This window comes from Erithacus rubecula, assembly GCF_903797595.1.
Source record: "Erithacus rubecula genome assembly, chromosome: 1".
Lineage (NCBI taxonomy): Eukaryota > Metazoa > Chordata > Aves > Passeriformes > Muscicapidae > Erithacus > Erithacus rubecula.
The window spans coordinates 23058003-23172865 of NC_136658.1; the positions used below are offsets into that span (position 1 = coordinate 23058003).

A 114863-nucleotide genomic window follows, 5' to 3' on the forward strand; every position below is an offset into this window, starting at 1 on the left:
AAAGAAAGAAAGAAAGAAAGAAAGAAAGAAAGAAAGAAAGAAAGAAAGAAAGAAAGAAAGAAAGAAAGAAAGAAAGAAAGAAAGAAAGAAAGAAAACAGTCCAGGGAAAGAAATTGGACACCTAGCTAAACTAACTAATAAGCAAAAGCAAGCCAAGCAAGCAAGCAAGGAAAGTAAGCAAGCGAGTGAGCAAGCAAAAGCAAGCAAGCAAGCAAGCAAAGCAAGCCCAGGCTCCCCTAAGCGCAGACCATGGGGGAGGTGAGCTAGCTGATAACCAGACAAAACAAACCTTCACTTTCAGAGTCAGTCCTGAAAGCACAGAACATAATACCAGGCATAAACACAACACACGATTGGGGATACAAGCACCATAACGTCAAACCAGGACATTACCGTGTTAACTTGAATGCTCTTTTTAGGTAAGTGGAACATATTACAAGCCTTCACAGAACAATTTTGCCTAAAGAATGGTCCTTACCTCAGAGCTTTTATTGTTGCTCTTGCTCCCAATAATAAATAATAAAAGCTCAAATAAAATAGTAGCCCAACACTTTGTTTTCATCAAGATTATTATAAATATTCTTCCCACTTTCTCCATTCTGCTCAATTTTTCGAGCCACCCCAGCAGCTGCGATACCTGATCTTCTGCCAATGCTCCACTGAGCAGCTGTCCTGTGAGTTTTTCCAGTAATCCTCCCCAAGATGTAACTTCTGTAAGTGTGTGTGTGTGTGATGCTAATGAGATGCATGTGGCTTCATTTGATAAGTTCAGAGAAATGTGTTTTGCATTTGGGTTCCAACTGATCCTTCCTTTTCAAGGCTGCAGGAAGTAAATCAGTCATGTTTGAAATGATACCATGCTCCAGTTGCTGCAGATTTGGAAATTGTTAATGAATGCTGCTCGCAGCATTATCTGCTTGTGGCCATATGGCTCTGTGGGGAGAAATTTCCAACCCAAAGTAGTCTTGTGCACCTTTCTGCCAATCTGGCAGCACTGCTGGAAGGCGACCATCACTAGGCTGGAGGGTGACAAATAAATCTTCTTCAGTAGCCAGTGCATTGCAACCAGGCATGAGGGAGAATGTTATTTTCATTGCTTTTAAATAGGCCACTGGGGCAAATTTTGTTTTCTGTGCCGCTGTAGAGCAAATCTTAAAAGCCTTGACTCCTAATGGTGTGTGGACAGCATCCTGCTTAGCATTATAATCCATGAAATTAATCCTTTTTGAAGCCGTATTCTGACTTGAAAATTCTCTGATTCTCTTCTCAAGGTTCAGCAACCTTTGGAACAAATGTCCATTCCTTATCCCTGCATTCCAGTGCCAGAATTCTATCCCCCTGTGTGTCACTAGTGGGAGGCTTTATCATATTGAATGTACACTAGTAAAAAAATATGGGCTAAAAGGGACTTCAAACATTAATTTTACCATCTCCTGCCCAAAAGAGAACTACCTGTATCTGGGCCATTCCTGGCAGATATTTATCTAATATTACCATGATGGAAACTCACTCATCCAAGACAATCTACCTCAGTGCCTCTGTAATTCCTCTTGCTGAAGTTCATTACATTTTCTTTCCCCAGCAAAAAATATGAAGAAAAAAAATCCATACTTTTTCCAGTGGCCTTTTATATGTTGCAGACTGCATCACATTCTCCTTCTCAAGCAATGTTATTTTCTCTAGCTTTTCTCACACATCTTGTTTTCTTGACCACTGACCTTTGTTGGCACCCTCCTCCCAGACTCTGCCCAGCTGATGTATAAACATTTTGAAGTGTGATGCCAGTTGTCTAAATGAGATCATACCAATCACCAGTCTGAAGGATTACTACCCAGGTTCTTCACAGAACTCTAGTCATACATCTTAGTATGGTCTTATACATTTTCACAACAGCGTGGCATTGATGATTCACAGTCTTATTTTGATCTGGTGGAAACCCTTCCCACCCACCATTTTCTCAAACCCCTCTGTACAGGACTGATACACTGATAGCAACAAACAGTTGCTTTTCAGTATCTAAGGGGCTTGCTTCCTTTTGAATGTTGCTGATTTTCCCCTGGTAGAGATAAAAAATCCACTGTAGCTCCCAGATATACCTTAGAGGACCAATCTCCAAATCATTAAAATGATTACACTGATTTGCAAAGTTAATTAAAAATAAACTTTTTCCCTTGAGCGGTCCTTTTAGCCCCTGCATGAAGCTTTCAGCCTAGTTTGGTTGACATCAGCTGAGTCTTGGCCCTCCCTGGCAGCAGGATGGAGCTCACTCCAGCAATGGAAATGTTGGGAAGGTCTTGGCTTGAACTGCAGCCCATGAGTAAAACAGTTTTGTCACCTCTCCTGTGTAAGGGAATATTCTAATAGTTTAGAGGGAGGACACTCTAGAAGAGCCCTTGCTAGAAAACCGAGGGCACAGTTAGCATCTTTTGTTGCTTCCTCATGCTATGGAGAGCTGCAACAGTCTCTTTGACATTTCATTGCAAGGAAATTTCAAGGAAAGGCCCCTTTAAGTGTTGTTCCAAAGGCTTCAGAGCAGGTCAACAATAACAGACAGGGATGATTAAAGTGCAGACCAGCAGAGGTGAGTTTGACGCAACTGCTGATGTTAGGTCAGCCAGTGCCTGTTTTTTCTTTTGAACAAAGCAGGGTCCAGTCACACAGCTCGCTAGGCTAAAACAGGGAGACTGAGGTCAGGAGCACCTCACTGGCCCAGGGGAGGCAGATAACTTCTTAATGCGCTGTCTCACCATTTTCATGCTGTTAGCATGCATATGGGGCTGGAGGTGAGTGCTGACGGGAAGGTCCATAGAAAAAGCTGGCTTGTTCCTCTGTGAGGATGATGGGACAATGCCCTATGCAAAGCAATAGGTGGGTTACCCCTCACAGAACCATGACCCCACCTAGAGCTTCCTAGCTGCCTGTGGCCCCTTTCCTCTCCTCCTTGCCCAACCAAGTTCTTTGACCCCCATGTTCCCACCCAGTGGAGAAAGGAACAGCCCTGCAGCAAAAACAAGAACAAGGCACAATTGTCAGACCCTGTGTCAGGGTCAGGCCAGCTGACAGACAAGGAACTGTTTGAGCTCAAGGCCTTGGCAGGCAAAAGGAGCAGTGCTGGGATCAATCACACACAGGGCTGTGTATATTCATCATGGTTTGGAGGTGCTGTCCCCAGAGGATGGTGCTTCATAGGGGGGGCCACATCTCAGCCTCTGTAAGAGCTGCAGCTGGGGGAAGACATGAACTGTAAGGATAAACTTGTAGGAAGGTTAATGCCTAACTATGTTTTAAAAAAAATAAAAAATAAAAGGCCAACCTTTTTTCTCAACAGAAATCTCTAAATCTTTTAAAATGAAGCTAGTTGCTGATCTAATTCCAAATACTCTCTGCTTGACTTGAAAGTGATTTCAACAATGCTTTGATCTACACCCAAAAGCCACTGGGAATAGTACCAAATGCTCAAATAGGCCAAAGCCAAGAAAGGAAAGGATCCCTACACTTGATTTAAAAATAAAAAATAAAAATAAAAAATAAAAAATAAAAAGAACATCTTGGTTTTAGGCCTCTACAAGATCCACCCTGCACCCAGGCAAGCTCACAGGCTTTTAGGAATGCTTCTGTTCAAAAACAATAATACCCTCTGGAAGGTCATGAGCTGTTGGGAATTATGTCCTATTTCAAGATCACTCTATTCCAGCCTTCTAATTACAGCTGGCTAGATTATTTTTGCAAATAAATTATCCAACTAATTCAAGCCTTTATCCAGCTCGTGAATCATTAGCAAACAGACCTTGCTTTTTGTTGCTCTTGGTAATTATTTCATGAGTGGTTCATGCAAATAGACTTCATTCAGTGGGGGTTATCTGCAGTTTGCTCCCTTCTCCCATTCAGGCTGTATAAGTGGCTCCCTTGCTGATGTGCTGAGTCTTACAGCTCTTGAACTACATGTCAGAATGCTTTTAATTACAAGATTTCTGCTTCCTAATGCAGAAACCCCCCTGCCACAGCTGTGTCCCAAATGTACATGTCAGACAGAACCCCACTCAGACCTGTCCTCATGAATAAGAAACAAAAGACAGCGGGGGAGGAGATGAGCAGCTGTGCAGAATCTAAATAAATACTCACTGATTCCCTTTTCTGCAGCATCTGCTGTCTAAGTCTCCTCCTCATGTGCAAACAACACATGAAGTGTGTGCAGAGAGAGCTCAGAGACAGTGGTATGCCATATTTTTCTACGGACTGGCCCAAAGAAGTTAACAAGTCCTAACCATGTCTCCAGACAGAAATAAAGATCCTTCTGATTATTATAATCCCCATTGCTGCCTCATCTTCATGCCTTGTGCTTCAGGCTCCCACAACCCGTCTCCCAGGGGTATGCAGTTTGGCATATCCAAAGGAGTCAGAGGAATAGCAGAAGTTTTCATGCGAGAGCAGCTCTGTTCATCATAGTACACTCTCCTAAAAAATGATCTGACATATGAGTTCTAAGATATAGTAAAATAGCTGATGACACACCCCATGTTTTCAGGTATATTTTGGAAAGAAATGCCTTCCTGACTGTAATTAATTTAGACCTTGACACATAACAATTGGAAGTTGTGGTTGCTTTCACTTACTGGGTTGTTGTACAAATTCTATTGTTTTGCACAGGCTAAAGTATTCCTTTCCCCTGTCCTTGATTTTTTCCTAATATCCCTTATTGTACTGTGTTGAATTCACAGCTGTTTTGCTGAGTGATGTGCAATCCTTTGTGTCTATCTATCATGACCTGTATCCCAATGCAAAAAGAAAATACTTTCCATCCTTTACAAAAAAAACAAAAATTTTTTTAAAAATCCAAAAAAAAAAATCCTCCCCCCCAAAAAAAAAAAAAAAAAACAAACCACAAAAAACCACAAAAATCCCAAAACTTGGAATAAACAGTTCACACACAGCCCTAAGGCAATTGTTCACAAGATACTATGAGCCAGCTCCCTGTGGTTCAGCATTCACATTCACTGTTTAATGGGGCTCCCCTTTATTTACAACTTTTATCTGCCATGCCTTGAGGGCATTGACAGACCTGAATTGCCCTGGCTGTTTTACCTCTGCCATAAGTCCAGACCTGAGTTTCAATAAATCTCTTGGGTTATGTTGGCTGTGTACCTGTGCTCAGTGCTGTCCTAGTTTAACTAATTCTTTTTCTGGAGATGTACTGGGTTGACCTTGTAGAAGGTCTGGTCCTGTTCCCTGGTAGGAACCTGGAATTTACTGATCACCTTGCCTTGCCTGAGGCTGTCACCCTGCCTGGTGCTGTGGGACTGTGCCTGGTTAATGAGGGCACCACCTGGGCTGTGATGACCTCTGTGATAATAATTCCTCCTGGTTGCCATATGCCATGAATATCATACTCCAAGGAGTTGTCATTTATTCACAGTGTTGCACCAGGAGTTCACAGAGTGGCAAAGATGTGTATATATCAAAATGCATACACATAAAAATGTGTGAAGCTTCTGACTTTGAAATAATATGACTACCTCAAATCTCCTCCACTCAAAAGTAGACATAAGTGACTACCAGTGGCTACCAATGGCTGCCTCTTGTGTACAAACCTCTTCTGCTGCTCTTGAGGGATGGTCAAGGTTAAAGCTGTCACCACAGTTGTCCTCCTTATACCTAAACTCTTTAGAAGGGATGAAAATTTGCTGGAGTCTGTCATACATTTAGCATATATTCCACTCTCCTGTGGAAGATGGGGGATTTCAGATTGATCAGTTGTCAGGATGACATCTTTCAGCAATGATAAACTTGACAAAGAGAGTGAAGGGCACTATTATAGACAATTAATTTCAGACTATATATAACCCCTATATGCACTGCAGATATTCACAGAGAGATTCCTGCCATGGTGTAGGGATTTCTATAGCACAGTAGCCTTAAGCTGGAGGTGAGAAAGTGTCTTGAAGAAGCAAGGTAGGAGCAGCTGTGCCAAGTTCATCAGTCCATAAAAAGCTATCACAGGCAGTTATCTGTTTTAAGAGGCTTTTGGGCTCTTTCTGCTTTGAGGGGATTTCATTTATTATCCTGGTTAGAATGAACTGCTAATACATCCATCAAAGGCTTGCCTTTGTTTTTTTTTTTTTCTGAACAAAAACTGAGTTTTCAAAGGAACAAATGCTCATGAGAAATGCTTGTTCCCTTAGAGATTTTAATTCTTCAGAATAAAAGAAGCGCTTCTTGATTCTTCTCTAATTTTTTGTTTGTTTTTGTTGAGGAAGGGATATTAAAACAAACCAACATTTTTGTATTAGAAATCAAATAGGATGAATTTGCTTAATATGACTGATGAGAGATGGTCAACATGAAATGAAACAGAAATTATGATTCAGTGATCATATCTGAATGAAACAAAGTTGGGGGTGGGGCAAGCTTTGAAAAAAAATGAAAGCTATATATTTGTAAGAAGATGTCATGAGTGGAAAAAAGGCACCGTATTTTGCTATTCCTAATGAAACGTAAATGTGTTTGGGGAAAGGTGATGGTAGTTTATAGTTACTGTTCATCAATTTTAGTCAGAGCTCTGGTGGTGAATTTCACAGCCACAGATACCCTGTTGATGTTCTTTTCCTATTCTTTGACTTCATTGAATGCAGAATGTTTTCAAAATCTGAATTGCAAGGAATGGAACTAATAGCAAGACTGGAGGCAGATAAGAAAGCATGACTGGCTGAAGAAGCTCTGGCATCAGAGCACTGATTTGGGACCCCGGCAGCAGGATCACAGGGTAATTTAATTCATATTGAAAGGGAGGACTTCAGGATGTCATCTGGTCTGATCCCCCACTCTAAGCAGGGCCAGCTATGAGATCAGATTGAGTTGCTCAGGGCTTTGTCTGTTCTGGTCTTGGGAACATACAAGGATGCACTTGACCCATCAAACTAATGGCTAGTGACCTGAACCTTATCATCCTGAACCATTTAATCTATTTTATGCATCTGTTTATCTCCTCATGTTCCCACCACAGCAGTATCTCTGGTCATAGCAGTAGAGTGTGATGCTAAAAAAAGCTGTTTAGAGAGGAGCTGTCTCTAACCCTGCTGCCTTATGTTAGGATTTGGGTGCATTCACTGTTAAATATTCTGATTCTTTGGTGATAAATATGAACAAGTTCAAACAACAGACTGAGAAGTTCTCCATGTTGCTTTGAAATGTGTCATGTCTAGCAAACTCTTAATTCAGAGGTATTTGCCTGGAGCTCTAACTTCTTTAGATGTTATTTTTTACATCCCTGTCTATTAAGCATCTGTTCTGCCTGCTGACAGGTAGGCTGATGGCAAACACATATTGGCTAAAATTCAGAGGCACAACTGTTCTTAATCCCTGAGATACATTCAGAGTTAAAGATTCATACTTGGCACTTCCGAGTCCATGCTAATGGCTCTGTGCTTGTTAAGCACCCAGGAAAGATCTTTATGTATAGTAGACCTGCTAACAGAAGTGGTGTCATGACTAGCTAATAAAGTTCTGCAAATTTCCCATGTTCATTTCTGTAGTCATGGCTATAACAGAAACTCAGGTTGCTCTCCAGGACTGGATTAGTTCTACACCAATAATGATAATTCAGCTGACTTTCAATGCCAAAAATAGAGTAAATTACTGGTCATTACTCACACAGTTGCCTGTTTTTATTAGGGCTAACTCCTGAACCATTTAGTGGACCATGCAGTGTGGCTGTGCATTAAGAAACTTGGACTCTGGAGAGGACAACAGACAGAAAGGTGGATGCAAAGTCATCTTACTGCCTTTTTCATTACACATTCTGTGAGACAGAATTCCTGGTAAGTAAGGATGTGTAGAAGAAACTTGATGACAGTGACAACTATTGTGCTTTTCATTTATTTCTTGTCAATGGGATCTAGCAGACAGCCTCAACATGTAGCCATACACTCTTTTATCTACACTGGCATATGCCAAGATAGATAGAGTCGAAGTGCCTGTATGTCTACAATCTGCATCCTTAAGTCCTTACAGGAGCAGAAAAGCCTCAGAGTCAGCAGGAAGGCTGCCAGCATTCAGCCCACAGCTGCCTGTGAGTGTGTCCACACTGCTGCTTTTGGGACACAAGGAAAATACTCCTTCTACTCTCAAAGTCCAGTTGCACCTGTTAGGGATCCAGGAGATGGCTGAGAAGAACATGGCAGAGGTGGCCAGAAGGAGTCAGTGACTGTTGACTTCCTAAAAGTTCTTGACATTTATTTTCCACGGAGATGGTGCAAAAGAGGGTGTTCACTTAAAATTATTTTTTTTTAGGCATAACAAACTTTGCTAATGTGTTGCATTCCAGGGAATGGTTATTCATAGGAGAAATTTCAGAGCAAAAGCCCTAAATAAAGAGAGGCATTTATTACCTAGTCTGAGAGCACATGTACATATTCCGGACTTCAGGAATTCAGTTTAGCTATATATTTTTATGATATCATATTTATAACTGTTAAGGATGACCCATATATTTTATATTTAAAAAGGAATATTTAAACAGTTATAGACGCCTACTGCTAAAATCCACGTACAGAAATTATTACTGGTAAATAGAAGTCCTTTAGCATTCCCTTCTTTAACATATCTTAGCCCAACAAAAGCAATTCACATTTTCAGCTAACTGAATCCCAGTTCTCAGGTACTTTGCAAATGAGCAGTAACACAATAAATACCAACTTTCTTGTAAGTCACATTGAAAGTCAGAAGTTCACCTCTGAAAATCGAAGATGGATATACACTTTCTGTAACACAGAGGGTGTCAGATGTGATACTTTTCCAGAGGGAGAAAGAGATTATACTTGAGGTTTTCCATTTTAGTGCATTTGAGAGACATTTTTTATCAATTTACTCTTCTAGCATCAGTAACAAGAAAGTGTGCATGAAAGAGATTACTGAAAATATAAAGCCATTCAATAAATCAATAGTGTGCTTTCATGTGGAATATTGTGTTCATTCCTAGTCACCAGCCATCAAGTGGTAGCACTAGAAATAGAAGTAGCTCAGAGATGAGTGACATGAATGATTATCTACTTGGAATGCTCCTGTTAAAGAAAGATTGAGAAGGATGTGATCTCTTCATTTAAAGAAGATACACATAAGAGTAAGTTTTGTGAAATATGTAACAGCAAACGGAAGACCAAAAATAGAGTTAGGGGACTCTTCCTAACAATACAAACACTGTGAAAATTTTGGGCCTGGATCGTTTTTGCATGCATATATTATTATAATAACTAGTGTTTAATGCAGCATTTTTTAAAACTGTGAGTTTTACAGGCAGACCTACAGACACTAAGCACCCGCTCAGCATTCAGACTCACCATCCAATGGAACAGTTGTAATCACTCTCAGTCAGCACAAGCCACCACAGAACGAAAATTCTACATTTACAAACATAAGTTTCAATAAATATTTCTACCAACAAATATAGGAGTGCTGTACTGTTCTTCCTTTTCCTCTGTCTGTTTGGTTTGGATTAACATTGGAATGAAAAACAAGTTTTCAATAACCTGATTGTTAGGAACAGCTAATTTAGATTCTGTAATATTTAGGGCTCAGTGAGATGATTCCTTTGAATGTATCAATATTCAGCAGCTGAACTTTGCCACTGTGGCAAATATCTTCTCTTTGTTGATATGCTTCTCTTTGTTTATATGCTTCAAAGTCTTTCAAAACCCTTGGTCTTATGTGGGGTCCAAGAGAGAGAGGGATCAAACCGCATGGGGCTACTGGGAACTTGATCAGTTTACAAGAAGCCTTATGGTACAGTTGCTTTTTTTTTAGCAGAGACTGGATTCTATCACCTTGGGAAACTCTTGCATTCAGGTGTTCTCAAATCACTGCGCTGCACTGTAGCAGCAGGATAGTAGTGTGCCCATTATAAAAGCCTGCAGGATTTTTGTCCATTGCAAGCTAAACTTCTGGTCATACTCCTGGTTCTTCCCATTGCAGGCTTAATATATGACCCATAGGACAGTTTGCATACGTAAGTGTTATCTGCTATTTATTTTATTTACCATGAATATCTCATTCCTGCTGGAAGAAAGAGAGCCACTAGTGATGGACCAAAGCAGAGCCACATACGGGGGGAATTTGTGAGATCTAGTTGAAGATGCAAACTTGTCATATTATCTCAGAGTCTGGTAGAATAAAACCTGACACTTCAGACCTGAAGGCATGAAGCACATTTGCACAGGAATGCTTGGGATATAAATCATGCTTTGCTCAGAGCTTAGACAGTAGGAACTGTGATGCCCGTGTCTTGAGCTGGCTCTCTTCACAAGCACTCTTTAAGCACCATCAAGGATGTTGCAATGCCGTGCTGTGACTTTTTTGTCTGCAGTCTTCACTGGGATGTCAGGGTGCTAGGAAAGGTAACAGCCACCTGACACGCCTCATCATTCCAGGGTTTCAATCCAGAACCCCCTCCCAGCTCAGAGAAACCCTAAGCTGTTGTGACAAGTATGCTTCTCCTCATCCACACTACTGCTAAACCTTTTTGCCCATAGCACCGGTGACAATCCAGCCACAATTAATACTGTGCAGATGGAGCTGAACTCCTCTCCCATTTTATCACTCACAGACACAGATAAAAGGCTGAGGAAACAGCTGATTTTCCCCTTTCTGTGATGCATTCTCTTTTATATGCTTGAATCAGCAGAGAGGTGACCAAGAATCTCCTGAATGATTTGCATTGCAGCAGGCATCTGTGTTTTTCCTTAGCCCAGAGTGACACAAATGCTGGCACTTGGTGACTTAACACTTGCAATGTATTGAATGTGCCAGGGGAAGAGGTGAAGGCAGCCGGAGAAAATGTTTGCTGTCTGGGACAAAGGAATAATGAGATACCCATCCTGACCCATGTCCAACGGCAATGGAAACTATGGCTTGCAGAAAGCTGGACAACAATATCCCACATATTTTTGCAGAGAAGCTGTGTTGTGAACATGCACTGGAAGCAGATTTCAGAGTAATTGCCATTTTACATACTGCATTTCCTAGATAAACCTCTCATTGCCCTCATGGGTGTTTACTGTTTGTTTATGTTGAGCAAGAGCATGCTGAGGCATATGAGCAAATAACATCTTTGTCTGTTGTTGCACTTAGTGATAAAACATTGTGGCTGAGAGTCTAATGATAAGCATGGACCACAAGCAAATTTCTGATAAAGGTATGTTTTGCTAGGAAGAGTTGTTTTTTCTTTCTTGGGTTGGTTCCCTATTAGTCATTGCTGGAGTGTAACCAAAGTGTCTTTCCCTTATGGAAGAGGTGAGGGTAATGGTTGAGTAGATGCTTATCTTGTTTTAGGAAGAACCAATGCTGGCTCTCTCCCTTTGGCCTGCTCCTGGAGACCCCGTGCTATGGGCTGGGAAACCATTTGTCAATTGGGTCAACTTCTCTGTCCTGGTGATCCCAAGGATTTGAAACTGATGAGTGAGATCACAACACCTGTAGGATTGGCCATTTTTGAAAAACAAAAAATTTTCAAGCAATAATAATGAAATTTCAATCTGTATTATCACTCTTTCTATATGTGTATGGCTATCAGTACTTCCAGATCTCCAGACTCACATTTATTATTGATGTTTGATGTCCTCTGATGCAAAGACTTTCTCCTATCTGTCTGTCTGCTCAGCAAACAGTCCCTGTAACCCAGGCCCCAGGAGGCTACAGACAAGGCATCCTGTTATGATGGACATTTGAACATCTGCCTTGGAAGCTCCTGCCTGCATGACTTAAAACACTGAAAATACTTGGGAAGATGGAGAGATGCCACTGATACCCAGTGTATTGCCAAACAACTGAACATTTAGCATGGCCAGCACCACTGGCCCCCTTTCAACAAATCCTGTTATAATTAGCTAGAGGGAAAGCAATTAGACAAGAAAAACATTTAGCTGAAAAGCAGGTAGAGACAGAATATTATGGCTACTATCTAAGGTACTTCCTCCCTCAAGAACAGTTGTACAGATCCAGCTGTGTCCTGGACTCAATCTCATCACCTTTGGACCAAAGCACAAGAAGTGAGCCACAAAACTCTGCAACTGCAAACATGACAAAGACATCTTTGCCTTATTTAGCATGTCTTGGCATTAAATATCTTATTGTGAGCTTACTGAAGACAGACTTGACTGGTGCCAAGCCCAAATGCAGTAATTTTTATGGTTCTTATAGGCAAAAGAGCAAACCATCTTAAAAGTTAGCCTCTAGCACTGTTATAAAATATGGATGTTGATACAATCCTGACACCAGATCCCACACTCCACACCTTGTGAGACAAGCCATGAGTGTAGGAGTGAAAAACTGACATTGAAACACAGCTCATCACAGACAAACTGCGTTGGGATGGCAGCATATAGGGAAAGAAAGGTTTCAGCTGCTCATGTTGCATCACAAAGAGACTCAGTAATAAGCAAAAGAATTAGAAATTGTCATTGATATAATTGCCATTGCTGAAATCTGGTGGGACAATTCACATGGCTGGAATGTTAAAACCCATGAGTTTAATTGGTTTAAGAATAAGTGAGCAGTAAAAAGAAGTGGAGGTGGCACTCTGCATTAATGATGTCATTACTTGATTTAGAGTTATCGAAAATCCAGAACCGAATGGTGTTGAATGCATACATTATCTAACAAAACTCAGGAGGCATGCAGGTACAGGGATGTTCCAGAGTGCTAAATCAAAGCAGAAAATAAGGTGAGTTATTCTTTAAGCACCTGTCTCTTCTTCATACTTAATTCCAAAAGAGAAAAAAATGAAAGCACTGCTTTAATGAATTTTGATTATAAGGATACATGCAGGGGCTGACAGAGTTTAAAGGTTTCTAAAATTATAGATGATAATGACTGTGAGATGATTACATTCAATGTGGGCAAACAGAGGGCAGTTGCAAAGAGCTAATTTCTGATCAGCAGAAGAGAAATACAAGTGAAATTGATGGGGAAAAATTAGGCATGAAAGATGAATTAAAATTGGCAAGTCTTACAGAAAAGTTTGCTAGGAAAAAAGTACATCTTTTCCATCAACAAAAGGGATGCTTTGCCTTGATAGCTCATCATCCTTATTCAACTGCAAAGTCAAAGCAGCAATCAGAAACTGGGAAGATGTGTACAATAAATGAGTTATACTGTATCTGAAAACAGATGATAGTCAATATAAATTAGAAGTAATGAATATAGAAAATTGATAAAGGAAACAACATAAATTGAAAACAAGTATGTGGTAAGATTAAGGACAATAAGTTTAAGTGTCTAAGGAATCAAATAAATTGTATCATGGTTCATGACTAGTGGAGATAATATTTTATTATATATTTGAAAAAAGGATACTGACTTAAGTACTTCTTCTGGTCTGTATTTTAAAAAACACAGCAACATTTTAAGAGGATGAAGTGCTTTCCAGTCCATTAATGTCTTAAGCTATTAAACATCACCTGCTGTTGTTAGATATTTTAATGTTTTCAGATCTAAATTCCTTTTTACCCAAGAGTCCAAAGAAGTTCACTGTGTCACCTATTGATTAGAATCAGTAATCTACAGTAAAACAATCTTGGCATGGAGGCAAAATCTCAGAAGACTGAGTAAACTCTAATGCTGTGTTAATGGTAGAAAAAAAAAGCAAGAAACTTATTCCAGTGATACGTCAGATGGCCAGATGTCCACTGCTGGCAAAGTAATGAGCAGAAATATAATTAATGGCAATCAACATGTCAAACCTGTTGCAATTTTCTTGGGCTTGCAAGTTTAGCTGAAGGAGTTAACCACACAGATTTCTCTTCACTTAGTAGCACATGATATTCTGATTTTAAAAAAGACCTGTGATGATTTTACAACATCCATAAAGCACAAAATGAATGTGCTGTAAGGCCTTTAAAAAGAGTTGTCAGGAAGAACAACTCTTCAGATGGTGATGGTGCCTCACACAGCTCCACAATCAGAAATGGGCCTGATGGCTAGTGATCTGTAAGTAAATAAAAAATCACAGCCAGTAAAATTTATGGGGAGGTAAAGTTTGGCAGAGTATTAAATATAAGAAAAAAAAACCATAATGGACCCCGAGTTGCATTCAATAGCAAGTGGATGCTTACAGACAAAACGCATTTTGACATGGTTCAATGAAAAACAAAGAGCACAAGCTATTCCTACTACAAGTGTCTTGTGACACATGAACTCTGAAATGTATCTAGTGGCAAAGCCAGACAAGCAATGATCATCTTGTATCACCTTTTGACAAAGACAGATAGTAAGAGCTTTCAATGCAGAAGGATAAAGTGTTTCTTACTTCTCTGTTGTAAAAGGGTTATTTTATGTTTGCATGAGAGTATTACAGAATCACAAGATGTGCTGCAATGGAAGGCACCCACAAGGATCATAGAGTCCAGCTCCTCAGCTCCTAGCCTTGTGCAGGACCATCCCCAGGAGACACACTCTGTGCCTGACAATATTATCCAAATGCTTCTTGAACTCTGTCAGGCTACGTGCTGTTACCACTTGCCTGGGGAGTCTGTTCCAGTGCCCAACCATCCTGCTGGGCGAGGAACCTTTTTCTAGTTTCCAAACTGAACCTCCCCTGACACAACTTCAGGCTATTTCCTCAGGTTCTGGTTGCCCGTGAGAAGAGATCAGTACCTGTCCCTCTACTTCCTCTCACATAGAAGCTGTATATTGCAATGGGGCCTCCTCTCATTAATCAAACTAAGTCAAGAATACTACTTTCAGCTCTGGTGTCCATCCTTTGAAGGATGCTAAAAAACCAAAGAAGCAAAACAAATAGCAACTAAAATCTTTAGAGATCTGGAGAAAGCGCCTTTCTATGAGAATCTCAGAGTTGAGTTTGTTTAGTTTATCAAAACCAGGACAGAGAAGTGATTTGATTCAACTTTTAAGTACCTTCATGGAGAGAAAATACCAGCTACTAAAGGTATCTCTCTAATCTAGCAGAAAAGAAATAGTGCAGGAGTCACTGAAAGGTGGACAAATTTGGGCTGGAGGCAAAGTATGAATTTCAACAAAGAGGATGGTCAGCCAGGAAACAGGACTGACATAAGATTTGGATGTCACATCCCCTGCTCTCCTTGAATCAAGACTAAATGCTTATCTAAAAAAATGATGCTTTCATGAAACACTAGTTTGTCCTGCCATTATAGCAGCAATGGAATAGGAATATGAAAGACCTGCAGTGCACAGAAAGTCAGACTGTTTGATTGAACTGTGATTCCTTTTAGCCTGAAATGTGGCAAGCCCAGGAATTGCATTTGTGCTTGTGCAATTGGTCAAATGAGCCACACTGGAAAAATCTAATCTCCAGAAAAGTAAAAATAGGGTATTTTTCTGCCACTTGCAAATTTGTTATTCCCCTCTACTGACTATTCACTGTGGTAGGAGATGGGAACCTTAAAGAATGAAACCTAACACTATGCTGCTCCTTCATCTGTCTCCTTTATTGTTGGCTTTAGAGATTTGGGTAGCAATCCCTAAAAATCAGCAAAACATAACCACAAGATCACCTGTGGAATAGCATGGTGAAGAGTGTTGAGCTCACTTCACTCATTTGGAAGTCTGTCTTTTGCTGAAAGCCTCTGGCATTACTTGCTAGTATTGCATTGTGCTGCAGTGTAGCAGGGAAAGAATTTGTAAAAAGCAGGACCAACTAAAGGCAGCCGCAGAACCAGGAAAGATCTTTAATTTACAGGACAAAACAGCATCGGTAATACTTCCAAAGCAATTGGGGGCTGGTTTAGTCATCAAGCCAGACTGGCTGCACAGCCCAGACTATAGGAGGGTAGGAATTGCCCAGATTTATGAGGTATCCCCACCAGTGATACACCACGTGGTAGTGCCCACTTGCCAGAGACCACCACAGTACCTCTCCTCCCATTTGAGGTATGAATGCCTGGGTATTGTTCCTCTGCTGCCAGCCCAGGGGCTGGCTCATGAAGGTTGATCTGGTGAATTTCTTGCAGTCTGAGTAATGGGAAAAGAATGGAAAAAGCCAAAAGGAAAAAAATCAACTCCATCTTGCATCTAATTATTAATTATATGCAGTTTCCCAGAATTTCCAGAGTAGTTCCTTGATCCCCTCAGGACCATGTCTTAGCCTTGTGAATCAAGAAACAAGATTTTCTCTTTCTTTTGCCACATAGTTGCTACATATTTTTCCATCCTTTTGCCTCTTATCTCCTCCCCATCAATACATCTTCATTCCTTTCTTTGATCTTTCTTTCCCCAGCTGCTACTTTCCAGTTTCTGTTCCCCTATATCTCTTCTTCCATCATCTCTTTTGCTTCATACCATTTTCTCTCATATTCCCTCTCTCATAGCTCTACCACAGTAGGGCCCTGACACAGGAAAAGTGATCTGTTTCTATAAGAACAATACAGCTGCAGCCTCAGCCTATTTAATGAAAGCCTGGAGTTTATGGCAAGAACAGCTTCTCACTCCCTGAGGTAGAGGCAATATTTTGTATTAATATTTGATATCTCACTTACGACAGTAAATCAGATGCATTTCTCCCAGGAAGAACTGAAGGCAGAGTTTTGTTTAAATTATATAGTGCTAAGTCAAGCTGGTGGACCACCCGTTCCTGTGTTCCTGCCAGACCTCTCAGAGCTGCCCTAGTTTTAGATAGAGCATGGCCTGCTGTCAGTCAGAGAACCAGAGGAACAGTATTTATGAAACCCCTGTACAGCTTATGTTAAGATTCCCTGCAGCTGTGTCATCTTCCAACTTTTGTCTTGAGTTACTTCTGTCTCTGGTGGAGTGCCTAAGCCCAAATGCTGAGTCAGATACCTTCCCACATACCTTAGACCAAGCAAAGATGATGACTGTGCATTTTTTTATTCCCTCTTTCTCACAGACACACATGGGCAGAATGACATTCCCCCACATTCCCACATTTGTGGCTGGGGTAATTAAAAAAGACCTTACATTTATTGCTTCAAGATGCATAGAACCAAGGTGGCTTGTACCCTGTTGAAGATGAAGATTTCCCAAATTCCCCCATTAAGCCTTATTCAATTGATGCTTGTGCTTTTTTTCATGTTTGCCCCAAAAACCTCTTGTCTTTTCTGCAGATGTTTTGGAGACCCACATCTCCAGAGCAACCTCATTCTTCCAGATCTGCTCCTGCAGCTTCTGGCTGAGGTCTTCTCTCTTCTTTCTGGAACTCAGCATCTCAAGGTGGCATTAGCAGTAGACTATTTCCCTTCCCAAGCCTAAAAGGGCTTGGTAAAGGTAACTCAAGGCACAATTTGCTCTCGTTGCATTTTTCTGTGCTTGAAGGGGAGGGGAGGATGAAAGGTAGATGCATTCTCTATTTGTCTCTATTTGTCTCTATTTGTCTTCATCTTCTTCCTAAGAGAAGATGATGGGATGCAATGAAGTAAGAAAAGAGGGGCAGAGGAAGAATATGCCTCTTTTAAGGCCGCACTGTCTTTTCTACTCCAGGAGAAGATCATGCCACAGGCATGGCTTGTGTTCAGACAGGCATCAATGCTTCAGGACCTGTAGTCAGATAAAAATCATGAGGCTTGGAAAAAAACCTGTTTCTCTGGTTGGAGTTTTGGTCTGAAGAGGTCAGAGCTATAAAAAGCTGTGATCTTTATGTACCACTCCTTGAAGATAACTTTTCATCTATTCTGCCCCGGGGAAGCCCTGGCAGAATGAGTCCTCACTGCATGTGTGCTACCCTCCACAGAGAACCTTTTCAAAGAGCTATACCTGACTGGCTTCCTTTTTTTGGGATGCAGTATCTCAGCATGAGAGACACCTCACCAAATGGGTCAGTGGGAGAAGGCAGGTTATCCTGCCCCACAAATGCCCAGAAGGGCAGTGACAGGAGTAGAGAGGAGAAAAAGAAAAACAGCTTTTTTCCTCCCTTCTGAGCTTGGGCAGACTGATAGGCACAGTAAAATGTGTGTGTGTCACGTGGCAGGTGTGAATCGTTCAGACAAGCTACAGTACACATCTTTAGTTGTTTTAAACTGTCCTCATGCATCAGACCTCGCTGCCCCTTACACAGACTTATTGCTACAATCTTTCATTGAAAGGATTAATGTCACCAAGACCTGACTGCTTTGGACATTTGCATCAAGGCTGGCAGCATGGTAGCCAACTTTTTGTCCATGGCCATTTCTTCCCCAAGCCATTTAGGAGAAGATCAATGCAGGAAAAGGGAAATTCTGGCATCTTTCAGGTGAAGTTCCTGTCAGCCAAATGACTGACCCTCTGCAGCTCCTGTCCGCTAACGCACTGTGCATTGCCTCATTGAGCAGAGAAATCACACCCAGGGCCTGGGGGCACGTTTGCGGAGGAAGTACAGCCAGAGGTCTGGGCAAGCATCTGAAACACGTACTCTGATTAAATTCTGGGGCTGCCTCACTGCCTGACTGCAGGCAAACCATTCCCTTTGCTGAGCTTTTTCTCCTATGTGAGTTAGGGCTTATGTAGGAACATAGTCAGAGAAAGTCTAAACTTACTACTGTGAGCAAAAAATAATTGTTGATGTTGAAAAATTAGGTGTATGCTTGTATGTAGTGTTTGGCAGATTCTGGTGTTAGATCTGGCTTCATGCAATCAGAAGATTATTTTTTTCCTGAGGAATGGGGATCAGCTTTATCTCAGCCATAAATCAGAATAGCTTTCCAGTTTTTTAATTTCCTCATGAAAGCAACACAAACATTTCCCCACCCCAGAGCTAGCACTTCCTCCTCTCTCTTGCTCACTGCTGGCTACACAGGAGCCCTGAGCAATTAGATTTCTTTTACAAGGCTGCCTGCCAGAACAATTAGCCCACCAGCTCCTCAGCAGAACCATTACACTTTTGGGGAAGCAAAAAGCCCATTGCCACTACAGACAGATGGTCCTGCCTCTCTCACTCTGTGCAGTGCACACCCACAGTGGCTCCCCATATACATCCTGCCCAGGATTAACCTTTTTTTTAATGACTTTTTTTCACCTCAGGACTGTGTGACTCAGTGGCACCTTGCTCTGTGTGTATCCGTGTCTCTCTGTGTATTTAAGCAAGCCAGAGGATGCTGGTGTCTCACTGCAACAAGTACAGACCCATAAGCTTTGCATAACTGCATTGGTGCCAGACAGCCTCTCTACAGTACTGTACTGTGGCTCCCAAGGGCAAATTTTCCTGCTTATATAAAATACACAGTTCTTCATGTCCTTCTTTTTGCTACTGTGACCAGTCCTATTTTGGTCATATACATTTGTGCTATAAATGGATCCTGAAGTGAGAGCTTATCAACATTGGCTCTGTTCTCAGGGCTTCTTTTATTGTATCAAAGGTGCATTGGCATTCGTCCGTCTAATTTACTTCTCTTATTTTGGGGGGTTTTTTTTGTTTTGTTTTGTTTTGTTTTTTAAACAGTAAATTGGTCAGGGAACATGGTAATAAGCAAATATTCAAAAATTGACATCTGATAATGATCTTCTACCCCTAAAATTGTCTTGCTTTTTGAAGCTAATAATTCAGCACTTCCCCTACAATTACAACTTTAGAATGGTTTAGAACTTGGTTTTGATTTTGTCAATGTCCTTAAGATCAACCCTCTGTTACCAGTCAGTGTATGTTTAGCAGGAAGGTGGAAAAGGAAGCTGCTGATAGTTATCTCCACTTTGACTGTTTAGTTTTCACACTAATTCCACTGGGGTTGAACATCGGTGCAGTCAGTTCTGTAATGTCCTTTAGGCTGCCGTATCCTCCACTTAGAGCTGCAGAAATAAATCCATGAGTTGCTGGAAGGCCACCTGTTACCTCAAGAGTCCAGATATCAGTGTAACCTTGCAGAGGTGGCAAAGTAGATTTCCATTTGCATCCCAGCTCCAGGGCAGTCAGCCATAAACCCTGGCAAGGTCTCATATGTAACTGCTTCTGTTTGGCACATCTAGCAGACCACCTCAGTGAAGCAGAGGGTAGCTAGTGCTTCAAAAGAAAGCACCAGGGAAGCACCAAGTCCTGTGAAGATACATAAAAGGCAGTGATTCTGTTCGCTGCAGACACCAAGAGCTGTGCTGCTTCCTTCCTTCACCCTATGCTTGGAGGAGTGTTTTGTGGGAAGAAGCATGTCTTTTTGATATGATGCATTGCTGCCTATTGTACATACATACAAATGTGTTGACAAACTTGCTGAAAATGTTAGCTCTTCCTGCTAACTGTCCCTTTGGCTATATATCCCCTGTTCCCTCCACAACTGTGTATTTCTACCTACAAAAAACTTTAAAAGGAGGGTTTTTTTTTTTTCTACATCTGAAGTGCAGCTCAGAACTTCCTAGGATTCATTCAGGCCAGACACATAGCAAATCAACTTCAAAGATTTTCCTCAGACTGCTCCATCCCATAATCTTCATCATCTCCTTCCCTACTCAGCCCAAACAGCTCTTGCCATTTTGCCTGCAGTTTATCTTCAGTAGCAGGTAGTAGCAGGTAGTAACAATAAAGCTCTTCCCTGATAAGTGTTATCAGCCAGCCTGCCTTTTTTTTTGGTTTTTTTTTTTTTGTCTGGGATTTTTCCCTATGCTTCTCTCTCTTATCTCTAAATTGTGATGGAAGTGTTTGGGGCTTAGCTTTGGACTGAAGTCCAGAAGGCTTTAGATTGTCTGCTATTCAAGACATCAAACAGAGAAGGTCTTGCTGAATGATGTGCAACCTCCCACTGGGCACAAAAATTGTAGGACAAAAACCACTTGAGCTCCATTCACCTGCTTGCATTTCTTCTTAGGGCTTGATTCACCCTCTTGACTAATTTTTCCATCCAGTGATGATCAAAAGACCTTCATATTGCTTTTCTTGAGGGAGGAAAGACTGGAAGTACTCTACTCCATCAGAGTTTCTCAGCCTACTCAGAAATGTTTAACCAAGCTTTGCACAGCTCTTTCTGCTGTAGTGCTGTCTAGTGGAGGTCCCTCTGGTCATCAGGTCATATTATCAGAGATAATCAGAGCATTTCACAGATTCACACAAGCTCATTCAGAGAAGCAAGACAAGACAGTCTCCAGTGTGCCATGAATCTCTCACTCGTATCATATCATTTTGCTTTTAGCGAGACTACCTTGTCACAGCATATGATGTAGAGTACCCATCTTCTTAGAGGGCAGCAGTATAAAACAGGTTATAACTGTAAAACGTTTTATTCTTAAGGCCTATTTTTTTATTTCTATCCTCATTCTGAATCTGAACATCTCAGTATCTATCTTTCTGGGCTTGTTTAATTTCATTTTACTGTCATGCCTCAGAAAACACTTCCTTCTGCTAAGTAACACCAGGCAATAGAGTCCTCCAGACTGCAGCACAGGAGGAACCAGTGTGCCACTGTATTGATGACCGCAAGATAAGCAAACACAGCTAGAAATATGATGCAAGTGGTTTCTTACCCAAAGGGAAGTCACACGAAGGGATTGTGTGTACCTTCACCCAGCTTCTTCCCAGTCTTCCAGACTGCAGAGAGCAAGGAAGGATCATGTGGGATCACAGAAACATGGTAGGATGTTACTCACAACTGGAGGTCATGGATGTTCTGTAGGAAGGACAGGCAGGGGCAAAGAAAGAAACATGAGAAGTTTGCACTGGGGTTCCATCACAAACCCCTTGACCAAGAAGAGGAAGTAAATGAGGGTTCTTAAGAACAGTTAACAGAAATCTCCTTAGTGCAGATGCTAATCTTCACAAGGAATATTGTTCATTCATACATCTGCTGGGAGAGCAACAGGAAACGCAGTTTTGTCCTAGGAGCCTTAAAACACTGCAGGGATAAAGCAATGCTCTTCCTTCCCACAAACAGGGGTAATGATGTCATAGAAAGTGGTTTGGTCCACAGGGACCATACAATCACTGAGTTTAGGATCTAGAGAATATTTGGGAAGGTAAACAGCAGTTAATACTCTGGATTTTCCCAGAGCAAATTTTGGGGGTTTTTTTAGAGACTTTCTAGGCAGAATCATATGAAAAAGAAGCTGCTATGAGGAACTAACATACCAACGGGGCTGACTGATTCTTAAAACAAAATTATTGAGAGCTTAGGAACAAACAATCTGGTTCAGCAGGTAGACTGGGTATTTTAGCATAGGGCCCATTTGGATAAACAAGGAATTTCTTAACAAATTAAAATGTGAAAGGAAAGTATACAGGCAATGAGACAAAGATAGACATCAAAGGAGGACTACAGAAACCTTTTGTGGTTCCTTGGGGATGAAATAAATGAAGACCAAAGCAAACCAGGAACAGAGCAAGAGAGATTGGAAACTTCAGCAAGAAACATCCAGATGGGATTCATTTTTAAAAGTAAAGGCAAAAATATTGCTAGCACATACTCAGCAAATAGAAGATATGCGAAATATTTCTGGTAACAGCATAGGTCCTAGGAAGAGGAGGCACCAAGTAAACAGAAGGTTTTAACACAAAAATGTGCTGAAAATGGGCCTTGTTGCTTTGGGCACCTAAAAAAGAGGGTAGGAAATCTGACAGGCAAGAGTTTACATCAGCTATGTACTTGTGGCACTTCTGACAATTTCTGGAACTGGAGATCAGAGAAAAATTATTAGACCAGTCAGAGAGCTAGAATGTCAAATTTACAGCAAGCATTACCAAAGTTAAATCTATATTTGTGGAATAATAGATGACCAAAAGCAAACAGAGCTATTAATCAAAAGCTAAAGGGCAAGGCTGCTAGGGAGGTAGGAGACAAGCTACGAGCGAAAGAGGGTATTTCCAACTCAGTATCAGGTATGGCCAAAGTTGCACTGGGTTGTGGAAAAGTTTCCTGATGGTAGAGATGGAGGCTCTCTCTACTTCATTTCACTTCTATAGAGGGCCTCTGTTGTGGGCAGCAAAGAGTGGTCTGTACCAGCAGTGCTTGGGAGGTTTTGGACTCAGGATGTTAGAGGGACAAGGAGAAAATGGTGGCAAGTCCTAAGAAGGGAATGGCATTACTGTGTTCGATTGCCTTGGGGTTTTGCCTGCTCTTCTGCCTTCTCCTGAACTAAAACACCCATCAGGGATTGCTGCAGAAAATCAGGATTGGGCTCAGGACACAAACCTGATTTCTTGTAACCCTTATTTTTTGGTCTCACTGCAACAGAACTGACTCATCTCCATCTAGAAAGACATAGCAAGCACTTTGAGCATCTCCCATGGACCCATTACCTCTCTCTACACAAGATTGACACTGGAGTCTCTCTGGAGAATTTGGATTAAGGAGGTGTTGAAAAGGAGCAGGCAAGAGTGCTGGATATATGGGAGAAGTTAGTTCTTCCTTAGTGGGGCCATTTGGGGAGGACAAATCAGAGACCTTATAGACACAGACCCCAGGAGCTGAGCAAGGTGAACTGAGTGCTGTATAGTGTAGGGAGAGGCTGCACCATGATTCCCCAATCCTGTCCCCTCTCCCCACCACATACACACCGACCATGAACTTTTTGCATCCTGTTTCCTGGCTCTTCCACACGGAGCATGATACTGCAGATTCAGCTCTCAACACACACTTCAGAGAGAAATGTCAGCTTTGGACAATTGCAGTCTGTTTAACCGGAAAGGTGTGCTGTCCATGCAGATGGCAAAAAGACAATTTCCACCCATCTCTGGACCAGCTCACACCTTGTAGGGTCCCAACCAGTGCTGAGCTGCCAAGAGAGGAGTCTCACACTTGCCGCTGGCGGCTGCTGAGCCGCTGGAGAAAAGAGCACTTGGTAATGATATGTATGCTCTGCTCCATCAACACTAAGATTTGTTGCTCTGCTACCCTTCCTAGCCTCAACCTACATCTGGATTCCAGCTAGTGAAAGTCCTTTCACAGTCATTAGTGTGGGTTGTGCTAATGGGGTGTCATCATAAATGCTAACAGTTAGCTGAGGGCAGCAGCGTTCACTAAGACTCCAATTGAGAGGGCAGCAGATGCTACAACAAGCTCAAAGTGTGGTGGTCGTGGAGGGGGAGGATGCACTGGGAAGGCAAAGGCAAGCTGGTAGGCTGGCAGGCTGGTGAGGAGATAACAGAGCTTGCTGCTTCAAGGACACCAGCCTGAGAGCAGTCCTGGATGCTGGCAGTGCTGCAAATGCAGAGTGTGGGGGTAAGGGTTGCAATGGCTAGGGATTTTGCTTGTTTGGAAGGTGAGGGACTAAAGGAGCCTCAGGGGAATCCCAGCTGTTAGCATATGTGTGGGGAGCCCATGAAGGGCAGCCCAGGGGCTGCATGGCAGGATCAGGTAAGTGCTACAGGGCACCACTAGTAAGGGTAGTAATGGGGAAGAGATGAGATGCCCATGTTCAGGGGAGAGGATTACTCGACTTGCATTATCATTTGAGCTTGCATGCACATGAAGAAATGAGCTTAGAGCTTCAGTACCTCAGGGAACTGACCAGCAAAACTACAGTTAGATAATTATACCATTAAATCTATGTTAATATTACTAAGGCTGGTCATGAATTTTTTAACAAACCAGTGTTTCATGGGAAAATACCAACTGATTTTATCAAAGATGAAACTTTTCTCAAGGACAAGAACATTTCAAATTTAAATTAAAAAAAAAAAAAAACAGTAAGAATCAGAACACACACTTATTACAGTGAAGGGTTTTCAGGACATTTCTCTCTAAACAAGATTTCTAAGTAAATGACCATCCATGAATCAGAGTCAAGGGACTTCAAACTGGATCCCACAGCAGATACTTACCAGTAGGCTGCTAAGGAGCTCTTCCTGATCTCGCTGATTTATTTTCACTGATAAAGATCTCAAAATAATCTGATTTTTATTCTGGTACTGATCAGAAAACAATTTTTGCATCCTAAAATCTGGTAAGACAGGGAAAACTAGTTCACAATCTGCTCTCAGTATAATTCATCCTCAGGGGGATGCTGTTCTAGAATAAAAGCATTTTCTTACTTTGGAGTAATTCCTCTTATTCCAGAACAGATTATGCACATGAGGGAGTTAAAATAATACAGCAAGAGTAATAACTGCTATTCTATTGCCACATGACTCAGCTTCCTGGAATATTCAAGTATTAAAGGATGCAAAAGTACATATGTAGTCTTTTTCTCATTGAGAGTATCATTTCATATCCTCACCTGATCCTTTGCTCCTTCTGAGATGAAAAACGAAGAAATAGCAAGGAGACCTTTCATCAACAATGAGACTGAAATGAAGAGTGGGGTACAAGGTGCATGTGTTGTTACCACATCACATTACATCCACCTATCACTTTTCTCCCAATATTTCTCACTGGAAGCAGCTCTGAAGACATCACAATCATGACTATTGGCAGGATTTGTGTGGGTGAGGTGCTGAGAGCCAAGCAAGCCCAAAGACTGAATTAACTTTTGAATCTCCCATGCAGAGTGTCCTCTGCAGTGCTGAGATGAGGTCAACAGATGGAGGAGGATGGAAAAGAAGGAACTTCCCTATCAGTGCTCATGAGCTCATCCCATTTCTTTGCTCATAGAGTCTTTCCACCTGTTTCAGGTCGGTTGGCACTCCCTCTTGTTCTTAAAGACAGCCCATCAGTAGGAGCATAATCCTTTGTCCGGAGGTCTGAAAATTTCTGGGCCCTTTTATGTCATTGTCATGTTACATTGGTCTAGCATACTTTGCAATATTTCAGGACTGAAATAGAGTTTCATGTTGCAAAAATGATTAACTGGCCAAGCATTACAAGCACCCAAAACTAACAGCTTAGACATTGAGATGCCTTAAACAAAGAGCCCAGCACAGTGGCCTTTCTATTTGCTGGTATAGCACAATACAGAAATCACCAAGAGTCCTTAGTCTTCTACAGACACATTTACAGCCTCTTGTCCTGTTCATATCCTGGTTTTGCCCATGGACACAAACTTCGTTGCTGATTGACACAGAAATAGCCTGTCCTGGCATTTGGCTCAAGCTTGGGCTTTTTTTGCTGTTCCACTCACCACAGCTGTAATCACCTTGTCCTGAACAGCACTCAAGAGATTTCCAGAAAGCAAGGAATGTTCAATGGACTGAATCTGTAATGTCCAAGCAATCTCCCTAAGCAGGATTACACTGGAGTAGCAGAGGCTGTTCTTTGTCCCATCTCTGAGGGTCTCTTCAGGCTTGAGACCTCCCCAGAGAGGGCATGAAGGTGGTAAAAAGTCTGGTTCTCTCGGAGGCGCCGGCAAGAAAGCAGCTTGAGATGACCTTGTGTTGTTTTGGGGCTGTTTATTTATCTTATCTTAAAAATGTTTCTGCCAGCCCGGCACAGGTCCGCTCTGCAGGTCGACCATCGGAGAAATGTCTCCTGGGAGGGCTGTGCCAAGGCCTTTATACTCTAAACTACGTATACAATATTTACAAATTTTCCCCAATGCCATGCAACCTCTTTACAATGTCCAGTTCTTTGCCCATCCAATCTGTGATTCCCAGGGTGCAACTTCAGCATGGATGACATGAAGAAGAAGGAGGAAGAAGCCCACCACACCCAGGATCCTCCATCTTGGCCACATGGCCCTTAATATAAACAATCTAAAAACCTACTTATACTACATTCTAACATTCTAATTTACGCTCTACTCATCATTATTTTCTGTGTCTCTTCTCTCAATGTGGGCAGATTCTCCCAAGGAGCCAAATCCAGCCCCTGCAGCTCCTGGGCAGCACTCGGTGGTCTCTGAGGGGTCTGCCAAGGGGGTTTTTGCATCCCCAGAGGAGCCAGGGGAAAATCCTGGACTCTCACAGTTGTTGTTGAGGGAGACATTGCAGGCTTAGAAGAAAAGACATTGCAAAGAAAACTGGATACTATGTACTTCTCTACCTTGACAAATTCTACTTTCTCATCAACAGAAGCAGCTCTCCTAAGAGGGAAGGCTCTGCCCAGATTTGGTTACCCAGCCTCAGAAGGCTGGCATCTGTAGCTTACAGTCAGAGGACCCCACACACACTGGAAGGCCGGGCAAACAAACATCTAAGTGTTCACCAGCAAAGACCAGCATGAATCTCTCTGTGATGCAGAGCCTACAGCAGGAGGCAGATTCTGTTCTAGCAGATGATGATCAAAAGCTTCTTGTATTGTATTTATGAGATGACTTTGCATGCTTGTGTTGGAGGAGGAATGTGGCTGACTCCAAGAATTCATAGAGATTTGTGGCTGCCTCTCATTTAAAGACCAAAAGTTGCAACTAGAGCTGTTACCCAGATCAGAACATCATCACATCAAGAAATTTCCTATCTGGCCACTACATGTAGGTGTTTCACACAGGACTTCACAGCTGTGACTACATAGAAGTACTGGCATGCTCAGACTTGCATTCAAGCATTAACCCAGCAAGTGGGGGGCACCAAGTGCAGAAATGACCTCCCCAGCCACTAGATGCTGCATAGATGCAGCACTGGATGTTGCAGAGAGCAGTGCTGCCCTGACATTCGCCTCCTTCCAAGGCTGGAAGGCCATCCTTGGGGGCATGTACTGATGGTGATTGTATGTCCCCAGGACAAGCCCATACTGTGTGAGGTGGGTCCCAGACTGGGTAAGCAGTGCTATTTGGCCCTTGCACGGACCATTCATTCCCCTTGTACAAAAGAAAGTCTTGTTCAATTCAATGTTGATGAAAGATGTGGAGCAGAGAGAAGCTCGGAAACAGAAGCTACTTTCTCATACAGCCAAGGAGCTGGGTGACAACTGGTCTCTGTTCTCCACCCCCAGCCTCTCTCTGCCTCCCAGAAGGAACAGACAAAGGACATGTCATGATCAGCTTTTGGAAAAAAGATTTGACATCACTGTCAGTGGAGTGGTTATAGAAAGCAGGGCCGTTCACATCCTTCTGGATGCAAGATTAATACTGGCTGTTACAAATGGCAGTGCTGTGGTCAGGGTGTTTTGAATGGCAACATCTCCTTGTTGAGGTTGGGGTCTCTATCACAGTGCTTTCAAAAATACTTGTGCATTGATTCACTGCAATGGGATGGAGGATCCACCCATGCTTTCAATAAATAGCTCACTTAAGATTTAGTTTCTTACAAAAGCAGTTACTTACCTTTAAGGAAAAATCTTATTGAATTTAATGAAGATGAGACTGACAGAAGGGCATAGAAACAATTCTTAAAGCTGACGTTTAACAGACAGAATCTTCCTTTTTTAAGCCATTCTGTAGAGGTCAGTCCTCAGGATAAAGCTCTCTGCTTGACACTAAAGAATGGGTCATAAATCGATCAAAAGGTATGTCATATTTTCCCTTTGCAAAACTTTTGTGGAGGAGTAGAATGCTGAAGTGCAATATTTGGGGTACACAGGGGAATCCTGTCCAAACAGCTCAATGGTTCAGGGTTTCTTTAAACTTCTCCATCAGTACAACACTCTGTCTCACCTCCCTGCTCCCATCCTGTTCTCTCCCTATCACATGGGAACATTCTCTCCTGCAGGGATGAGACCAAAGCCTGAAACTTTCTTTAGTTCTGCATTTCTTTAGCAGGTGGGCAGGAGGATCTGAGGAAAGGCAGTCACTCAGGCTCTTCAGCCTTTCATGCACAGACCCCACCCCTAGTGTGCAAGGTACGTGCAGAAGCAGGCAATTGCTCCCCCCACACAGAAGGGTGTGAGGGCTCTGGCCTGCATGCAGCAACTCTTACACATGCTGTACAAGTGGAAGCTGATTCCTGGGGGATTGCAAGTTCTAAGCCCTCTGCAGTAACACAGCCTTGCAGGTGGTGAAGGAAGGAGCAAAGAGCACTGGAAGCACCAAGACAAATCTCTGTCGGAGGCTGTGAGCAGAGCCCTCACAGCAGCTCCTTGCTGCACCTTTGGAGTGGTGCTGCTGAAAGAGCTGCCTCCCAGCTGTAGAATAGCAGATGTGTTTACCACACATCAATTTGTCTCTGTCTGGGTCCTTACCCAGCCTCCATCATCATCATATTCAGGAGTCTGCAAAGCATTTAAAAATAGCATTAACACTAATAATCTATCTTTCTTTCCTCCCAAGCTTGTAGCAGAAATAGCTTGATTAGTATACAGCTCTGGTGCTTCAAGGGGGAGAGAAATGAAACTGCAGAGGTTTGCAGAGTGGCTTTTCAGTCTTCTTCAAGCAGCAACTGCTGGCTGTTTTGCTGAAGCACAGGTTCTTCAAAGGATGGCAGATTTTAGATCAAGGACTGCTTGCTCTGCCACACATATTCTCAGCCAGATTTACAATGAAGAGAGAGAGAATCCCTGCTGCAGCTTTGGACCTTGGAAGAGAGGCATCTGACAACCATCCTCATCCCCTGCCATTACCCTTTAACCACATCCAGAAAGCTGGGAAGAAAAGCAGTTGGAAGGCAGTCTGTCCTGGGGCAGAGGTGTGGACTAGGCAGAAGATAGTTCAGCAAGCTCTCTGAAAATACCATCAGGCTGTATGTAGCCTGACCAGGGAGGGGCTTGGAAGGCAAGACCCTTGGTGTCTCATTGCATCCCCCAGATGTGGATTTCAGAAGTGACTTTGAGGGAATAATTTGTCTTCTCCAGGATTTATCCTCCCTCTCAGCAGAAAGGGTGCCATCTTCCCAGTTCACACATCACTTTATTATGTGTGTGCAGTGTTTTGAGATTTGTATTTACAGCGACTGTGTGATGCCACTACTTAGCAATGCTTCACAGATCATGTCAGGTGCAGGCATGACTCTTGACTGGCCTTTTCAGTAGGTTTCCTTTCCAAATCCCTTTCTTCAGGGCTCCTGCCAGGCTCTTCCTCCCCTTTTGTTTGCGAAATACACCATGCCAGCTGAGAATCAGCAATTGCTCTCTTTGCTTCTCTCCTGCTTTGAAGTCACTGAAGAGGCAAGTTCTCAGCAGAGCTAGGAACAGATGGGTCCCAACAGCATAGCACCACACACATTCCCACAGCAGAGGACACCAGCAAGGCCCCTGCTGCCCTGTAGAAAAATACCCTCTCAAAAGGAAGAGTGGAAAGTATGAACAACTCACTCCCCCAATCCTATAAGTTGCCTCAGACCCATACTGTACCATGCATTGCTTCTAAGAGCTGCAATAGGAGGGGTGAGTCGGGATAGTGGGGAGCAGCTGCAGCCACTCAGCCTAGATGAAGTAAGACCTTGGGAGGCTCACAACACTGTGGCACAGCTTCCTCCTCTGCAGCACAAGTCAGCGAACATTTTCCACAGTGCTTCCTCCCCTGTGACTTACTGCTGCAAGATTCAAGGATGTGGTCTGTGGGTCTGCCTCAAGGCTGACACAGCATCAGGCACCTTAGGGCATGGCAATGGAAAAGCAAGAGAAGAAAATTGCAGGAATAAATTGCACACAGATTACAACTGTAAGCTACCCTCTCCAACAGCATCTCTCCTAGGATCTTGAAGCACTTATCACTTGGGAAGGAGCTTAGCTTAGTGGCAACCTCAGGATGGAGATTTCATGGAGTTTCACATCATGTTGTACTTTCAATGGAGGCAGTATGGGCAGAGAAAGAGGCAGATTGCTGCATATGTGAGAGCTTTGGTGGCAGGGGCAGAAGGAAGGCCTTACTAGGTCAGCACCTCCACTGTCATGTGGCTAGGACAGCTCCAGCCACTGCCTTCAGAAGGGATAAAGAAGACTGTAGCACACTGGATATTCCACTGTCCCGTCCAATAAATCTGCTGTGGATGCTCTATCCAAGAAATTTATCTCTGCACAGACCCACTTGCACCAGAACAGAGTCTCATTGCACAAGTGTGCAGCTTTTGCCAGGAGCCAGCTCTGACTGTGGTAGGAGAGGAAGTGCTACTGAATCTCAGCACTCCAAGTCCAACTACAGGACAGACTGACTAAACTGTGGCTCTGTATGTAGCAGTGAAACAGCCATGCCAAATGTTGTGAACATAAAAGGGAGAGCCTTCAGCATGAGTAAGAAAAGCCTGAGCAGTTTGAGCTTCCAGAGTTTCCAGCAGGCTTGGATCTGACCCCATCGTCATGCTTTTCCACTCCAGAGAGAAACCAGGAGTCCTTAACCTTAAGTCCTTAACCAGCCTCTCCTAGAGAGGTTCCAGGGTTAGAGTGTTCACCCAATGATTGCTTGCAGCTCCCAAGAGCGAACGACCCAAGATGCCTGTGATTAATACTCAGTCAATTAACTCCTCCTCAGGTTCTTCCCCCAGCCACAGGAGGAAAAAGTCTCTGCCTTATCCCAGGGAATTCTGAAAGATTCAATGCCTTGCAGGTGTAGCCAATAAATTCTTTTGGTGCAGATTTTCCTGAAATCAAGGTGCTGCAGATCTGGAACAACCCAGCTAACTCATTCTTGGAGCTGGATAATGCTTCTGCCAGTAATGCAAGAAGAATTCAGGCTTCTGCTGAGCCATCTGTGGGGAAGCATCTCACCCTTTCCTGACACCCACATGCTGGCTTTCATCCACAAGCACACAGAACACTTCTGGGCTGACCGTGCAACCTGGGGACTTTGTGCCTCCAACTAAGGATGGCTGACTGGATGGATGGATGGCTGGCTTCCTACCATTAAGGGCAGCCTACGATGCTAGGACAGAATAAGAGCAGCCCTCAATACACTTGGTGTAGAGCAGTACTTTGTGCCCTGCTCAGCTGGGGGAGAGGTGCAGAAGGACACAGCCAATGGTTCTGCACAGCCATAAGCACAGTAGTGGTGAGCATGGCCATAGTCGTTTTGGGCACTGAACACAACAGCTCAGAATGTCCCCTTGGTAAAGGGAGAAGTGGGTGAGCAAAGGCACTGACACTGGCCTGCTGCTTTGCCTGTGTTGGGTTCGCCTTTGTTTTCCACTTTGTAAATTTCATTTCGGCTGTAAAATGTCACTTGGTGTCTTTATTTCCAAGGTGTTTTCAGAAATACCTGGTCCAGAAAGAAACATGGCCAAGACCTGCTAGCTGTCCTGAGAAGACAGACTTCTCTTGTTTTCCAAGAAGACTTGCCAGCCAAGGATCTCATACTATTTTGCCCTGCTTACTGCATCCCATGGCAGGAGGTTTGTTACCTGAAGCCAAACATGATCAACAAGTCTCCACCTGAGCCTGGGACTGTGCTACTTTCTGTGCCTCATGGTTTGCTGAGAACTGTTTTGCTGAAACTTCTTCAGGAGAAACTCCTGGAATATGGAAGTCACAACCTTCAGAAGGTAAGGGAGGGATAGATGTGTGCTGTGCAGCCCAGTGCAAGAAGTCTACAGCAGGGCTGAGGTGTAACAGCTCTCACTTCTCCCTCTGTGCATCCAGCCCCAGCTGAAGGAAGAGCTGCTTCTCACACCCCTCTTCAAGCAGCACGGTTGAATAGAGATGGCTCTCGGTTATGGCCAAGAGACAGCTCCTGAGGGAGGCAGGCAGGGGAAAACAGAAGCGAGACAGTCGTTTGCTCCCACTTAACCTGCTCCAAGGCAGAGGCCGTCAGACAAAGCATTGGCTGTGGCTGTTCATGTGGCCAGAGCAAGGAATGGCCTAGCGGCTGTTGCAGTGAGAAGTGGTTGCACCAACATCACCATGATCCCACCTCAGGGAAACTGAGGCACGCAGTGGCGATCAAGCAGCAGCTGGAGGGTCCAAATCCCAGAAGCGCTGTGGCTGCTGGGCTCGGGCTGTGACTCCTAGGGTGCCTTATAGACAGGCAACCCGCACGGGCTGTAACCATGGCAGGTGCCTCTTTCTCGAAGCAGCCGGAGTAGGAAATCACCCCAGCACCGGTCAGCGGCAAAGAGAGACCCTCTGGACCGGCTAAAAAAATCCTGCCCCGCGCCTTCGGCGGGATGAGCAGCAACTGGCCCGGGGCAGAGAACCCTCCCTCTTCGAAGGTGCCCGTCCCCGCTGCGGGCGGCGGGGCATCGCTGCTGCTGCTGTATCTGGCCCCGCTCGCCTTTCCCCCTTTTCCCGGCTCGGGTCGTCTCCTCGCCGCTCCTTCCCCCCCCTCGCTGGATCCGCGCTCGCCCCTTCCCCGCTTAAGGTGGCCCTGCGGGATGCGCGGCGCGCAGGAGCCGCTGCGGGCCCTCGGCGCTCCCCCCACCCCCTGCGCGGGGTGGCCTTAAATCGGCTCCGAGCCGCGCGTAGCCGCATCGCCGGCGCCGTCTGAAGGCGGGCGCCGCTGTCCACCGGCAGCGCCAACCGCCCCGTCCCGGTGCCGGTCCCGGTCCTGGTCCTGGCGCCGTTGCCAGGGCGCAAGGAAGCACACGCCTCAGCCCAGCCGCGGGCGATGCTCCCCCGGCAGCCCCCGTCGCGCTGCTGCCCCGCGCCCGGCGCCTCGGCTTCTCCGCCGTGACCGGCCCATTTCGCCAGGTAAGCGGAGACCCCGCGCTCGGGCACCGGGGCTTTGGGTGTGGGAGCGCGCCGGGGATACAGCGGTGACCTTGCAGTCCCCGGTGCTTGGCGCTGGAAGGGTGCCCTGCCCTGCGACCTGCAGCTGTATCCACGATCTTCATCCCTGCTCAGAGCCCGAACGGGTTCCGCGCTTGACGGGGAGCCCCTGCCCTTGCATCCTCTCCACACCTTGGTCAGGACACATTCCAGGAGAGCGACATCCGACTCCCGGACTGGAATTTTCCAGGTGTGGGGAAATGCCCCAGGAATGGTGTGTGTCCACCCGGGAATCTCGCCACTGGGATGTCCGAGCTAGGGTACCCAAAGGCAGGTCCCGGGCACCCTGATGCTCCCGAGGAGGTTTTATTTCGCCTCTTGGTGGCAAATACCACAGAAGCCAAATTACAGAAGGGCGACAACGGGGTTTGTGTGCAGGCACTGGTAGCCTCGCTGGGAACGGACCCCAAGTGGGTATCCCAGTGAGCAGCTCTAGAGAGATGGGAGAGGTCAAGAGCAGGAGGTCTCGGGAAGGGTTCTGCCTGTTTCTACCCCTGCCTTGCACACGGGCATCTACCGAGGGATGCACTTGCTGGTTTTCTGGAGCAGTTTGGGGTGGATCTTGCTAGGTGAGTTGGAAAGTACTTTTTTTTGGCTTCCCACTCCAGCCACTCACCCATCCGGCCAGGGGAGAAGAGGGAGAGGCTCAGCAACTAATGCCTGACAGAGAGAAACCCCTCAAGATGCTGCAAACCTGGAGAGAAGCAGCGAGTTCCTCAGTAACTCCTTAGGGAAACCTGCCCAGGGGTGATTTCTGTGCAGCTGGAGAGAAGGGGTGTTGGAATCAGCAGAGCAGCACCAAGCATCACCACAGCAGAGCAATAATGACAAGCTATAAATACCCATCCGATAACTTGAAGTCCACACAGCTCAGCAAATGAGTGGGGGAGAGTGAGTAATGCAGCCCCTGCAGGTGCTTTCAGCTTATTTTTCAGACCCAGAGGAGGCCTCCTTGTGCAAAGCACATATGCAGAGAGTGTAGCAAGGTACAGCAGTTTAACACATGAGTCTGATCATCCACTTCTGCTTGGGCTTAAATCTCATCAGGTGCAAAAAGAGAAAAAATGGATGGGGAGGTTCACACCTTGTACCTCTGGACAGCTAGCAGAAGTGCAAGGCATTGACCTCGCTAGCCTCAGACATGACTAGGAACAGTGGCCATATAGCAATTCCACATGCTGGGAGACAGGTGCAGAGACAGCAGGAAAGGAACCTCACAGAAGGGAGGCCATCATTATTTCAAAATGTGATTCCTCAGTAGGAGATTATGGGGACCTCAGTCTCAGGCAATGGAGAGGGTTACAGGGCAGGAGAAAGCCACTGGCGGAGCTGTGTGTGAAAGCCTGTGTCACATCTGTTTGCAGCCATGCATGCTGCCAATCCCCTTTTCTCCATGCTCTGAAATGGGGTGTGGGGGCTCAATCACCTTTGGTTGGTGCCTGCTGTATGGTTTCCTGGAATCTATCTGTTGGCAGGCACACCTGGGATACAGACCAAGTGTGAGTGCCAGTAGCTGAGCACATGCTGTGCCTGCCTGGTGTGAGGCCAGGAGCTCAGTGACTCTGATTCCTGCCCTCTCTACCCCAGCTTCCAGGAGTGACTTTGGTGTTGCTTTCAGGGCACTTCATTCTGCATTGAATTAAGACTCCGCAGAGCAGTTAGTGTACAGTGGTAGATGTGCAGCTAACACATCATATCAGATGTTTCAGGAATCTGGTGAGACCAAGTAAAATCCCTGCATTTTCAGTGCAGCAACAATTGTAGTAGTAATAATAATAATATTAGCAAAGTCATCTGGGCAACCTGGCAATCCCAAAGCAATTCAGCCAGCTGACAAAGCACAGCTGAGACGCAGCCACCTTTACAACAAAGGGATTCAGCCTGGCTTGCAAGACACATTAACAGCCACAGGATAGAAAACAAAACAGTTGGGCTGAGGACACTTGCTCCCACAATAAGGGTTTGTTTTAATGAGGGAAGCTCCCGCACCTTTGGGCTTTGTTACAGTGTCATCTGGGAAGACTGTTGCCTAGGGAGCTGTACAGAGCTATACAGCAGCTAAGCGTACACAAGAGAGAAAACACTTCCACAATGTACAGCTCTTAAATTCATATTCTTTCCATGGTTTGGGAATATTTTGGTGCCTAGTGCCTATGTTCTCTAATGGCATCTTCCCTGCAGAGTGTCCAAGGTTGTACTGGACAGCTCAAGGTTATGTCTCCTGTGTATCCAGCATCCTTTCTTCTTGCACTGGTAAAGGTGATTTTTGGCAGGGAACTTTCTTCTGCTTCAGCAGCAGGCCAGGAGATGTCCTTAGTGTCTGAGACCAAAGTCATACCTAGCAGGCAGTTTGCTGGCAGGAGTCTGGGCCGGACTACAGCTGGATTACACTCCTGCAGTACCCCTGGATGGCTTTCCTCCCCTCTTCACCACAGTAATCACCTGCCAGTGACAGTGCTCTACACATCCCTGTGTTTTTCAGTTCCTTCATAACTCCAACCTCAGCTGCACCTCTCTCCAAGGGTGATGGTGCTGCAGGCACAATCACCTTCTGCTTTCCTCCAGTGCCTCAGGAAGCAATGTTCCTGTTCCAGTCATAAGAAGCCACCCCACAACTCCATTCACCTCCTGGAACTACTTCCAAGGCCTCTTCTTCCTCTTCTTGAGCACTTTTGATGGTCTTTCCTGTTCACAATATTTAGGACGTCAATAAAGACGTGTTGCAAGCCTTCATAGGTATGCCTACAAGGGATGAGATATTTGATAGGCTTGCTTGAAAGATTTTACTGAGCATGCAAAATTGCTCTGAGAAAGCTCTGCAATTATTCTGAAGGATGTACGCAGGAAAGATGATATCTGTCCCTTTCCTCCTTGTATCTAATTGTTCCTAATAAAAGAAGAAGCCTAAAAAGGAGGTAAAAAGCCAGACTGGAATCTGGGTCCCACATACCTCCAGGGCCCTGGAGGAGTCTAAAATCACTCTGTCCTTTTGCTCTTGGCCTTTCTGCCTAATAATAAGCATTACACTTTTCTGCACTGCTTCCCATCCTGGGATCTCCAAGTACTGTGCATATGTGATTAAGAGCACTCCCTGCCCACATATAAAGCTGTTTGTCAGGATGACTACTCCCTCTTCACAAGGGAGACACGGCAGTTCATCGCGTCAGAGCTGAGACAGCCCCAGATCATCTGTCTCTCAGACGAGTGACCCCTGCGTCTCTGGGAAGCACTTGCTGGGAAGCAGATCAGCCTAACAGGACTGCAATTTAAAATCTATAGTACCACAAAAGACTAATAAACACAGGGCATGGATGAGACCTGTGGCTGTCAGCACCCTTGTCTTGGGTGCACACATGACTGCCTAAGGCCAGCTCTTCAAAAGGGACACTGGCCAGACCCCACTAATTCCTCCAGGTTGGGGTATGTCTCCAAACCTCACCTCAACCCATGGTCAGCACACTTATAAAAACTTGGTCCTTTAATCTTAGTCTGCATAGGCTAATAATTAAGAGCTTGAAGTCTCTTCTAGCTTGCTCTCATGTAACATTTGTGCTCCTGAAGGTCTTTCTGTAAAACTCAAATTTATCTAATTTGTTAATGCTCACAAGTGTTCAGCTGTCTTGTTGACTCCCTCCACCATGCAGTGTGGGGGGCTGTCTGATCATCTTTCTGCCTGAGATGAAAACATTGCACTCTGCAGATTCCTGAGATTTATAGAACGTGAGCTAAGTTTCCTCATGAGACACAGCTTCCCAGGTCCGAGGCACAGAACTGCCATCCACAGCTCCAGCACAGGGACCTTCAGATTTTGTTTGCTGTTCAGCCCTACTCTGATCAGGTAATCCTGATGCCTGGTGCACATAGAGAGATTCCTTAAGATAGGGTTAGTTATCTCAAGAAGACACATGAGGAGGAACATTGGAGTGAGAAACAAAGCAATCAACAACACAGAAGAGGAAGAATGAAAGCTTCTCTACAGGTCTTTTCTCAGTAGAGGAACTGGACTGCATTCAGGAAAACATGAAAGGTAGCAACTTGATGATAAAAATAAGTATTTTCCATTCTGTGCACAGTGACATAAGGAACTCTGTGCTACAAGATGCTGCTGAGTGTAGGATTCAGGAAGAGGAGAAATTGTGATTATGATGGTAGGTTGCTCATCCCTGGACAGGGCAGTCCACTTGAAATAGATCTAAATCTTCAGGGTTGAACCTCTCACATCCTCTAGTATAGGATTTTTTTATGCCTTCCAAAACCCACAACACTGATCAATGCAAGACAAAGGACAAAAGGACACAGACATGTTCAAGTGAAGATCACTGGGGCATATTTTAATTTCTAGGCAGAAGCAAAAAAACCTGTTTTCCAGGCTGTGTGCTGACACTTAATTCATAGGTTTGGATTTTGTCAGCTGGATTGGGTTCAGGTTAACTTCTGCTGAGATTTGAACCGATCCAGTGGTGCTTATGCTGCCACTTCCCCTGACCGTGTTGCGGATTTTAGAAAAACTGCCAGCATCCTGGCAACTTTATGTGGTGCTGATCTATGAATAATGCTGCATTGCAAAAGGACATGGTTTTCTTTGGATGTTACCCCTTGTCAATGAGAGCAAGGGCATTTATTCCCAGTACAGCTAACCTCTAGCCAAGCAAAGTGATGGGATTGCTTGGAGCTGAACAGGGTTAGCAGTCAGGGAATCTCAGCTCTGGATAAAAGTTTTTAGAGCAATAGTGTTGTCTTGTGCTGTAAGTTCACAGTGGGTCTCTGTGTGGGAGTACAGGGCACATGGAAACTGTGATTTGCTAAGCAAAGCAGGATTGCCCCTTGGCAATCCTTTTGTGGGAGAACTTGGAGGAAAAGCCAAGGACCAGGCAGGCAGCAGTAACTTGCAGACCCTGCCTCCTCTGAGGTGATGCTCGACTGGGGTGTTGCAGGGTAGTCTGGCTTATAAAGACACCATCCTTAAGGGAAGGGTCCTCTGCTCCAAACAAAAATTTCCCAGTGCCTCTTGGTAGAAACAGCACAGTTGATCCTTGCCTGGCAGGAGCAGAGGTTGCTATCTCCTCTCCCCCTTTATGCCCTGATTGTTAAAGTAGGATAGCTAACATTCATCTTGTCCTGACCCTCCCTCATTCTGAAAGCTAAAAACAGTTGTAAAGGGGTATTTCTCCTATGACTGGCAGAGTTAACTTATTTTTATGGTTATATCCGTAGCTATGGGTTAGACAACAGTGTTAGGCTTCATGAAAGCCCTGACTGTGATCCCAGCAAAGGGACTGATTTTCTTTGGGGTAGTACTGCACAAAGTGCCACTTCAGAGACCAGTGCTGGGTGAGCCTGAATGGCAGCAAGGGATCTTGTCTTCTCTGCTATGCTGGGGTGCTTTCCTCGCTGTTTCAGCTATTGTGTTCACTGTGTCTCCCCTGCACTTTCTTCAGTACCAAATGCCAGAGTGATCTTAACTTTCTGCTGATACCTCATCCCCTGGATCCTTCTCTCCTGAGGCCCTTCCCCCAGCCGAGATCCACACAAAGGTGAAAAGGAAGGAGGAGACTATGACTTTCCTGTATCTGCCAGCTTCTCTCTCCACCTCTGATGTGAATGAGGCCCTTCATGGTTTTCTCTTTAGCAAACACAGATGCTTTGTTTTATGGGCTTGTGGGATGGGATGGAATTAATAAATCAGAGTGCCAGTGCTGTGCTGCCACATTCCTGCAATTTTAAGGCAAGATCATACACAAAGATAATAAAGAAACAAAATAGGCAATTTCTTCAGAGAGCATTCAGATGATTTTACTGTGTCTCCTGCTTGCTGTCCCCCTTGGTCTCCTGCTCCTTCATCCTTGTTCATTCCTTCTCCTCCTCCTTTCTCTGACTTTCACATTCCCATTAACCTCATTTCTTCTGTGCCTCTTTTTTTTTTTTTTTTTTTCTTCCTCAGGAATCACTTTCAGTCATACCTTAGTTTCTCACCTACATCTATTTTTCTTCCTTTGTCTTCCTTTCATTTATGTTTCCTTTACCCTCAGCCCCCACTAAGGTGTGACCAAGGTTTTTGCATCCAGGTATGAAATTCAATGTCCTGCATGAAAGCCAAAGAATCAGGAATGCCTCAGATTTTCCACTGTAGACTGAAATGTCTGCTTTTACCCCTGCTTTCTCCGCTCTACTTCTGTTTTTCCTCCTAAGGATGATGCTGCCTGAGAGATTCAGTGAATGACTGTGGGAATAAAACACAAAGTGTTACTGTTCTCCTCTCAGACCTGGTATTTAACAGTGTTCCTTCGAGCAAAATTAGATCCCCAGAACTGGTAGATTCTTTCCTTCCTTGAAGGATAACGACAAATACTTTACCTAAAATTAATTATTTTGAGCCAAATGACAAGTTTTAACATCTGTGCTAGGCTACCACCAGGTGGTAATGAGCTAGGGGAAGATCTTTTTTCTCCCCTGTAATTAGCTAACTGTATATGGGGCTTCAGGAGGGCAAAATGAACTGTGTGGTTAGTGCAAACTACCAGCAAGGGACTAAGAGACTTTTATTCATTGCACTGGTTGTTTTTTTCTCTAATGAGCTTAGGCACTTCAAAGTCATTTCCCCAGAGCGCTTATCCATTGTTGTGCTTATCTTACCTGTGGGGCAACTGAGGCACTGAGCAGATGAAGTGATTTGCCCAGATCCACATACTGATGCATAGTTGAAGCCAGAAAAAGAACCAAGAAATCTTGTTTCACAGTTGACTGCTTTATCCTCTGGCCTCAGAGGAGGCCAGCAAAGACCTTTATCTTGTTTAGATGAGTGGACAGTCATTCCAAGAGGGTGCAGGGGCAAGGATATCTTTCTGTACTAATATGTGTCTTAATGAGTCCTGTTGTTAAGCCGCTCCAATGATGGATCATGCATCTTCTTCACTAAGCATTGAAATAATTTTTCAATCATTAAAGCTAATACAGAATCCTCAGAAACATCCAAATCTCACAGCAGGGACTGAAATTAGCAAGCAAACAGAAACCACATCCTGATTATTCCTGTGCCACCTCTACAAAGCCCACAATCACTGTCTGCTAAAGTCAAACACAAGTCCAGCTGAGCTGTATCTCAGGGCTTGGGCTAGGCAGTGAGAGGCAAGCTGGCAGATCCTGGTGCTCCACAGTCCACAGCAAGTGTTTCTTCTCCTTCAGACATGTGTGCCAGCTCCTTGTCTTCATGGAGCAATAAGAAAGGAGGTAGGAGTGTTAATCATTGACCCCAGATAGCTGAGGCATCCCCAGGCAGATCTTTAGGAAGGAGAAATAATTTGCATTTGTCAAGTGTTATTAAGTGGCAGATCTCAGCTTGGCCAACATTGTTCCCCCAGCATATTTTTGTTTTCTTTTTGCCCTTGGAACCACTTCCTCCATTCTACTCCCACCAATCTCTCACATTTCTCTTTTGTGAACAGGTGGTCTCTCCAATCCAGTCCCTGCTCTGCTTTAACTCATGTCTGCCCACCAGCATGGGATACCAGCACCTCTTGAACTGTAGCATCCCACAGGCTTCTCCATAACCCCTCCAGTAATCCTAGTGCACTTCCCATTCTGATTAACAACTCTCACACTGTTTCCTATTTTCCTCAAACCTACAGAGCTCAGGATCATGTTATACAATTTTAACTGGAATTTTTTTCTGCAAGATTTATGTTCTTGTATACTCTCTTCTGCAGTGCACTTACCAGACTGATAAAATCTGATATCAAGTATTTCTTTCCTAAACCAAACATGGGTGCTAACCCAAGCACCAGAACAAACTTAAAAAGCCTAGAAATTAGTTACAGCAGCAGAATCAAAAATCCAGTTTCTTCCTTCTTACTTCCCAAGCAGTTTTTGTATGTATCCTCTGCTGAGAAGCTGTTGCTGACCCTTCAGGGGTATTTTTTGTGGAGCTGGTAATGGGTGGAGGTAGCTTACATGTGCATGTGTGAAGCTGGAAATACCTAACCTGGCTTGTTGATCTCCACAGATGTCCTCATAACCAGACAGAACTTTCCTTCTCTGAGCACAATGAGGGAGCCAGATTCATCCTCAGAATCAGGAGTGATTCATATCCACCTCTCAGATTTACAGCAGCAACCCATTTCTGGTTTTAACAAGAAACCACTCTTTTGTCTGCCCTGATCTTCCAGGCCAACCTGGTCTGTCTTTGAAGCTCCAAGGGCTCTCAAACTGCAGAGAAGCATTTTAAAAAAAGCCTCATTCAACTTCCCTCTCTACTCTAAAGTATCTGTTCATCAGTTATTCTGTCCAAGGCAAACTGGCAGCCCATGAATGTAGAGGTAAGGTAGGAAGGACAGCACTGCCCAGCATGCCCTGAGTGCCGAAGTGTAAGAGCTGGGGAGACACATCTCCCAGGGTTATCCTGGTTGTATTTGTGCAAAGACAATACTCCCATGTCTTTGTTTGAAAGACAAGTGTCTGCTAAGAAAGACAGGAGCCTCTTTTTGAAATGGAGAATGTAAATCCCCCTCTCTTCAAATTATTATAATTTTGAAATTAAGGGTCTCTCAGCCAAAGATATGGGAATAGGAACAACAGTTCTTTACTAGGAAAGTTAAAATGCAGTATTACAAAGAACAAACCCAAAACACTGACAGACTCAGAATATAACCTGACACCCCATCAATCATAGTGTTGGTAGCAATCCCATTAAATGGTGGCTACAGTCCTCCTGCAGTGACAGATGTGGTTCAGCTGAAGCAGTGCTCCTGTAGAAGGGTGTGGTTTTCCTCCAAAGGTCCAGTTTTCCTCTGGAATCCAGTGGAAAAAGGCTGCTTTGGTGTTCCAAATCTTAGTTTTTATCTAGGTAGGAAAGGCTTGGTTCCTCCCCCGGGTGGAGCACTTTACAATAGGATGATGCAATTTTTTCAGTCATACAGTGGGATTCAACGGGCCATTAACGGACAATATCTTCCTGGAGGAAGGATGGTTTGTGGAAAAGATAGAGATGACTGCCCCACCTGGTTTTAACAGATGGCCCATTAGCAGAGAATATCTCCCATGGAGATATACCCACCTGGTTTCAACAGATGGTGATAGAATACATACTTTTGATCACATCCTGTATTGCAACCTAAGACATGCATCTCAGGAAATAGAGCAGGCAACTCAGCAGCCTAGGGGTAATATCAACCCCCTTTTGCATCTAAGCCTAGAGCACACAATTTCACAGAGAAGCCCATGAGTACAATGCAGCACAGGCTGACCTCTCTCCCAAGGGAAGGTTTATAAACACTACATGCAAAGACACTTTCAGACCAGGCTGCTTTTATGTGCAATTAAGGAGCATGGCAGAGAGCAATACCTACACAAGCAAGCCCTATGGCAAGCCCCATACACTCTAAGAGAGAGAGAAGTTTGTTTCTCATGCTGTGAGCTCATCTGCCCTCAATTCTCTCACAGCCTTCCCTGCCTTCCCAACAGACTCTTCCATTTTAACTGTGCAAGACATGGAAAAACAGAAACCAAAACTCACTTTTTTTTTTTTTTTTTTTTTTTTTTTTTTTTGTGGTAGGTTTGGATTATTATTAGAAAGGGGCATGTGACTTTTGTTACTCCTCAGCTCCATCTGTTCACCCAAATGCATCCACTGCTTACTTTTTCTACAAAATAAAGCTTACTCTGATCATGATGTAGGATATATACTAGTAGCTGTTGTTAGTGCCCAAGTTAGATATTGCTACCCAGGCATTCCCAGAAGATGAGAATTGCATCTGGGTCTCTTGATCTCAAACACCTTGGGACATATTTTAAATGTGGCCTGCCTCTACTCCAGAGTCAACAACTTCCCTATTAGGACAGGTAAGGACAGCAGGACAGTCCTAGCAAGACACTGACCATCAGCTTCCTGCCCCTTCTTTCTTTTGCTCTCTTCTTCCCTTTTTATTTCACATGCAGAAGGTAGAAAAATAAACACTGTCTGCTGATTCTAATTTTCATTCTAGTATTTCTTTAAATCAATCCCAAGCTATGCAGATCAGCTGTGGCATTTAAGGTACAAATCAAGAAGCGGACCATAACATATATCTATCGCAGAAGACAATTCTCTAGGTGCTAATTTATCCATTCTACATTTGTTTTTAAAAGAGTTCGCATGACACTTGGATGCTGCACAGCAAGTGGCAAATATAATGAGTGCTGATTATTTATTTGGAGGAAGAAGTCAGAATTAGCATTTTGGACCATCTCAGCCAGTTACAAATCGAACATATTTCACACAGCTCAGAGAGCTGAAGCAGAAAAATGTCTATCAAAGACACCAAAGTGATATTTCTCTTCTCTCTAATCTCAGGCAGCTAACACCTGCATGATGTGGCATCAGTGCTGTCCAGTTTTCTCTCTGTATTAATCTATATGGAGCAGGGGGCTAGCACACACATGTAACCATTAAAATGCCAGTATTTTGGGAAGACAGTAGACATATTATAGCTACATATATAACTACACTGGTGTTTTAAATAACATAACTTCTGCCACCCTCATTTGCACTGTGATTTCAGCCAGAGCAATTTCTCGTTTGCTTTCTTTTGCTCCCCTAGGAATAATGCAGGAGTCCAGCCGGGAAGAGCATTTCAACATCGCCTTTGAAAGCAGGAGGAAAACAAGCTGTCTAAATCAATCAAGAGCGTGCATTAGTGATAGCATGTTCCTCTGGAGGTCTGCATTTGATGTCATATTGACACATAGCTGAGATCAAACCCTGTCTCTGTATCCTGGCTGCTACCAGAGGAACAGCATTGGCCTTTGGGCCCCATATCTTCACAAGGAACTCATGATCAATTTTATTTCTTTCTCCCTTAACAAGCATCTGTGAAATGTAATTATCCATCAAATAATGCCGAATGCCTTTTTCTCTGAAAAAGTAATTCTTCTCCATCTTTAAAAATGCTCTAGAAGGAAATACTATGGGTTTTTCCTTTCTGCTTTTGTAAAAAAGCTGTAAAATGACAGTTCCTACTCCTGCTGAACAGACATCAACTGTTAACTCAGCAGGGAAAGCTCTGAATGAGATATACAGAAACTTTGGAACATCCACTATTGTTTTTGCTTCCTTAGAATTATTTTGCCTCCTTGGAAAAAAAAAAAAAAAAGGTTTTCTTTTTGTTGGCTAATGCAGATATTGGGCTGATTCATGCTGATACGTTTGGAATTATTATTCTGAAATAGTCATCAGCATCTAAAAAGGACCTCAATTCTGCCAGAGCTCAGCAGAAGGGAAGAGAAGCTGACATCTCAATAAGCCCCTGAGTTCCCTTTCAAGAAAGGATAACTCCAATCCTAGAGGTCTTTCAGGAGAGAGCTAGCTTTCTCTAGGGACATCTGGTACTCCTTGCTTCTCTTCAGGCCTGAGCCGTTAGTCTTACTCTGGGTATTTCTGGCACCCCTGGATTATGGCACTGCAGTGCAGGGAAATTGTGATGGGGCAAAGGGCTGTGTCCTCTGAGTTACAGCCCGCCCTCACCTATGCTCAGGGGGCAGGAATGTGGTGACAGGTTATATGGATCAATTGTGAAGGACATTTGGGTCTGGGCTGATTAAAAATAGCCTGGTTTAGAACTCCCTTTTCAGGCTCTGCAAGACTCCCTGCAAGGATGGACTTTGCAGCCAAGTTCGAGTTCTAGTCTATATTCAAACTGGGTTATCTCCATTCCTGCTGATAGCTTAGATAGTGCCTGGATACCCTTGATCTACCTGGGGATAGCAGGCTGAGCCGCATGCTGTGTCTAAAATATTGGCTCCCATGGGACCTTGTCAGCAGATTTAATTAGCTCCATCAAAGTTTCTTTTTTGTTTTCTGTTGGGTTTTTTTTTTTTTTTTCGGGGGGTGGGGTGGGGGTTGTTTAGTTTTTTTGTGGTTTTTTTACTTGGAATAAATCCCTGTATAAAGCATCCCCTTCCTCCAGTCCATGCTCCCACACACAAGCCACACGTCTAGGACAAGGACGCTCTTCGGAAAGGTGCTGTGTCAAGCTGTTTACGGATCAAGCTTTGAGGAATGCTCCATTTGGCTTCATGTGGGCAGTGGAGGGATGGGGGTTGTGCATGGTGTATTCCTGAGGGATAAGCCTGGTTTCTGGGCTGAAGTAACTGTGCTCCCATATGGTGAAGGGATCAGAGCTGGCAGGAGAGGATGAAGCCTTTCTTTGCATCTGAGGAAAAGGCAAAGGGGCTTGGGAAGGGCAGCTGTTTCATTGGGAGTGACTCAGTTCCTGGGGAAGTTGTCCCCGCAGGAGTCTGCGCACCAAGGTACATAGTACTGATGGGGCTGAGCCTTGAAACTACACAGCTGCTGGTAGTTCTGCTCTTCCTGCTGTGGGGAAGGACCTGGCCATCCTTCCCTGTATTGTTTTATTATTTATAATTCCCTGGGTTTTTTCTCTCCAGAGAGAGAAAAAACTCAGTTAATTTTCCTTTTCCCTCTCTCCCCATGAGCAGTAGGGCAGTGCTCACCTCATTCACAATGCAGGTGTCATTTGCCTGCAGCCCTTTACCAGGTCTTCATCAGAGGAATTATTAAAACCCCCAGCAGAAGGGCAGTCTTACACCTTGTGACAGAACCACAGTCTCCTACTGTTCCTGGGCTACTGGGAGGTCAAGATCCCGGCTGTGGGATCAGAGCCTTTCTCTGTCTTGTACCATCCACCTCTCCTATGAAGACAGGCTGAAAGAGTTGGGGCTGTTCAGCCTGGAGAAGAGAAGGCTCTGGGGAGACCTCAGAGCACCTTTAAATACCTAAAAGGAGTTACAAGAGAGCTGAAGAGGGATTCTTCACAAAGGCATGTAGTGAAAGGATAAGGGGGATGGGTTTGAACTGGAAGAGGGTAGGCTTAGGTTAAATATTAGGAAGATGTTCTTCCCTTTGATGGTGGAGAGGTGCTGACCCAGGTTGCCCAGAGCTGTAGCCTGTCCCTGGAAGTGTTCACAGCCAGATTGGATGGGGCTTTTAGAAACCTGGTCTAGTGAAAGGTGTCCCTGCCCACAGCAGGGGGGTTGGAACTAGATGATCTTTAAGGTCCCTTGCAAACCAAAACAGTCCATGATTGTATGATTAACATTACCCTTCCTAGAAAAACTACTTCTTTTTTTTCCCCTTTTTCAGTCACCTAGTTGCAGCAGAGTTTAGGGGGAGAAAGTGCTACTTTCTGAGCAGAAAACCAAATCTACCTTTTCCCTTCTCTTTCCCACCCCCACAAGAAATACAGCTGGATGTGAACCCTCAGGCACTGTCCTTTAGATCTAGCCTACCCTTTCTGTTCTACAACAATGCCATGATGCCATTCCTGAAGACCTGTCTGGGGGTCCGAGGAGTCTTGATACTGAGAAATGCCCTGTTTTGGCTGTGTTTGCACAGTAATTACCCATGCTTATCCCAGAGCAATAACCCATTCCACCCACTTCTGTGGTTCCTTGAATCCATCCTCCCACTTTATTGTGCACATCTCAAACAGGAAGGTAGCTGCCTGGTGTGGGGAAGTGCTGATGCATCTCAGCCTATCTCAATTTTTAGCACTATTGTAGTTTTGGCTGAAGGCTCTGATGGGCCCAAGGGAATGGGGGGAGAGGGGACAGTGGCTTCCTGTGCATTTCAGCAAGGCAGAAGCTGAGCCGGTGCTGTTCACCACAAATACCAGCGAGGTCATGAATTATGCATTCCTTGTTTAAAGAGAGGTCGCTCTCATCCATAATTGAAAGCTCCCTGCTCTGCCTTCAGCATCACATCTCCCATACCAGGAGTTAGGGAACTCATGAAATCTGCATAGACTTCCTCAAGGTGGCTAGGGGCTGGTAGAGAGAGGCAGCAAAATGCAGGCAAAACAAACCAAAAACCCTGCTGACAGCTTTGGTGTGTAAAATTAAGAGTCATCTCAGCTACCTGCAGATCTGCTCCAGCCCTGCTCCTCATATCCCTGTCTCCTCCCCTCTTGTCTCCTCCACACTTGTCTCCTCCCAGGGCACACACAGGACACTAGGCTTGCAAACATGGCTCAAACCAAGATTATGGAGCATTTCTTGAAACTTCTGTCTCTGTTACCTGAGAGTAGTTTGCTTTGGGTGCTTGCCTAGAAAATCGTTACACTGGATGGTGGGAAGTTCCCAAGGGACAGTTTGAACTGTGAAATTTGTCCCTCTGGGGAGGTAAGGATCTTTAGAGCCTGTGTCTCTGACTAGAGCCATACAGTCCTGGGGCTGGAGTTGGTCCAGCATTCAGTCTTGTAAGCCTGGCTTGTAAGACAAGCCAGCTGCCCTGAACCAGAGGCTGGAAAATCACCTTCCTTGCAGAGCACACTTTTTGAAAGGTGTGGTTCTCATTCTGGATCAGGCAGACAGCATGCAGAACCAAAACCTCAGAGAAGAACTGCCAAAGCCCATGTGATCCAAACCATTTGTGAGTTATCAAAAAGGATGCAAACTGAGCAGCTTCTCAACAGGGCTGTTGGAAAATCAGAGGCACTGGAACGTGCCAGCCTTATAATCCCCAGTCAGCTGCATCTCTCCCTAACTTTCACCTTTCTCCCATTCACTTAGCATGTCCTTTCAAACACTCTGCAGCTCAGGGAGAAAGTCACTGCCTGGGTCATTTTGCTGCCTTGGAATCTTTTTGCCTCTTTCAACATCTGGGTTGTCCTGCCTGTAACAATTTGTACTCTGTTGTTAATTAGTCAACAACAGATTAAGGGATCAGTCACATGTGATGGTCTGTACCTCAGACAGATAGATCTTGCTTCTCTTCAGCATTATTCTGGTGAATCCATATTTTCCACCTGTATGCTTCTCTCACTGTCTTCTCCTGAATCCTTTCAGAATAATGCACCCTGCGTCAGCACAGGAGCTTAAATGGAGACTGAATGGTGTTGCATCCCAGGACCTGAGAAGTCTGAAAAAGCAATGTGAAGCCAGAGTAGTATGAGAAACATTTTGTCCCTATCATACTCAGCTTTGTGCTCTGTGTGTTAGTTTATTTTTTAATGGAGAACAGAAGATTGATGGATAAAATTAAGAAGAGGGATGTGTAATTGGAGAACAGGCAAGAAGGCTACAGGCAACATATTGAAGGCATCCATCAAATATTCAGCTAATGTTGTTAAGGGTGTGTAACACAAACAAAGGCTGCAGGAGACCCTAGGAAAAAAAATAAAAGGAAAGAGAATGGGAATAGACAGGACAGGAAAAATAGCAAGGGAGAAGAAGAGCCATCAAGAGAGTACAATCAATAATATTTGTATTGCAATTACATCCAAAGGCTCCCATTGGGATCAGTGCTGGACTGTATAAGCATATTAAGAGATGGTCCCTGCCCTCTACAGTTTAAATCCAGGAATTATCAGATGAACACAGGAGATGGGTTTAGATGATCACAAAAATTTCTTCTGATCTTTAACTCCTCTCAGAGTAGATCCTATAAAATGAGATTCAAGACAGAAGGAAGGTAGTTGGTTGTGCCAAGGATACACACTGTAATGTTTGCCAGTAGGTATGCAATTAATCTGAGCCACTTAGGAGATTTGGTTTTAATTATAAAAAGTAGGTAAAAATATGTGCAGTAAGTCTCTGTAAGCCCCATTGGGGCCATCAGCAGGCTACCCAGAGGCATTGATATGGGACTGGATTTTGATGCTATGTTTTCAAAAGGATGGACTTATGCTTTAATGGACCACTTTGTGGGAAATATTCCATGAGGGGTGGACATTAAGAGAATGCAAAGGGCCTTTGTGTGGGTAAGGACAGAAGACAAAGGCTAAAATTATTAGTAAGCCAGGGGATTCTCATAGTTCTGGAAACAGGGAAGAAGAGAGACTGAAGGACTGAGAAAGGGCAAGTGAAAGCTATAAAGCAACAGAGAAGAGTACGCATGATGGATGCAAGGAGAAACAGTGGGGGTGACAAGGTAAAATTTTAAAGAGAAAATAAAGTATTCCAATAGAGATTTTTTGAAATGGATTGAAGTCAGCTCCTCTGTGAGGTTCACAAGTTTTCTGGGGCTTTATGCAGGGTTTAATTTCTTCAGCCTTGCTTGGTTTGGAAAAGCAATAGAGAGAAGGTGCATGCAGAAATAAATGAGCATGGAACACCAGGGGAGCTGCACACACAGAGACAGCATCTCCATTTGTTTGCAGTGTTTGGGAAGCATGAACAGGGCTGGCTGAAAGAGGGAGGAGGAGAAAGAACTAGAAAGGGAATTTATTAAAAATTCTTCTAATTTTGATCCCCTTTCCTCTGTACTCTATTGGTAATATAGCTTTCAGGGCTGCTTCCTCCTCTTTTTCCCTCCAGAAGCAACCTGAGTTTGCAGCAGTAGCAGGTCTGCTGCATAGAAACTGTGTCTGTATAATTAAGGCCTTTTATTAAAAGGAAGAAGCACTGGCTGCCTGACTCTGGTGCAGAGACATTGGTAATTGCAAGCATACTAGATGAAGCAAGGAGTTGTGATGACCCTGAGCCAGGGCCTACGTATCTGCAGTTGTTAATAGCAATCCTTGAATTTCTTTTGTGGCTCTGTCTGTTCTCACAGCCATGAGTGATAGGAAGCTTTATTCTGCACTGCTATGCTGGTAAGAGAAAATATTTCCTATAGGGAGAACAGTCTCTGGTGCAGGTAACACCATTCTGCCTTGTATCCAGCCTGGATCTTATGAAATAATAAAGCTTACCAAATACCTATGCCTTTGGCACTAAAGCTTGAAGGACACTCTTGTACCTGCCCCAGACCCAGTCGTCAAAAAGCAATGACATTAAGCAGAGCCAGAAAGTTTGCTGCACAAGGCTCCTGCTCACATCACCAAAACATTCCTGTGTGTCCCTGGCCACACAGCTTCCTTGGTCCACTTCTTCATCAGTTTTTTATATCTTGAAAGTAGTGAAATGGGCACCATAGTGTTTCCTGAGTGAGGAGGTAAGAAACATTAAATATTAACACCATTAATGGTTGGCTTGGGTAGCAGTCAGTGGGAATATGTTTCTCTAAGGGATTGCTCCAGCATAGGTACTATTGGTGTCTAACAAGGAATGAACTTGTGTTGGAGTAATTTCCTTAATAGGGCTTATGAACATCCACTTGCCCACAAGAGGACTTGCCGAGACATGCTAGTCTTCTGTCAGATGTCGCTGAAACAGGATTAACAGTTAATGGTGGTAGGGGACTGATAAGCCCTGAAATTGCACAATCCTTGTTTTTTTCAGGACACCAAGGCCAAATGTCAGAGAAACAATTAAAGACAGATTCTAAGAGGTCTCAGAGGATGAATTTAGAATAGCATCTCCTAATATATTTCAGGAGTACCCCATGGGTACTGTCACTGCAGAGCTGTTTTAGACCAATTGTCATTTTTCTTCTCACACAACTCTCTAAGGCTGAAGCAAGGCAATCCTCATCGTCTGGACAGATGAGGAGCTGATGGACCCAAATCCTGGGCAAGGAGTTGCTTTTGAACAAAATGTGCCTGTGTCCCTTTGAGGACATTGGTTTTAGCTGACTGGCCTTCAGTACACTTAAAAATCTCTAGCAGAGCAGGAATTTAGAGCCAACCAATTTGAACCTTCTTTCAATCTTTTGTATCAGCATGATGCCATCAATCTTTTCCCTCAAAATGCCTTCAGCCTAGAAGTGCAGGGGAATCTGGCAGAGCCTGGTACTCCAAAAGTGGTGGGTACTCCAAAAGTGGTGGGTATTCCAAAGTCTGTGATTTCAACTGAATGATGCAATGGCCAAACACTGCAAACCACAAGCAGTAAGGGATATGGATAATTAAACATTCAGCAGGCATCACTAGCACTGTGGAATGACCAAGACAGCGATTTCATGGAACACTTGGTAGGTGATAGCATGCATGCCTGACTGCCTCAATGCATCTGCCTAAGGAGTGTGAATTAATACTGCAGAAGTGTTAAGAGGTGCTGGCTATCTAGAGGATGCCTGACATCTGAACTGTGTTGTCCAGTTGCATATTCAGGCACACAAATCTTGCACACAGTTCCAAAAAGTTGTACAAAAGAAGCAAATCAAATTACAAAGTTCAGGAATGAACACAAGTCTCGAAGAGGGGGGGCAAGTAGCAGTTGTCTCCAGCTTCAGAATCAGCAACATGAACAACCCTAACTCAAGGACAGTGGTTTCATCATGGGATAATGGGAGGTTCTTTAGAGCAACAGAAATAGTTAAAAGCTTCTATTCCATAGCACCAGAGCTGGCCAAGTTGGATTACGGTTTGGACCTGAAATGTTAATGGAGCTCCTTGTAAACTTAGACTGCATTTCACTGTATCGGAGCCAAACATTTGTCACATCTCCCTGCATTTTTGGTGATTCGTATTTTGGAGGCCTTACTCTTTTTTCTTTTCTGAAAGGTAGAGAAATGCCTGGGCATTGGAAGCTCCCTGCAGCATGCTGAGGAGACGTAACCTTCTTACCACTCTCCTGATTGCCTTGCCATGGGCTCTTCTCCTAACCTTGTGGCATCAGTACCCAACCACCCACTACCTCAGCCTGCTGAGAAGTAAGTGCAAAAGTTCTGCTGTCAATGTGCTGGCGGCTGTGATGACTTCTGTTGCAAACCCTCAGCAGGGATGCTTTTTCACAGGAAGGGTTAAACAAAGACAGACTTGCCTGAAGGCCCCCTCAGGATTTGCTGACAGCAGGAACATAAACTAATCTCAAGAGCATGTTAAACATGCACCTTAGGGTGGCTTTGGAGAGAGGATGCAGCACTAATTCCAAATAGATGTGTACCTCCCTGGACAGGAGGTAGCCTGTTAGTTATTAGTCCTCTGACATCTTCTATTTTTCCTTTCTTCCTTTGTTTTGTCCCAGAAGAGACAGATGAGAACGTGACCTCTAAAGCTCTCCTTAATGGTACATCTGCACAGAGAGAAGAAGGCTTCCCGTCATGCACTCGACAGCAACAAAGCATAGGGGCAATGCCAAAAATCATCCAGAATTATGTATACTCCAGGCCTCCCCCATGGTCTGACACCCTGCCAACCATCTTTGTTATCACCCCTACCTACACCCGGCCAGTGCAAAAAGCTGAGCTGACCCGTCTGGCCAACACCTTCCTCCATGTACAGAACCTGCACTGGGTGGTGGTGGAGGACTCTCCACGGAGGACCAACCTTGTATCCAATCTGCTGGAGAAGGCTGGGCTCAACTTCACCCACCTCAATGTGGAGACACCCAAGAGCCTGAAGCTGGGTCTGTCCTGGATCCCATCCCACACCCCAAGGGGTACGCTACAGAGGAACCTGGGGCTGCACTGGCTGAGGGACAGCTTTAGCAACACTGCACCGCCAGAAGGCGTAGTCTATTTTGCTGATGATGATAACACCTACAGCCTGGAGCTCTTTGAGGAGGTAAGAAACATGGGACAGAAAAAGAGGTTAGAGTTGCAGAGCCTCTTAAGCCCAGATGCACTTGCAAAAATCTCACCCACTCTGCATGGAGTGGCAGCTGGGTATAGGGCAGATGCAAGTTGAAAGGGCAAAGAACACATTTGCCATTCTACAGGCTGCAGATGTGAACAGCTATTCACAGACCATTACACCAGCTAGAGTTCCTCTTGCCAGGGACCACAGGATATGTACCTCAGAATTTATATCTCTCCTCAGGGAGAGCTGACCTAATTTAAATAAGCATCAAAGACAAACTTCTGTCAAGATGTAAATCTGCATTGTTGTAGGAGTGTGATGGGTAAGGGATGATAGAAAAGTTGTCTGACTTTCTATCCACATTTACTGCTTGTCCTTCAGTTCTCTGGGTCCCAGCCACCACAGCAGGGCTGTGGCTCTGGGATCACCAAAGCCTGCCCAGACTTCTGCTGGAGACCTGGCTTTTGTGAGATGCCAAGCTTATTGTAAACTTGCAAAAATCCAGTAAACTATCTTGTCACCAATATAAGCCAAACTGTACTAAACTGCTTGAAGAGCAGAGTTACGCATCAGAACATATTTCCAGTTTTCAGAGTTGTTAGGTCTCTGCTAAGCTCATCCTTTCTTACTTTCTTCCAGGTCCTTTCTGAAAATTTCAATAAACCCCCACATGTCTAGGGAGTAGCAATGGATGGAAAAACAAGTCAGGAGGTGGGGAAAGAAATTGGGATAGATGAGGACAAAGATGAATCAGTCAGGGGGATTACTTGCACGAGTGTGAAGCTGGAGTGGATTTGGTAATACAGAGCTAGAGGCCTGTTGAAAGTAGTATTTGGCATTTATAAAATGATAAAATTCTACCATAAAAGGTAAAAGTTCAAGTGGGATGAGAAAATCAGAAGTTTTCATTCTTCTGAGGGACTGAATGTAGGCACAGCAGTGTGTTGTTCAGAAAATAATGTGCTAAGAATTTGCCTTGTGGCTGTGGAAGCTGTAGCTCTTCAAGCAGCAGCACAGGTGAACTAGAGCTTGTGCTGCTGAGAGCAATTATGATTGCGTAGGAAGCCAATGGGAGAGGACAGGTGCCAATTAAAGCAGAGCATGGTGCATTAAAGGGTTGGGACAAACGTGGTGGGGTTGAACTCTTACAGCACTGTCTCTTTCTGGCACACAGATGCGCTACACAAGGCGGGTCTCAGTCTGGCCAGTGGCTTTTGTTGGGGGGCTGCGATATGAATCCCCAAAAGTGAACCCAGCAGGGAAGGTGGTGGGCTGGAAAACCGTCTTTGACCCTAATCGTCCATTTGCTATTGATATGGCTGGATTTGCTATCAGTGTCAAATTGATTTTGGAGAAGCCTCACGCCAGTTTCAAGCTGGAAGGAGTTAAAGGAGGCTACCAGGAAACCAGTCTGCTGAAGGATTTAGTGACTATGGATGGGCTGGAGCCCAAAGCAGCTAACTGCACAAAGGTGAGTAGGACAAGAAATTTCAAAGATACAGTCTTCTTGCTGGGTGTTGGGTGCTTTTACAACCTCCTGCCACATTCTTCCACCTTTCAGTGTGCCTGCCTTGTGCTGGCACATGTCAATGCCAAATGATGCTAGGACAGACAGATGGACAAAGCCTTCTAAATTCATCTGAGTTTCAGATGTGAAACTCAGACAGAGCTGAGGAGCAGTGCTAGGCATTCTGTACTAATAAATAATCTCAGATGCACAATTTGTGCCCAGATTGCTTTTCCAAAATCCAGGAGGACTGGCAGAGGGTTGCCTCTGGAATTTTGCTCTAGAATGATCCCCTCTCCTTGTCACATTTCATGTGCTCGTGAAGTGTCTCCCAGGATCAACCCCTTTGAATCACATGCGTCAAACAGCTGAGAGCTTCACTTCTCTGAGGATCCCACCCAACGGGTGCAGCACTTTCATCGTTTCCATGCTATTCAGAATGCCTGAACTCTTTGTGCTTCCCTCTAGGTGTTGGTCTGGCACACAAGAACTGAGAGGCCCACTCTGGTTAATGAAGGCAAGCGTGGGTTTACAGACCCCAGGGTAGAGGTGTAAGCAGAGAGCCAATTCCAGGGTGTGAGTATCTTTGTCTTTATTGTTTTTAGTAAGGCAAATAATCTGTACCTGTTTCCTTATTTCTGCTGTTATTTCCTGAAAAACTGCATATGTCACTGTTCTGGTAATTCACCATGCCACCCTTTGGACAAGAAGTAGATTATCATCTTTATCCATGAATGCTCTGTATTTCTTGCTCATTCAAGCCTCCTTGCAGACCACATAGGAGTTTTACCTGATAGAGAGAAAAGTGACAGTAGAATCCCCCAGTTTCACTCAGGTATTAATAACAAGCCAAATTCCTTGCCTCTGGACTCTTTCATCCAGCTCCAAACTCTCTTTGGTGTGGAAGTTGTCCTATGAGATCACACTTCTCCAGGCAATCTTTTGTCCAAGCAGCCCTGCCACCTGTGCAGTGCTTCATGCATGCCCCTTCAGTTTTTATCCTGCATGAACAGCTGTGGTGTGGGTGCAGCAGGGAAAGGCTGATGGAATGCTTAAAGCACCTCAGAACAGGAACAACCAAAGCACAACCTACACAGACTCTCTCATTTTGAAGTGCTTGGTACCAATGCTACCAGAGCCAGGAGTACATCTGCTGCTGAGGTGAGATGGTGAATGTACTAGGAAGTGCCTTTGCAGTTCACAGAGCCATGTTCAGCAGCAGGATGGGTGATTATGGCAACCACCACAGGTGAGGAAGGAATGTACCAGAGATCATTTATATGTTCTTAGAAGGAGAATGATGATGAAGAAGCATTCAGATGTTATGCCCTCTGATCTCAAGGGCAGATTCCTGCCCCAAAAGTCCCAAAAGAATAAAAGTATCCCAATTTCAGAGTACCCAGCTCTTTCTGAAATGACTCATATCTGTGTCAGGACAGAGGATGCTGAATGATTAAGTCCTACTTTGGAAGATATTCCAAGAGTACTTTTAGTTTTGTCCCCAATATACACCTCAGCTCTACCAGAAGAAATAAAACTGTCAGCTTTTATACAGACAGTCATGAGTATTTCAACTCCTGCACTGATCTCCTGTGTGCATCACTATTAGCTGCATTCATGCCACAGCACCTCATGATCTCTGAGTGATAGCCACAAAAATAGTGCAAAGCAATCGCAGTGCCTGCACAACCAGCAGCAGATGGAAGGGACTGGAGTCACTCATCTAAACACAGATTCCTGGTGCCACCATAGGGGCCCTGGGGTAACCTACTTGTCCCTCCTACAGGGCACAAACCCTGTACCATTTCTGACAGCTTGTTATTAATATTACAGACATCCTAGAAACCCATAAATGATGCAAGATACCTGTGCTTAGCCAGCAGCTCCTCTTTTCATCAGTGCTTTTGTGAGATCCACTAGCAGCAACAGGATCATTTCCCACATTCACCCATGCTGAGTCTGCAGTTGCCTAAAGCTATGATTGCCCAAACTTGGCTCATAAGGACTCAGTCCAGTTAACTGCTCTGGAGGAATCACTCACTTTGTACAGGATGGACAGGCCTATAAAAACTCAGAGAGAGTTGCCTTGCCTACTTACTAGAGGCGGGGCTGACTGCTCCACTGGAGATGCACAATGCAGACATGATGTTTTCACAAATGTACCGTTTATAGATGAGCACTTTTGTCCTTGCCTCTCTCCTTGGCCAAACACTCAGCCATCCTCCATAAGAAATGCAATGCACCAGCCATGGAGTCTCATGAGAATGGCTCCCCATGAGTCATTTGTTGTGGGAAAGGAAATCAACCAATCCAAAAGATTAAGACACTGTCACTGATTCACTCAGCAGAACTTCTACCTTTATCCAAGCCATCCTCTCCAATGGCTTCAAGCAGATTGTTGGCTGGATCAGCCCTGCTGATTTTTAAGGATCTTTGCACTTTCATTAGCAGTCAGTTTGACCACAATCCCTTTTGCATCGTCTGTCATGTGGGGCAGCTGGTCTGACACATCAAGTTGGCAGGTGTCATCTACTTCAGGAAACACATGCAAAGTAAATTGCTTGACAATCAAGGGCAATCAAGCAAAACCATTAGATTGCATCTCTTGAAATTTTAAATTGAGATCTCTGCTGAAGGCTACAGTGTATTGGAGGTCCATACTATCAAGGCTGCTGAGCTTCGGAACCTTGATAGACATGATCTAGATAAGCCAGTCCTGAGGAGAAAAAAAGATGCAAAATAGCTCCCCTGAGGATCTTCTGTTCTTAGACACAATAGGAAGAATATTTCCATCTTTCCCTCCTGCCAATTAGTCCTCCTTGAGGATCAGATCAAGCCAGTTAATTCCAAAACCTCCCAGAGCCTCCTTCCCTCTAAATTCTGCAGATGTGAGTTAGGCAGACATTGCTTGGTGTGGGATTTGGTACTCCTAATTTCTAATTGGACTGCTTGCATGACTGCTTGCCACAGAGCAGCCAAAAGGTATCACAGCATACATCCCTACCAACTGTATTGAAACACCCTTGAAACACAGGCTTTGCCTTCTGAAAACAGGACACAGAGATTAATTTCACCTCAAATTTTTCTTTGTTAAAGTCCTGAAAACTATCACAGAAGACTAGTGTCATAAAAACTACCTATTCTTATTGTTAAGCTTTATTTAAAGGCCTCCAAAAAAGAATGTGCTTAGGTTAGCATAGGACTCCTGCTATTGTGAAATTTGGAAACAGAGAAGGTTCATCTACATTTCAACAGCTTCCAGACAAACTGAATAGAAATCCTCAGATCTCATTTTCCTACTCTTCTAAAAAATTATCAAAAAAATTAAAAGAATGTCTTTAAGTGCAAGTAAAAAAAAAAAAAATCAGTCAGAAACATTCTCTAATTCATAAATAAAATCTTGCAAGTAAGACTTTAGTGCAGCTAGAACAAGCAAGTTCTTCAGCTATATCCCAGCCCAAAGCCATGCACAGTGTTGTTGAGGAACATGTTTACTAATAGCTGCAAAGGTGTTTGTCTGAGCTAGGAGGATAGTCCTGTTACACTGGATGTTGTATTTGCACCTTCTTACCTCACCTTGTGTTTGTTTTGACAGAGGCAGAGGGCTGTGATTGTTCCTGAAGTTCATCAGCAACCATAGTAACTGTGCACCCTGCCTGTCCTGCCCAGCATTCTGCTCCACTGCTGGAGGATGATAAACACTCCCAAATGTCACCACGCCAAACAGCTTCCTTGCCCAAAGAGGTGGTAATAAGGAGAGACATAGCTGAGGTGGTGCCCTGAGAGAGGACTGTTTCCCTTCCCCACTGGACCCTGTACTTTTAACCATTTGTTAAAACTTACTAGATGTGATCTTCATTCTCCTCTGTGCCAGTACAGAGGCTGAAATTCAGGATGGGTGCAGGTGCCTCCCAAGGTCTCTCCTGGCATATTGTGAAACCTCAGCATCAGCACAGCAACTGTGAAGAGAAGTAGCTCAAGGACAGGAATTGCCACTAAAGCACAAACATGGACTTGCTGGCCTGAGGCTGGTGTGCTCTCAAAACAGCTTTAAAGCAAAGCTGGCATGACAGTATCTCCCTTGGAGGGATGCAGTCTGATATGTACACAGCCTCCAACACTGGAGAGAAAGCTGTACTGACGAACTTCATTTGGAGTTTGGGAGTTCAGAAGAGATCTGATGCCTATCCCTCAACTCAGATCTTCTACTGTCTCCACTTAAGGTTGTTTTGGAAAATGCCATCTGAGAACCCCAGGCACAGACCCCTCTGGATGAAGTTCCTCTCCTGCTCTGGGGGATGTGGCAGGTATTGTACCTCAGAGGCCATGCCTCCATGTTTTGCGGCAGAGAGCAGAAAGTAGGGGCAAAGATTGGTGGACTTGAATGTGCTCAGGGTCTGGAAGCCTGCTGCAGCACTATCAGGTGCTTCAGGAGCCTCAAATCATGGGCATGGACTTGCTTCCTAGACCTCCAGAGAGGAAGACAACTCTCTGAGAGGCAGGTGGGTGAGAAGTGCTCAGAGAAGAGGAACCCTCAGCCTGCAGTCATCTGCTGTGAGAACATCAAGGAATGTGGAGACATCATTGGGAAACCTATCTTGAGCACATACATGACAACTGAAATAACAAATGTGGCAAGATTTTCCAGCTGAACTTTGAAAGGAGTGTGCGGTGCTGTGAAGAAAGAGCAGTCAGTGTCACATGGAAGGGTTTCCTTTTCCCTCAATAAAACAAGAAGACAGCCAGGTGGGAGGCAGCCTACAAAACAGGAGGTGCAAATGAGGACTGAAGAAAGGATGAACTGGATTAAAAGCACAAGTGTTGGTACCATATGTGTGCGTGGGGAGTGGTGTCGTTGTGACTTTTCCAGGAAGATTCCTTGAATGACCCAGAAAGCCCTATGAGCTGATCTTTAAAACCTTCTTCACTTAGGCCATGAGAAACATGGCTTAAGGCATTCAAAACACACAAAGGATTTCACAGCTGGGAGAAAGTTATAAGCAACGGAATCATCCCTTGCCCAAGAAATTCAGGGCTAGCAGGAAATTTATTTTTTTGTTGATTTCTTTATACTAGAATTCTTCTCTGCCTATTCCTTGTTTAGTTTTGGTTTTTAGCTTAGGTCATATGACATATTCATGAAGAAAGAATATTTCTCTCTTGCCTCAGAACAGTAGATCTTGGTGTTCACCAATATGTGCTCCCTGGGGTTTCTTTACAATGGTATCTTAAACTGACAAAATAATCAGCAACACAGCAAGAGGGGCAGTACAGTGAAGGAAATCACAGTTCTTTTATGTAACAAACGTTGGTGGCACTAAGTTTCTGGCTCCCAAGCAATCACACTGGGGTAAAAACATGAGCAAAGGATTGCCTTACTCAGCAGGCAGTCCCCATGGGATCTCAGGAAGCCTCCATGGAGGGGGCTCTTTGAAGGGTATCTGAGAGAGGGAGTTGGTCCATATTCCTGCAATGGAGAAGGAGCAGCCAACACATCCTGCTATAGTAGGGGCCAAAGTATGGGAGGGGCAAAGGGGATGAGATGCCTCCTTTCAGAGAGAGAGACAGGAGAAATCAAAGAACAGGCAACTACTAGAGAAATGGAGACTGCATTTAGTGAGGCTAAGGCCAGGGTCTGTCTGGATGAACACACCAGCAGTACAAGGCCACCCTGCCTGCTCTCTCAGTATGAAGAAAATACTGAATAGGCTGAGAAAGCAATGCATTCTCTGGACTGTAGAAAGGTCCTTACAGAGCTTACAGGCACCAGACAGCATGAAGGAAGTCCAGCAACCACAGAATGCTTTTCACTCTGCATTTGTCAGAGCTTTCTGTCCTGCCCTCTGCAGAAGGTAGCAGGGCGTGCACTCCAGTGGGCTTTGCGAGCCCATCCTGCCACCAGGCAGGTGGGTTCAGTGCTTCTACCCAACATTAATCCAAGATTAAGTCCCCTTCTTTGTGGTTTCAATGAAAGAGCAAGAGCAAAGGAATAAAGGAGTTGATTTGTGATCCTCCATTTTCTCCTGAGATGGGCAAGGTTTCTGCCCATATAAACAAGGGGAGATGTGGTGATTAATTCTCTGGCCTTTAATCTCACACAGGTCCTACACAGGGTTTAGGCACTGCCAGTGAGTGTTTGTAGCAAGGATCCATTCCCATTGCAACAGATCCCACCACATACATGTTTTTAGAGAGTTGTTCTTTCTACATCCTTACAAGAAAGCAAAATTACTCTTTCTGTCTGTACTACACTGTCAATTCAGTCTTGCTCAGAGTGAGCTCTCAAAACCAGCCCTATTGCACCATTTCCATTATTGCCCCAGCCTGGCCCTGTGGAGCAGACCTTCTGTGAATCAAGAAGCTCTGTCAGTCACTACATGGTACAGAACTGAGACCTTGTATGGACAGCATGAATGTACACAGCTGATATGCCATGCTAGCAGACAGATGGACCTGTTCAGCACAAACACTCTTTTCCCTGTAAAGCAGCCCGAGGACAGCAAGGACTGCTGCTGGCCAAGGTGCATCAGGTGAGGCTGGTTAAGTAACAGGCACCTCAAGTTAAGATGGTTGTTTACCAGCAGAGCAGGGTGGGAGAGCACAGGACAGAAGCAGCTGACAGGGTTAAAGGCTTCAGGGGAAATGAATGCAGTAAGGAGCGAAGCTGCAGATCAAGCCTGAAGTATTTAAATAAGAGAAAGCATCCCAGTGCCTGGTTTTTACTAGCATATTAGTACCTGATATTCATGTTCTCTGAGATTCATCCAGCTCACCAACCAACGAATATTATTAACCTTCGCTGTTGCAGAAAAAACTGTTGATGAACAAAAGAGAATGTCGAGAAAGTACTTTTTAAAGGTTATTTATTTATATTGAATGATACTAAAGCATTATTAAATATGATGTGAATAGTATGATATAGCATTGTCTTGTCTGCAACCTAAGTGCTTACTCCTTTTCCAGGAAAACACAGTGGAATCTATAATGGGTAAAGTATCTATTTTAGGTGTTCTCATTTCAAGGTTACTCATTTCACTCTTCCTCTGACCTAAATGTTACAAGAGAAAGTCAAACAAAAATATTTCAGGTCTCTGAGACTAGTGCTACATTATGAAGATAAAGGAAATAGGAGACCGGAGAATATCACCTAGACTCCGTGGTCTCTAGCAGTCATTCTGGGTATGGTGCCCATCCCTACCGAGATTGCTCTGTAAAGGCTCTGACTGTGACTCAGAAGTGAGTGGTGGTCAAAACATAGGGCAGGCAGTCAAGGAAGGGTGCTGCAAGCTGTATTAGTGAAATGTCAGCTTGACAGGAGGCCACCGTTGGCTATTCCACAAGCCTGGGAGAAGCTTGGATATCCAGGTCCTATTTCTAGCACTCACTAATTCACTCTATCACTGGTCCAAGGTACATGACATCAGCTGTCTGGGTTTTTTAACAGCAGGGCATCCACCTCTCAGAAAAATGGAAGCAGTTTTAAAACTCTTCTGAGGAAGCCATGCTGAAAATTTAGTATATCAGAGAACAAGCCAATTCATACCTGTGTCATAAAAAAAAATCACATTCACAAAGGTGTTGCTAGAAGAACAATGTGAAGTTTTCAAGCCAAGATCCTGCAAAAGGCTGAGAAAGAACTGCTTGGCCAAAGTGTTTGAAACATCCACCTCACTAGAAAACACAGTGTCATGATTTAAAACCACCTCACTCCTCAAAAATGAGCGACAGCTCTGCTTGGTTGAAAGCATCCACCTGTAGAAGGAGTAATGTTACCTTCCTCTTGCCTTAATGGAAACCCTGAGGACTGAGAGGGAACTGGATGATGTACTGTATGAGCACCCAGCCTGGTAGCAACCACTCTTTTACACCAGCTCTTCCTCCCCTACTTGGACCCTGCATTTTCAAGGCAGAGCTTCCCAAAGTCACTTTGCTGTGCTTTCAACAGGGATCTAGTGCAGCCCCCAGGAGACAGGGCATGGAGGAGAGAGAAAAAGATCAAGCAAGAATGAATCTTACTAAACAGAGTGAAGCACTTCTCTCAGTCTCTCATCATGTTCAGGCCTGACTGGAGGTGAAACTGCACTTGGAGGGAGGGATAGCCTCCTCCCTTAGGACAATCCAGAGGCTCTCGCACAAACTTAATTTCAAGCTCTGTTGAAGATGGTGTTTCGTCTGGTTGGGTTCTTGGTTTGTTTGTTTGGTTTTTTTTATGCATTCAATTTAATTTCCCAGGGAGCTGTGTGAAAACAAGAAAGGCAGACCTTTGACTGTGAAGCCAGCCCAGTGCCTGGTTCTTACAGATCCAGTCTCATATTGTTTTCCTCCATCACTGCCCTCAATAAATCTCTGCTCAAAGGTTGCTAAAATGCCTGCCACTTCCCTTCCACACTTCAGTGGAGATAGTTACTTTTTTTTTTTTTTTTTGGCATTTAAGCTAACCAATTCATTTTTAATTCAAAACACACCCTAGTTTCCACAGCTCTGTTTAAAACAGGAGCACTGTGACCTTGAAAAGGCTCAGACCTGCTGGCACCAGGAAGTATGGACCTGTACTTTGCTCTCCAGTCCCAGCTTACTTGCTTGCTGGTGAGGAAAAGCCTCATGGTTGGGTTTATGATCCACTCATTTTAGTGTTGATGGTTGAAGGGGAAGGAGAGGAACTGTGGTTGGTTTGGTTCCTTAGGGAGACACTCCTCAAGATTCAACTCTCCAAGCCCGCACAGAAACAGGTGCTGGCTGGCCCCTCTGCAGACAGCTGATCTGCCTAGCTGTATTTAGTTTTCCAGTCTGGAGAGCAAATATACGCACAGGTGAAAATACAGGGGCAGGCTGTTTCCATCTGACCTGCTTCTGCCCAACAACTGGCACGGGGTGGCAATTTTTACAACTAAGCCCTGACTGCAAGGAAGATAGCAGAGCCACTGATGTGGGGCTGCTCTAATGGGTCCAGCTGCTCGCTTCTCCAAGACAGAGGAAGGCAGACATGCCTTGTCCAAGTTCTTGCTACACTGAGATTTCATAGCAGGAAATTTTTGACCCAAGGAGGGATTGCAAGAGAAACATAAAGCACTTCTGGCCCTGAAACAAGTGCCATCTGCAGCCCCAGGTCATACCATGAAAAACTTGATTTCTTTCTGTGTTTCACAGCTGATGCAGAGATTAATTCTTTCCTGTCCTTGGCATTGTACTTGCTGGAGCTATCAACAGAACAGTGAGTGTTGCTTGGTTTTATGAAGGTCAAGGCAAGCAGGGTGGCTTTACTGTAATTGTAGAGGGAATGGCACAAGGAAAATGTGGTGTACAGAAAAAACAACCTTTGTGGCAGCAGCTTTGTGTGGATTTCAGTAAAGCAAGACTTTGCCTGGGGGAAAAAAATGTTCTCTACATTCTTTAATTTAAAAACCCAATTAAGTTAAAATTAAATGTGAAATGATGACAATTTACATCCAGGCCTTAAGAAATTCACTTTAATAGAATAATTGGTAGTTCTGCGCAGAATGACTGAGATCAAATTTCCCATAGATGTGTCCCATATATCTCAGCCCAATTATGAAACAAGAGTCCTCCCAACTCCTCATAAAAGTGCTATCACTTTCTTCCGCTATCTTCTTCCCATGCCATCCCATTTGGAAGGCAAACAGCAGCACACGCTTTATGAATCACCTCACAGATAAGACTGGAAGGGACCACCGGCAATCATCTGGTCCAACTCTCCTGCTCAAGCAGGGCCCCCTAGAGCATGTTCCTCTGTGTCCAGAGAGCTCTTGAATACCTCCAGGGAAAGAGACTCGCAGTCTGTCTGGGCCTGCTCAGTGCTGTGCCTGGTCTGGGCCAGCACACATGGGCTGGCTGCCTGGCCAGCGGCTATGCCTTGGAGCAGGATGCTGAGCTCAGGGGGCCTGCTCCCCCTCACAGGTACAGATTTCCTCTTAACTCTCTTCCATGCAAACATGGCCAATGCCAATTCTTCTTTGAATCCATGTAGGAATTTAGTATCTATAAAATGTCTTTTTCTCTCCTGCATTTAAGCAAAAGTGGGCAAGCATGCAGATGACTGACAGCCCAATCTAAGCCACATCTCTTTACAAAATCAGCCAGAGAAGAAAGCAGCATAAAAGCTGAAATTTTTTAGGGTAGCATGGCTGTGGCAGGAGGCCTCTCATTGGCCAGGCTGCTGTGGTCCCTTTAGGCACTGGCTGAGGTGTATCCATTTCACAGAATCACATAATCCATCAGTTTGGAAAAGACCTCAGAGCTTATAGAGTCCAACCTATGACCAAACACCACCATGGCGAGTAGCCATGGCACTGAGTGCCACATCCAGTCTTTCCTTACACACCTCCAGGGATGGAGACTCCATCACCTCCCTGGGTAGTCCATTGGAATGTCTACATTTCCCATACATCTCTCCCTGGCCAGTTTAATAACCAAGTGCAGACAGCAGTCAGGTGTTGACCAAGGAGACGACACGGGGCATAGTCTAGCAGCCACCCCAACCTTCTCCCCCCTCGCCCACAGCGGCGGCCGCTGAGGGGAGAAAAGACTATATCTCCCAGCATGCCGCGCGGCCACACGGCGCTGCCCCGCCATGCATTTTGGGAGCTGTAGTCTCGCCGGAAGCCGGGCGGGGGAGGGTGGGTGTTGCGCCTGTGCCTCAGCGAGTCTGTGCCGTTGCCCCGGGGCTCTGAGCCGGGTGGCTTTGGGCAGCTCGTTCTTTCCTCCAGGCCGCCTGGCACAGGTCGCTCCGGGAAGGGAACGTCTGGCTCTCGGCGTCCTTATGAAGCCCAGCTAGGGGAGCACGCTGCCGCCTCAGAAAGTTGGAAGAGGAGGAGGACGAGGAGGAGAAGGTCTGCACAGCGATGTAGCCCAGAACGTAGAACGACAGCCCGTGGAAGGCAATTCAGCTCCTCAGCGCCCTGATCCTGGAGCATGGGCTAAAAACTATGTTCGTCTCCCGTATGGAAAATCATTGTTTCCTGCTGCTTGTGTTTGTATTCCAAGCAATATTTATCCTGATCCTCTACCGAGGTGGACCTTCGGATGTGTTTCGCGGGTTTTTAGAGTCGCCTCAGGTGGTGGATTACTCGAAGCCCCATGATGTGTACACAAACCTCAGCTTGTTCACCCGGGCTCCCAATGAGGACACAATGTCGTACTGCTCAGCGCAGTCCCCAGTCCTGGGTAGGTATTAATCTTCAAACACCATGGAAAAGTGATTTGAAAGAACCTCTTTCATAACCCTGAACGTGTCATAAATGTAAGTTGTATCTTCGTCAAACTTTGAAACGGGTGTGCTGATGTACTTACAATGACTAATTTTTTTCATGTTAATAGCTCGTGTTGTTTTTATTGCTTATGTGAGGAAAAGTATTTTACTGACTTACAATTTCCCAATATTAAGAGTTTGGTTACATAGATGTCAAAATTCTAGAGCAAGAGTGAGAACAGTGCATGGTGATAAGACCAAGTTAGTAATGCTTTTTTTTTTTTTCTTGGCCTGTGTAAAATGGCCCAACGATTCAAAAACTGCATAATATTGACCTCTGACTTTGACTGTAACTCCTCGGTTCTTTGTCTTAGCCTTATATCAACCTTGTAGTTAAATATAAATTGATTAAATTGACTTTAAATCAGCTTAAGGAGGTTGTGTGAGGATGTAGCTTGGCACCGTGCTCTTCATGGTGGTCTTTTAGTCTATGATTGTTACACATCCTTCAGGCTTAGAAACTTCTGTTCGAGTGAAAGTCTGCTCACTGGTTAATTTGTATTCACAGTAGGACCAAACCGGAGCTGATCTTAGAAGCAGCATTCATCCAGCTGTTACATTACTAAAACAGTTGAGAAATTTTAAGTCAGTACGAAGTCAAACCTGAAAAGCAGGTGTGTTGCTAGTAAAGTAGTGGTGCTCAGGCAATAGTGAATCCCTTTGACTCAGCTGGCCAGGAATGGGTGAAGTTCCATCAGCATGCACTGCTGTAGCTTCGAGTACTGTGTAGTAAGTTACTCTTGTCAGGTTTTTCCATACTGCACAGGTTTCTGCATGTCTAAATGTTGTATACATCTAGCCTTGGACTGCTGCTCAGTAGTGGCCCTGCTTTTGTAGGAAAGCTGATCACTGTGTATGGAGCCCATTAGGAGCAAAGGATTGACCTTGGTTCACGTGGAAGTTCTGTGGGAAGCTAGTGCTCTTGTGTCAAGCATCCAACTTAGATGCCAACTGCATGCCAACCTCTTCAGGTGTTTTGCTTTTTTCTTAACTGAGAAGCTTGCTGTTTTATGAGGGAGTTGTCTGTTGTTTTGTATGTAACAGACAGATATGAATTGAGATGTAAATACTTTATTAATATCTTGAATAGTTGTTGCCATCATCTCCCGTGAGACTGATGTTTCTTGGAAGATTATATTGGAGAGAGCAAGGCCTTTTAATATTAATTTCATACACTCTATTAAATGAGATTTCAAATCAATTCTTGAGGACTCAGCCTCCAGCGCTGATAATAAGTCACTGTGCCCACTCTAAAGCGTGTTAAAGTGCCTGGAAGGATGCCAAATGGTTTCTGCATCGGGGCTTTTATGAAGTGCAGTACTTTTTCCTTTTATATATGTAGTAGATCATTTGGATGACTGTTTGAATATAAATCAGCTTGCAGATCATCTATTTCCTGTCTCCTGAATCTGCAGCAACTTGGTTCTTCCAGGGCTGTGAAGAAAGTTAAAGTATAATTGCTAGTTATCTGTCCCTTAGAGGAACTAGATTCCTGCTGACTAGTGGTACTTTTTAAACACCTAGTGGTGTCCACTGAATGTTTTGTGACCAACAGTTTGAAAAGCATTGCAGGTATTCAGTGTCTTCACTAATATTGTGAATAAATTTCTTGAGTTTCCTCAAAGATTAAAGTTTCTACACAAATAACCTGTTGCCTGCTTCTTCCTCCTCTGCTTTTAGAAGAAGCGAAGTGCTTATATGACAGGGCTATACTTCATTAAACATAACTAAGTAGCTTTTAAATTCAAAATCTGGCTTTCTCACATTGCATTTAAGATTTCTTGTTTCAGTTCGTCTTTTCTTCTCATGAGGAAGATGTTTAGTGCTAGAAGGCTTGGCTTTATTTTTTTCTCTTTTGGTCTAAAGGGGTACTTTCCTTCATGCATGGTAGGTGCTGAACAAGTTGGTTTGGCCCTTGAAGACTTTAAAAGCTGAAAGTTCTGTCTGTAACTCTGCTGTTTATAGTTTTTTCGTGCTATGGAAGGGTTTTTTCCAAGCCTTTCTTAGAGTAGTTACTGCCTTTCACTCCCATCTGTCATAACCTTTTCATGAGCAGAACCATCTGTTGTATTAAATAGCTCCTGCTATATTTTCTATTGCTGCCAGCATTTCTCCTCTGGGATTTAAAGAGAAATAAAAAGGTGACAGTGCTAAAATGCTGAGATTTATTTTCAGGTGCCATTGTAGCAGCCTTGTAATCTATCATTAGAAACTGATGCTTAAATGAAAGCTGTTGGTCTGATTTTTGCTTTGTTGTTTTGGTTTTTTTTGTTGTTGTTTTTTTGTTTTTTTTTTTTTCCCAAGCACTGGTAGAATTACACAAGTATGACTCTGTTAATGTTGTGTGTGGTGCTGCAGTATCTGAGTGTAGCATTCACCCATGTTCCTCTTTGTTCATCTTGTGTAAGTTCTGATTATTCTGATTGGACTTAGTAATTACAGCTGCAAACTCTAAATGTATAGGGAGGAGTTCAGAAGTCCTGGAGTTACTTTCATAAGGTGGGGTAGATATGGTCAAAGTCAATAGGTGCCCTGATAGGCAAATATGTTTCCTAGAAAGTGAAGCAAGCAGGGAGCATGCTGTCACTGGCACCAGCTGTTAACACAGCCAGGGAATTGTGAGACCTAAGTCTATACACTGAAGTTTCATATTCACTAAACACTCTCTGTGTGATGGTACAGGCACAGAAACATCTTAGGAACCAGGCCATGGAAAAAATTGCTTGGACACTTCAGGGTATTGGTTCTGTACCCTGCCTCAGCAGGGATTGCATGCTTCCTAATATGTGTAAAGGTGTTTTTTTTCCTCTTTTTCCAAGGCTGTGCTTTGGCAGTTTTATTTATCTCTCTTTGGTCCAGCCTGCAACTACTCTGTTCACATTTGGGATTTAATTTGATTAGAGTGCATTAGCCTTTTGTTAGTTGGACAGCAGGGAGACATGAGAGCCAGAATGTAGCTTGTAGCCTAGGAGTGTAGGGCAGCCAGAGGTTTTGGGAATATAAATCACACTGATTTTTTTTTTTTTTTTTTTTTTTCCCTTTCCCTTGGCATAATCTAGATTGAGTTTCTGAGTTGATTTGTTTGAGGTATGGAGCCAGCATGGGAGAACATGATATCTTGAAAAACCTGGAAAATGCAAATGTTACACTCCTGAATGGTATGCTTGGGTATGGAAAGAGAGTGCAGGAGTGAAGCTATTCACATTATCTTACTCCTACCCTCATGTTCAAATTAAGACCTTATTTTTTATGGAATTTAAGGATTCTTGCTGCAGAATCTTACTCTGCAATACATAGTCCCAATTGTTTTATTGAAAACAAAACCCTGTCTTTGTGAGAGAATAAAAAGTATTAATTCCCTTTCTTGTATTTTCCTTAGAGCAATGATTTATAGTTGACATCCATGAATACAATATATAATACTTCTTTAGCAAGCTCCGTTTGTCATCAAATCAGTGGTTAATGGTGCTTTAGCTTGAAAGATCTGATAATTAGCAAGTCCAAAAATCTAAACAGCAATATGAACTACAGGTTCATAATGGATGCTTTGAATTAAGGCAAATTCAGTCCTTAAATCTTGTTACCGCTCTAAAACCTGCAATCAGCCCAAAAGCAACCAGTCAAACCCAGAAGAACCCAAACCCCCAAAACCAGTGGAGGGATGTTGCTTCCTTCCATGTCAGTTAAACAGGATGTGGGTGTGGGCAAGCTCAATTTTTTTGTTTTTGTCAGAATTGTAGCAGAGACTTGAATATAGGATGGACTGGAAGAAGCATATTCTGGACTCACTTGCTAATTTAGTATTAAAATACACATGTACCTTCTTCTGCTCAAATGAAAGCTTCTAAACACCTAAATACTGGCTCTCTCTCAGGCTTCATTATCAGAATGTTTTTAAGAGAATAATTTATTTCAGTGGTTTAAGAGAAAGTCTGACTTACAAGTACTGAAAACAGCGTTAATTATCAGCTTAGAAAAGAAAAAAGAAAATCTTGTTTATAGCTGTTAAAAAAAAAAAAACCAAAACAAAACACCACCACCAACAAACTTGCCTTACAGACTTATGGTGCAAAAAAAAAACATTTTGCCTTTAGTAGCATGGCCTACAATGAATTTTTGGATAAAACTGTTGTTTGAAACTACCAGCTTCTAATTATGATTTGGGTGGAAGTTTTTCCCTAATTCATTCAAGCATTGGATGTTAATCTTGCTCTGCATCCATGTTTTATTTTCTTAAAAGTTCATAGTTGTAGGAAACCATTAAGACACACTGATTTGTGTATAAATGCAAGCCTTCTGCTACTTCTGGAAGCTTTTCTCATTACCCAGGAGGACAGGCATTTAGATAATTGTAGAATTTGTTTAATTCATATTGTAACAATGAGATTTGTGTTAAAATGGGTATTGACACTGTATGGATTCTTTTTCACTTAGGACTTGTCAGTATATTTCCATCTGAAGAATGGAAGAATCCATGTAAAAATGCAGATTCTTTTTAATTAGGCAAAAACTTGAACATAGCCAGTATATTTTGTATTTAAAAATGAAGTGCTGAGTAGAGGAGCAATCATTTATAGTTTCCTTTGCTATCCTGTGCTTGTTCCTGAAAATATAACATCTTTCCTCTTTCTCAGGTCTATCATCTGCTTCTCCCAGCATTTTGAAGTACTGCCTGCTTATCACAGTGTGTCAAATGAAATAATATGGCAAATTCAGCCATTGTGGCATGTGATCATAATATCAAATTGAACTTGAAATACTTTTAAAGGTAGAGCTGACATTTCCTAAAGCAATTGTATTCATCCAGGCTTTAAACTCTTCCTCCCTTGACCTGCTGAATAGCCACTTGCACATCTTTGTCCTTGAATCTCTTTTGAAAGAGGCTTACAGAAATTTTTTAAATGAGTTGCAAAAACAGATGTATCTGTTCATTTTCAACATTATTTCTTTCAGTGAATACATTTATTCAAGGATCTCATCAAAGCAACACAAGACTGTAGTAGGCAGCCAATCCCAGGGAGAAGCAGGTGTGCAGCAGCCCAGTGGGACTTGCTGGCCATGCCAGGACTCAGGATGCGTGGCCGATAGTGTGTCCTCCTGGTGCTGCGCTGTCTGGAGAAGGGAGAAGCGGCCAGCAGGCAGCAGTGGAATTCATCACAGAGCCACATCTGCATGGATGTTGTTAACACTTCTGTGGTGGGGCTGCTGTCTGAAGGAGCAAACATGGGCTGATCTGGAAGGTCTGAAAAAAGTGGAGAAACATCACTGATCTTACTTGTACCTTTTTCTGTCCTTACAGTTGGTCCATTAACCATCACCTTCCGGGTGCTCCCTAGTGAAAGGATGATCATGGAAAGAAATCCTTTTGTTCAGCCTGGTGGCCACTACAGGCCACCTCACTGCTTTGCCCGCTACAAATCCGCCATCCTTGTGGCCTACAGGAACCAGGAGAAGTACCTTCATCATCTTCTCTACTATATCCATCCTTTCCTGCAGCGCCAGCAGCTCAGTTACACTATCTACCTGATTCAGCAGGTAAATCCAAGTCAAATATGCCTGCTGGGAAGCTCAGCTGCACCACTTAAGGGTTGCATTCTGAACAAGAATTGTGACTCTTCTGATGTGGAAATACTATTTATGCATGGGCTGAGAGGAGGTCAGATATGCTGTCCCATCTCCATGCCTGCTAATGATTGAAATACCACTTGTCAAGATCATCATTTTGCTGTTAATTCGTTCTGTCGTGGCTTTTATTCCTGGGGGTATAAATTACAACCACTAAGTGGTTGTAATGTGGACTGGGTAATGTGATACTGGGTCCAAGACAGAGACACAACACTATGTGATCCATGTGACATAAAGCACTTTATTGTTCTCAACTTCATCTTAAATACCTTTCTTGATGTTCCTTGACAAGCACTTGTGATTAGTTCAAAGTTCAGGCTGCCCAGTTCTCTGACCAATAGCTTGTGCAGCCCAGGCAGGAAACCATTGGGTCAAATCCCTGTCTGGTTCCGAATCTTGTCCTATTACTGTTCCCTGGAGGCCTGTCTATCAGGCAAGGCTGCTTCTCCCATGTATGGCGGAATCAATTGCCCAGTACAAGCCATTTTGTACTGTGACAAATGGTTCTGCTGGTTTGAAAGTAAACCAGAGGGAGAAATTAACCCCCACACAATCACCTTGAGAAAGATTTCAGATTGGAATTACAACTTCAAAGAAAGATTATGATAAATGCATTAATACAGAAACACTGGCTTGAAGTGACAGAGTCCCCCTGTTGGTCAGGATGGTGGTCACAGTCTTATTAAGTGATGGTTACAGTGTTGAAAATGGTGGTTATGTAGAAGATCTGGTCCTCCTCTTTGTTATAAATGACTCACCACAATCAGGTAGGGCAATCAATAAGTCAATTTATTAGTTTGTTGATAAGGAACAGACAACGCAGTGTGGGGATGTGGGGAGTCTGCGCTCCACCACACATCTGTCCCACCTTTGGTCACTGGCCCTTTTATAGGCAGTTTCTTGGTGGGCTGTGACATGCCCACTGGGCTGGGGTACAGGTCCGAGCAAACCCAAATTTGTTAGCCAGCACTCAAGCAGCAGTGGCCACAAGTCCCCACCAGGTCTGGACAAGGCTCGAACATGTTGTCAGGTTACACTTCTAGAAAGCAGGCAACAGCAGGGACAAGCCTGCTCATGTTCAAACAAGCTCTCATTTTCCTTATACATAAAAGCGGATACAATTCATTATTATAGTGAAAATAACAAAAATACATGCAAACAAAAAAAATGAACAATTTACAACAAAGTGATTTAAACAAATACAATGAAATTATTCGATTTTTTTGTGTGTCTCATGTCCATGCTTTACTTTGGATTCAGTATTTTTGTTGTATTGATCCTATGGTGTATTTTCATAATGACACAAATCACTATGTAACATCTCACATCTGGGTCCCTTGAGCAATTGAGCTTGGTGTCCCAAGTTCCCAAATCAAGATTATATTTGGTCAGGTTCAGGTGGTATCTCCCCCAGGGCAGGAGGTTTCACAATGGAGTGCTGTAGTCCTATGAGAGACAGAATATTTTTGGAATCCTTGGTGGTTGTTGCTGCTGGCTGTTCTGCTGGTGACATCGAGTTCATGACAGCCCCTTAGCAGAGACCCTTCAGGGTGGGTAGGACTGCTGCTTCACCAGAGGGAGTTACCACAGCTGAGTTACTGGTCTGAAGAAAAAGAAACATTATCCTGCCTCCGCAGAGCTGCTTCTTTTTTTCCTCATCTGATTTGACAACTAGCTGTAGCCTGAGGGCTGGCTGTGCACTGGGCAGCTACTGCAAAGGACCCATCAGTTAGAGTTTGTCTGAAAATGATGTAGAGGAAAGTAGAATACAGAGTTTGGTTACACCCCACATTAGCACTTTCGTTTTGTAACCCAGTACAGCAATAATTTGTGTTTTTCTCTTTTTGAGATTTGCGTCATGTTTGTCTGTAGCTTGTCAGTGTGACTACTGGAGACTAAACGCTGAAGTGAAGCTGGATATTTTTAGTCTGTATCAAATACAAACATGTGGCTTGGCACTGCTGTGGGGCAGCCTGTGCAGGTCAAACAGCCTTTTGTACCTGACATGAACTGTTGTTGCAAAAGATGAGTGGCAAGGAAGCAAGTTTTTGATTTATCAGTTAAAACCAGTAGTTTATTGGGAGGGCAAAGAAGCTTTTTTGTTTGACCAAGATCTTTTTGTTATTTGTAAGTTTTAGTAAACAGTAGTCAGGGCAAAAGTATTCCTGTTCAAATGCGCACCTGAGGATTGGCTTATGGGTCTCTTGAAAGTCAGCCTTCTTCAGGTGCCAACAGTGCATAGCCCTTGTTGGCAGACACAGCAAAGCTGACAATTGTTGAGAATGTTGTGAAGAGGATGGGTGACATTTTCAAAGCTGGGTGCATGGAATTTGCAGCCAGTATTGATTCATTCAATTGAATAAGGCTTTTTTTACTTGACTTTTTTTTTTTACTAAAATTTTATCTGAGTTATCATCTTTGTTGTTTTAGTGAAGAAATGTAGGTTTTCTTTTCCAGGTGGGGACTGGCTCATTTAACCGAGCAAAGCTGCTTAATGTTGGTGTCCGGGAAGCCATGAAGGATGAAGAGTGGGACTGCCTTGTCCTGCATGATATTGACCTGGTGCCTGAGAATGATTATAACCTCTACATTTGTGATGAATATTATCCCAAGCATATGGCCAGCGCCATGGATAAGTTTCAGTACACGTAAGTGCCTCTGTTTGCTTTCTGTGGATATATTCCAGTTGGTTCACTTTCTGTTAGAAAGTATGGTAAAAATAGTGAAAGACACAACCTTTATGAGGTTTTCTGTGTGTTCATTTTGCTGTAGTGACTTCCTAGAAAAGGATATTTTTGACTCAAGCATGCAAACTTGAATGTTTACTTGCCTGTAGTTCCCTGTTCCACAGTTAGCTCAGCTTGGCAAATGGCTGGCAGGTTTCTGTTTGACTTCAAGCAAAAAGGTATAGGGTGGCATTATGAGATCATGTGGAATATGATGTGACAGGATACTGGTCCAAGATATTAATTTTGAAACCACCTTCACTTTGATCAGTTTTGGGGGAAGGTGGTGGTATACAATGAGGGGAATGAAACACAATGGGAATTACACTGGGTTTACTGTTTCAGGGTTTGGCATTGTCATATGCTGCCTGCAAGTATGCAATTAATGTATGCATGACTTGGATCACACTTAGTTGTGGAGGATAGGCATTAGTCTTCACTAGTGAACTTTCAACAGTAAACTGATTTTTGTTGACTGGATTTTTTTGGAGGGTGGTGTTTGCTTGTTTGTTTTCTCTTTCAGTCTGCCATACAAATCCTTTTTTGGGGGTGTCTCTGCTCTGACTCCAGAACATTACATGAAGATGAATGGGTTTCCTAACACATACTGGGGTGAAGGTGGTGAAAATGATGACATTGCTACAAGGTACTAATGCACAGGACAGGCTTGAAATCGATCTAAGCCGGCAAATGAAGCATAGCAGCACCCTAGGAAAGGAACCAAAGACATTGTTCCTTAAAGTGCTTGCATTATCATTATAATCTCAAATGCTGTTGGTATTGGGTATGCTTAATGTCAGAAGATGCTCAGAACCTATGAATCCAATCACTGTGTGCTGGGAAAGCAAAGCTTTCTCATTTCTGGGGAGCAGAATGTTATTTCACATCCTTTTGCCTTCAGTGCAAGGGGTTATAACCACTTGTGGTTGACAAGTGCCTCCACTGATGTTGACAGCCCCAAGGGAGGCAAGGAATCTGCAAGCTTGACGAATAAGAAGGTACTTAACTAATTCTCAGATAGCTGGGAATTTAAGTTAAGTGCATTTAGGTTGCTCCATGTGTTATCTAATCACTGATACTTGGCATTAAGGAACACAAAGAATTGTCTTTTTTCCGCATTGCTAGGTGATGGAGGAGCCTGTGTACCAGTGTGAGTCAGTGACACCAAGAGTTGATGGTTTTTCTTGTACTTTGGTTGTCATGGCAGCAGCATTCTATAGATGAGTTTAGGTGCTCTGTCTAATGCGAATTCTTCAAGTACAGAATCATGGCTGCAGCTTCTCTATTCAGCTTTAGAATTGCACTGTGCACCTTTGTGATCCAGCACTGAGGCAGCTCATGAGGAGTTTATAAAACTAAACTGACCATGGAAGCCTTTGTTATTTTTGTCTTACATAATGTGACAAGTTACACGGGATTTTTTCAAAGTATTCATCTAGGAATTGAAAGCTAGATTTTCTAACATAGAATTCCTCCTTTGCCTTTCAGAGAAAGCCAACTAAAAGGTTGTATGGTTGTTTAGAGAGTCGGCATTTATGAAAGGAGAATGCCAGGAAAATAGGTCTTTACATCAAGTACTACAATGCTGGGTCTATTCAGCTGTAATTTGGTTTTTGGAACCCAGGGAAGAGTCATGTCAGTTATGCATATGAGTGCTCTCCTTTGACGAGAATCCTGGAAGGCAAATGAATTATATAGCTCCCAAAATAGCCCTTTCTGCAAGGTAATTAGAGCCAATGTTTTCAGAGAAAACTTACACTAATGATTAGCAATGTTTTGTCCCAGAGATACATGGAGGCCATCGACAATTCTTGTTAATGATTTATTCCCATTCTGAAGTCTCAACCTGCAAAAGTTATGAATGAACTGGCTAATTTTCAATGACCAGCTGGGATCTGGATTTTAAGAGGTGTTCAAGCACTTCTTGCCATGTAGCAAAAAAATTAATGATTTTTTTTTTTACATTTAATTGTCAAATTTTTCAGACTTCTGTGCAGATTTTTTTTTTTTTTCTGGGATACTGCTTATTAAAAGCAGAGTTAATGAGAAAAAAGCCTGCCAGCTGCTACTCATAGTTAGCAGACTGCAGTACTCTATAATACAAGTTCTAGCAAATACCAGGATCTACCTTTTATTAGAAGAAAACACTATTCTAATTGGAGCCACTTGTGCTAAGATTTTCAGCTACAGGAAAGTCTATTGGGCTCTTCTTAACAGTAAATGAATGCATTCACAGTGCAGTTTTAGTCTTACTTGCAAAGCAGAAAACTGTAACAGCAAAGCTAGTGTTCTTGCTTTTTGTCTCTTTATGATTGAATGTGTCATAAGCTTATGTTCAGAAAACAAGATACTTTGCCTAAAACTCCAGCTAAAATTATAGAACTATAATGCTGTCAGTGAAGTGTTATAATCATCTGATGGCTCTAGCCTAACAAATATTTTCAATTCTGTAGCCTTTCAGCTTTATAACATTCCTGCTATATCAGATCCCACTGGAATGCAGTCAAATGCTGCAAACATGCCAGTTAGATAACCTCAGTTGAGCAAACATTAATTCTTACATTCACAGGAATTTTCTCTGCCTAAGGGCTGTCGTGTAATAACAGAGGTTTGGTAGCCCTAGCAGTATTAAAGTCACCTTTTATTGGCAAAGTAACATAGGTGCTATCAGCAGTGGGCTGTGGGTTACTTGAAAGTCACTCAAATGCTGGGTTTAGAAGCTCTGTTCTGGAGCCTTCAGTTCCTCTTTTCTTATCTAACTGCCCTGCAGCTAAGCTTACATATGTTTGTCTGTTGCCTGTATTTATCCCTAATCTTTTATGAACCAGTCCAATCAGGCTGTCTGAATAAATGGCATTTCTCAAAGACCTGAGAGGCTTAATCTGGTTTTGAAACTTAGGACTGGCTTCCTTTCAGAAACTGCAAGGTCTTTTTTTTTTTCTTTAAAGTTTAGGTGATGGAGCTTTAGGCAGCAAAAGGTCCATCTTTAGGAACTGCTTTTGGAATGCTCTGTATGTTGTAGTTCATTCCCTGTTTGCTGTAATCCCCTTGTGCCCTGTCAAAGTGCACTACAGCTGGGTGCTTTCTAGCCCAAGCCTGGCCTAGAGCTCGCTAGAGAAGATCATGTGGCTCTGTGCTTCTTCTGCACTTTGTTTTTATTACATTAGCACTGAAAATCATGTCTGACCATAAGCCTGGAAGTGGCATCTCTGTGTCTGAGCAAACACTTTTCCATGGTGTTTTAAAGGATTCATTTAGCAGGAATGAAAATAGTCCGGACATCACCTCACCTTGGGCGCTACCGAGTGATAGACTACAATGAAGTGACAGAGATCCAAGAGCCTTGGAGGAGGTACCTGGTGGGGCTGGGGGCTGCTCTGGGCCTTGAGGCAGGTTGGCTGTTGCTGTCATCTTCCCCGGCAAAGGCTACCTATGCCTGACCCTTTAGGAAGGCTATTTAAAAGCAGGCCCCTGTCAGTTTCAACTGAGTCATTTGACCCCTATCTTCACATTTGAAGGGTTTCTCCTACTTCCCTGCCTTTCCTTCTTCTTGTGAAGGATACATGCCAGCTAGCCTAACACATCAGATTTCAACATGAAATTATACAGGAAGTAAAACTTAAAGAAAAAACTACAGCCTGTCCTGTAAATAGAGAGATTTCAGTTTGAAGAGCCACTGTATTATAAGTTGCCAATATTAAAAGTTTGCTGTTCAGTCTGTGTAGAGTTACAATGTGCCATTAAAATAGTGGAAAGCAATATTCTACTTTGAAGACATGAGAAAGGTGCTATGAGAGGCTTTATCAAAGACTGTTTTATATAGAAGAGCTGGAGGAGGGTGTTGGGTCAAGTGTGGTGGCAGCTTCTCATAGTGACAGTGCACATTTCTCTTTATCATCTCAAAACTCAGGTTTCCATAACAACCCTGTCAAAACCTACCTACAGCTGCCTATGCACACCGTGGCTGCAGACTTCTGCATTGCACGCCCTAGTCTCTCTAAGCTGCTGACAGCTGCCACTTCGCTGGTCTCCCTCTCAAATCAGGGTCCAGTTCGAACTGTCCTCCTTGTTTGGAATACTCAGTGTGAACTCACTCTACTCTGTTCAGTCTCTGTCATGAAGAATTGTCTCAGGGCTTTTCTGTCGTCAGGAAAATTCTTTCTTCTGCAGCTTCAGCTGCAAATGTTACCCTCTTCTAATTACAGCTATTCTTCCTCCCTCAGGCCTCCTTCCCGACACAACACCAGAAAAACATGGAAAGCTGATGGAATGAATACATTACAGTTCAGGCTCCTTTCCAGGACTAAGCATCCTCTTTATACCAAGATCACTGTGGACATTGGATATGTTCCCCCATCTTCTTAAGAGACAAAAACAAAAGCAGAGATTGGGTGCCACATAGGTGTTCAGCCAATACCTCCCACTTTCCTGTGGAGTCTGCCCCACCTGAGATTAACCCTTTTGCCTTTCACTTCAAACTGTTTCAGATTTAGAAGAGGCTCCAGGAACAGGGTATGACAGCCACTCAGCAGTCTGTGGCTTACTATAAAAATTGTCCAAGTTGCTGTAAAACCAACTCCTAAGCCATCTCTCTGTAACAGTAAGCTGATCCAAGTTTTCTGGAACCTTTGTGTCCTTTGTAGCTGGATAGCTCTGTCCTGCTTTATACTTAAATGTTAATTGAGATGCAAGCCATTCTGTTGGATTGGCCTCTGACATGTTGGATTTTGAGAAGGTGTTGAAGTCAGTTACAGTTCTATAAATACCTTTTGTGTATTTGAGTAAAATAAATGAAGTTATGTGTTTGGCTTGAGTTTTATAGAATACTGAGTAAGAGTGTAATAAAAGAGAAAGTTGCCCTGAAACCAGACAAACCAGAGTTTAAATCCCTGATTTTTTTTTCTGACCTGAATCACCACTGTTTAAATGACCTTATTGTAGCTGCAAGTAATGCAGAGTGAACGGGACCTGAGGCTGTCACCTTGTCTAACCTCCTGCTCAGAGCAGGGAAATTAATCTACTATTACAGCTGTTGCTCAGTCATTAAGTATCATTCAAGGCTGAGCTGTCTTCACCATAAAATACTTCTGAAAAATTAAATACTAGTTTTTCCTCTAAGTCAAACATGTCAACAATGGAGCTGTGACCCTGGCAGGAATGCATTTATACTTACCTGACTGTGAGATTGACACAGTTTGCCCAAACCCCTGCCCTTGCTGTAAACTTTCTTTGCTAGCTCAGTCTGTAGCACTGCCTGCCATGTCCAGTTATTTTGGGAGTGTGACACAGGGTATTTTGGCTTGTTACTTGAAGATACAAAAATTCCTTCCTCACTGAAAAGCTGCACCTAATGCCACTATACTTACAAACATTTAGTTACAGTCTTCTCCACTAGTGGAATAATGTCCTAAAAGGAACACTCCCACGCCTGGCTTCACATCAGCATGTAAAGACAGTTAAATACAATGCAGTAAGTCAAGTGAGCTAATCAAGACTTCTGCACAAATCCAACAGCACAGTGGAACAGCTGGTTATCCACAGTATTTCACCTGTTTCTTAAGCAAGACTCACAGATGATAATGGCCTGGGTATGTGTACAAATCCACACTCTGCTAACATTGTGTCCCAAAGCATTAAAATATGTGGAGAGGAATTCCTTCCCCTACAGCATAGCTGGCCACTGCCTTTCCTTCCTGATCCCTGGAGAGTAATAGGCATCCTGGTGCAGAATGAGACTCAACACTGCCACAGGACATGTCAGCAGTCCCTCAGCAGGGGATACTGTGGTGTGAAGACAAGACACTCCGGAGTTCAACGGACTGCATTTATTGAGAAATTTGTGACGTCTTCTTACTCATTACCATTACTGACCTTCCCTCACATGTAAGCAATTTTTTCTTCGCTAGAAAAAATTAACTTTTCTCATCAAGTTTGTAATTCTTGAAGAATTATTGTGCTTTTAATGACACCACAAATCACTATAAATAGTTGCAAAACCAGATTTTTTTCAGGGACTTGGTTCAAGTCCTTCCACTGGACCAGCCCAAACAAGGACACTTTTTCCAGTGTCCCAGCAAAAAGTGCATAGAAGAACACAAGGACCTATCCCTTGGGTCAGTCAGAAACTCCTCACAAAAGGAAACTCTCAACCACTCAATGAGATGCTGTGAAGGAACACTTTACTTTCTCCTGTGCTACTGAAGGACTCTTCCAAGCAGGTGCTGGAAGTCATCTGCTCGGACAGCAGCCACAAAGGCGATCTGTTGCCATTGCCTATAACCTGGGGGGTGCTGGCCCCTATGAGACCTTGGGCTGTACACTGAAGTCCACTGTGATGTTGATATACAGTGGGTTGTGTTCCACAGAGAGCAGTTTATAGGAACAGGAATTCAGCCCATCTGTCTTCCACGTTCTAGAGACCTGGCGGAGAAGCTTCATCCTGAGGACAAAGAGGAGAGCAATTTTCACTCACATGCACAGGACAGAAGTTTTGAGCTCTTTCCCCAATGGTAGTAAATTTGGAAGCAAAGCAAAGCCATTTTCTATCTACTGGGAATTCAAAATCAGATTTTTCCTGTTTTCAGCACAATCAGTTATGGGAAGAAAATCCTTTGGCTCAATGTCTGAAATAATGCTTGAATCATACCTATAAGTATAATTTTGGAAGTTTCTAGGGAACACCACCTAGTTAGTTCTAGAAGATCTCATATAGAGAAAACAGCTGCCAGCAGTTAACAGTATTGTCACAGAGGTTCTCTAGAGCCTCCAGGTACCACAAAAAGCCTATCTGGCCTAGAGCAAAGAATTTGTCTCCCAGGTGCCTGGCCCAGCCACAGGCCAAGACAATGCAAGGTTGAAGCCTGTTCTTGACCCACCTCTCTCGATTCTCCTCATTACCGTGGTCACGGTTGTGGAAGATCATTGTGTACCTGGCCACATCAGCAGGCGGCCTCAGCACTTTCATCTTCTGCATCTCAACCCTGCAAGAAGCAATGAGAAGTATTGTGCGGAAGACAACACCATAAACCAGGTTGTTAGTGAAAAAAAGCCAACAATTGGAGATTTCACCTCTTGTAGATGCTGTGAAAGCAAATACAGAGAGTTGTAAAAACTCATCTGCATCTCTTCCACAGCACATTTTGCCAGAGAAATGAGGCTCAGAGTTGCATTCCTGGAGAACAGGGCGGGGGGGTGGGGCGGGGTGCAGATACACCTTTCTTTTGAACAGAAGCAGGTAGCTACTACAGTAGAGATGCAGAGCTTTAAGCACACATTGTATGACAGAGTACATTTATATCAGTATTGACTGTACTACTCTGGACCGCCCTGTAGTAAGTCTCCACATGTTCTGCAACAAATCATCTCAACCCCTGCAATAAAACCCCTATATTTGATAGTCCTCCAATTAGATTTTTTTTTCTAATCTTGTTTTCTTTTTTAATCGTTGGCAGACAGGCACAAAACTTTTATTTGTTCACATGAAGAAAATTTCTCTGAGAACAATGACAGAAGCACTGAGCCCTATGCACAGATTTAAATGTCTGACATCAGGCACTTAGTTGGAGCTTTTGACCTTACACATAGCTGTGGAGCACAACTTTGCTCTAACAGCAGAGAGAAACTTTATAACAAGGGAATTAAGGAATAGTCCACCTCTTTGCTAGTCAGTCATCAGCTGAAAGAAAAATAGGAAACCAAGATTTGAGAAAACTGAGTTCCTTACAGATTTCCATGACTTTGTAGCAGTAAATTATCAAACAACTACAACAAATGATCTGCAGAATCTCTTTGTGATACAAGCCTTATGAGGGAGACCAAAGGAGATCATGACATTTGTTTCAGAATGTGAGTCCTCGGCCCTGATTCTGAGGGCACTGAAGGGATGCTGCCATCTGCTGACTTCCCTTGAGAAGGTTCCAAGGATCTCTGCACAACCCACCCGACAGCAAGCTAGCCCTTACCTACCTCTGCAAACTCAGTTACCAGCCTAGTCAAGAGGAAAGGCACAAGCCAAGTCCAGTTGCAGAGCACACACTGGGTCACGACTTGGTTTCCCCACCAAGACCTTAAGAGCTGCAAAGTTACGAAGTGCCACACAAAAACATCGCTTCTTTCCAAACCCTTGCAAACATCAGAGACCGTCAGTAAAACCTGCTGCTTCTCTGCTGGCCATGGGAACATCTGAAAGAACTATCACCCATGGGAAACTAGGGAATAAAATAGCACCAAGCCACCCCCAAACAATAAAAGTCAGTTCCCAGGAGGTCACAGAGAAGTTGGTGTGTCTAGGCAGGAGTAAGAAGGAAAAAATAGTGTGGTTAAGGGACAGAAATCCATGTCTCCAGCAGACCTTTCATATTTCTTGAGACAGAGCTGACCAATCTGCTGAACTGACACCGACCAACACTTTCATTTGGAAGTTGCTATCTTTTAACACACTTAATCCCCCTGTATATTTATACAACATCACCAGGGATATAAATTTTATGTTCCCAAAATGTCTGCATATTTAAACAACTGAAAATGATAACAACTTAAAAATTGCGGTATAAGAGTATAAATCAATTTACAAACTGATGGTCTCTGCCAGCAGAGCTTGTGGAGTTGGGTTCTTATCTGCTGTTTGCTTGTGGGTTTTTGTCCATTTACTAGTAGCAATGCAGGATTAGAGATTTATTCCTAGGCAAAGGGTAAAAGATCAACATAAAAGTTTGGATGATTTCTTTGTCCCACTAAACCTCTCCAGCCAACAGGTTTTTCCTACTTTGACAGGCACATCTACAAAAATGAGTTTGCAAAAGAACAAAGGGCATATGCATATATATATGTAGCCTTTCTAAAATTCAAGTTATTTGCTATCTTCACTATAATCAACACCGCACAAATACAAACTAAGCCCTACTTGCAGTAAATCCAGTAGTCAAGGAATGCAAAACCCCCAATCCCACCAAAACACTTCCACATTCTAGCAAAACACTGGAACTCAATACTATTGTGTGTCTCCAGTAAATCACACTCCAGACTTCAATTATAACCAATTTTCAAGCAAGAATACAAATGCTGTGTGTCTGAGATAGAACTGAACCAACCAAATAACCCACACCCAGCCAACAGTGCTGTGAGGAAGAGGATTAGGCATCAGACATACCTAACCCTTGCAAAGAGGAAACTGCTCAGAGAGCTGCATCTTGCCCTCCACTGCAATACTGTTTAATGCTGTTTTGAATGAAGGCCCCTGGGGTGTTGCGCTCTTGGAGGCTTAGTATGGAGTTGTGCCAATTTTAATTTTTTTTTCTTAAAACTAATTCCTCATTGTTTACCTGATTCGAAGGTCATCATCTTCTCCACCCCAACCCCAGTAGTTGTTAGAGAATCCATTCACTTTGGAAAACTGATCTCTTGTAAGAGCAGTTACACCTCCAAAATATCCCTGGTACCGTAACCTAGACATATAAGAAGAGAGAACAAAAAATTAAAAGTCAAATTCTGTCAACAATGAAAACATCACCCTGATACCCTAGATATAGATGTGTCTTTCACAAGGTTAAGGGTGCACAAATCGTTAAAAGCTGGTCCTATTTTCTTCCTCTTTTCACAAAAAGATAGTGAATTACTTTTGGCCAGAAAAAAATTACCTCTCCAACTGAGAGAACAGCATCTTATTCAGAAACTTCTCTCTCTTTACACAATTCCCCTTGCCAGCCAAACAGGTACTTCATTTCAGGGACTCTGAGATATAGAAAAGCAATGGACTAATGTAGTGGAAACTCTGAAATAACAACAGCAAGCCATTGAATATTTTAGAGCTGAATCTGAAAAACTTGGAAAGAAATCAGTTCACAGAAAGGGGGCATGTGATACTGGATATTGCAACAATTCCAAGGTAAGGTACAATGCAAGTTACTTAGTAACGGAGCTCAGCTCTAAAGGAGATTAATTTCTAACTTTTTCCTTCCTCATCCTGAAAAATCCATCTACTTTTACAAAATGTTTACATCTAATGTTAGTTTATCTTCTTAGGCCATTCTGCTAATTGCTTTTTATGATGCCCTCCTCTGTCTGGGCCCTTAACACACAACAACACAGCCTCTTGCCCCAGCCCACTCATATGGGCACATGGCTGCAGATTGCATTTGTATGTGTATGTAAATCTAAACAGATGAACAAATTGTCAGGGCTCAAAAGTACTCATTATGGCATTTGACATGCCAGACAATGCTTATTATTATTTCTGGTTTACCATGAATATAATTTTAAAAACACCAAAGGAGAAAATAAACCAACACATGACCCTCAACACAACCTCCCTCGAGACTATTTTTCCTGGCTGATTTTTGCTCACAGTATCGCAGAGGAATTGTGAATGTCAAAGGGACCCCTGGAGATGACTTAATCCAACCTCTCTGCTCAGAGCAGGGTCTGCTAGAACAATTTACTGAGAAACATGTTCAGTCAGATTCTGAGCATCTCCAAGGATCGAGACTCCACAATTTTTCTGGGAAGCCTGTTCCAGTATTTGGCCATCCTCACAGTAAAAAAAAAAACAAAAAAAAACACAAAAAAACCACCACCTTTTCCATATGTTTAAGTGGAATTTTCAATTCCACAATTTTCAATGTATTTCAATTTGTGTCCATTACCTCTTGTCTTTCATTGAGAAGGGTCTGGCTCCACAGTCTCTACTCCCTTCCATCAGGTATGAATACACATTTCCAAGATCTCTCTCTGCCTTCTCTCTGCTAAACAGTCCCAGCACTCTCAGCCTCCCTCACAAGTCAGATGCTGTAATCCCTTAATTATTTTAGGCTCTCCTCTGGACTTGTTACAGTATGTCCCAGAACTGGACATAGTATTCCAGGTATCATCTCCATGGTGCTGAGTAGAAGGTTAACAGTCACCTCTCTCAACCTGCTGGTAACTCCCTCCCAAGATTCCACTGGCATTTGTCACAAAGGCACACTGCTAGCCCAAGGTCCTTTCTGGTAAAGCTGCTTTCCAGACAGCTGGCCTCCAGCAGCTACTGATGTACAGAGTTACTTCTCTCCAGGTGCGGGACACTGCATTTCCCTTTGTTTAACTTCTCTGTTCGGATTCCTGCTGGCCACATTCTCCAGCCTGACAATGGCCCTGCTACATAAACCAATCCTGTGAGATTTCTGTCCTCTGAAAACCTGCTGAGGATGCAATCTGCCATGTCTTCCAGGTTACTGATGAAGCCTCTAATTAGCATCAGCCCCAGTATCAGACTCGGGTGTAAACCACTAGTGACTGACCTCTAGCTGGACTTCACTCTACTGATCAGAACTCTTTGAGCCCTGCAGTTCTGGCAGTTTTAGCCCACTCACTGTCCACTTACCAGTCCATGCTTCATCACTTTTTCAGTGGGGCCATTATGGGAGACAATGTTGAAAGCCTTCCTAACATAAACATTATCTATTACTACATCTTCATCCAAGGTAGTCAAGTCAGAGAAGGCTATCAGGTTGGTCAGGCCTGACTTTTGAACAGATTTGTTCTCTCTCCTTTACCTCTTCTCCTGGAGGAGACAAGCCACAAGGTAGAGGAAGCTCCATCAAGTTTTAATTACACATTACTGCCTTGAGACTTCTGCTATAGATACTCCAGAGGAGTGCAGTAAACAAATGGAATTGACAGCAAGGAAGTCCCATAAACAGGAACAGCAGGGCAGAGCCCTCCCCCATCCGGGTTTTCTGAAAAGTCACCAACAGGATCACATCCTGTTCCAGCAGCCTGACAGTTTGGGAACTGGCTTCCCATGTACACACCCATGTACACACTCCACTGCTTGCTTATTCACCCCATAATTCCCCTACACCACTGCAGAGGCAGACACCAAAAGAGCCAGAGCTGGGGTGCACTGAAAAGAATGGGACCAGCAGGATGAGGAGGGGATTCTCCCCCTCTACTCAGCCCTAGAGAGGCCACATCTGGAATGCTGTGTCCAGTTCTGATCTCCATAGTTCAAGAAAGACAAGGAACTGCTGAAGAGATTCTGGCAGAGGCCACAAGGATAATGAGGGGTCTCTCTTATGAGAAGAGGCTGCAGGAGCTGGGCCTGTTTAATCTGGAGAAGACTGAGAAGGGATTTCATCAACGCAAATAAATATCTGCAAGGTGGGTGCCAAGAGGATGGTGCCAGATCTTTGAATAGTTTCCACTGACAGGATGAAGAGCAATTGTCATAAACTAAAACACAAAAAGTTCTACCTCAACATGAGGAAGAACTTCTTTCCATGGTGGGAGGCAGAGCACTGGAACAGGCTGCCATGGAGGTTGTGGACTCTCCCTCTCAGGAGACATTCCAAACCCACCTGGCTGAATTCCTGAGTCACCTGCTCTAGGTTACCCTGCCGTGGTAGAGGGGTTAGATTGGGTGATTCCCAGAAGTCTCTTTCAATCTCATCCATTCTCTGATCCTGTAACCAGGATAGCACTGCCCACTCAACCCTCCTGAGGCAGCACAGAACTGGCAGGACCCAGACATAGCTTCCTCTCAGTTGACATCACCTGGAAAAATGCATCTCTGTAACAACCTCTATAACCACCCCTTCCCTGAGGATGAGAGAACATCAGCTCCTTTGGAATTTTTAAAATTGGACTGAAGAATACATATAATAGGAATGGTCAGGAGGAAAAGATGTTGTGTTGGTCTCAAGGGAAAACCTTAATTAAAATAAGAGTTTTCCCAACCTTTTCTTCAAAGCTTTAATATATAAGTCGTCCATCTAAAAGAATCCAAAACTGATCTGCAGTTTATGTGGTTAAAGGCACTGGATCTCCAAAGGCACATGGCTGCTGAGATTACTGCACACTGCATGACAACAGAATACAGCCCCATGGAAAAAAACTAATTCCCCCCCACCCCTCATCAGGAAACTAACAAAACCTCAAAACCAAAAAACAGGCCAAAGAAAAAAATAAAACACCACAAAAAAACCCTCATGGATGGGTTCAGTTTTCTCTACCTCATCTGAGCAACAAGTCTCAGTATGATCACCTCAGCTGGAGCAAACACTGAGATCACCCAACTGGGATTTCAACCTGTGGTATCAGCTCAGTTCAAGTATCATTCCTGAGCTCAGAATGTGAATTCCTTCATCAGACATGCCTTGGAAACAGGGCATTATTAACACCACTTCATGGATGTGTAAACAGAGGCAGTGACACAGAATTAATTAATTAATTAAAATTGAAACTGAATTATCAAATTCAAGCCACCAGCATTCTAGTGGAACACATTTTAGAGCAAGTGCTCAAATAGCCTGTCACAAGCCTAGCAGGTATGTACTTATTCCAGTTTTCACTAAATGACTGGAAAGTGAGTATTATTCTGTGTCAGTATTGGCACATCCCACCACTTTCTCATATATTTAACAAAGGAAATGCAGAAGCAAAGCAGAGCTTTACTTCAAAGTACATTGAGATCAGCTTTTGAAAACTCCAATTCTATCAATATTTAGAGTTATGTGACACAAAATGAATCTTGAAAGAAACAAGTTCAATGAAAACACTTTTAGTCATTAAATTCACCAAGCTCAGAAGCCTTTTCTCTCCAAGGTAGACTGAACCTGACTTTTCACTTTAAACAATTTATATCACATGAGCACTTAGGGGACTCATTTAAAAATAAGAATGATCCTGTGTTATACACTGTTCAGTCAAATAATTAAAGGGCAGCTCTATCCCTTGGCAAATTCCCACACTTCAGCTCTCAATACAAGACATTACCTCTTCAACAGCAGAAGTAAGTGACAAGTTCTGTTATAGTAAGATCACACCCTCAAATCACAGATCAGGAAACTGCAAATGTGTGACCTTATTTGCCAGAAGGTCTCTGCACAACCTCTGTCACATCGCTTTCCACTTGAAACACCACTTAATTCAACTCCAGAAACCAGAATAATGACAATAATCATTTGTGCAGCTGTCCACAGGGCTGACTGCAGAGATGTCTGTCCAGTTCTGTACTCCAGAGAGGTAAAGTGTTACCACCAGAAACCTGGTGTCATGAGGAAGGGTAGATACCAGCACACATCTCCATCAGAAGAGGAACATTATTAGTAACATGGCATTTCCTTGTTTATATTCTTTCTATATTCCTGGTTTCCTACCTGTATCCAGTATTGTTCCTGCCAACTACAAGGTGCTTTGGTTGTGTGTCACACATGTAAATGTTAAAGTCATTTTCTGGCACCAAATCCACATCATGGAAAATGAAACAGTCCCAGTTCACTTCTTTTAGGGCCTCTAGGTATCCTACATTCATCAGTTTGGCTCGATTAAATTTGGTGTTGCCAGCCTGTAGAAAAAAAATGGAAAAAAACAACTCTGAAGAAGGTGCCACAGCTTTTGAACCACAGCTGCTCCCAGGCATTTGTTCCAATTGTATGGTTTGCAACCACATCCACATGGCTTTTCTAGCACCTGGAAAGCAGTAAATGCCCAGAGTGCCCCATAGCACCAGGCACAGCATCTGAGTGGCCAATGGTGCAAAGTGTTTCTCCAGCCTCTATTCATCACAAACACAACCAGCCAGGGCCAGGAAAGACTGTGCTTAGCTGGGCACCACTAGTGTGAGTGCTCCATGGCTTAACCGCCCTTCTGCCCCTGGTCCTAGAGTTACCATCAGGGTAAACAACAGAAGAGGTATAGAAACTGTGTTCCATACAACTGTGTCAGTAAGGCTCATAGAAGTTCTTTTTAAGAAAAGGAAAACCAAATTAGTCTCTAGATGTCAGAGCCCTTGCCATGAACGATTTATGCCTGTCCCTTCAGTTTGCAGGACAGCAATGCTGGAAGAGTTCCCTGTATTTCCTCAGCTCACACACAGATGGCAGACTGGGAGTGAAAACCAGGTCTCTTCATTTTTACCTCCTACTTATAACCTGATTATCCTGTTGCAGGGGGACATGCTCCTAGCACAGAGCTTCACCTTTTTACTAGACTTCATCGTTTGCTTTTGCTGTAAGTTACTTAGTATTTGCTTTTCAAAAATCTAATTTTTCACCTCTGAGGTACAAGAATATCCACACACCTTGCAGTTCTGTAAGCTTATCATGTCATCATTCACTTTGGAGCAAGACATGGGCTTATCTTGCCATTTTCATTTTTTACCTGGCTGCAGAAGGCTTTCTACTCTTGAAGACAAAGTGAGGATTTGCCTCAAGTTCCCACTTGGGAACCAGAGGGCAAACCAGTGCCCTCCCAGTAACAGACAAGACAGTTATTTCCCAGAGCAAGGAACCTGTGTACTTGAAAGAATAGTAAAAAAATAATATTTTCAAAAGAAACTGCTTGTAAGTCTAGCAAATTTTCTAGAAGGTACCTGGACAGAAAGAGGGTCCATAGCAAATAAGAAAGAAGCTGGCCTCCCCAGGCTGAGAGATGGTGAACTGTAGAGAAAAGCTGTTATATACAGAGCATGTTTTATTGTTCTAAAAGGTAACACTTTGCTCTAAAGCAGGATTTGTTCACTAAAACAACCATCTGCTCGTAAATGAAGGAGATTTATGGGATTTATGACGCCATACCTGCAGTCTGAAAAATACAATACAGTGCCCTTTCTGAGAAATGATGAGATGGATAATTAATTGCATCCATCCTCTGGAGAGAAATTTTCCAGTAAAAAATTTAGATACAATTCACCCAAAATCAGGATGTCAAATTTCTGAATAGGGTAGTTTTTTGTGTGTGTTTTTTTTTCTTAAAATGTCCCATATATAAAAATACCCATGAGACAGTCTTCTCCTAAGGATGAAATCATAAGTTATTGAGTGAACAGAACAAATCAGATGTCTGGTAAAGTACATTTGGAGAACGTCACTTGCATTGAGTATCAAATCCAGCCCAGTTCAGGACAGCCTCTTCCATCTGCTGAAGTTCTATTTTCCTCATCAGTTCAAGCCAACAAAGCAGCCAAAGGCCAGCTGACACTGCTTTCCAGGAAGGGAAGTTTCCCATGTCAGACCATATACTGAACAAACAGCAAAAGTTACTCATCTTTTATTGAGGACAGAACTATTGCCCTTTGTTTCTACAGAAGAATAATACTGACCACAAGACAAATTTATGTTGGGAAAGAAATTATTCACCCTTTAGGGATTACAAACTCACACTGTTTTGAGTGCAGCTTTCATGTATGCACACATTTAGAGAATCACAAGTTTAGAAATGCTAAAAGCAGCCCATAAAGAAGAAATCTGGAGTAAGCCCTTCAGTGGCTCACAGAAAAAAAATACAAAAGGCCCATTTGGTCTACCTCCAAAGTAGACTGTGTATTTTAACAGTTAAATCCTGCTTGTCTTTCCTCAAAAGAGACTTAGAACAACTAATAACATCACAAACTGAGAGTAAAGATGGATTTGCCCCAGAAGAGTTTTGTTAGACCCACTTTCCAATCTTTGGACATGCCCATCTATATGGAAAAGCTACATGACAGATTCCAAGCACAATCTCTGATAGAACAAGTTCCAACTTGACACTGCTGCACTCATCAGACAAAACTTCCATACTTCCGTATTACTTTTTGTTAACATGACAATAGCAGTTCTCCACTTCATATATTTAAATAAATTAAAAAGCTATGCCTATTCTCCCGATAATTTATTACTAACCACTGCTGCCTGCTAGAATGAACCAGCAAATGTATGATTATAGTACATATTAATGCAGGAAAAAAAGCTCTTGTTTTTCCACCCTAGAGGCCACATGATGACTCTAAACAATGAAAGAACAATTAATTCCAAGTAAAAATATCATGCCATGACTTTTATTGCTGTTCGGCTGACACATTCAGCTGAGCAGAAGTGCAAGAGTGGAAGCTTTCACCTAGAAAGCACTGCCTCATACTTAATTAATTGACTCTAGGCTCTCTAATCAGGAGGGAGAATAAACTGTATTAATTTATCACCTTTTTCTTCTGCTGTCTCAAAAAACATTTTGGAGCCAAAGCAGAAGATATAAGTAAACATAAGTAAAAGAAAGCAAACGTAACAGAAGATCAAGAAAAGATAACATATTACAAAGGAGCAATATATAATGCTTTTAGCACATGCAATTAGAACATAAGCACATGAGATTGAAGACAATATGGTCTGCTTAGGTTTTAGCCACTGAAACAGCTTTGCTAGAAAGAATGCAAATAAATAAATAAATCTTTCAGGAACCAACTGCTCTTTCATGACTATTACTTTCCACTGCACTTGCTGGGCAAATAAAGCAGCTAAAAGCAGCAGCTGTCATGTTCAGTTTGAGAAAGCAAAAATAAAACCACATGATACACACAACTTTGACAGAAGGGCTAGAGACAAATTGGGGCCTTCTATTCAAACTACTCCAAATGTGAAGACAGAACAGGCCAGCCTAGTTACATGTGTGGATACTGCTAGAGAAGTGAGTTACATTAGCCATGCGAAAGATCCTTACCTTGCACGCTAACTCAGAAACACCAAGTTACTTAGACTGAGAAATGAACACCAGTTAAAGACACTCCCCAGCCCTGAGATCCAAAAGTGCCACCAGCAGCCGTTGCAGCCATTGTTGTGTCCCTCAGCAAGCAGAATTGTTGGAGGCAGGCTTGGAGGACTGATGTCACACAGCAGAGGCAACAGAAGCCTCTCCTGAGGCTGCAGGACAGAGCCACCACCCTCACCAAAACAGCTCTGCACAGCTGCCTCACCTGGTGAATGACGTAGATGCCATAATCCAGCTGCTGCCTTTGCAGGAAGGGGTGGAGATGCTGCAGGAGGTACAGCAGATGCTTCTCTCTGTTGCGGTGTGGGATAAGGATGGCCACATGCTGCAGGGCTGAGCACTCCACAGGGTGGTACCGACCCTTGGCTACCAGAGGGTTCTTCTTTTGCACTTCTTCCAGTGTAACCAACGGTTTGAAGGAGAGTTTGCTGGCCCCTCCTATAAGAGAAGCACAAGAACCTTTTCTGAGTCCTTTCAGGTTGTGGCTGGTCCAGTCACTGAATGAGGCACTATGCATCCAGTGTAAGAAACCCAGTTTCAAGCCCCAACTGGCTTCCTTCCCTTCCAAGAGAAAAATAGTACTACAAGGATTTTATTCAAGCAATGGAAGGAGAGGGTGTCAAGCATGTAGTTGCTTAAACTGACTATGAAGCAGTACCAATAAAACAAAAATATTTTTAAAAAATCCAAGATAAGTTTTAAGCTACTGCAGAAGGATTAGCCAGAAATGGCTGCCAGGGCAAAGCAGAGGAGAATAAAGTAGAAAGAGACAGGACTGTGGCTATAAGAAGTCATTGGTACCTAAAGCACAAGAAAAGGACAACAAGCTTAAGGCTATAAATTACTAAGATAAAACATACCAAGGCTTTCTGTAGCCAAATGAAATTTTCATCCCTTCTCTTGCACTGAGCTGTCATCCCAGCTCCTCTGGACTCAGCAAGCCCATGAAAAAGTACAATACAGGCTACTGTGATGGCTACATACAGCCATTGCTGCATTTACTTAATCAAATGTGTCTCGGGGTGAAGTTGTTCAGGGAGACAGAAGCTTTTGGACTACCTCACGGAAGAATCCAGCTTCCCAAACAAATCCCTAATCAGGTTCACGGTAAGAGAAAAAAGATAATGACATGATACTGCAAAGCAGGAGTCTGTTGCTGCTAGCAGTACCACACCAAGAAAAAACTAAAATAATACAAATGCCCAAACCAAGAAAACAGTCATCCATTTGAACCTTCATTATAATTAGTGCTAATTCCACCATCACTTACGCAGGTATGGAGACAGAGCTGGGCAGGGACCATGAAATGACTTCACCATGGGAACGTCTGCAGTGGATTCAATCTTCTCTTCCTTTTGACTGTGCTCCAGGCTTGTTACTTTCCTGAAAAACTCCACCATGCTCTTAGCTTTAGCAATTTCCTGTCTGGTGTCCACTAAGTAAATGAATGCAGTCCATAGCACCATCACAAATAAAGTTACAAGCACCAACACTTTGAACTTATAGAAGAGGTTAAAAACATTCAAGCCCAAGGCCATGGCTTTCCCTGATTCACAAACTGCTTCGCCTACTCTGATGCTGAGGCAGGTTACTGCTTATCCAGTGAGGATGAAACCACAGTTCCCAATAAGAATATCACAGTAGGGAAATAAAGCTGGAGGTAGGGAGGGCTGTTGCACTTCCTGCAGTTTTGAAATTCATGGAGCCATAGTACTGTTTGGTCTTCAAATGTCACAAAATATGACTTTAACCTGGACCACAAAAAAAAGGAAAAAAGAAGGAGATAATTAGTTTCTCCACAGACTTCATGAAAACAGGTTAAGAACATACACAAAAGGAACAGCAAGTATGAACAACTGGTCATTGACACTGAGCTTTGGTCTTAGTTCAGCCATAAAACAGCTGCATGATTTTATATAAATCACTTTCCTGTTTTGTTCTTCTATCTCAATCTTTCTCTTTATTTTCAGATCAGAAAGTGCAACCACTATGCCATGTTATGTCTGTGTATAGTGCCTGGCAATACACAGGTTGTACTATTTCTGTTCCTACCAATATTAACAACAGCTGCAAAGCAAGAGATTCTGCTTGCTATGAGTAAAGCCCATCCAAAATGAAAACCACGTGAAACTCTGCAGAAATAAACTGTTTTCTTCTGAAAGACAGTATTATTTATGCTACATTGCTCTGCACAACACAGTGTGAAACTCACATTTGACTGATATCAGAAATCATTATTCATTATCTGCTGCCTTTCAGTACCACCTTTCGGGTCTTTGTCCAGTATTCCCCCTCTCACACACACTTGAAGGAAGAAAATCTTCCTGCTTTTTAAGGGAAAGGTTGAGTTTTTCAAGAGTGTTAGGTCTGAGGAGGTCTTTATTCCACTTCCTGCCCTTTTTCAAAGGCTCCATTTTCATACAATCTTTCACTGCTATCATACTACAGTTACCACTCTATTTTTGGCTGTTACCATCTCATAGCAGAGAAAGAATGAAATTTTAATAAAAGAGAGCTCTGATATAGAAAATACAAGAAAACTGCCACCTCTGAGAAGAACAAGAACTGAGGCTAAGTTAAGCAAAAGCAGTGATTAAAGACAATGCACATGAAACAGGCTAGGTCAAAGAGAAGAAACACAAAAACATGGAAAATGTTATTTTATACCAGCCTCTGAAGTACATGAAACCCTGGAGAGATATCACAGATACAAGGAGTACAATAACTCCACATTTCCACTAGTTCAGGCCTGGTGTCTTCTGGAGAATTTTGCTGATCCATGGGAATGTGTATGGGAGCCTGACCTAGAACTAACAAGATGAACTCCCAAGCTTTTAGGGCTCACTGAGAATTACCAGCTGCTGTCCCTCCTGGCAGGCACTTCATGGAAGAGCTGACCTGCTCTCCCCATTCACATGCAACACATGTCAGTTCTCTAAGTAAGTAAAGGGACTCAAAAGAGAAAATGCCCACCACCCCCATCAGCTTACACCCTGCAACAGTTGCACACAGGAAATCAGTGATAAGCTCTATGAATCATCTGAGAGCAGTGTGGACCCCATGGGTAATATTAGCCTGTAATTATTAAATCAAAGACCTTAGAACTTGCTTATCTAAACTCTATCTACAGGTTTCTACGGAATAATTGCTGCCTTTCATCACCTCTCAGCTACAATTTAGCATTATCATGTGAACCACTTCCCCTAAAGGATATAATTTTGTCCATAACAAACCAAAGGTCTCACTGGAAAAAGTGCATGCATGAGGAACTTTCTTTCCTTCTCCATGACCCAATCCAAGTGCAGCCCAGATTAACCTGAGCTGAAAAAGACAACATAAAATATACTGAATTTAACATGCAGCAAACAACTATCAACAGATGTTTATTATATTCACAGCTTCCCATTTTCCCAGAAATGGAATACAATCTTTAAAAAGAGTTAAAGCCATTGCTCACCACTGGTACTCGAATTAGTGTAAACGGGCTGTCCCCCATTAGAAATTCTTTTGTCCATAAATAAAGTTTAAAATTAACTATCCATGGGAAGAGGTATAAAGAAACACCAGGAGGCAGGCAGCAGTACTAGTCAGAAGAAGTACCTTCTGAAATATCTTGTTGTTCTTGTTAAAATATCAGGAAGAGCATGCAGGTGTAAAATTACTAAGGTACGAGAATGCTAAAATTATGAACATAAACGATGAACTTACTCCACCAACCTTATTTCTACTCTCCTCTACTCCTATTCCAAATCTCACACATATGAATTTCCTTTGTCAGCTTTGCAAGATTCTACAAGTAGTTGCTACTAAAACTTCATGATATTTGTCTCTGACAAATATTCACCTATACTACTGTCAGTGTGAATAATTTCCTGTAATAACTAAACACACATCTTCACTGGCTTCTATGTCAGCAACAGAATGCTGCTCCTGCTTAAAATACACCTGAGCCCTTCAACAGGGCAGCACAAACATGCACACATGAGCACAACCATTAGCCACTTTCAGCTCATCACAACATTCATGTAGAAGGGCAATAATTCATGTTTCAGAAACCTGCAGTTTGATTTTTTTGTATTATCTATGGAGAACACAGCATGTATTTAAAAATACACACACACAAAGGTATTTTGGTATTTTAAATGGAAAAACATAGATGAATCAATTCACCCACCAATTTACTTTATGCTATTACTTCAAAGGTTAAAAGGTTGTTTGCCTGGCTTTTTCCCCCCTGAAACATGAGCACGGCATGTGCACAGAAAGGCAAACCCAATTCTACCAACAGAGGAAGAACAACTGTGGAAGAACTGTACCCTTATGAATGAAGATGACAGTGAAGAACTGTAATTTTTATGACTGAGATCTTGGGAACTTAAAGCGACAATAATTGAGAATAAAAGGACAAGCAAGAAGTTAAGCCTCAATAGGAACCTGCGTCAGAGAAACAAAAAGAAACCTCGGCCATTGCCCCTCTGGAGGTGTTACTATTTCACATTAAGGACTATTCTGTTTTCAAAAGTCATCTTTCAGCGAGCCTGAAGTACCTTGGTTGCTAAGTCAGGCATCTAACTTGGAGTCAAGAAGACCAGAGCTTGAACCTTGATAAAGAAAAAGTTAGGCTCAGGGCCTGCTATAAAAAAGCCATACTTGGAGAAGTAGTATAAAAGCCAAAGTTATAACATAAAATCATTATTGAGGGAATAGTTTTACTAAAATACTGACTAGAATAGTCATGCAAAATCTACTCCAGCCTTAACAGTCTTGACAGTAACAACTGAGGCAGAAGAGACATTCAGTAGCTGAGTCCTTTCCACATCCTGAGCAACCAAGTCCCTCGTCCCACTGATCAATTTCCCATCTTCCTTTTGTTCCTGATGTAGTTAATGAAGCACATGTTTTCATCTTTGGTGTCCCTGGATTATAGCTGATATACTGGTTGGGGGTGATGGTAAAAAAAGGCCACCTAGTCATACATTATACCATATGCAAACAATAACCCAATACTGAACAAATCTAGCTATAAACAATAGTATCTCAGAAGCTGGAAACATGGTTCTTTTTTCTTCTGTACTTCATAACTCGGGTGACCAACTCTCAAACGTGGGTGGGAGAACACCTGTGCAACTAAACTTTTCTCATAGCTCTGAAACCTGACTCTCATTTTATGTAACCTTCATAAAATAGACCAAGGAAGCTTTCATAGGAAACAAAGCGTAACTTTCTTGTAAAAAAAATTCTCAGTGAAGCATAACCAAACCTAGTAAATAAAGTTACAGCTGGCTAGAAGGGTATGGCCCCTTCAGGCCACCAGAGTACCCACTTCAAGATGCATAATTAAAAAAAAAAAAAACAGAACAAAGCCACAGTTATGCAAATATGGTATCAGTCAGAATTCTAAAATCGATGGAAAAGGAAAAAGGTCTCAAACTACATGTAGATATACTCGTATCTAGACAGACACTGTAATACAATTCTAAACAGCTTCCTCATCATGTTGAGGCACAAAAATAGTGCATTTTCAGCCTTTCCCAATATCACATCTGTACCAATAAGTGTTCCTGTGCTCTGCAGCTTGTCTGACACCCAAGTTCTATAGTCTGCTATGTGTTTTGAATTACATGCCAAACACCACTTCCTTCTTGGAAGATTCCTGGCACTGCTCGTAAGAGATTTAGCTGCAGGTACCCCTCTGGAACATAGAGCTGTATGACTCCTCCAGGAACAGGGGCGTTCATTTCTTATCCTTGAGCCTGATGGCATAAACATGAAGCCCTAACTTGCCCTCTTCCATCCAGGTGGTCCAAAAGTGTAAGCAAGGTTCCAGCATGGACAGGACTTCTTCTGAAGCAAACTAAGATCAGAACCTCATCCATACTCATCCAGGGTTATCCCAGCAGAAACACATGTGCAACAGAGTCTCAAGCACAGAATGAGCAAGCAACACACGTACAAGGTGGTTCCCCATGTAAGTGCTGCAGGGTCACCTGTGCACTAAAGGTTGTATTGAAGCCAGTAGCACTACCAAGCTCAGAAATGCCCAAGAATACTGGACTAAAGGCTATTCTTTTTCATCAAAGCAGAATTGCTAGATAAAGTCAGTATCAGGCAGAAGACTGAGAACTGATAGCCCTGACCTAGATGTTATTGAAGGAAAGTAACCCTATGAACAAAGTTTAGTAAGTAACTGGAGTTGATAAAAACTCATTATGTTCCAAACAGTGATTTTCCCCTGATACATATATAGATATTACATTATTATGATAATTACGCCAAAGCCCAGAATCAAGTGATTACTTATCCAAAAAAAGTTATGCTTAACAGTATAAATAATCAGAGAGAACATGGTGTCTAAATTTTACTTTTCATACGTTCACATTTAAAACAATTCACTCTGTAGGGAACATCTGCAGGACAGTTCCAGAAAGATATTTTCATGTGACAAAAGTAAAATTAAATTTTAATTTACACAAACCAACTTTCTGACTACCTGTTTCACATGATGAAGTAAGGACAGATTTCCTATGCAGGATTTTCTAAAGCCCCTGCAAGCTCCTTAAGCTCACGCACAAATTCCAAAGGCAGCAGAACAGGTTCAGCAGCAACAAGCTTTCACTTCAACCTAACTCTAAAAACTGTAATAAGTTCAAGCAGGAAATGAAGCATGAAAGAGTTCCCTGGGAATGCATTTAATCAGCTATGTACTAATTTATTATTCTATCTAGGCCAAAGTCAAAAGCAGCAATAGGTTAGCTCCGGTACATCAGGAAGTGTAGCAGTCTTTTTCATGAAATCCACCAAGAAGGAATTAAAATTCCTGAAAACTGGCAAGGTAGAAAGATCACCGTACAGCATCAGCTTTCCTATGCAGGACAGTTCAAGTCTTCAAGTTTTACAAGAGTCTATACCTGCTCCTTTCACAGGCACTCCCTTTTCACAGATTAGTTTCTTAGTAGGGCGCTAAGCCAGTAGCTTTTAACACTTCTTTCACGCAACACTTTCATAATCCTACTACCTCTTCCTATTTAAAACCCATCGACTGTACTGAGAAATGGTGCTATTTCAAAGGAAAAACAAACAACAAAAAAAATCCAATCCTCAAACAAACTCCCTTTCCACTTCTCAGAATTTCAAGCCAAATGAAGAAAGCACATTAAACCACTCACTGCTGCTGCCACAATCCCTCATTCCCGAACACTCACTCCAAAAACTACAGAAAGCACTTCACAAGCAGCAGACACTTTTCATCCAGGAAACCCCACGCCAGAAAGAGACCTCTGTTACCTCTCACAGGCAACTGGAAATAATCAGCTCAATATCACAGGATGGGGGGAAAAAAATTAAAATGAGAACGAAAAGAAGGAAAGCAGGAAAGAAGAGGGAAGAAAAAAAAAGAGCCAATACATCCCACTTTTCCTCAGGCCGAAGAGACTCTGTGGTGCTGTCCCAAATGCCCCTCCCTCAGCTCATGAACCAGCTGGGATGGCAGCCAGCCTCCCTCCTTTCCTCCTAGCAAAGCAGAACCAGCACATGGGCTACTCAGGCATAACAGAACAGAAGCCATAATGCTCAGAATTAATTCCCACAACAAACCCTTCCATTAGAAACAAAGGCTCAAGCCTTTGCTCCAAAAAGCAGACCACCTTTTGGCATCTTCTCCATCTGGAGATTTTAAACATTAGAGATGTCATTCTTCTTACACACATCAAGCTGCCTGCCCTCTTGTCCATATCTGTGGAGAAGTCCCAGTGTTCCCACTGTTTCCTCTCTGTTATCACCTACACATACACGTTGATGACAGTCCCACCACAGACCAAAACGTCTACTTTATGCAAATAGCCTGGTTCACTGACCCTTTTTACAAAATACAACTTCCTATTACTAAGTTATCCCTTACTAGTGCTTTTTCTACCACTATGACCTGTAAAACTCCTCTAGCAACCCCACAGGATCAGCTGGATGGAATCAGAGGTGTCACTTTCTCATCCCACCCATCTGGGGCTCCCTCAGACTACCAGGGATGAAGAATTGCAACGACCTGAGTAGACACAGGGTATATGGTTAAGGTGGACTGCAGTAAAGAATGGCAGAGAATGGTATAGGTACAGCTTCATGACAAGTGTTAAATCCCTTGTAACTCAAACTCGTTTGAACTTTGTGCAATACATGCATTCCAAGCAGGTAGGTATTTCAAAGCTTCCCCAGTCAGTGGTGCTTCCTCTGTCCCACAAAGATTTTATATATTACCAGGACTGAACAAGAATTTCAGAAAAAAGCTTCCTCATTTCAGACACTCAATAGTGTAGAAAGAACCTTTAGCACTACCACGTTTCAACTGGTTAGCCACAAAGACAGACCAGCCTGGGTCTTGACTGTCACCATCTCATCCTTCTCTCTGGTCCAGTTTCCAAACTATAATTTCTCTGCACCAGCACAAGCTCTCATGAAAACATGGAGCTAGCTGGATCAGAAACCAAGCAGAATTTTAGCAACCTTCTGTAATCCTTTGTCTACACTTTCCACTGAAAAATGTCAGAAAACCCAGTATGACAACCAGCAGAAAAAGAGTAGTTCAGCTTTCAGTTGACTGGGAATGGTTATTGTCGAAGAATGATAACAGATATTTCCAGGCAATGACTGGTAACACTCTACAAACTGCCTGAAACCAGGTAATTTTAAAGAGGAAATGTAAGAGTTAAAAAGAAACAGACTAAGGTACACTTGTGGGGCCTGATTACAGTAACAGCCACTGCCAGCTAAAATATTCGTTATGTCAAGAATACAAAGAGATACACAGATGTGCTGTCTCCACACTCTCTATTACTTGATAACTACTTGATACTCAATATAAAAAAAGGCAAAGGTACTGGCAGTTCCCTGAAATACAAACTACCAAAAAAAAAAAAAAAAAAAAAAAAAAAAAAAAAAAAAAAAGTAACACACCAGGAAATAACTGCTGTGGTTTAACCCCAGCTGTCAACTCAACACCACACAGCCACTCCCTCAACTCCCCACCAACAGTGGGATGGAAGAGACAATCAGAAAAGCAGAAGTTAGAAAACTCACAGGCTGAGATTAAAACTGTTTAATGGGACAGAAAAGGAAGAAAATAATAACTAGAATAACTTTGGCAATAATAATAGTTAGAATACACAACAGACATGATGCAATTGCTTACCAATGCCCAGCCAGACCCTGAGCAGCTGCCCCTGGTCAGCCTTCCCCTCAGCTGATACACTAAGAATCATGCCCTTTGGTATGGAATATTCCTTTGGCCATTCTGGGTCAGCTGTTCTGGCTGTGCCCTTCACAAATTCCTGTACCACTCCAGTATTTTCACTGGCAGAACATGGGAAACTGAAAAGTCCAGACTTGGGGTAAACACGACTCAGCAACAACCAAAACATCCCTGTGTTATCAACATTATTCTCATACTAAATAAAAACCACACACTGCTGTACCAGCTACTAGGAAGAAAATTAACCCTATCCCAGCTGATAGCAGGGCAATAGTCTGAATATTTTAGCTTACACAAATTATTGTCTCTAGGAGTGTGGGCATCACAGAAAAAGCAATTGCAACGATATAAACGAGGAAAGGCTTGGCAGGTAAATACAATAAATCCATTTCACACAGAGAACTTCATAGCAAAAAAGCACTGAAAGAGGACTTTCCATACATTTTTAGTGCAGAACATTGAAGAAAATAGGAATGTCTCATTATCTTGCATATCCCTAACACGGACACCACTGTTCTTCCACTCAATGTTACCCTGAACAAGGAGTGCTATTCCCATGTTCCAGCCTACTGTGATTTATAATCAATAAACGGAACAACTGTCTCCAAAGGGAATGCATTAGACAAATGCAGCAGTCCACGACTACTGGTATGTGTGAAGTCCATCATCCATTGAAAGTGTGTTCCTGATTTTCTGGCTGCTAGATTCTCACTTTATCACTCCTGAACAGAAGAGGGGGAGGTAAATACTCAGAGGTCACTTTCCAACTGACAAGGCAGACTCAACTTGGGGAAAATGAATTTTTTATTAATTACACATTGAGCAGGATGTTGAGAGACAAGAAGTACACTTCTCCTCCATTTCCTTCTTCCCAGGCTCAACTTCACTCATTCATTCCCACCTTATCCACTTCCCAATCCACAACAGTGCAGAAGGACAAGGAATACAGGTGACAGAATTATAGAATCATCTAGGTTGGAAAAAACATCTATGATCATCAAGTCCAACTGTTAAGCCAGCACTGCCAAGCCCACCACTAAACCATGTTCCTATGCACCATCTAGAAGTCTTGGGAATACTTCCAGGAATGGTGACTCAACCACTTCAGAAGGAAGACTGCTCCAGGGCTTGACAATCCTTTCCATAAAGAAATGTTTCCCAATATCCAATTTAAACCTCCCCTGATGCAACTTGAAGCTATTTCCTCTTGTCCTGTCGATTGATACTTGGGAGAAGAGACCAACCCTCTCAGGTAGTTCTAAAGAGAGGTCAAGTCTCTCCTTAGTCTTCCTTCCTCCAGGCTAAAAAACCCCAGCTCCCACAGCTGCTCCTCATCAGACTTGTGCTCCAGACCATTCACCAGCTCTACTGCCCTTGTCTGGATTTGTTTCAGCATCTCAATATCTTTCTTGCAGTGAGGGGCCCAGAAATGGACACAGGATTCAAGGTGTGGCCTCACCAGTGCCAAATACAGGGGGATAATCACTACCCTAATCCTGGGCACACTGTTGCTGATCCAGGCCAGGATGCCATAGGCTGCAGCTTCTTTCAAGGCATCTCCTCCTGCTACAACATGAGACTGACTACTGTACACTCTGATGAGAGAGTTCTGCTCAGCCCACGCATAGCAAGTGAGTGGGTGCTACTCCAATCCTGCAGTACAGTTTTCACTTTCTTGAGGCACAGTGAACTCTGATGCTACGCTAGGAAATGCAACCTAGCATCTCTAGGCCAAGAAACACATTTATGAATGGCCTCTCTTGTTACACAACTACAGCTGAGCCACTGACCTCACTGTAAGACATTGCACTGTCAGCCTGAGCCCAGCCAAAGCGACAGAGTGAGGGATACAGCAAACAGTTCTGGCACAGATCACTGCTCCCTAAGGCTTACCACAGAAATATTTTTAAAGGAAAACAGCACTTTTTAAAAACACCTTCCTATCAAAGATGAGTGGAATATCCTGAAAAAACACATGATAAAACAGATTTCTCTGAACACAAGAACCTCTTATGTAATGGAATGCTCAGGTCACAACTCAACTCAGCAATACCCTACCTTTTTCTGGCAGCTGCTGCCTTGCTGGAGTGGAATCAGTCAGTATACATGACAGACGTCAGAGGCCTTGACACTTTACAAAAACACTGCAACACATTCCCGGTCAATTTCCTCACTCACTCTCCCACATAGTAAAATAACGTCTGAGAAAACCACTATACAACAAGAATATTGCATATTCTTATTTGGACTTCATAATACACTTTTTTAAATGAAAGTGCCAACCACAGTTAGCTAAAGCAATACAGAAATAGTATTGATCTGCGGCTACTTAATACATTTCTAATTTTCAGTTTACAAGTATCTATGAAAAAAGTTGTAAAAATTAATAGAGTTGAGCATGCATTATGAAAGCATAACAGAGAACAGAATCCCATTATTTGTTTCTCATGAAGGTGCTTCAGAATGAGAACAGCACCAAAGACATTCCAGCCAAAGCTTCCTTAGGCATGATCGGATATACTGTTTTATTATTTCTGCAGTCTTATCCCAGTAAGGATAACAAACTATCAGGGCCTACTGCAAAGACATTCATCAAAACCTGTACAAATAGCATGACTTTGTTAAGCTATTAAATGTATGGGACTTTTTCCGTGTTAAAACATAATTTACACCTATGATAGTTTTCAACCAATCTACAGATGGATTTTAGTGCAGTAGAAAAGTTTCAAGCACACAATTTAAGAGCTCTAACTCAAACCCTTTGGAAGTGATATGGTCTAAAACAACATTTAGGAGCTCAAAATTAATACAACATTGCAACAAGAAATTTTAATCAAATGCTTACAGAAGTAATTTGAAAAATACACTCCTGAGAGTCAGGATATTATTAAAAGTTCTGGAAAAGCAGTTCAGCAAAACTTCAGGCAGAGGGAGACAGCTTATCACTCTTACACTCAGTTACTAATTTCCTTCTGCCACCTAACTAAATACTGCTTGGGAGTCTGGAGAATCAAGGGAGATGTGATTGGGCTCCTCCTCTCCTACCTTTTCAGGACTAAAGAGCTCCTGTCTCTTCAACTCTCCTCACTGAAGCACTCTCCAGGAAGAAAAGCGAAGGTCGAGAGGGATGATACTTAAGTCAGAAGCAGCAGGGGGAAGAGTCTCCTTTCCAACCCATTACTTCTCATTACTGTGCAGATCTTAACCCTTTCCATCTCACTGATGAATTAAATTAGATGCAAGAGTTCAGAAGTCAACTACAGGACTGAAGACTGAGGGGAAGCACAAGTTTAGTGCTGATGATGCCCCATCAACATCAGATCCAAATACATTGCTATTACTTGTAATTGCACACATTTACAATCACCACTGTACCAGTTTAAAAGGATTATCTGAATTATCTGAATGATAACTATCCCACAATTCACTGCCTTACAAATAAACAATACCCAGCTGTTGCTCTCAGGACACCAAGATGACCCAATTGTAGCTGTAAAGCATGTTACTTGTAGGCATACCAAAGCCCTTCGAACAGAAGATAAAATACTTATAAAACACCCTAAATATATCGAAAACCATAAAGAAAAAAGGTGAAGGAAGCTTTCCCCTATCATTTTACAATATTTTCAAGATCCCATTTATATGCAGGGTGAAAGCTCCAGTCTCTGAAGCAAAAAAAAGCCAGCTATCCCAGCTGCAGACCTGCTGGGTGACTTTTGAACTCCTATCTAAAAAAAAAAAAAAAAAAAAAAAAATTAAAAAAAAAAATTAACCAAATTCTTGCATCATTCAATCAAGCTACAGAATCTCCAGGCATATCTCCTTCAAACTAACAAAAGCCAAGTTCACCAAACTCATACAGGTAACTTAGACTTAAGATCAGCAATCAAGCTGGCTCAATTTCTATTCTTCTCCTACATATTATTTAGAAGAGAAGGACATGCCAACTCAAACCAAAGAGAAAAACAAAAACCCAAGCTTTCCAAAGGTGAAGTAGCAAATATCTTACTTCTAACTGAAATGCATTTGTGAAAAGGACACACAGCTTTTACAAAAATGACAAGGAAATACCCACATAAATCAAAAACAAGATCAATCATACCTAAAGGAAGTGTTTATCAAGAAACATTTTCCTAGATGAAAGGTGATACTTCACACTGCTAAAGAAAGGTTCATGAAACATTATCCAAGTTGAACAGTGAGAGAGAATAACACAAATCCCCAAAGCTGCACTTTTAAGTATTCTAAATTTAATCAGAATTTTAGAAGCATATATATTATGATTCAGAAATAAAATCTTGAATATTAATGCTAGTAGTCCCACTTCTGCTTCCCCTCAACACCTCCAAACACATTTCACAGGATCTCAGAATTATCTAGGTTGGAAAAAACCTTTCAGACCACCGTGTTCAACCTATGACTTAACACCACATCATCAACTAAAACCAGTAAGTGCAATATCCAGTCTGTTTTTAAACACCTCCAGGGACAGCGACTCCACTACGTCCCAGCAGCTCGTTCCAATGCCCAGTCACTCTTCCTATGAAGGTTTTTTCATAACGTCTAGCCTAAACTTCCCCTGGCACAGCTTAAGACTGTCTCCTCTTGTCCTGTCCCAGGTTACCTGGGAGAAGAGACCGAGCCCCACCTCCCTTCAACCCTCTTTTAGTGAGTTGTTTCCATCATCATCTAGAATATTTTTGTCAAATGACGGTTTCCGTGAACCTGTGCAAGTCTCCTTTCAAGCCTACCGATAAATATTCTGGCTCTTCCAAACTAACATCTGGAGCAGCAAGTGAAATAATTTACGTCCTGTCCGTGGGAAAATGTTTAGAGGAGAGCCTCACTTGCCTGTGCTCCGGTTTCCACGTGTGAAACGGAGAAAATAACACACGGCACTGCATTTACTTTAACTCAAAACCACCCAAAGCCATACTTAAAAAGCAAAAGAACAGTGCCTTGCAGATGTCTCCTGACTTACAATTCCCGAATCCGAGTACAGTAAGTACTTTCACCGAGTATATAATTTTTAAAAATTTAACTATTGCCAATTATTTCAGTAAAGCTATACTATGATGAACATTATGTCTCGGCAGACTTACTTGCACGATCACAGCCTCAAGTCCTGCCTGTGATGTCCATGAGGGTTCCCCGCACGCACAGAGACCCCCCTGGAAGTCATGAGTCAAGGAGACCCAGTTTCGGCCACAGACCAGATGCTCCAAGTCCGAGGAGGCGCAATTAAATCAACCCCCTCGGCCGTTCCGCTCAGGATGCCAAACCGAAACACCGGCCGGGCATTGGTTACCCCCAGCGCTAATTTCCACACCCGCCCCCACAATTCCACCGCTCGCCCTCAGGACAAGCAGCTACTCACGGCGCTCCCCCGCTCTGCAGACGGAGTTCGTACTTGCGCGGCCCGCGCCTCCCACTGCTCCCGGGGCTGCAGGGGCACAGACACACTCCCAGCGTGGCTCCCGCTGTGGTTCCCGCGGCCGCAGGGACAGGGACACGGACACGCTCCTGGTGCCACCGCAACGCGACACACCGCGCCCGCAGCCCCCGGCCCACCGCTCACTGCTCGCGCAGGCGCCCTGGCGCCGCACCGCCCCTCCCGCTACGGCCGCTGCCGGGCCATCCCGGCAATAGCGGGTGTATGGGGGCTAGCGGGCCTCAGCTATTTGTTTGCCTTGGGCTTCCTGAGCAGGAGCGGCAGGCACGGCTCCGGCGGCGCGGCTCGGACCGTGCTAACGGCTCGGCATGCCCGGGGTGCTGGTGGCGGTGGCTCTGCCATCTTTTGCTATTTACAGGAATGCTGAACCGCCTAGGACTCTTTTATTCTTTTCTTTTCTTTTCTTTTCTTTTCTTTTCTTTTCTTTTCTTTTCTTTTTTTTTTTTTTTTTTTTTTTTTTTTTTTTTTTTTTTTTCATTTTTGGATCTGCGGGGGGAGTTCCGGGAGTTTGGGCATCACAGCATTTGCATAGCTGATGCTCTTCAGCAGCTGAGTCTCACTTCCTCTCAAAACGTATCTACTTGAAGATGTCCCTGCCCATGGCAGGGGGTGGAGCCAGGAATCTTTAAGGTCCTTTCCGACCCGAACCATTCTGTGATTCTGCGGCTCTGTGATATTAAGCAATCCTTTGCAGTGCGAGTTAAGCGAAGAGTTAAGTAGAGTTAAGGACATCTTAGTGATAAGAACTTAAAATGCCTGCTTCCAAAACCTAATTGCTCAGGAACGAGAATGGCATTCCCCTTCCTTAAGCGAAATCACAACAGGGCTTTTGGTGTCGAGCCCTAAAATTGCAAAAAACCCAAAACTCCTTCAAGTTTGTGTGCCTGCATGCAGATGGCTGAAGATGTTTATCTGTTACTAGGAAGTAAATATTTGAAATAAGCCTCAAAATCAAAGGTGTTTTTACCTGCAGTACATATTAGATCCATTTGGATTAACCAAAGTTCGTATTGCTGCAATTTAGCATTGTTTAATCGCGCAAATCTTTTCAACCTAACTGCCCCTACCTACCAAAAAGGCCAATTATTTCCAATTATATGATCAAATAACAAGGCAGTTTCATTGACTATAGCAAGGTGTGAGATTAATACCTCCAATCCTCTAGGCATTAAACTTTGTCAGGTAATTCTCTAAAAAAGCAAGCAGCTAATAGTTGAAAAGGTTATTTATTGCAGAAGCACTTCAGTCTCCAAGGAACCAATCACAGACATCAAAGTCCATGCTAAGTTAGTTTAAAGTCCCAAGTTAGAGCAGAAGTTGTCCCTAATGGTCCCAGCAGGGCCGAAGTCGGTGCGGCAGCTCCTATCTTCTTCTCAGGTGTTGCACGGCTGTAAAAGCAATAGCAGCAAAGCAGGGGGGCAAGAAAGGCAAAAGGCAAAAGCACCAACTCTCCCCATTACAGCTCTTACATAGGGTTTTTTCAACAAGCTAAGATGCAAGCTCGGACCACTACTCATTAACCTATTAGAATTCTAGCTTCTTAGCTCACCAGTTTACATATAGAACTACACATGCAATCTAGTTCCATCTAAGAAATGTAAGCAATATTCTTACTATAATTGTATTATGTCTCAGTCCTGTCTACAACTACAGGCCTGGAGCCTCTGCTGAAGATATCAATTGTTTACAATCTTCACTAGAACACTCTCTGCTACTGTGGTATTTGAGCTCTTTTACTTACTAAAAACACTGCAGCTCCTACTAAACTTACTGACTTACTTCTACTTTATATGTTAGTGGCTTAATATATTTTAATCCATCCAAAAGCTTTAACTCAATCTCTGCATCTTCATTCCTCCTTAAGGGATTCAGAGAATCCCCTAACTCACTGACTCCAACAGCAAGGAAAGCAAAATGGGAGCAGTGGGATGACCATGGTGCTACCCTGCTCTAAAGTGAGCCTGCATATGTGCCTGTCAGGAGCTGGAATATACCACCCAGAGCTCATACAGCTGCATCTGTGGGAATCTGCTGTGAAGCACCACAGAAGTCCTTCAAGAAAAGGGCAAAATTAATTTCCTTTTGTGGAGAGAAACTACTTCTGTTGAAAGAACCAGAGAGGAGAAAATTTCTGTTTGAAAGTGTAGGAAATCAAATAAAGGCAAACCAATAAAATTGTCAAAAAGTAGATTTGAGGGAGAGTGAAGGTTAGTATTACATTCCTCCTGTTTGTAAATAGTAAAGAATGTTAATAATCCAAATTTAGAAAGTTTGTCCAGTAATAGTTGTGTGAGTGACCCGTTTTCTAGTGGCATCAGTCATACCAATTGATCGTTTTAGTACAGTTTAATGATGTTATGTAATTGTCAGATCCAGACACTACTTCCTGATTGTAAACAAATCTGCTAGAGTGCATTGGTCTCAAATATAGGATGTTTCAGTTAGTGCTGTGTGAGTCAGAACTGTAGATACAGAAGACACTCTGCTGAGAGAATGACCCACAGTGTTAGTCATTATTTGGCCTACTGAGAGTGCATTGGCTTTATCAGCTTGTCAGTCTGCCCTCACACCACAGATTTAACCAGCATATATCTGAAATCCTAGTGCACACAGCAAATCACTAGTACTACAAACCAACAAAGAGAAGGAAGCAAACAAGGAGGCTGGAAATTACTGTGGTGGCGGTCTCATAGGACAGGGAAGGGAGAGATTAAATGGTCAAAGGTATGTGTGAAGACACTAGAAATGAACTGCATTATGCAGAGGATCTGAAAACGTTGTGTGGACTTGCAATCATCAGGAATACTGTGCTGCAAGGATCTAAAGGATGTATGGGAAACTTGAGCTATGGCAGTTATCGCAGGGAATGTGGGAAACATTCTGAGAACAGCAATTAACTCTATTTAAGGTCCATGGAACACTGCATTTCTATAAATGTCTCTCTGTGTGTTTTCCTCCACAAACATTCTTATCTTGCAAATTTAACATTTGTACAACTTTGTTTAACCAGGTTTCTTTTTTCTGGACTAAATGTTCTGCTTGTGCCAGAAAATAAAACCTTGTGGGTCTCATGGGAACAGTCTTGAGAAAGGCCCTGGTCTGGGGTCTCCTTCAGTGATCTATCTTTATTTTATTAAGCAAACCTTACACTTTCCCCTGCCGCAAATATTCAGGTTGTCCTAGGTGTGCTCTTTAGCTGCTGATTTTAATTTCACTTGTAAAATACGACAATGACTGAACTTAACCTACTCAGAATATCAACCATTGTTGAACTCCACACCACATGGCAAATGTCATACAAGATGGGTTTTTGTCAAATGTCCTAGTGACTCAAGGATTTCAAGGTGTAAAATTATATATTTTACGTTTTTGAAAAGGAGAAAAGATCATTAGTTGTGGAAAAAATGCCATCCAATAAATAATTACCTGTAAATTTAACAGTAGGTATTTCAGTGTAATGCTACATCTCCAATTTGGAGTACATGGCATACTGAGCAACATTGAGGTGATGAAAAGAATTTTTTTTCCAGTCCAGAAGCAGCAATGATATTAACAGCAAACCTGATACCTCATCAGCTTACCTAGTACAATATAAAAGGTTTCCCTAAGAAATCAAATCCTTAGCAGGTTGTTAATGATATTAGTTTATCTCAATACTGCACCATAGATATGGCAGAATTTCTGAGCAAACAGAATTGGATCATGGGTCACTTGGGTCTGATTGTGTTAATGCTGCTATTTGTTGAGCTGCAGTAGATTTTGAAGCCCTGCAGGTTAGTTTCCTACTCACATAGACATCAATGACTTGAAATAAATTTGTTTATAACACATACTTTTAGAAGATGCTTAGAAGCTCTGTTTTCTTGGACACAAAGTTCACATTGGGCAATCTTCCCTGTAGCATTTGGAAGCAGCTTTTCTCTTTGTCATTTTTCGTCCATCTCATGGTTTAAGCACAGGGATTTTTACCTGATAAATTGTTTGGATGAAAGCTGGTGCCATGTGGTCTTGAAAAGTGACTAACAATGGCAACCCCTTTTTGCATGCAGATATGGCACAGAAAGATCTTCAAAAGTCATCCCAGCAATTGTTAAACACAACAGCAATTAGTTCATGCTGAATTTCATGTCACTACAATTACACTATTAGCAGTACCCTCTTCTGAATATGTGTACACAAAACTGAAATTATGTCTTTGCTTTATCGAGGTAAGGCTTTGAGATAAGCAACAGCTGTATCCCAGGGTAAATTTAAAGGACTGTTCCTGTTTGAGACCGCACCTGTTTATGTCCTATAGTTTGTGGAACAATAACCCTGGAGTGAAAGGATAGAGGGGTGTTTGATAAAATGAAAAACTGAGGAGCCAGTAAGATGGGAAAAGGATTTTAAATAGGAGGGAGAGAGAGTGGCAAAAGGGGTCTGTGTTCTCTCTGGGACACCAGAAAACAGACACGAAGCATAGCAGAAGAGAGAAGTAGGTGAAAAGGGCATTAACCTTAATAACAGAAAGGAAATAAGAGTTGGGAGGAACAGATAGGAAAATCAAATATGCTTAGAGCATTAAAAATGTTATACTGTTAGTCTTTGCTGGGAGTAAACTGGTGTTACTTGACTCAATAGGAGTGTTTTATCTAGGACCCTGCAGCAGTTACACATTTAATCAAAGATTAAATTTTGAGCCTGGGCCTCTGTACTTTGATGGTCTTCTCAGATATGTAATCCAATGATTTGTGATAAAGTCCCAAGCAAGGAAAAGTTAGAAGACTGATAACTAAGGGAGATTTCACAAAACTTAGCAAGGAGGGTCTCATCTTTCCCATTCTGCCTGACCTGATCCTTGTTCCTCAGTACTATTTTCCTTGGCTCAATCTGGATTACAGTTTCCTTGCAAAGATGAGGAAAGCAAGGACCCAGACATGCAACTCTCTCATGAATTCAGTGATAAAAATACAACATGCCATGCACACAAGGACCCTGGCAGACAAATGTAAGTTATTTCTGAAATATCATTATCAAGGGTAGATGGATACAAATTGTCACTTCATGATTGCTCTGGCACATTAACATTTTCATGTGAAAATGAGAAAGGAAAAGATGAGACCTATGTCTCCATACCATTTTATTGAACTCTGTAGGCATAACAATTAGTACATAATGTGCTAAGGAGGAGGGTGTGTAAATCTTTCAAGCATCCAACCAAATTGTGCTCAAGTCATTAGCCTAACTTTTATAAATGTACAAAATTACTTCGAGTCAAAAGGCACAGCAGCTGTAAGGTTCATTTGCATGTATCTGGACTTGAACTGTTGTTCAGATTTGTTACTGAGAAGGAATTTCACCCCTGTTGAATTAGCACAGATCTGTCTCCTACCTTACTGTGGTTTGTTGCACAGTTCCATCAGCTAAGATCTCCTGGCATCTTTCACACAGAGAGCAGGTTTCTTTTGGAGCAGGCATCTCAGGCCTTAGACACCTGGACTGAGGATAACAATTTATCTTCTTAAATATTTCACTGTTTTGTTTGTTTTTTTGTTTTTGTTTTTGTTTGTTGGGGGGTTTGTTTGTTTCATTTTTTTGTAGCTGATCTGGAGCAACGGGATACTTGGGCAGATTTCCTAGTACAAGGTGTGTATTACAGAGGTTCAGACACAGCACTACAGCAACAGTCTGCTGATACAGCTGGGATGTCACTGGTCATTTCTGTAGCTAAAGGGGAAGGATCAGCAAAGGTGAGGTGTGAGGCCAGTGAGGCAGACACAGTCAGTCTGTTCATTGAGCAGCAGCTGTGATCCAGTTTGTAGACATGGAAATTATGTGAGTATACTGCTGAGGCAGAAGGAAAGAAAGTGAATGCATGAGGCACAGACCATGATCTGCTAGCAGGGAACGAAGAGGAAGAATTCTGTGCCAGAAACAAGCCAAATCACACTTGATAAACCAATAAGACTTTACCAGAGCCCCTTCCAGACATTTGTTCTAAAAGTAAAACAGAACAGCTGTCCTGGTTTTGGCTGGGATAAAGTTCTTTTTCTTCCTAGTAGCTGGTACAGTGCTGTGTTTTGAATTTAGTATGAGAATAATGTTGATTTTACAATGATATTGTCATTGTTGCTACGTACTACATACCCTAAGTGAAGAATTTTTCAGCTTCCCATGCTCTGTCGGGGAGCAGGTGCACAAGAAGATGGGAGGGAGCATGGCCAGTACAGCTGTCCCAAACTGGCCATAGGGGTATTCCATTCCATACCAGAATGTCATGCTCAGTACACAAACTGGAAGAACTTGGCAAGGAGTCACTGACGGCTTCTAGGGGATAGGCTGGGCATCAGTCAGTGGTGGTGAGCATCAATGTTGTGTATGACTGTTGGCTTGTTCACTTTTCTTATATTGACTTTTATTTCTCTCTCTCTTTCCATTATCTCTACTTTCATTACAATTATTACTAGTTGCATTAATATTACATTTTACTTTATGTCAATTATTAAATTGTTCTTGTCTTAACCCAGAGATGTGATCTTTTTCTGGTTCTCCTCCCCATCCCTCTGTGGGGTGGGTGGGACAGTGAGTCTGGGTGGTACTTAGTTGCCAGGTGGTGTTAATGCCACATCGATCTCCTTTTTGGCACTCAACATGAAGCACTGAGGGTTGAGATAAGGATAGGTCTGACCGTAGCACATTAAAACGAATTTGTTATAAGCATTCACTGCATTGGTTTAACAATCACTAGTCACAAAACTGATTTATTTGCTCTCAGAGTCATTGCACTTGGTCTCAGAGCTGTGTTATGCAGCCCTTTACTTTCAGCATGCGTTCCCTGTCTTGGCTTTATCGCTTTGAGGTCTGGGTGAAGGTTATCATTTTACTGTATTTTGTAATGCTGATATGATATGTAATTATGATATTATAGATTTACTGGTTGCAGGACTCATTTGCTGTGTGTACTCAGCATTGCTCACATCTGTTCTTCAGGAGTCATCTGTTGGGAACTACCAATAATCACACCTTTTGTCTTTCCTCCTTCAAGAGACAACCTATGGAGGAGACATCCTTCCACATCTTCCCCTTTCCTGCCGGCTAATTACAGTAGTGTTTGAGGATTTTGAAAATTGTGAATGTCCTTGGGATGTTGAAACCAGCATGGTCCTATTTTCAGGAATGTTGAATGTGTTCTAGGTCTTGTTTATGGTTAAACTACTGTTTAAGAATAAGACCAAGAGAAGAATTTCCTGAGTTTGGGTAGTTATGAGTAGCAGGATATGTGGGATAGCATGTGGCAAGTAGCTGGGACAATGGGCACCTTCAGTATTTTGGAACCTCCTCCCTGAACAAGTGCAGAATAAATATTTGAGGAAAGTATGTGGTTACTCTGTCAATTCCAGACAGGCACAAGTCACTGAGATGTGCTGGGGCTTGGCCCATGCCTACTGACCCTTGTTCAACATTCTTCAGTACTTCAAGGGGATGAGATGGTCTGGATCTGATGGCAAAGCATTAGGCTGCAGCTACTCCAACCCTGGTGACAGCAACTGCAGCTGAACCAGAGACCCAACCAGTGCCAGTTTCAGTCACCCTATAGTCCACTCATTTAGTAAAGGGGGATAAAGCGGAGCCATCACAAAAAAAAAGGAGGAAGAAGCAGAACACTTGATCCCTATCACTGAGTTATGCATGATGGGAAAAGATTGCTGAAATGCTGGGATAATGAGACTAGCAGCCTGGAATTTGGAGGTAGGGAAGTCAAGCATTTGGGGTCACTCTTTAGGGAAAGGGGCATCAACAAGCTTCTTGGAAAAGGGATACAAGTCTTCAGCGTTTGCAGGTGACTCCTGTCAAGCACGAAGGAAAAGAATCCCTTCCTAACAAAGAAGATGTTATATGTCACCCAAGCAAGATGGACATCATTAGATCCCAGTAGATGTGATCAGCAAAACAACAGCCACATCCCCAGCATCTATCAAGAAAGAAACATGATTTCTTAGGTGTTGTGGATTTTTGGAAAATGCACATTCCAAATTACAGTCCTCTCTATCAAGTGACCCAGCAGAAGAGTGGTACCAAATGGGACCCAGAGCAGCAACAAGTCTGAACAAATTAAGCAGGAGATAGCTCATGCAATAGCCCTTGCGACAGTCTGGGCAGGGCAAGATGTTAGAAATGCTGAAGCCAGGGAGATTGACCTGACATGGAACCTCTGGCAGAAATCACCATGGGAGACTTGAGGTCAACCCCATGGCTTTTGGAGCCAGGGATACAGAGGATCTAAGGTTTTCTACATTCCAGCTGAAAAAGAGATATGAAGGGTTTGAGCTGCTTTGGAAGTGATTGGTATTAATGCAGACCTGCTCCTGGCATCCCAGTTGGCTCTGCAGGACTGGATGTTTAAAGAGATTGTCTCCTCTGCACGTCAGACAACTGATACTACATGGAATAAGTGGGATACAACTGAGCAAACAATGAGCTTGAATAGGAAAACCATAAAAAATAGGAAATCCAGGAATCTTGAAAGTGATCATGAACTGGCCAGAAGGTAGAGATTACAGAATATGGTCAGAGGAGGAGGTGACATGTGCTGAACAAGCTGTATTGTATGACAAATTATCAGAAAGTGAGAAGTAGTATGCCCTGTTTATTGATGGGTCCTAATGTGTTGGAGGTGGAAGGCAGCTGTATGGAGTCCCCTATGACAAGTTGCAGAAACTGCTGAAGGAGAAGGTGAGCCCAGTCAGTTTGCAGAGGTGAAAGCCATCCAGCTGGCTTTAGACATTGTTGAATGGGAAAAATGGCCTATACTTTACCTCTCTACTGACTCAGGGATGATGGCAATTGCCCTGTGGAGGTGGTTGTGGTGATGAAACCAGAG

At 43.1% G+C, this 114863-nt stretch overlaps 3 protein-coding genes across 8 annotated transcripts; 2 read left to right on the plus strand and 1 right to left on the minus strand.

The window, feature by feature from the left end:
* Window positions 1–32417: 32417 nt before the first annotated feature.
* On the plus strand, window positions 32418–63528 carry LOC306802134 (galactosylgalactosylxylosylprotein 3-beta-glucuronosyltransferase 1-like). 2 transcript variants are annotated; one of them, XM_079305962.1, is made up of 6 exons: window positions 32418–33227; window positions 51680–51828; window positions 52143–52681; window positions 53871–54167; window positions 54672–54779; window positions 57799–63528. In XM_079305962.1, the coding sequence occupies exons 2-5, from the start codon at window positions 51717–51719 to the stop codon at window positions 54756–54758; spliced, it is 1035 nt and encodes a 344-aa protein (XP_079162088.1). In that variant the 5' UTR covers window positions 32418–33227; window positions 51680–51716; the 3' UTR covers window positions 54759–54779; window positions 57799–63528. The 2 variants fall into 2 exon arrangements, with proteins under 2 accessions (XP_079162088.1, XP_079162089.1); XM_079305963.1 differs by having other exon boundaries at window positions 32427–33227; window positions 51684–51828; window positions 57801–57981.
* Window positions 63529–64831: 1303 nt separating this feature from the next.
* On the plus strand, window positions 64832–78629 carry LOC306802116 (beta-1,4-galactosyltransferase 3-like). 4 transcript variants are annotated; one of them, XM_079305920.1, is made up of 6 exons: window positions 64832–65384; window positions 70769–71004; window positions 73552–73742; window positions 74344–74466; window positions 77068–77172; window positions 78026–78629. In XM_079305920.1, exons 1-6 carry the CDS (start codon window positions 65147–65149, stop codon window positions 78183–78185), a joined length of 1053 nt encoding a protein of 350 aa, XP_079162046.1. In that variant the 5' UTR covers window positions 64832–65146; the 3' UTR covers window positions 78186–78629. The 4 variants fall into 4 exon arrangements, with proteins under 4 accessions (XP_079162046.1, XP_079162048.1, XP_079162047.1 ...); XM_079305921.1 differs by having other exon boundaries at window positions 64842–65384; window positions 78044–78629; XM_079305922.1 differs by lacking the exon at window positions 74344–74466 and having other exon boundaries at window positions 64841–65384.
* Window positions 78630–79630: 1001 nt separating this feature from the next.
* On the minus strand, window positions 79631–106125 carry B4GALT4 (beta-1,4-galactosyltransferase 4). 2 transcript variants are annotated; one of them, XM_079305901.1, is made up of 7 exons: window positions 105966–106125; window positions 92584–93064; window positions 91519–91751; window positions 87953–88140; window positions 83141–83263; window positions 80696–80800; window positions 79631–80259 (listed from the first exon to the last, which is right to left on the minus strand). In XM_079305901.1, the coding sequence occupies exons 2-7, from the start codon at window positions 92849–92851 to the stop codon at window positions 80118–80120; spliced, it is 1059 nt and encodes a 352-aa protein (XP_079162027.1). In that variant the 5' UTR covers window positions 92852–93064; window positions 105966–106125; the 3' UTR covers window positions 79631–80117. The 2 variants fall into 2 exon arrangements, with proteins under 2 accessions (XP_079162027.1, XP_079162028.1); XM_079305902.1 differs by having other exon boundaries at window positions 105681–106059.
* Between the last annotated feature and the right edge of the window lie 8738 nt (window positions 106126–114863).

Excerpts from the sequence above, each read along its gene's own strand:
- LOC306802134 (XM_079305962.1), top strand. The coding sequence starts at position 51,717 with ATGCTGAGGAGACGTAACCTTCTTACCACTCTCCTGATTGCCTTGCCA. Across the intron at positions 51,829-52,142 it reads CTACCTCAGCCTGCTGAGAA|AAGAGACAGATGAGAACGTG; the intron begins GTAAGTGCAAAA and ends GTTTTGTCCCAG. Across the intron at positions 54,168-54,671 it reads AAGCAGCTAACTGCACAAAG|GTGTTGGTCTGGCACACAAG; the intron begins GTGAGTAGGACA and ends GCTTCCCTCTAG.
- B4GALT4 (XM_079305901.1), bottom strand. The coding sequence starts at position 92,851 with ATGGCCTTGGGCTTGAATGTTTTTAACCTCTTCTATAAGTTCAAAGTG. Across the intron at positions 91,752-92,583 it reads AGCTCTGTCTCCATACCTGC|GAGGGGCCAGCAAACTCTCC; the intron begins GTAAGTGATGGT and ends CTTCTCTTATAG. Across the intron at positions 80,260-80,695 it reads AATGAGGAGAATCGAGAGAG|GATGAAGCTTCTCCGCCAGG; the intron begins GTGGGTCAAGAA and ends CTTTGTCCTCAG.
- LOC306802116 (XM_079305920.1), top strand. The coding sequence starts at position 65,147 with ATGTTCGTCTCCCGTATGGAAAATCATTGTTTCCTGCTGCTTGTGTTT. Across the intron at positions 74,467-77,067 it reads AATGATGACATTGCTACAAG|GATTCATTTAGCAGGAATGA; the intron begins GTACTAATGCAC and ends GGTGTTTTAAAG. Across the intron at positions 77,173-78,025 it reads ATCCAAGAGCCTTGGAGGAG|CTATTCTTCCTCCCTCAGGC; the intron begins GTACCTGGTGGG and ends TTCTAATTACAG.